Here is a 143,585-nt window from a genome sequence, read left to right as displayed (position 1 = left end):
CAGGTTCTATAGAGAGAGGAAAGCTGGGACTCACCTTTGGCTTCCAGAAACAGGAAGGGAGGAAGCCAGGTAGGCTGTTTATCCACACCCCCACACCCCCACCCCCCGCCCCCCGCCCAGACTAGTGGTCCTTCCAGTCATCTGTATCTCTTCTCTCCCAGGAAGGGAATAGGACAGGTGCTTATCATCACCCTGCTCAGAGCCTTGTGTCCCCTGTCCCCATCTGACTGACAGTCCAGTCCCCTGCTGGAGAGCAGCCAGGACAGGGGACATTGTCTTCCCTTCACAGAGGGCCTCCCTAACTTCTCCCTAAGTCTCAGTTTGCCTTCCCCCAAAGGAGCAGTCGGGCCTCCTGCTGAGCCTCAGGATCACTTGGCTTATCCCTGACCACAGAAGGAGGGTGTTATGTTTGTGAAGGCTTTCAGGCTCAGGTGGTTGAGAGGCATTGGGTATCAGTGCCCAAAGAGGAGGGGCCAGGCCAGGAAGACCCCTGAGTGGTGGGTGAGGGCTTGCCTGCACCCCTCTGGGGGTTGGGGACCTAGGGCCTGCAGTGTCGGAATCAGGGCTGGCTTTAAGGCTGGGGAAGCCCCTTTCTCTGGGGCGCCTAGTAAGGTGAGGAGAGGGAGAAGGAGGCAGGAAGAAGAGGAAGATTAGTCTCAAGGTGGTGGAACTGGCTCTGACAGCTTCTCCCTCCAAGGCCTCTTGGGATGGAGCCAGGTTTGTGCCTCGGGGAGGCAAGGCGCTGAGGCCAAGGCCTGCCAAGCTGGGCAGGGTGCCCCAGACCCTCACATGCCTGTTTCAGCACACACACAGATACTTACAATCTCTGACCTTTGCTCTCACCTGCCTGCACACCTTTGCCCTGCATTGCTGCCTCAGGTTTCCTATCTCTTGGTCCTCCTGAAGGGTGATAACCAAAATTCATAACCACCCAGTGCAGCAGGACATGGAGCCATCAGAATGAACAAGGGCCCTGAGCACAGGTCTTGTAAAATTTCTGCTGAATAGGCCTCAGAATTTAGTTATGGGGAGATGGGAAAGGAGAGCTGGGGCAGGGCTGGAGTAGCTTTGGTGGGCACCCTGGGGGCTCAGAGTAATAGCTCTTTACACCTAGTGCAGGAGCATTCTGGGGGCTTTGTGGTGGCTTAGCCACTCCAGTATTCTTACCTGAAGAATCCTATGGACAAAGGAACCTGGCGGGCTATGGTCCATGGGGTCACAGAGTTGGACACGACTGAGTGACTTAGCAAGCATACATAGGAGCATTTTTACATCTGAACAAGCGGAACTGACATACAGCACACTCTGTACTTGCAGGACATCAGGGACTTTAGCCTCTTGAATCCCCCCATTTCTGGCAGAAAGCTTAGAACCAGTCTCCCCACTTCCACTGGACTGAGGGTCCCAGACTGGCTAGTGAGAGGAGACAGAGTCCTCTGTCTTTAGGATTTCCAAATCTGAGTGGGGAACCTGGGCCTCTGAGGGTAGGGAGGTCAAGGTGAGGGCAGAGAGGAGGCTCTGGGTCAGGGACATGTCAGGGAAGATGAGGGTTCTGAGAGGGAGGCCAGGGGCTCTGACACCCCAGATTAAGAAGAGGTGGATTCAGCCTAACTTGTGGCCTCTTTGCCCTTTCTCTGTGCCTTCTCCCTGCCAGCTCTTCTTTGGGGCAGAGAGAAAGGCAGCTGCAGGTAGGGGCTGAGTGAGAACTGTCCCACCCCTAGGGACCAGGCCTGAAGGGCTGGGGGAGGAACTGCTCAAGTGAGAGTGTCCCCTTTCCCTGGCTCTTATTGAGAATCGAGACAAATCAATGGAGATGGTTCCACTACCTTCTGGGCTCACTGTTGCAAACTCTGCTTCCAGTCCCTTCCACAGGACCCTGTTAGGGTGGAGCTGGGACCCTGGGGCTGGGAGGGCCTGTCTGCTTATGACTGCAGCGGGAGGGGAGGGATTTGATTCCAGGAAAGGGCTTCTGTCTCGGCACAAAGGCAGGGGGAGGTGGCTGGCTTCATCCCTTTCCTCTGGAGTGAGTGTCACTGGTCTTCACTCTCCCTGCTTTGTTCTGTTTCCTGACACAGATGTTTGGCTGTGGCTCTGTGGCCCAGGTCGTGCTCAGCCGGGGCACCCACGGTGGTTTCCTCACCATCAACCTGGCCTTTGGCTTCGCCGTCACCCTAGGCATCCTTATTGCTGGCCAGGTCTCTGGTAAGGCCTTGTCCCCACCCTCCAGCAACCCCACATGGTGTCCCACTGGGGAATGGGGTGGGGGCGGGAGTGTTCTTCACAGGGCAGGGCATAGCCATGCCCCAGCTTTGGACCCTTGAAAGAGAAGAGTGACGAAGGCACTTGATACATAAGAAACTTCGACTCTCACCTCAGAATCAGAGACTAGCAGAGTGGGTCTATTACATAGTCCAACCCACCATACTGTGCAATAAACCCTTCTCTGCATCTCTGTTCAGCAGAGTCGAAGAGGGGGGGTGTGCGTGGGGAAGTACCTGGCCTCCCCACTGCGGCAGGCGGGGACTAATAGGCCCCATCTCCCTCTGCCCAGGGGCCCACCTGAACCCTGCCGTGACCTTTGCTATGTGCTTCCTGGCTCGTGAGCCCTGGATCAAGCTGCCTGTGTACACCTTGGCTCAGACTCTGGGAGCCTTCCTGGGTGCTGGAATTATCTTCGGGTTGTATTACGGTGAGCATTCCCACCCTGCTCTCCTCCGCGACCCTTTCCCTCTGCTTAGGACTGACCTACTGGCACTAGGCCTTTCCATGACAAACACCAGGGACCTGCCCAGGCCCCGGGCTTATGACTCATTCATGCACAGGCCCCAGGTTGGGGCCGTGAGAGGAAAGAAATGAGCTGGGCAACTGTGGAGTCAAGCCCTCCACCCTCCATCTTCCCACCCTGTCTCCAGTGACAAAGCAGTGATTACGCTCACCTGAGACCCCTGGGAGTGTGGGCACAGCTTGATGGGGAAGACAGGGGCTCAGGCCTCTCTCTCATGCATGTGGTATCTAAACTGTCACCAGATGCGATCTGGGCCTTCGCCAACAACCAGCTTATTGTATCGGGACCCAATGGCACAGCTGGCATCTTTGCCACCTACCCCTCTGGACACTTGGACATGGTCAATGGCTTCTTCGACCAGGTATGGGCTGGGGATGGGTGAGGGGCTTGGGTTGCTCATGGGCTGGCTGGGGGACAGGACTCCCCGACTAGAGCAGACTCCTGGGACTCTGCTAGTTTAACCAGCGAAAATCTTAGCACCGCTACCCTGAGGAGCAGAACACTGGAGATGCCAAGACTCTTAGAGGGAAGCCAGAGGGTGGAAGACGGGGGCTCTCCTCACGCTGTTCTCCCCACTCCCCAGTTCATTGGCACGGCCTCCCTCATCGTGTGTGTGCTGGCCATTGTGGACCCCTACAACAACCCTGTCCCCCGAGGCCTGGAGGCCTTCACCGTGGGCCTGGTGGTCTTGGTCATTGGTACCTCCATGGGCTTCAACTCTGGCTACGCCGTCAACCCCGCCCGGGACTTCGGCCCCCGCCTTTTCACCGCCATCGCCGGCTGGGGCTCGGAAGTCTTCACGTGAGTGCAGTCCCCACCTGCATGCCCCATCCCATTCCCTGCTTTGGCCTGCCCCACCCACCCCTGACCACATCTGTCTGCCCCCAGGACGGGCCGCCACTGGTGGTGGGTGCCCATTGTCTCTCCGCTCCTGGGTTCCATCGCGGGTGTCTTCGTGTACCAGCTCATGATCGGCTGCCACCTAGAGCCGCCCCCACCCTCCACCGACGAGGAGAATGTGAAGTTGTCCCACGTGAAGCACAAGGAGCAGATGTGAGTGGGCGGGGGCACGCCCCACACCCTCTCATGAGCATCCATTGACTGTGCAGGGGCTGCTCCCAGAAGCCCTCTTCATGACTCCCCCTCCTGGACTCGGAAGCTTCTTGTCCACCACCTCCCACTAGACACCCCCCTTCAGGCTTTTCCATCCTGAAGGAAATAGGACCCAGTAGGACCTTCAGCCTGTAAGCTGTGGTGGCACAGGGAGCCCAGCCGATCTAGCCCTTCATCTCCCGGAGGGAGACAATAGAGAGCAGGTGTGTGAGTGTGTGTGCAGGTGCGTGTGCGTGGTTTTCCAGATATTCAGGGCAAAAGACCGAGTGGAAAAGATGCTGTTGGTGGAGTTGGGGTGGGGGTCCAGAGGAAGAGAGGGGAAGGTGTGGTGTCTATCTGTGCATAAGAAAAGCATGTTTCAGGGGCTCCATGTGGAGGAGGGTCCAGGTACGGGCGTTTCTCAGTATGTGCGTGTCTGCCCTTTCTTCTACTCAGGGGGTGTTATAGGCTTCAGTAGGGTTGGGAATATAAGTAGGGCTAGGAGGAGGGGGCCATAGCCTAGTTGTGGAGCTCTGTCTATTCATAAATAAGGAGCAGGAGAGTGATGGGTTCATGTCACAGTGTAGGCATGAGGGGAGAGGGGGGTGAAGTCCAGGTCATAATTTCATGTTTGCTCTTCAAAACATATATTAATATATATGTATTAATACATATATGTAGTAGATGTTACAGTTTTAGGGATGGGGATTGGGAGACTCCAGGGTCTGCCCTCCTTTAATTCTCCACTCAACACATGTATTTTTGCCTTTTATAAAAAAACAATAAAATGTATGCCAATTGTGTAAATAGCTCTCTGCCTGCTCTGCTGTTTTTCTGGCGCCAAAGAGCTTCAGTGAGTCTGGCCACAGATAACGGGGCACCCTGAGGGTTGTACTCGAACCTGTTCTGGAGGCAGAGGTCAGTCGCGTGGGTCGGAGAGTCCTTCATCTCCGCTTGAACTCGGTGGTCCCACTCCTTCCTCCAAGCTTCCATCCTCCCAGGAACCCCCCATTGGTGAATCACATCTCCTTCCCGAGCCCTGCGCCCACCCACTACCCCAGGAAGGCAGACTGAAGCCTGCCCGGGGGGGAGGAACTTCCTCTTAAAGGAGAGGACTGCTCTCCAGGAAGTAGTGAGCTCCCTGTTTCCGGAAGAAACCAATCATACTGGGAACCTACCGTTGCCTTCGACACCTCACAGTTGTTTGGGCTTCATCACCTACAACAAGACCTTGGCCACAGCCCCTTTAGCAGCAGCTTCCCTGACTCCAGTCTAGATTGGTCAGTCCATACAGTAGCCAGAGGGATCTTTCTGAAAGCCCAGATGGAAGTGGGCCTCATTCCATGGCTCTCCCCACCATCTGGAGACAATTCAAATCCCTCCATCCTGCATTCAGGCCCCCCCCAGGACTTGGCCCTGGTCCCCACCCCTCCCCTCACAATGCTCCATCCACTCAAGACTATTCTGTGTGCCGCTGTGTCTTCCTACCTCACTGACCAGTCACTAAGACCCTCCTCATCTGCTCCAACACCTCCTCCAGGAAGTCATTCCTGCCCTTACCCTCTCCTCCATTTTTACAGTCAGATGTCTGAACCCAGAGACCACAGCTGCACTCATTCCTCCTGCTTGCTTCAGTTCTTCAGTTTGAGGTACCCCCATGTCCTGTAAGGCAGGGATTGGACTGACTCTGACACCCTGACTTTGCCTAGAGAGGCAAAGGACTCGCCACATTTGGGCCTGGGAGGTTCTGTCGGGACATCATGTGCCCCTTCTCACCTCTTTTTCCTCCCTTACTGTGTGTGCATGCTAAGTCGCTTCAGTCTTGTCCAACCCTTTGAGACCCTCTGGGCTGTAACCGACCAGGCTCCTCTGTCCATGGGATTCTCCAGGCAAGAATACTGGAGTGGGTTGCCATTCCCTTCCCCAGAGGATCTCCCTGACCCAGGGGATGAACTCTGGTCTCCTGCATTGCGGCAGATTCTTTACCAGCTGAGCCACAAGGGAAGCCCTTGAGCTACAGCGAAGTCCTCAGATTTCACTGGAATAAAAACGGAAGGCAGCCCTAACTCGAGCTCTCCTGCCAAGTTAACTTCACTAAGAGCCAGAGGATACCTTGGTCTGGAGAACTGTGGATTTTAAATAAGCCAACTCTTGCTCGCCAGCTCCTTCACAGATGAGGAGAGAACATGGCTCAGAGAGAGTGAGTGGCAGATGCATGGTCACACAGCCTGGACCCTGGGCTGCTAGGGGTGGGATAAGGCAGTTCCATCTTAAGTCTCCACCTACTTGTTGTCCCCAACTCCCAAGAGGCGTGCCTGGAATGTTGAAGGGATCTGAGCCAGAAGGAGTGTCCCTTCTCAAGCCCTGGGGGAGGAAGGGCAAACCGCAGGAGGAGAATGAGGGCTACAGAGATTTATTCCAGCCACACAGGTTCCACCCACCCTGCTATCCTCCCCTGCCTGCCCCATGTCCTTTGTCATCGCTTCCTCCCAGAATCTGTAGTTGACCCTGACCAGTCAGCCCAGGGGGTGGTGGGAGGCCTTCTGGCCCAGTGGTGAACAAGTAGTCAGACCTGGCTTCCAAGCCCAGCCTGGCCTGTCTCTAGCTGTGTGGTACTGGGGTGGTCATCTTCTTTCTCTGAATCTCAGTTTCTTCATCTGTGAATTGGGAGATATTGAGAGGAGGAAGTATGGAAGATATTAGTCAATAAATGTCACTTGGTGATTTTTTCCTGCTGAACCGAGGGGAGGGGGGTTGGTGGTGGAGAGATACTGAAGGCTGTTTTTTAAAGGTCATTGAATTTAATATCCTCTTCTGCCTCAGATTCCATCCATGATTCTGAAGTTCTTGAGTGGTGGGGGTGATGAAGAAGAGCGGGGTTATGGCTTGCTGTGCCCTAATTTGAAGAAGCTTTGGGAGGAATTGAAGGGAGACACAAGAGGGAGATCACCACGGGCATAGAGGACAGAGGATCATGCAGCCCAGGGAACAAGCTGGATGGAAGTTCACATCGAGTGAGAAAGGGGAAGGCCTGGCCGACCAGTGACAGAAACCAATAGCAGCTTGACCCCTGGGGGCAGGAGGAGGTGGCCCGCCTCCCCCACTCCCTGCTAAGTTATGCCTCTCACCAGGAGTCCTGTCTGGTTCTAAAATGAAATCTCTTTATCTCCTTCAGGAAAGTATCTCAATCCATTTTCCAGGGTGGACTTAGAGAATCACGACCCTAGAACTCATCTCCTGTGCCTTCATCCTGAGCTAGTCCTCCCCACAGTACACTCTGGAGGAGCTCTGACCTATTTGCATTGAAATCAGCCTCCCTGAAACCTGAGCTTGGTTTCCGTTTTCTTGTGTGCCTGTCTCTGTGTGCTCACATGCAAGTGTGCAACTCTCAGTGTTGCTGGGTGTGCCTGTCCTTCTCTCAGTCTCTCTGCTTATGGCTTTGGGTCTGTGCCCCTGGCTGGCACACCATGTCTCTGTCTCTTTCTGTGTTTCTGTCCCTGTCTGATGCTTTTGTCTGGATCATTCTATGTGTACTTCTAAGAGAACATCTCATGTACTCAAGTGCTTAAGAGAGTCTGAGTGTCTCTGCTGCCAACCTAGTTCCCAGGGCATTCCTCCTCCTTAATTCCTGGTAATGAGCTCCCTCCCTCTTGCTAACTCTTTCCCCTTGATTTTGTTTGTCTAAAGATCTGGGTGGGCCCCGCCCCCCCCACCAAGGCTTGGGGAAGCATGGGTGAGGTAGAGTTGGGTGGAGCGGGAGGGGTGAGGAGGGACTACTCCACCCTGTAGAAAGACCCCAGAGGCCAGAGACACCCTTGATCCTCACTGGGAGGAGGGAGCCTGTCCTGAGGTGACCCTGAGTTGTGGGCCTGGGAATGCTGGCAGTGCAAAGGAAGGAGAGAAGGAGGAACTGGGGAGCTTATTGATAAATTCTCTAAAGTTGTGGGGTACAAAATTTACATACAGAAATCTGTTCCTTTTCTATACATTAACAATGAACTATCAGAAAGAGAAATTAAGAAAACAATCTCATTTATCATCACATCAAAAAGAATAAGCTATCTAGGGATAAATCTACCTAGGGAGGGAAAAGACCTGTACTTGGAAAACTACAAGACACTGATAAAAGAAATCAAAGATGACACAAACAGATAGAAAGATATACTGTGTTCTTGGCCTGGAAGAATTAATATTGTTACAATGGCTGTACTACCTAAGGTAATCTACAGATCAATGAAATCCCTATAAAATGCCAATGATATTTTTCACAGAATAAATAATCTCTAGCAAACAATCTTAAAATTTGCATGGGAACACAAAAGACCCTGAATAGCTAAAAATAATCTTAAGAAAGAAGAGCAAATCTGGAGGAATCATGCCTCTCCTGACTTCAGACTAAACTACAAAGCTACAGTAATCAAAACAGTATGGTAATGGTACAAAAACAGACACATACATCAATGGAATAGAATAGAGAGCCCAGAAATAAACTCATGCACTTTTTGTCAATTAATCTATGACAAGGGAGACAAGAATATACAATGGAGAAAAGACAGTCTCTTCAATAAGTGGTGCTGGGAAAGCTGGAGTGCTACAAGTGAACGAATGAAATTAGAACATTCTCCAACACTATATACAAAAATAAACCAAAAATGGATTAAAGACCTAAATGTAAGACCAGAGACCATAAAACTCCTAGAGGAAAATAGGCAGACCACTCTTTGATGAATTTGAAGGGTACTGTGCTAAATGAAATGTCAGACAGAGAAAAATACTGTATATCACTTGTAAGTGAAATCTAAAAACTGTAACAAAATAGTGAATATAACAGAAAAGAAACAGACTCACAGATACAGAGAACAAATGTGTTTACCAGAGGTGAGAGGAAATGGGGGAAGGGTAATGTAGAGGCAGGGGATTAAGAGGTACAAACTATTATGTATAAAATAAGCTATAAGGACATGTACAATAAAACACGGACTCCACTGGCAGTTCAGTGATTAAGATTCTGTGCTTCCATTGCAGGGGGCACAGGTTCAATTCCTAGTTGGGGGACTAAGATCCCACATGACACACAGTGTGGCCAAAAACAAACAAAAAAAAGCACCACCACCCCCCACACATACACATACACAAAACACAGGGAATATATACAATATTTTATAATAACTATAAATGGAGTATAGCCTTTACAAATTGGGAATTGAGTCTTCCCTGGTGGTCCAGTGGTTGAGAGTCTGTCTGCCAGTACCGGGGAGATGTGTTCGATCCCTGCTCTGGGAAGATCCTGTAAGCTGAGGAGCAACTGAGCCTGTGAGCCACAACTACTGAGCCCATGTACTGCAATGACTGAAGCCTGTGCGTCCAGAGCTCATGCTTCACAATAGGAGAAGCCACCGAAATGAGAAGCCTGCTCACCACAGCTAGAGAAAGCCTGCAAAGCAACAAAGACCCAGCACAGCCAAAAATAAGCCAAGAAATCTTTTTTAAAATTGTGAATTATTTTCACTCAGGGAACTCAAACAGGGGCTCTGTGACAATCTTAGAAGTGTGGGATGGGGAGGGAGATGGAAGGGAGGGGACATGGGTGCAGCTATGGCTGATTCTTGTTGATATATGACAGAAAACCATAAAATTCTGTAAAGCAATTATCCATCAATTAAAAGAAAATAAATAACATGGCAAAAAAATTGTGAAAAATTTTTTCTATGTACCTGTAGCATAATATTTTTTTCTTAAACAATAGTCTTTATTTTTGCATAAAATGAAGCAGTACAAAATGAGGCAGTTCTTCAAAGGGTGACTTGGAGCTAGAAAATCCATCCTGAGCGTGAAAGTGTTAGTGTTAGTCACTCCTCAGTCATGCTTGACTCTTTGCGACTCCATGGACTGTAGCCCGCCAGGTTCCTCGGTCCGTGGGATTTCCCAGGCAAGAATACTGGAGTGGACCGTCATTTCCTCCTCCATGCAACATAAAACATTGTGCATCAACTATACTTCAATTAAAAATAAAGACTAAACTACAAAAAAAAATTTTTTTTTTTAAATAAAAGGTACTGGGGCTCTCAGACGGCTCACCTTGGAACACTGAGTGGAACATCTGAGTCCTAAGCAGGCAGAGGAGTGGGTGCTGTGGCCCAGCAGCTGGGGCAGCCTCCTCAGGCACTCAGTGTCTCCTTGCCTGGGGCCTCAGCCTTTGGTGCCAGGCTTATTTGAAGTAAGAAGAAGGATGGCAGCAGAGACAGAGACTCCACCCGGTCTAGGCACTGTGGCTGTCCCAGAGTGGCACCCACCTTGCATAAAGGGGAAACTGAGGCCCGGAGTCTCTTTCAGGGTCACAGAGCAGCGCAGTGAAGCCTGGACTAGAACTCGGCTTATTGCCCCCAACCTGGCTCCCCTCCACCGCTTTCCCAGGCAGCATTTTGCAGCATCTCAGGGAGCAGGACTCCCAGTCCAGATCACCTGAGTTTCACAAACCAGCCCTTCCCAGACCTGGGCCCTTGTGCATGTGGCCTTCATTTCCTCCAGATCCCATCTCCACCTGCTCTGTGCCCCTAGGAGGCTAATGTGTGTGGGCGGCCTCCCCTGGGCCCTCTTGCCCTCTGGTGTTCAGGTGGGTTTGGTCAGTGGGGGGCATGACTAGGAAATCAGAAGGCAGTGTGTGGTGAGGGTGAGGGAGAAATGTATTCCTGCCTTTTCCAGGGGAGGAAAGCTTTCACTGCATCCAGTAACCCTGCTTTCGCCTCTTGTCTCCTCTGACTGAGGGGGAGTGGCTGCCTATTCCTAGTGCCCAGGCCACCCCCTGCCCCTGCCCCACCTCTGTAAATATTCACTTCCCCAGTTTTCTTCAGTGAAGGCCTCCTGGATATACCATTTCTGCTGGTTTTCTTCTCCAGCTCTCACCAACACATTGGGAGTTCCAGCAGCTTTGGGAGGAAGAAAAGGGTCTGTGTGCCCCCTGCCAACTCTGCATGTGGCCAAAGGAGAGGAGGCCTGAGGGTCACTGGTGTCTATGGATCAGCTTGAGTTTGCCAGTGAGGTGAGCTTATGAAGGGACTGAAAACTGGCAAATCTGACACCTGCCTGGACCCCTGGTCACACCTTCAGGTCAGACACAATGTGATGTAGAGAAGGGGTGTGTGTCACTCATCTCTGTCTCCAGAGGTCTCTGGGGATGAAGGCTTAAACCGGATGCAATCATCTTGACCAGCTTCTCTGATCCTTGCTCGGGGAAGCCTTTTTGGTCCACTAACCTCTGTGCTGTGCTGTGCTTAGTCGCCTAGTCGTATCCTACTCTTTGCAACCTCATAGATTGTAGCCCACCAGGCTTCTCTGTCCATGGGATTTTTTTCAGGCAAGAATACTGGAGTGGGTTGCCATTCCCTTCTCCAGGGGATCTTCCCAACCCAGGGACTGAACCCAGGTCTCCCGCATTGCAAGCAGATTCTTCACCATCTGAGTCACCAGGGAAGCCCCTGCCTTTTTTTCTGGATGCCCCTGCGGGGAGTGACAGGCTTATTTTGGCAGTCTTCCTCACTGTGCTCAGAGTCAAGCGAGCCTGACTGGGCAAGGGGAGGGAGGACTCTGAGAATCCTGATAATCATCTGGACATGGTCCACCACTCATCTCCATGGAGATGCCCTCCCATACCCAAGGAGGTACCAGGAATGTCCTGCCTACCACCCTCATCCTTTGCCTCTCTGCTCAGGGTCACTGCCAGGGCCTGGACAGAAGCGGATGAAGGTGGAGAAGTGGGGTGGGGACTGGTTTAAGCAGGGAGGCAGGCTGCGGTCCCCATCTGAGGAAGCTCTTTCCCAGGAAAGGTAGCCTTTAGCAGGGGGATCCGCAGTTCCACATCAAGAATGGAGAAGGGAAATTGACCCCAGCCTGTGGACAAAGTCTCCCCTTGATTGGACTAAAGGTTGATAGCTTGAGCTACCTTCGGCCCTAAGATATGCGAGTGTGACCACATACACAACAGGGTGTGTCTGTCATAGTTGGTGACAGACTGGAGGGACATGTTCATTTTCCTTAGTTCTCTGACCGAGGATTGAACCTGCGCTCTCAGTAGTGAAAGCTCAGCGTGCCACAAAATCAGTGGACTGGCAGGGAATTCCAGAGGGGTGGGGTGTGTGTGTGTGCATATTCACACAAGCACATTTACATGCTCACTCGCTCACTGACTAACACATTGAGGCACACTCACTTCACATTCAATCCACCTATACTCGTAGTACATGCACTCTCATACTCTTTGATAGTGACTCATCCACACTCAGGTGCTCAAACACGCCTAGATACACTCCTGTGCACCCAGCACATCCACATGCAAGCTCTGACACACACCTTCACTCCATGACCTCACACACACATACACTTTCAGCCATGCATGCTTAAGCACACATCAACACACTCACTCACACTTGAATACACATTTACCCAGCTTGAATACACTCCTGCTTGCAGGTTGCCGGAAGCTACACAGTGTGCAATGAGTCTGATGTGGGTGGTGCTGAGTGTAGAGATAAGGGGGAAAGAGGTGGACATCACAGAGGTCAGGGTGTGGGCTTGGGGGAGCCTTTAGGTGTTGAGGTCACAACCCAGACTTTCAGGGCAAGGGGTTAGGAAGCAGGAGCTTTAGAGCAGGTGAATGAGAGTCTCAGTGGCTGGGCGGGGCACCCAGTAACTCCTGACAAATACTTGCTGAAAGAGAGAACAGCAGGACAGACTAAAACTCCCCATTTCCAGCTGGTAGAGCTGCCTGTCTGTGTCACAGAAGTTTAGAATCTTGGGCAACCAGAGAGTCAGGGCCATCTCACCGTCTGAACTCAGTGGCTCCACATTCTCACTGCCATCCTGCAGAGCCAGAGGTTGAGTCTCAGATGCAGGTGGCTGCAGACACAGAGAACGGATTTGCACTTGCGGTTTCCCAGGGGGATGGGGGAGAGGAAGGGATGGAGTGGGAGTTTGGGGTTGGCAGATGCAATCTATTATATATATATATATGATGATAAAAAAAGTCCTACTGCATCACACGGGGAACTATATTCAATATCCTATGATAAATCATTATGGAAAATAATTTTTTAAAAGCATTTGTATTTTCTGGGGGACTTCCCTGGTGGTCCAGCGGTTAAGAACCTGCCTTGCCATGTAGGGGATATGGTTTGATCCCTGATGGGGGAGTTAAGATCCCACATGCCTCGGAGAAACTAAGCACACGTGCAGCAACTACTGAGTCTATGAGCTCCAGAGCCTCTGGGCCACAACTAGGGAGCCTGCATGCCACAACTAGAGAGTCTGTGCGCCTCAAGAGAAGATCCTGCCCGACCCAAAGAAGATCGCATGTGCCACAACAGAGACCCGATGTAAATAAATATTTTTAAAAGTTTTGTGTTTCCCAGCTTTCAGAACTGTGAGAAATAAATATTTACTGTTTAAGTAAGAAAATAAATGAATAAACAAACACAGGTGACTTGCATGAAGCTACTGGGTCAGATGGTGCCAATACAGACCTAGGTCCCAGCCTCAGGGGATAAATTCTAAGCCCAGGGATACCTGACCACGGAGAAACCAACAATAAACCGCCTGGGAATGAACAGGAAGTGAGTAAATTCTGGCCTGTCCCGGGGATTTGGGCTCTAACCAGGAAACAGGGGGACCTGCTGAGGTCATTTAAGATATAGAAGGTCAAGGAGATATACAGAAACTGCAGAAAAGCTCCTAGAAAGGTCTCATGTGTAATGTAGTACCTCTGGTTTTTCTGCCAGAGGGCTTACATTTAATTTATTTATTTGTTTGCATATTACTTCATCAAATATCTATTGAGGATTTTTTTTCTTGCCAGGTTGTGGTAGGTACCAGGATTACCATAATGAATAAGATACATATGCAAGATCAGATAGAAAGTCTCTGGATGCACAAAAGAGGAAATCTAATTTGATCTGGTTTGAGCTGTGGTGATTCATTGGCTCTGAAAAATCAGAGGGAAACTTCAAGTGAGGCTTGATCCAGCACTCACATTCACTCTGCTTTTCCTCTCCTCTTTCCATGGTGTCAGCCTCATCCTAAGCCTGGGTTCTCCTATGGTTCCAAAATACCTGGCAGGAGCAGGCTAGAGGGAGCATCTTCTTCATGGCAGTTCTAGTAAATATCCAGAGGCACACTCTGATTGGACCTGCTTGTTGTCATACCCAGCCCTGAGTCACAAGCATAACTCAGCTGATTAGATCAGTTTAACTCACATATTCCATCTCTGACCTCAAGAGAGATGTTGGCTCCATCTGAACAAAATGAATTCCCAAATGGAAATGAAGACTCTTAGGAAAAGGGAAACCAGGGACTACTAAATAGTTCCTGTCTTCATGGAATGTAAAGACTAATTAATGGAGGAGACTACACATATAACTGACCAGATGAAATTGGGAATTGGGACATTTTACCAGAACAAAGGACTTCCCAGGTGGCGCTAGTGGTAAAGAACTTCCCTGCCAATGCAGGAGACACAAGTTCAATCCCTGGTTCAGGAAGATCCCCTGAAGAAAGGCATGGCAACCCATTCCACTATTCTTGCCAGGAGAATCCCATGGACAGAGGAGCCTGGTGGGCTACAGTGCAGAGGGTTGCAAAGACTTGGACATGACTGAAGTGACTTAGCATACGCACATATACCAGAACAAAACACTTCTACAGGACTGGATACATAATTTGCGGGGCCTATTCTAAAAAGAAAATGCAGGGCCCCTTATTAAAGAATTGTTTAGAATTTCAAGACAGCAGCAGTATTAAATCAAATACAGGGCCCTTCTAAGGCCTGAGTCACCTGTCCTTAAAGACAGCCCAATTCCTCTCTATTGAAACCTGAAGGAGAGAAGGGATCAGCCAGATGGGGTATTCTGGGTAGAGGTAACAGCTTGTGCAAAACCCTGGAGGCAGGAGGTCAAGTTCCCTGGAAAAGTTGGAAAGAATTCAGTTGTGACTAGAGCTTAGAGTGCCAGATGAGATTGGAAAGTGGGTGGAGCCGGGGTCTGGTAGGAGCCTGGCCATGGTGTATCTGGGAAACTGAAGCTTCCTAAGGCTCTTGCTTAGTGGTCTCTGTAAGCCTATCCATCACCAAGTTAGGGGACAAGGAGGAGCCAGGTGGGTGCCAGACCCTGCCTTGGATGGAGTTCAGATGCACAGTGAATAGATTAGGAAAGTAAGGGAAGCATGATGAGAGGCCTGGGTGTCAAGAGAATCAGGCTGCTCAGAGACCCAAAGCAAGTTCCACCACCACCCTGCCTCAGTTACCCCTCAAGACCACAGAAGGTGTTGCATGAGATAATTTGGTTCTTAACTTCCTCTCTAGCTCTAGGACTCTGTGATTCTCTTCTGAGGTTCTTAACAGTCTTAGATGATGGAAGGAAGGCAAAAAGGAAGTGAGAAAGGGAAAAAGAAGGGAGGGAGGAAGGAAGGGGAGAAAGAAAAAGAAATCCCCTTTTTGTAGCAGGTCTTTATGTTAGTAAAACACTGCTGGAGGCTTGGGGAGCTGGAGGGAGTTTACTTTGCACAAACACATTCAAGTTGGTATCAGACATTCTTGTTCTTGGAAACCACCTTGGCTCCTCCCCAGTGGTGATTTCTCACTGGCCCTTTATCCTACTTGGCAGCCTAGCCTCTGGCCACATCATGGGTTTCTTTCCCTTCTTACCTTCCCTCCTCACGTTCTCCCTCTAGATTGCTCACTGTACTCTAAACATTTTTGGTATTCAGCTGAGCAAAAAATCACTAGCATAGATTCTGCACTTTGCTTTAATTGGAACTCACCCTCTGCCCTCCTCCATTAAGGGTGTTCCCAGGTGGCGCTAGTTAGTGGTAAAAGAACAAGTCTGTCAACGCAGGAGACATAAGAGACGCAGGTTCGATCCCTGGTTTGGGAAAATCCCCTAGAGGAGGGACTGGCAACTCACTCCAGTATTCTTGCCTGGAGAATCCCATGGACAGAGGAGCCTGTCAGGCTAGTCTTTGGGGTCGCAGAGTCAGACACCGCTGAAGTGACTTAGCACACATGCTCCTCCATTAAAAGGGAACAGAGCTTTCTCTCCATTGTGACTGCCATTTACTTGTCTGTCCTTGAGACAGCATCGGGGAGACAGGAAACACAGGTTTTGTTGTATAAGCTAGCCCCTCATTTGTTGCAAGGGGCTCCCTAAATATTTGCAGGGTGACAATATACAGCCTTGATGTACTCCTTTTCCTATTTGGAACCAGTCTGTTGGTCCATGTCCAGTTCTAACTGTTGCTTCCTGACCTGCATATAGGTTTCTCAAGAGGCAGGTCAGGTGGTCTGGTATTCCCATCTCTTTCAGAATTTTCCACAGTTTATTGTGATCCACACAGTCAAAAGCTTGGGCATAGTTAATAAAGCAGAAATATATGTTTTTCTGGAACTCTCTTGCTTTTTCGATGATCCAGCGGATGTTGGCAATTTGATCTCTGGTTCCTCTGCCTTTTCTAAAACCAGCTTGAATATCTGGAAGTTCACGATTCACGTATTGCTGAAGCCTGGCTTGGAGAATTTTGAGCATTACTTTACTAGCGTATGAGATGAGTGCAATTGCGCGGTAGTTTGAGCATTCTTTGGCATTGCCTTTCTTTGGGATTTACTTTGTTACTTTGCCAACAAAGGTCCCTCTAGTCAAGACTCTGGTTTTTCCAGTGGTCCTGTATGGATATGAGAGTTGGACTGTGAAGAAAGCTGAGCGCTGAAGAATTGATGCTTTTGAACTGTGGTGTTGGCGAAGACTCTTGAGAGTCCCTTGGACTGCAAGGAGATCCAACCAGTCCATTCTGAAGGAGATCAGCCCTGGGATTTCTTTGGAGGGAATGATGCTGAAGCTGAAACTCCAGTACTGTGGCCACCTCATGCGGAGAGTTGACTCATTGGAAAAGACTCTGATGCTGGGAGGGATTGGAGGCAGGAGGAGAAGGGGACAACAGAGGATGAGATGGCTGGATGGCATCACGGACTCGATGGATGCGAGTCTGAGTGAACTCCGGGAGTTGGTGATGGACAGGGAGGCCTGGCGTGCTGCGATTCATGGGGTGGCAAAGAGTCAGACACGACTGAGCGACTGAACTGAACTGACTGAAATATTTACAGGATGAATGAATGGGATGATCCAAACTTCCCCTTGCAGGCCATGTTCTTTTCTCTCTCCTTCCAGGGAATGGTTATGACAAAGTATTAGAAGAGTCAGCTGTGGAAGAAACTGGTGGAAGCAACAAATCCTTGGCTATGACAGTTGTGGCAAAAGTTGCATTCTCCAAGGAGAGGGAGGCTGGGGATTCTTGGTGGGTCTCATATGGGGCTGGATGTGTACCCAGGAAGGAGGAGACAGCAATGACACAGAGGTTACTTGATGAGTCTGGGCATAGCCAAGAAGGGCGCCCAGCCAGCCCCAGGACCTGTGGCTGCTCCCAGAGATCTTATCTGAGCCTGACTGATGGGTCGGTACTGAGTCATGGGCCCTGCAACCTAGGAAAGAGTTCTGATGCTGAAACAGGTCCAGAGAAGGGGGCAGGGTGGGTATCGTAGTTTGCCACCAGCACAGACATCACCACCCACACTTCCTGTTATGCCTGGGTCACGTTTATGGTTATCACTCGTCTCCCACCCTGTCATTTACTTGCCACCCTCCTCACATCCCTGCATCCCAACTACTACTGTGCTTTCTTAACCATGCTGTCACTTGGCCCAGTTCCTGTCACCTCTGAGTCCTCGGGACTGTCACCTCTTTTCCCCATCCCCTGTTAGTTCACCGGCATTATCCATTTCTGTCTGCCCCCATCACGAACATCACCATCCTCCTGTCTCCCGCCCCTCATCTAAGTCTCAAAATGGGCTTTCCCCTCTGGTGTAGACCTTCTCATCATACACCCATTCTGAGCCTTTGCCCCTGCCTTTCTGGCCTCTGGTCTCCTCTGGGCTTCTGAATCTGGAATTGCCAAGCTCCTTACCTTTGCTCCCTGCTCTAGCCATGGGAGTTTCATTTCACTTTGTGTCTGGACCCTGGGGCCAGGCGCTTATTCCCAGGGTACTAGGTAGAGGCCGTGCCAGGAAACCATGAGTCTTCTCTGCCTGTACCTATGCCACCTGGCAGTTCCTTCCACTCAGCCTAGGTGTAAAATTTCCACGTATTAAATTGACTATTGGGAATTCCCTGGCAGTCCAGGGGTTAGGACTTGGTGCTTTCACTGCCATGCGCCTGAGTTGAATCCCTGGTTGGGGAGCTAAGATCTCACAAGCCACATGGAGTGTCCAAAATATATAAATAAAAACTAATTAGACTATTTCCCTTTTTAAAATTCCTTGATGTTCTATCCCTCAGACTATTACCTAACCCCCACGGTACACTATAGCAGCCCAGTACTTTGATATGTAATACTTGTGATCAACTACTTCTTCCTATAGTCATTTGTATATAAGATATATTGCCCACCAGACAGGACGCCCTGGGAGGGGGGTAGCTGTGTTTGTCTCGGTCATTGCCAGGTCCCCAAAGTCCAGTACAATGACTGGCTTCTGGTAGGGACACAATGAATGTCTGTTGACTGAATAAATACTATTTATGGAGCACTTAGCTACAGGCACTGTGCTAAGTATGTACATATCCATGAACTTGTTCATTCCCTGTTGTATGTTCGGTGTCCCTTTTAATTTTGTTTACTTTTGAGCACTTCAAGAGCTTTTTAGCTGATTTGGCACAAGTGCTTCTGACAAAGTTCAAGCAGAGAAGCACATTTCCTGTTACTCATCAGAAAGTGAGGACACGGAGAAAGTCAGTTACTCCCAGATCAAGGGATAACACTGTTGTAATTAGGGCAAAGAAAACCGCAGCTTGTAATGCCACCTCTTGATTTCATCTTTCTGCTCTCCAAAGGAGATTGAAGAAGCAAGGGATTGATGGGAGGGGGGGGTACCACAAGAAGATCACTTCTGATCTCTGGAAAGCAAAAATTAGATCCTCTCCTCACATCAGAAACTAGTGGTTTTTGAGGGAATTCCCTGGTGGTCCAGTGGTTACAATGCAAGGGCTTCGCTGGTAGCTCAAGTCAGTAAAGAATCTGCCTGCTGTGCAGGAGGCCTGGATTTGATTCCTGGGTCGGGAAGATCCCTGGAGAAGGAAATGGCAATCCACTCCAGTACTCTTGCCTAGAAAATCCCATGGACAGAGAACCTTGACCGGCTACAGTCCATGGGGTTGAAACAGTTGGACACGACTTAGCAACTAAACCACCACGGGGAACTAAGATCCTGCAGGCTGTGTGACCTGGCCAATAAAGCAAAATAAAAGCAAAATTAACAACAACAACAACAAAAAAACACACAAAATGATGGTTTTGAGAGGTAAATATACAAAGAGTTAAAGTAAACTTGGATATTTTTCATATTATTTGTCCCTGTTATTTCATTTTTGGGAATTTATCTTTGGGAAAATAATTGAAGATGTAGACAAAGCCTTTGCCCAAAAATCTTCACTGCAATGTTATTTTTACTATTGAAACATTGAAATACAAATATATATGTACCAATGAAAAAAATGAAATATAAAATTTAAAAAGCTGAAAACAAACTGAATGCCCAATGATAGAGAATAGATTAAACAAAGTATGGTTTGCCTCTTTGTTATTAAAATCATGGTTCTGAAGAGTTGATAATTATTCTATAATCATGGCATTAGGTGAAAAGGGCTTTATACAAATAGACGTGCACAGAATTGTTTTCAATTATGTCAACAGATTACTTAGAACAATTAAAGAATCAATGGGTATTTTGTTGTTTCTGAATTGTGAGAATTTATTTTTATGATGGAAATTATTACTTTTATAATAAAAGTTCTATGTTTGTAAAAGAAAGCAACAATAGAAAGGCAAAAATAATGTTTTATGTGAATGAGTATTTTATAATCTTAGATTTTTATTATTTTTTAATATTTATTTATTTGGTTGTACCAGGTCTTAGTCGCAGTGTGTAGGATCTTCCGTCTCCATTGAAGCATGCAGGCTCTTTAGCTGTGGCATGCGGGATCTAGTTCCCTGACTACGGATTGAATACAGGCCCCTTGTATTGGGAGTACACAGTCTTAGCTACTGGACCACCAGGGAAGTCCCTAGATTACTTTTCTTTTTCCTTAACTTTTCTTTATTTTTGCTTACATTACTTTTTGATTCACTAGATTATAAATTCTATGAGGCCAGGCTCTTCTTCTTGTCTATCTCTCAGCATCAGCCCTGAATGAAAGAATGATTAATAAAGTGTGAATTAATGAGTTTCTTTTGCATCATCTCTCAATGTAATGGAGTCAATCAATATGGAGTCGGATTTGTTCTTCCCTATTACATTTCCCCCCACTCCAGTACTCTTGCCTGGAGAATCCCATGGATGGAGGAGCCTGGTGGGCTGCAGTCCATGGGGTCGCTGAGGGTAGGACACGACTGAGCGACTTCACTTTCATTTTTCACTTTCATGCATTGGAGAAGGAAATGGCAACCCACTCCAGTATTCTTGCCTGGAGAATCCCAGGGACGGGGGAGCCTGGTGGGCTGCCGTCTATGGGGTCGCACAGAGTCGGACACGACTGAAGCGACTTAGCAGCAGCAGCATTATATTTCCCCACTGTCAATGTCCATTCCTCATTCTTGTGGGAAAGGGGCGGCAACTGCTCTGGCTATTTCCTGCTCAACAGGGGCACTGATGGGATGATTGTGGAATGGAATTGATCAGCTTGGGACTGGAAGTATTTCTGAGTCTCTAGTTGGGCATTACATGGCTTTTCTTTTCGTGGTTCCCAACACTTAGATAAGCACTCGAATATCCACATAAACTCCAGGATGTTCTGCCTTATGCTAGCTTTATATCCTGCCAAAATGTCATAGAAAGTGGGGGGCTATTTTCTTCTTTGGTCCTTTTCAAAAAGTGGCTGTCACCAGTATAGTGAAACTAAAGAGAAGAGTAAAAGTCATCATTACTTATTTGGTAAGAGGCTTGGCCAAAATAGCAATTTATGATCACAGAATCAAGTCTATTTTTCTTTGCTTCATCCAGTTTCTAGAGGAGTGAGTTTTACCTGGGTGTGGTGAATCCCTGGTCTTATCCCAGCTAATTTAATAGAGGAGTGAATGTTCATCAGGGCCTTGTATCATTCTGTCCACTTAGCAGCAAGCTGATGTTTGTGCTAAGGCACTTCAGTAGTGTCCAACTCTTTGTGACTTCATGGACTTAGCCCACTAAGTTCCTCTGTCCAAGGGATGCTCCAGGCAAGAATATTGGAGTGGGTTGCCATGCCCTTCCCCAGGATGTTCAGGTCCTTGTTTTCTCCAGGTTTTGAGGAGACTATTCCTGGGTTGGAAGGGTTGTAGCACCACCTTAGGTGGGCAGGCAAACCTATAGGAAACAAAGTCAAGGGCAGAAGTTAGTATAGTCCCTAATGTCTTAACATAGTTGGCTACTGCTAAGTCCTTTAAAAGACATTCACAGACTCCCCTGCCTGAGTAGACATTCCAGAATGGCCTACCATACAATATTTCAAGAGGGATTAATTTAAGTTTGCTTCTTGGAGCCACTCTAATCCATAACAGGGCAACTGGCAAGGGCTTATCCAAGTTAAATTAGTCTCCTGACATATTTCAGCAATGCTCTTTTTAGTGTAAACATAGATGAAACACATGATCGAGCAACCCTGCTCTTCACTGTTACCCAAGTGAAATGAAAACTTCTGTGCACACAAAATTTGTAACTTGTGGTTTTATTCCCAAACCTAGGAAACAATTAGGGAATGGATAAATATACCATGAAATTTAACTCAGCAATAAATAGGCACAATGGCATGGATAAATCTATTACTATGCCAAGTGAGAAAGGCTATACATTATTCAATTCCATTTATAAGACATTTTGGAAAAGGCAAAACTATAGAGAAAGAAAACAGATTAGTAGTTACCTGGGGCTAGAGGTAGTTACGGAGAAGGCAATGTCAACCCACTCCAGTACTTTTGCCTGGAAAATCCCATGGGTGGAGGAGCCTGGTGGTGTGCAGTCCATGGGGTCGCCAAGAGTCAGACACGACTGAGTGACTTCAATTTACTTTTCACTTTCATGCATTGGAGAAGGAAATGGCAACCCACTCCAGTGTTCTTGCCTGGAGAATCCTAGGGATGGGGGAGCTTGGTTGGCTGCCGTCTATGGAGTCGCACAGAGTTGGACACGACTGAAGCGACTTAGTAGCAGAGGTAGTTAAATTTGATAAAGGAAATAACACAAATCAACAGGAAAGGGAAAATGATGTCAATAAATGATGCTGGCAAAACAAACTTTTCTTTTTTTCCCACACCGCGCATCTTGCGGGATCTTTGTTTCCCAAACAGGGATTGAACACAAGCTGTTGGCAGTGAAAGCACAGAGTCCTAACCACTAGACAGCCAGGGAATTACCAAAGTGAGTTATTTGAGGAGATTAAAACAGTCCAGTTTGCTTCTGTCTATGCCTCTACATCAGATGGTCAAAGGGGTAAGCAAACCACAAATAAACAATGCGAGTTTGGTCATCTACCAACCCCCAGTGCTGGGAATTGAGTATGGAAACCAGAGGCAGTAGAAGGGGTGGATATCTGGGCATAGTGGCTGGAGTGGCTAGGATAGTAACAAATTCTCACTCTCATCTCATTCCTTTTTAATTTTAATCATAGAATGGTTTTTTTGGAGGGAGGTATCATTTTGCACAGTTTGTGGGATCTTCGTTCCCTGACCAGGGTTTAAACCTGGGCCCCTAGCCAGGGAATTCTCTTAATCACAGAATAGTTCTAATTGCAGGATTGTATAGAGCCATTCAAATGCCACCATTCCTCCGTGTTTTATTGTAAAACGATTGATCCTCTCTAACCATTAAAAAAATGCCTTTTTTGCCTTGGTATCAACCAACCAGGCTGAATTCTGGGCTGGGCGTTTTGGTGATTTTTGGAACCAAGTATAACCTTTCTTTTCTCCCTGGGAATGTCCCACTTTTGGACAAGAGCACAGATGGTTGTTTTTGCTGTTGTTCTTTTCTGTTCCTTTCCTCCATTTGATATCGTGAAAGTTTTCAACATCACTAAACTGATTTGGCTATAAATGGAGAAACAGTACCAAAACAGAATGAAATTAAAAACCCAAAGGACAAAAGAAAACCCTAAATAAACTCTCAAGTTTGCACTTGTGGTTTTACCTATCAACCCAACCCCATGCAATGTGACTCCTTAGAGAGCTGTTGGATCCAGATCAATGACACGGGAGACTGCAAAGAACATAATTAACACAGCAAGGGTGACAGTACATGGTATGCAAGGTCCCAAGATAATCCTACATAAATGCGGAGCTCCTAATAGGGACTGTGACCACGCATTATTCATCTTCCTCTTAGTCGTGGGTTGGGTTCATAGCTGAAATCAGACCACGTATCCACAATGCACCCCAGAGGACTTTCTTTAGGGATAGATGAAACATTCCCCATCTTGTAAAGATAGAAATGGAAGACAAAACACAGATGGTGCACACAAATGCTAGCATCTAAAGAAACAAAAGAAGGTGTGCGTGCTAAGTCGCTTCAGTCATGTCTGACTCTGTACAACCCTATGGACTATAGCCTGCTGGACTCCTCTGTTTCATCGAATTCTCCAGGCAAGAATACTGGAGTGGGTTGCCGTGCCCTCCATCAGGGGATCTTCCTGACTCAGGGATTGAACCCGTGTCTTTTATGTCTCCTGCATTGGCAGGTGGGTTCTTTACTACTAGCACCACCTGGGAAGCCCCAGAAATAAAAATAGGAACTGGTCCACAAATATAAATGTCCAGCAATTATTTCCTCTCTCCGACAGAGTACTCCACTCAAATACAAACAGGCTGGCTAATTTCTGAGGAAAAAGCCCCAAACAGAGAGGAATAAAGTTTCTAGCTGTAAACAGCAGAGTAATTTACCCTATTGTCTGGAGCCCTTCCTTGTTCCAACAGTCAAGCACTGGGGCAGTTACAGCTGCTTCAGAGAATTCTGAAGGGAAAATCCTCAGGGCAAGTGATCCCAGTAGCTGTTGAGCCTTACTTGAAAATTCCCCTACTGGGGCTGGCTGGCCGAGAGCAGCAAGGTTCCTGTTCAACTTTGCCAAATTTGTTACCAATTCCACGGCTGTGCTATTTGCCACAGGACAGGCCGATCAATCGGGAGACAAGTAGCAACTTTATTTGGAAAGCCAGCAGACAGAGAAGATGGTGGACTAGTGTCCCAAAGAACCACTTCGCCTGGGATTGGATGCTAGTTTCTTTCAGAATACAAATGTAATAAAATGTAAATAAATTAAAGTAAAATGTAATAAAACTACATTTTATTTAATGTAAAGTAAACAGATCCCATATGGAGTCAGATTTGTTCTTCCCTGCTACATCACTAATTTTCACTTTAATTCTTCAGAGTAATCCCTCCTTACACAAAAAGAGTGTTTGGGGTGGGGGTTGCCTTGATCAACAAAACCAAGAAACCTTCACACGTGTGATGGCACTTTTAAGAAGACATGTGATGCTACAGGGCAACTAAGCCCACATGTCTCAACTCCTGAAGTCCTCATGCCCTAGATTCTGTGCTCCACAACAAGAGAAGCCATTGCAACAAGAAGTCCACACAACGCAACTAGAGATTAGTCCCAGCTTGCCACAGTTAAAGACTGAGCACAGCAAAGACCTAGTACAGCTCCCCCCCCAAAAAAGAAAAAAAGCAATGTGAATTTGAGAAACTCTTATCAGAAACATGAAAATAAGACTTGATGATACACTGAGCCTATGCCTCCTCTTTTGTCCCCGTCTCAGAGAGGCACACCACCCCCACCAGAAACATGAAAGTCATTCCACCCTTCAGGCTCCTACACCCCCAAGAGTCCGTCTTTTACAAGCCAGATCACTTTTTCTGTCCCTAATGCTACTCCCTGGTTCTAACCACCACCATCCCCTGCCTTCACTACTGTGTGGTTGCCCAGTGGCTCAGTTCACTGCTGCAGCTGCCTCCTAACCAGTTTCTCTGCTTCCCACCTCAAATTCATGCCTTCTGAGCTCTAGTCATGCCCAACTTTCTAATACACTACACTAAGCATGCCACTTTCCTGTTTATGGCCTTTCAGTGGCTCCCATCACTCTCAGGAACAAGTAGAAAGCAGTTCACACTCTGGCTCAGACTCACCTCTCTACCACCATCATACTCCTATGCTACTCCAGCTGCACAGAGTTTTGCTCTTAACATTTCGCCATGCCCCCTCCCTCTGGTCCTTTGCATGAGTTGTCTCTTCTCCAGGGGAAATAATGCTTTTTCTGGTCCACACTCCTTTGCCTGGCTAACTAACTCCTTCTCACGTCTCAGTTGTTAAAGTGAATGCTCCTTCCTCCAGGAAGGCTTTCCTGGTGCCATCCACCCCCCAGCTTGATTATGTACCCCTTTTCGTACTTATTACCTCTGATATCTGCATTTTCACTTCTTGTTTGCCCATCAGCTTCCCTACAAGTCTTGTAAGTTCTCCAGCACTGGGCCATGACTTGTTTTCCATGGCAGGTCCAATACCCAACAACTGGTAGGCATTCCATGGCTGTTTAAGGAATGAGTAATGAATAATGAATGAATCAAGTACCCCTGAAGGAACTGATTTTTTTTTAAATTTTATTAATTACTTGGCTGCATCCGGCTTCCCTTGTGGCTCAGCTGGTACAGAATCTGCCTGCAATGCGGGAGACCTGGGTTTTACCCCTGGGTTGGGAAGATCCCCTGGAGAAGGGAATGGCTACCCACTCCAGTATTTGGCCTGGAGAATACCATGGACTGTATAGTCCATGGGGTTGCAAAGAGTTGGACACGACTAAGTCACATGCGAGTGACTTTCACTTCACATCAGATCTTAGTTGCAGTGCTTAGGGTCTTCATTACTCATGTGGGATCTTTAGTAGTGGCCCATGGACTTGCTAGTTGTGGCGCAGGTGCTTGGTAGAAGCTTGCCTGCTGGCTCCAGAGCACTCGGGTTTTAATGGTTGCGGCCCTCTGGCTTAGTCACTCTGTGGTATGTGGAATCTTAGTTTCCTGACCAGGGATCGAACCCGTGTCCCCTGCATTGCAAGACCAATTCTTAACCACTGGACCACTGGGAAAGTCCCAGGAACTGATTAATACTTTTTAAGATGCCTAGAAGTTGACATTCAGAAAAAAAAGATGCCCTTGAAGGATCCATAAATTCTCCAAAGGGGATGAAATTGTCTAATGATTTAAGAAATAATGTGAATTTGGTAGGCAAGAATTTGGAAGTGAATGTGTAGTTAGAAACAGTGGTGTACTGGAGGGAGGGGGAGGCGGGGATTGGGAGCGATCTATCCCTTCTGTTGTTTAGTTGCTAAGTCATGTCCAACTCTGTGCAACCTCATGGACTGCAGCACATCAGGCTTCCCTGTCCTTCACTATCTCCTGAAGTTTTCTCAAACTCATGTCCATTGAGTCTGTGATGCCATCCAACCACCTCATCCTCTGTCACTGCCTTCTCCTCTTGCCTTTAATGTTTACCAGCATCAGGGTCTTTTCCAATGAGTTGGCTCTTTGCATCAGGTGGCCAAAGTATTGGAGCTTCAACTTCAGCATCAGCAGTATTTTATTACTGACATTGTTTAGAATTGTTGCTGCTGCTCATAATAAGAAGCATACTGACTTTTAGTCAGTTTGATTGCTTTTCAGTTCTCAGTGGATTCATGCGCCCCGCTATTGTTTGTCCCCAGGGAGGGCTGCTCCCACCCCACCCCCAAGTAGTATGCCACTGGTAAGAACCCTGATTACTGGGTAAACTGGTTTATTTTCCTCCCCTCCACAGTGAACTGGGAGTGATGTCAAAGGTATCGAACTTTTCAAAACCCTACAGGGCAAGGTGGTCCTCTGCCAGGGTTGACCTGGCCTGTGACTCCTCTGTCACCCCCAGCTTCTTTGGGGCAGCCTTCTGAGTCTCCTGGCTAGTGGCTGTCCATGGCAGGGAGGCCCTTCCTATGCATAGGATCCAGCCCTGAATCTTGTCTTGTCCCTGCCACTAGCCAGCCTACCCTGAGGCCTTGTGCTGGCTCTCAAGGTCCACACTCTCAAGCCCCTCTGGGGGGCCTCACTTTGCTCACTCATAAAACTGGGGCATTTGGTGACCTGTTCCTCTCACTGACCTGAGTGAAGTATTCTACCACAGGGGACTGGCTAGGTTGGGTGTGTTGGCCAACAGGACAGAAGACAAGTCTGGACAGGTGGACAGTGGAGCCGGAGCCCCAGGATGGGGTGTGTGTGCAGGTGTCACAGAGTGGGATGGGAAGGGGTGGATCCCAGGCAAAGGTCGAAGATGGGAGAGGTGGCTCCAGCAGGTCGGCTGACCCTGCTTGGTGACAGCCTTCAGGAACTGCAGAGACACTAGCTGGGCTGGGCTAGGTCCTGGCTCTGCCCTGGAGTTGGGGAGGGGCCGGGGATGGAGAACAGCCCCTTGGTGAGGTCACTTCTAGGGTGGGAGCCAACGTCCCTTTCTGGGAAGGATAGGTGGTGTCATGAAAGCAAAAGGGATTTAGGTGCGACTATAGGAGGGGCAGGGGATGGTGGATCAGGAAGGATGAGATGTGTCTACTTGGGCTGCTTCCCAAGAGGGTGGGGAAAATTCCTCCCGCCCAGCCCTGCTGGGAGAGTACTGTCTTGTTAGAAGGCAGCGGAGCTAGACAGGATGACCTGGGAGACAAGGTAGCTTGCAGCTCAGAGCCAGGGCTTGGGGGACTCACAGTTGAAGAGGAAGCCCTGGGACACCTCAGGCTTGGTTCAGGTGCCTGCGAGGCCTGGACCTTGGCTGTTCCTCTGGGAAATGGGGACAATCTCCTTGGTACTTGCCTACCAAAGACAAAGCATCCGCTGACTTGGTCACCAAAGATCAGGGAGTCTCTCTTATAAAGTCCTTCTCAAGGTTTGGGGAACTGAGAGAAAACTCAGTTGAAATTTGGGCTGAGATGGAGAATGTGGAGCCTGGACCCACTGGGGCAGAGGAATGCTTTAGAATACAAGTAGCCTGGTGAGATATCCCAACCCAAAAGCCCCCACAACAACTAGACAGCATTCTAATCCTGCCTTCCCAGACTTTCTGAACCCAGGACTTAAGCCTCTGTCATCAATCCTCTTTCCTAATCCTGTTTCTTTGCTCCAGGGTTCTTCTCCAAGGCTCTTCAGCCCCTCACTGCTCCATTCCATGAATATTTATCCAGCACCTGTTATTTGCCAGGTATTTTCTAAGCCCTTGGAATTTGAAGGTGAATGAGATTGTTGGTCCTTGTCCTCATTTTCCCCTCGGGGTAAAACAGCAGGAAAGTAAGTGAGGTAGTTTAGCCTTTACTGGCTATGGGAGAGCCCAGATGGCTGTGGGAACTCAGAGAAGGCACCATATCCAGCCCAGGGGCAGTTATGGCCAAGGTATCAGGGACCCTGAGTCTGGAAGGGTCAGCGGGCGTTTGCCAGAGAGGCTGTGGTTTGGGGGACAGCAGAGGTGGAGGCGAAGGTTCTGGAGCCACTTCAGCAGGCTCACAAGAGCCAATTGTTACATTGTCAGGAATTTGGCAAACCCCTGGTTAAACACAGCCATTATTAAAAATTAAATTGTATAAATGTGTAATCACAGAAATTATTTTTAAAACAAAGGTAATAACTAATCAAACTCATTACTTCCTAATTATTATTACATCTTATGTTTTTGTTTTTTTTTTACCTGCACTGGGTCTCCACTGCCATGCAAGGGATTCTCTCAAGCTGCGGGGAGGGGGTCTTCTCTCCAGTTGCAATGCTCAGGCTTTTCACTGCAGTGGCTTCTCATGTCCCCAGCATGGGCTCCAGGGACTTCAGTAGTTGTGGTACATGGGCTCTAGAGCACAGGCTCAGTAGTTTAGTTGCCCTGTGGCATGTGGATTTTCCAGGACCAGGGATTGAATCTCTGTTCCTGCTTTGGTAGGTGGATTCTTAACCACTGCACCACCAGGGAAGTCCACATTTTATGCTCTTGAGGTTATTTATATCTGTTGAATATTTAAAGTGGAGGAGCTACATAATGGTGTACTGCTGCTCATCTCTGCATTAGTAGTTTGATAACAGCCATGGTGGCAGTGTTTGCATCATTGAAAAAATATTTTACTTTTATTTTTTGGCTACACCATGTAGCCTGTGGGATCTTAGTTCCCCGACCAGGGATTGAACCTGGGTCCCTGGCAATGAGAACAAGAAGCCCTAACCACTGGACCAACAGGTGATTCCTTGCATCACTGAAACTGAATGATGTTATACAGCAGAGCTCAATTTGTGGTTCTGTTGATTACATGGACCAGAGGTTGACACACTACAGCTTGCAGATCAAATCCATCCTGTGAGCTAATAATGGTTTTTATATTTTTTGACGGTTAAGAATATTTTGAGACATGAGAAAATTCAAATTGCAGTAGTCACAAACGAAGTTGTGTTGGAACACAGCCTCGCGCATTTGTTTGCATACGTGGCTGTTTTCACACTGTCATGGCAGAGCTGAGTAGTAGAACAGGGACTGTATGACCCAGAAAACCTAAAATATTCACTATTTGACCCTTAACAAAAATGTTTATTGACCCCCTTGTCTAGACTTAAGAAAGTGATAGAAAAAACATTAATGCAGATGAAACATGAAAGTTTGTCATGTCCTTAGCAATTATGTTGTGAATAGCACAAAATCCTAGGGATATATTCTTCCAGTATTTGAAAACCACCATCCAATTCAGCAAAAAAGATCACATGTCATTGGTGAATGACTGATGCTTCAATACATCTTTATTCTTATACTTTTGTCCTGCTCTTTAATGTAAATGAAAATTATCAACCAACACTTATGATGAAACTGTGCTCCTTAGTCAATGATGTGAATGACTTTTTGCAGAACTGAATTGTAATCAAGCCTTTGTTCATGATCTGATTTTGTCAGATCCTAAATGAATTGCAACCAAAGGTTGGCTACAGATAGAGGGTTGGCAAAAATCAAAGAGAGCATTCTATCGAGCAATTGATGCTGTAGAATTTTCAATAAAGAACATCGCATACTTTAATAGTGTTTGTAAGTCTTGTACTATTTTACAACTTTGTACCAATAAAATTTGTAATAGATTTGTGTACATATATAGACATACACATTATTTTTAGAAAGCCAGGTGTTAAGCATTTACCAGCACACGGGGGACAGAGGGTTCAGACAGAAAGGGTCCAAGGGAGACCAGGTGCTCAGGGAAGAATGAGAGGGGAGATGGTGAGGCTGGAGCACTGGGATAGATGTGCGGGGCCTTGTGAGCAGGGCTCGGGAGCCAGACACTATCCTGAGGCATTTGAAGAGCCACGAAAAGATTTTGAGTGCAAGAGAGATCCCACTGGATTTGTGTTTAGATCATGTTGACCAGTTGTGTGAAGACTGGAATGTTAGGGACAGGTTTCAAGGCATTGGATTCATGGAGGGAGGGAGAACAGTAGCAGCAAAGTCTCAGCACTTATTATAGACCAGGACCTCTCTCGAGCACTTCGTATGTGTTATTACCTCCCTTTCACAGATGAGGAAACTGAGGCCCAGAGAGATTAAATAACTATTAAGTGGCAGAGTTGAGATTTGAACCAGGAGTCTAATTTCAGAGCCCGCATTCTTAGTCACTACATATGCTCAGACAAGAAAGACAGCAAGACTTGGAGTGATGTTTCTTAATGCATGTACAAAGTTGATCAATATTTACAGATATGCTTGGCAGATAGGAGGAACTTGAGGAAATTCTTCAGACCTAGCAAGACTTGACTTGCTGATAATGGGGTGTGAGGAGCCAGGGTCGGTGGACCTTACCAGCTCCCTTCATCCCATGGACAGTATACTGATTGAGGCTGCTCTGACCTCCTGCTCCTCCCTATGTCCTCAGGGAGCCCCCAGTCTCAGGGACAGACTCCTGGACAGGCACACACATGTGGGATAGAGCCTGAATGGGCCCAGAGTGGGGCTCTTGGCTCCAGTGTACTCGAGCTCAGAGGAATAAGAGGTGTGAATTGTCATCAGCAGGAAGGGCTTCCGTGGAGGTGGCTTGGGATTTGGATGGAGAGGGGAGAGAGGATGGGTCCTGCTGCCATTGTGGTTTTTCTCCTTGGACATCTGTATTTAACAGCAGGAGTTTGATGGAGCCCTTGATACACAGATGATTCAGCTGCAGATACACACATTTCAAAGGCCTAGAGGTGTTTTCCTGGCAGGAGTTCTGGCTCAGGGTGTGGGCAGGAGGTAAAAAGGGTGGCAGTGGAGTGTTGGGGGGGGTACTATAGGTTGGTGTCAGGGCGGGCCCCACATGGGGTGTTGGTTCCTTGAGGCCACAATTGTCAGCTAGGGGCTCCCCATCATGCTGGCTCAGCAGGCCCCACAGGGTGACAAGTGACTCACCCTCACCTTAACATGACCCTGGTAGAGGTGGGGTGGGGGGTATGTGAAATGGAACTGTGTATTTATCCACGTGGAGGTACATGAGTCTGAGGTGCGTGCTCCTGGCCAATGGTGCACACAGGCCATGTGGGCTGTCCACAGATGCAGGCCACAGGGGTAGAGGATGTGCCTCGAAGATTGGGGGGGCGGTGGTGGTGAACACACAGCTCTTCCAAGAGTACAAGAGCATGGGTGCAGGTGACGGTGCAGCTTTGGAGGCTGGTGAGCTGTTGGAGGAGATGGCCTGGGTGGTGGCAGGTGAGGAAGCTCCCTGGAGATGGCTCATCACCCATGAGGATGGCCTGGCTGGGCTAGATGACGACACCAGGCACTCTAAGTCCGTGATGATGGTCGTGGCTTCCCCGAGCTTATCCATTAAGCTCCCCACTGCAGGCCAGGGTGGTTCCCCCATCCTAACCCCAAGAGGGCACACATCCCACCTCCACAGATGACAGGCAGGCAAGAGGCAGGGAGTGTGAGCATCCAGCTGGGGCTTCCTCTTACCCCTGATGTGGGAGGGAGACATGAGGATCCCAGTGATGTCTGGTCTGCTGGGGTGTGCGGAAAGCACAGCGACCCCAGGTTGCCTGTGCCCCAGGTGTGTGTGGTTCTGTGTGCACTGACATGCAGTGTGTGTGTATATCCATGTCTGGGTGTGCTGGCCCTGTCCTGGCACCCAGAGCCTAGTGCCACCTTCCCCCTGGGTTCCACGATCTGAGAGATGCTTGAAGTGAGGCAAGCAGCCTGGGCTGGGAGCCAGGAAGCCTGAGTTCTACCCCAAGTGCTCTTAGTGACTGGAGAGGTCCCTTTATCCTCTCTGGGGCTCACGATGTCCCTTGTAAAAGGTGGAGGGGCCATAATCCCTATGGTGCCACCTCACAGGCTGTTGAGTGACAGATTCTCATGGAGGTGTTTGGGAGGTCAGGAAGGTTTGGTTCTGGGGCCTTCACAGGGGGAATGCTCAATTGATTGACCAGAGGTGGAAGGCAGGGAGCATTTTCCAGAGAAATTGCCTTCTGCCTTTAAAAGGGGTATTCAAACCTCTTAGAGAAGTGAGATGTTTAGAGTTCTAGGGCTGAACTTCAAAACAAATTAATGTTACAGGCCAAGACCTGCCTGTGGTGAGGCTGAGAATGTCTGTCTACTCATCCTTGCCCCTCCCAACCCTGCTTGCCAGCTGGGGTAGGGGGTGGGGGGGTGAACAGCAGACTCCCCCAGACTGATGTTCGGAACAGGCTCACAGCTTCCCCCTCTCTCCTCCAACCCCCCACCCCACCCCTCCCCACCCACTCCCAGATTGCTGTCTTTCAGGCTCAAAGGTCCCGAGTTCAAGCTTTTCATCCTGAGGCTTAGCCAGAGCAAACAGCATAAAGTCAACAGAACAAGAAAGGAAGCATCACAGGTGAGGTGGAAAAGAAAACTTGGAAGCCACAATAAAGATGTGTGGGCTGAGCTGGAGTGAGCTGTGTGTCTCTCCTAAGAGCAAGACCCTGGGGCTAAGGCTGGCCCAGCCAGTCTCTCATTGGGTGTGGGAGGAGGGGGTTCCAGGGTGGCGCCCCCAGTGGACTCAGGCCCAAGGATTAGCTTAGGCCGCCAGCAAGGGCTGCTAGTGCCATGTCTCATGAATCCCATTAAAAGCGTGTGATTGGGAGGGGGACAGAGTTAGACATCCCCTCCCCCTCCACCCAACCCCGCTGAAGCCTAGGCTAGGCTGCCTCCGCTGCTGTGGAAAGTAACTGAGAGGCTAACTGGGGGCCAGGACTGTGGGTGGAGCAGGAGTGGAATAGGCTGGCACTGGAGCCAGAGTGAGAAGCTCCTGGCTGTTTGCCTTGCCTGGCTGTTTGCCCCAGGGCTCAGGGTCTTGGAGCCATGAATTCCTGGGGATGACCAAGACTTCCCCTCATCCCACTACACCCATAGGCATAGTCGCCTTCCCTGACAGCCTAATTTCTCTTCCACTCGGGGCAGGGGGAGCTCTGTTCCCTCAATGTACATGTATTCTGCACCTGTTCTGCATGGCACGCTATGCAGGCTGGGGGATCCCCAGAAGGCTGCCTGCCCAAGACCCTCTCATGCCTGGATCCCCCTCTTCTCAGAGAGATGGCTGTCTGTAGATCCAGCCAGTGATTGCCGAATGCCTGGGGCAAGTCCCGATCCCTCCCCTGGGTTGAGAGGTGGGGGGTGACAACTAGGAAGTCAAGTCCTGGTTGAGAGTTGAGAGGCCGAGATTTAATGGGAAGAGCTGGATGGAGCAACTTGAGATCTGGGTGGAAGTCTGTGGGTTTTGGTCTTGGTGTCTGCCTGCAGAATGAGCATAGTTCCTCCATCCCATCCCCAGGCCCATAGCTCTGCAGGCTTTGGCTCTGGAGTCAGACAAGAGTCAATAAGGGCAGAAGGGGTAGGGTGCAGTGTCCCTTTCCTCAAAGAGATATCCTCTCCACCACAGAGTGTCTACTCCCCAGCAGGGACTCACCACCAACTCAGTCTATTCTCCCAGCCACTCTTCTAGGTAAGGACTGGTAACTCCATCATACAGAGGAAGACACCCAATTAGATATCTTGCTCAGAAGTACCCAGTACCAATTAAGAAGCCAAACTGGATACAAGCTCAGGACTGCTGGCTATAAAGTCTGAGTTATGAACCACATCTCACCAGGTAGATAGGAGGAGCCATCCCTGAACAGCCAAAGCCCACACCAGCCCCATGCTCAGACTCTTGGCCAAGAGGTCCCTGGGTTTTTCACTGCCTTGTTCTGCCACCACCTCACTCTTTCATCTTCTCATGAAGCATCCCTCTTTCTGATACCCCTCTTTGCTCTGATTAACTCAGTAACTGAGCCACCAACATTAATTAAGACTCTTGTTTTCTTGTGGATTAAGAATTTGCTGCTCAGAGCTTCTCCTTTTAAATGCTTTAGTGTAAAAGGATTTTGATACTGACTCAAGTAAAAATTAAAGGATGGAACCAGAAGGCGAATGGGGAACTTAACAGTGGTGGAACCAAGCTGCCACCCTCTAAACCCACTGACTGGTCAGCATCGGTAAACGGGACAACTAGGCATTACATGCCTCTGGATGAGGTACAGTAGGTAGCACATGGCACTGTCCGCAAAGGAGTCAATCCCCTCTAAGTTGATCCTAAATAAAATCACACAATTGGAGCTAACTTCCTATATATTCTAAAAAAAAAATACAGAGGAAGGAGGAAGAGCTAAATGACACCACAAGGAAGCAAACACAAACCCTCAGTTGTGAGTTCCTATTGAACCACATTAACTCAGCAGGGACAGCGACAGGAACAGCATGTGAACAAAACAAAGGGGAACTGCTCATGTTTAGGATGACATTTACCCCAGTGCCACATGATCTTGTTTGGAGCCTGACTCAAACAAACCAACAAATTAAGACATTTGGAAACAATGTGGATACTTGATAATTCCATGGAATTGTTCATTTTGTTAGGCATGGAATTGTGATTATGTAAGAATCCCTGGGACGGGGGAGCCTGGTGGGCTGCCGTCTCTGGGGTTGCACAGAGTCGAACACGACTGAAGCGACTTAGCAGCAGCAGCAGCAGCAGCAAGAAAACATTTATAGGTTTTAGAGATGAATACTGAAGAATGCAGGAGTGAAATGATATACCAGCTGGAATGTGTTTTAAAATACTTCATAAAAAAGAAAAAAAAAAGTCTGTGACATCAGAGTGCCAAAAGGTTGATGATTTTATGGTGTGATGGTTATATGGAGGGTCATACACTACTTTGGTAATGTTTGAAATTTTCATTTAAAATGCTTTAAAGGGGTATGGAGCCTGTCTCCAAATGTTGAGGTTGGGTATCTGAGCTGGTCTGACAGCTGGAAACTCTGTCCAGTCCAGTGCCTCCATCTCAGCTTCTCTGACATCCGAGTAGCTGGAGGCAAGCCTTGTTTGGAACTTGTTAGAATGCTGTGTTGTCCTCGAGATGGCCCTCTGGGCCAGCCTCACCAGGCACAGATGGCCCCTCTTCCAGCTCTACTCTCTGTAATCAGTGAAGCCTTCCTGCCCTCCATCCTCGCCTCTCCTGCCATGGAAACCTGCCCAATGATGTCCAGTCTTGGGACTGAGGGATATCAAGAGGAGAGCTCAGAGTTGTGGGCAGAAGGAGGGCCCCCGTCCTGTTACAGTAAGGTGGGAAGGTGAAGGCGGAGCTCCTGCCCCCAGCCAGATGAGATGGGAAGCGGCACAGAAGGCGAGGCCAGCTCTCTGGGTTCCCTCCTTGGTGTGGGACAGGGCAACAGAGATACCTAGACAATCACCAGAGCTGAGCAAGCTGTAGTTTGTCTCGGGAGGGTCTCTCCCCAACCTCTGCTGACTCTTCTAAATTTACTCACCCACATGTCCTCATTTCCTTCCTGCAGTTCCATCCGATGGCAAAGTCAGCCACCGTCTTATCAAACAACCCCTCCTGCAGTCAGTGCTGCTAATTCTGCATCGAGGGGAATAACACTGCCGGGGGTGGTCTTCCATCCTTGTCTCCCCATCCTTGGCTCTCCCATGCAGAGATGCATTAGGGCATCCTCAGGCTGGGCAGGGAGCCAGGGCATCTGGACTTGACTCACCCTGAACCCTAGGCTATGCCAACAGCGGAAGAGACTGTGTCTGCCTGCTCAGTCCAGTCTGGCTCAGCCTACCCCCCAGGGGGCCAGCATGGGCATGGAAGGACCCTCCTTTGATTCTGGGAGAGGCCCAGAAACTAAGGAGGCCCCATCCCACCAGGGGAACCCCTGTGTTCCATCAAGCCTTCCTGGGCTCAATACCTATGGCTGCCTGGACCCAAGTCCCTGCCCATGGAGACCTCTGCACTGGCCCAGTGGGCTATCACTGTGTTCCTGGAAGGCTGTAAATCAGACTCCACCTTCCCACAGGCTAGCATGGTCATTTCAAAGCTGCTTTCCTGCTGAAGAGGGGCGCTTTGTGATCATTTCCTCAGGGCCTCTATTCCCTGTTTCTGCTCAGTGGAAAGTATATGTGTTGGGGGCCTCAGGATTTGGGTTGCGATGTTGGGAGTGAGGCGATACCTCTGGGAGCAACTGCCCTTGCCCATCTGGAGGGAGCCTGCACCATTTGGGGAGTCCCTAGAGTGAGTCGGGAGACGGGTAGACACATCACACGGGTTGCCAGGGCCTCTGGGCGTGCCTCCATTTTCAGGTTGAGCAAGAGAGTGGAGAGAGAGTAGCTTGCCCTAGGAGTGCTGAGATGGGCTCTTTGCCCACCCTGAGCCCCTGTTCCAGATCAGATAAAGCTCATATTTTCAGTGAGCTGCCTGCCGACAGGCACTATGCTGACGCAGGCAGGAAAATATTAACCCAGAGGAATGGGCGCCTGCTTATGTGTGCAGTGATTCTGTGGGTGTCTATGTGTGTGTGAAAGAGTCAGAGAAAGTGTCTACAGTGAGATTTTTTACATTCAAGACCAGACACAGACATGAACACACATATCAGCTCATTCACATGTACATTCGCATACATACACACATTCATATACACAAATATGTATACATACACACAATATACAAACACATATACACACATACATATACACACATACATATACATAAATGATTCTCACACAAGCAGATTTCCTTAGCGTCATCTCCAAACTTCTGTCAATGAGACACCATCCTCCAGGACCTGATAGATTCAGCTCATACTACAAAGTGACAGGTCTGAGCTCCATGCCTGATTTCTGATGCCAAGTTAGGTAGCCTGATGAAGGTTTTAGAGTGGAGGAGACCTGGGTTTGAATGGATGTTTGCCCCTGGGCTAACATCAGTGTGTCTCTGGACCCTGTCTGCTTTGTCTCTGTCCACTCTTTTCTGGAGGCCCACCTATGACTCTGGGAAGGAAGGACGAGAGCCTGGGCTACTGGGCTCTGTCTGGTCATTACAGAGTGTCAGGGTTAAAGACCATCCTGGCTCCTGCATGTGTCTCCAGCCCTCCCCAGCCCAGCCACTTGCTAGGTTCTAGCCACCTGCTAGAACACCAGTTCTTCTAGCTTGGGTCCCTGGTCTCCTGGGAAGATCCAGATGTTCAAGGCCTGGGTGATCTTAGGTAAGTTGCTTCCTTGCTCTGAATTTCAGTTTCCCTACTTGAAAAATGAGTTTGAAAAGGAACACTCACCTGGGTGAGTCTTAAGGGTCTTTTTTGGGGAGGAGGGTTTTTTCTTTTTTGAGCAGTCTAAGGTTTCAGAGACCAGGGTTCATCAAGGCACCTATACTGTTCTCCAACTCCCCTCTTTACTCTCTCAACCAAAGCTGCTCATTTCTTACTGATTGATACGATGGCACACCTGAGTTTATACAAAGGATTCTGTGGCTCAAGAGAGTTCGGATTCCATGCTTCCAGTGCAAGGGGGCACAGGTTTGATCTCTGATTGGAGAACTAAGTTCCCACATGCTGCGTGGCACCATTAAAAAAAAAAGTCGGAAAACAATTTGACTGAAAGCAGTTTACACAATATACTAATCAAATGACACATCAGTGGAAATAAATAGTTGATTCACTTTTTTATAGGGGCTCTTGGAAGTTCAGATTAGTTTTAGTATATTTGGGCATTTTTCTTTCTTCATTCTGATTTTTAAAATTTTCTATTTGTATTTTTATTCCTAACTAGGTTTCAGCCAGTTGTGCCTGATCCGTGCTATTCATAATAGAGAATAGTTGGATACATTTAAAATTGGAGACAATTCTCTGCTGTCCAGCCACATATATGACATGGATATGGACTTACTGGCATGGAAAAGATAATTCTTAATATTTGAGTGAAGAAAGTACTTTACAAAATTTTATACAAGTTTCATTCTACTTATTGTTGACAAATTGGGGTGGATGTGTACATTTAAAAAAAAGGATTAGAAAGAACCCTACCAAAATGTTTGTAGTAGTTGTCATGGGGGGAAAAATGTTCTTTTGACTTCTTTGTATTTTAGGTAATAAAAGACTTAAAAGGAGCTGAGATTTTTTTATTTGCTTCTATTTTTCAAAAATTTCCACTCCAATGATGGACAATTATATTTGCTTGACTTGCTTGGCTATGTGTTCATAAATATTTAAATTTTCAGTTAGGTTGAACATTAATGTCCCCACTTACTAGTTTACACTGAAAACTTTTTAGTGTAATGAATGAGAAATGGGAGGCTGATGAGCACTGGGTTATTTCCAACCTTAACATTAATTGTTGTTCAATCACTAAGTCATGTCTGACTCTTTGTGACCCGGTAAACTGCAGCACACCAGGCCTCCCTGTCCTTCACTATCTCCTGGAGTTTGCTCAAACTCATGTCCATTGAGTCAGTGATACCATCCAACCATCTCATCCTCTGTCGCCCCCTTCTCCTCTTGCCCTCAATCTTTCCCAGCTAATAGTGATATATAATTCACTGATTTTTAATTCTGCAAAAGTATTGTACTGTAGGCAAAATTAGAATATCAGAGCAATTTCTGAAAGAGGGATTAAGTGTGCAAAGATACATCAGAGTTTGCAAAAAGAGTTTTCCCAGCCTCAGAGCCCACCTTACTGCCTCTGTTCTCTCCACAGTTGAACTTTCTGCCACCTCAGCCTCCATCTCTTCAGCTGCGGCCATCCTCCATCCCACCAGTTCACTGAGGCTGGCCTCTCCTCCACGTGCCTCTGGGGCCATAGCCTCCTCGAGCTTTGTGCGTTCTCTTGGTAGGCTGGTGTCTGAGTTTCTATCTCCTCCCTCCTCTTAGCACCTGCTCCTTCTTAGTCACCCTCCTGTCCCCAGCATCCTGCCCTGCCCCTTGCCCCAACCCTCATGTTTTCTGACAATCCCATGGACTCCAAAGTAGATGCCCAGGGGCTGACATCGGTTCTCTCTCTCCAGCCTGAGCCCAGGCCCAATCATGCCCCTGCCTGCTGGCGGCTCCGAGGCCTCAGGGACCCCAGACTGACTACCTCATACTTCTCTTTGCTTAGAAGCCTTGGAGGGGCTTCCCAGATGGCTCAGCAGGTAAGAATCCACTTGCAATGCAGGAGACACAGGAAACCCTGGTTTGATCCCTGGGTGGGGAAGATCCCCTGGATAAGGAAATGGCAACCCATTCCAGTATTCTTGCCTGAAAGATCCCATGGACGGAGGAACCTGGTGGGCTACAGTCCAAAGGATTTCCAAGAGTTGGACATGACTAACAACACAAGGAAAAGAACCCACTGAGGGCTTCAGGCCTTTGGGATAAAGTCTGACTGCATGCCCTGGCAGACAAAACTCCTCATGGTCTGCCCCTGCTCACTTCTCCAGCCCTCTGTAAACCACTGACAATTCCCAGAATGTGTTAGGTTTTCTCACAGTCCCACTGGGCTTCAAATGACTTAATAGGACCATTACTGCCCCATCCTCCCTTCCTCACCTTAGAGGACTCAGTGTCCATCTTATGTCTTCTGGAAGATTCTTGTCCACCTCCAGGCTGGCTTAGTGGTTCCTGTATTCCCTTCACTTTATCATGGTGTATCCTAAGTCACCTGCCATTTATGCGTCTCAGCAAACAGCCCAGTAAATGAGCTCAGGGCTTGATCCCTGACTCCAGCATGGATCCCGGTCTCCCTCCCTCACCAGCCCTACCCCAGCCCACTCCAACTCTGCCCATGATCCCGATCTCATCCAAGACCCCAGAGCTCCACTTTTGACTCTTACCTCACCCTGGCCTCAATAGCACACACAGGAATAAAGGCAGGTGTCAAGACTTCCCTGGTGGTACAGTGGATAGGAATATGCCTGCCCATACAGGGGACAAAGGTTCAATCCCTGGTCAGGGAAGATCCCACATGCTTTGTGGAACAGCTAATCCCGTGCACCACAGTGACTGAAGCTCATGTGCCTAGAGCCTGTGCTTCGCAGCAAGAGAAGCCACCACAATGAGAAGCCTGCACACAGCAATGAAGACTAATCCCTGCTAGCTGCAACTAGAGAAAGCCTGCTCTCAGCAATGAAGACCCAGTGCAATCAAAAAATGAAATAAATAAAAAACTCTATTAGAAAAAAAAAAAGGCAGATGTCCGCCACTACCAGGGGTGCATCTCTACCTCCCTGAAGGAAGGATTCAAGTCTGCAGAGGCGGTGAGGGGCAGAGCCTCAGCCACAGGGCTGGTGTGGTAGAGTCCCTTCCTTAACGATGGTCTCTGACTGGGCAGCCTGCCTCTGCCTCTTCTTACAGAGTGAGTGACCTGCTGGTCTGGGAGGGGTGGTGTGTGGGCAAGTGCATGCTAAGTCAACTCAGTCATGTTTGACTCTGTGACCCCATGGACTGTAGACTGTCAGGCTCTTCGTCCATGGGATTCTCTAGGCAAGAATACTTGAGTGAGTAGCCATGTCCTCCTCCAGGGGATCTTGCCTACCCAGGGATCAAACCTGCATTTTCTGCATTTCCTGCATTGCAGGCAGATTCTTAACCCACTGAACCAAAGTGGCAGAAGTGGGGTTGGGGTGGGGGTGGTGGGGAGGGGCCAGGGAGCGGTGGGGAGTTGTGGCTTGGCTGGGCAAGGCAAGTTCCAGACCAGATCCATTCTATTGGCACCCTCTAGAGGACAGTTCTATTACCTGAGTTGGCTTTGCAACCAAACCCTACAACCCCTCTCCACAATGAGGGGCTGCCTCAGAACCTTCTGGACCCACTGCCCAGCCTCCACGACTCCACCTGGCAGGTCTCCTTACAGTCTGCAGACCAGCAACCCCTCCTTTGTTCCTCAGCACCAAGTCATCTGCTCAGATCCCAGACTGCCTGTCTTTGGAGGCTCACCCATGCTCCAGCTCCAGTACTCTTGCCTGGAAAATCCCATGGACGGAGGAGCCTGGTAGGCTGCAGTCCATGGGGTCGCGAAGAGTCGGACATGACTGAGCGACTTCACTTTCACTCTTCACTTTCATGCATTGGAGAAGGAAGTGGCAACCCACTCCAGTGTTCTTGCCTGGAGAATCCCAGGGACTGGGGAGCCTTGTTGGGCTGCCATCTGTGGGGTCGCACAGAGTTGGACACGACTGAAGCGACTTAGCAGCATGCCCCGACTCCAGAGGTCCTCTCATAGATGGTGGATGGTCCCCTGGCTGGCTCCTGACCCACCCTGGCCACCCACCCGTGGGCATGCCCTCTGGTCCAGCCTGGCTCCTTCCCAGAGGCCTTGCCTCCTGTTCCCATGGGAAGTGTTTTCCTGGGGGCTGGGCCTAGCTTTCCCCTCTCCTCACTAAAATAAAACGGGGGTTCCCAGAGGACGAGGCCCGGGCTTGTTCTCCTCCCTAAAGACTAAGGGCCTCCAGAGAGCCAGGCTGGCCTCTACCTCCCTTCTTGGACTGAGGGCTCCTGCAGACATGGCTCTTGTCTCTTCCCCTCAGAGTCCAGGGCCCGAGTCTCCTCTTCCTCCTTCGGGATGGAGGCTTCCTCAGGACTGACTCAGGGGCTTCTCCCCAGCCCTTCCACCTGGCTGTTGATCTTCGGAATCTTCCACCTCACATCCCCATTCTGTGCAGTTCCCCCCACAGAGGGGGATTCAGGGGCCTCCGGAGTCTCCCCCAGCTCTGAGACCCAGGAACGGGGGGGGGGACTTCCTCTGGCTCTGTGCTGGACACTTGGCTTGGTACAACAGGCCCTTCCTCTGAAACCGAGAGGCCCAGAGCGCCCACTGGGAGCTCCGCCTCTGACCTCACAATGGCTGCCTCAGAACCCTGTCTCCACGGCACTGCTGGCAGGAGGAGGGGTGCTATTTTGGGCAGTGTGTCTGCACTTGGCTTGAGTGACAAGGGCCAAACCCCTGCTCCACTGACCTCTTCCCTGGAGGAGCAGAGCAGAGCAGCACTCGGGTTGCCTTGAGGAGGGCTGAGAGGCGGCCTCTGGCCGGGCACATAGGGACCACAGAGCCCTAGCAGAGGCTGCAGCCAGCGCCCGAGACGGTCATGGAGGAAGCTGTCCAGGGGCTGCTGTGACTGAGAGGCCCCAAGGCAGGCAACTGGGAGCATAAGGCCCTTCAGCAGAGTGAGTTGGGCCCCAGGTAGGGCTGGGACAGGGGGTCTCCCCTGGGATTCAGGCTTCGGGGATGCCATTCCTGGGGACATGGGCACGGGACACCCATGGGAGTGGCGGGGGAAGGGACCCAGCTGGGAGCTGAAGGCCTGGATATCTGTTCTGGTTTAGTCCTGAGTGGCTGCCTCATATAGGCATGTCACGTGCTCTTTCTGGGCTTACCTGTAAATTGACTGGAGGACCAGTGGTGGAGCAGAGATTGGGAGGATGCGTGGGGCTAGGCAGCCAGGAGGGCCTGGAGTCGGGTCGGGGTGGGGAGCGAATGGACCGGCGACAAGGGACCAAAGCAGGAAGAATGTGGATCAGAGTAGGGGGCAGATTCCCGGCTTTGCTGGGGTGGTCTAGGTTCACCTTCATGCTGTCATTTTGAAGGAAAATGGGAACAAAAGGGGTGGGTGTCTTCAGGAAAGGTGAGACGGTAGACTTTGTTCTGAGGTGGGGATATGGACTAAGTGAATTTTCAGGACCTCATCCTATGTGGGGTGTATGTGTGTGTGCGTGTGTGCCTGTGTGTGTGTCTGTGTGTGTGTGTGCAAGGAGGAGACAGATGAGGCCCTGGAAAGCCAGAGTTTAAGTCAGCAACAGGAGGGTTTGAGGTTGGACTGAAGGCAGTAATACCGGCCTGTGCGAGGGTGGAAATGCTGCAGGGAGCCTGGGGCATCTCCATTGTCCAGAGCTGCAGGCCTGGGAAGGTCAGGAGGACCTTGGCAGGGCCCTGGCCTGGGGGGCCAAGGGTCCTGAAGCCAGCAGGGGTGGGGGTGGGGCTCCAGTGCCTCTCCCTATTGGCTGAAGCACACACACCCCTCATTCTCCCTTCTTGCCAGCTTGGCTGGGTTGAGGTGTTGGCACTGGCAGGGGCTGTCGCTGTGGCTTCTCCCCTGGGGGACTGAGGTCTGATGGGAATGAGGGGCCAAGTTCTGTGGCCCCCAGCCCCAGTGACCTCTCTTTGGCTTTACAGCATCTAAAAATCTCAAAGACAACATGACTCACTCAGACAGGAAGAGGCGGTAAGCATCCCACATGTTCCCCTACCTCAGCCCTCCTGTCCGGCACCCAACACACCCCAGGGCCTCCCTGACCCATTCTAGCTCCTCCCTCATGGCAGCTGATGGACCAAGACTCCCTCCTTCCCACCCCGCGCCAGCCATGGGGCCCGGAAGAAGAGCCTCTCCCACCTGCACCCATAGCCAAGCATGGGCTGGGCCCTGGGGTGAGGGGAGGCTCAGAAAGACCCAGATGAGGGTCAAGGGGCTGGGCAGGGGGTTCCAGCTGCCCCTACGCAGGATGTGCTCAATTGAACTGAACTCACTACTTCCCACCTGCTCAGGCTCAGGTCTCTTCGAGGTGAAATGAAACCCAAAGTCCTTACAATGGCTAAGGCCCTGCCTATTCAGTGCTTGTTTCCTCTCTGACCTTCCCCCATCCCACCCGCCCACTCTCCCCTCCTTTCCTTCCCTTCAAACATGCTCAGAGTCCTTCAGTGACCGTCCCCTCTGCCTGAAACATTCTCCCCGCCGTTTCCTGCGTGGCTTGCTCCCTCACCTCCTTCCTGTCTTGGCTTAAATGCCTCTTTCTCAATGAGGGGACCTGGCTGCCCTGTTCCAAGTCCTTCCCTCTCCCTTTTCCCTGCTCTAGCTCCGGGCAGGTAGGTAGGACAATAGGTAGAACGTATCAATACCACACAAATGTATGTACTACTTGCTTCCTTTCCTTGCTGCCTGCCAGCTCCACACGAGCATGGGTGTCGGTCTGCTTGTGTGCTCCAGGATAGACTGAACGCATGGGTCGCCTCTGTGCTGTCGACATCACTGTGCCCACTCGAGACTCTCCCAGGGCTTTGGACCCTGTTTTCAAAAACCCTCTAGTGGCCCAGACCCTCTAGCTTAGCCCCAGTTGAGGACAGACTTCTTCCCACCAACCCTCCCGCCTCCTGTGGTCTCAGCTCAGTCAAGGATCCCCGTCTCCCCCTGCGCTCCAGCCTTGTCCTTATACGTCTGTCCCCCATGGCTCACATCTAACCACCAATCTCCTAAAAAGTATAAGAGGTGCTCACTTCCACCTCCCTACTCCCTCACAACCACCACCTGCCCATTCTCCCAAAGGCTCTGCTGACCTGCCCTCCTCCCACCCCCAGGGGCTGCTTGCTCTGAGGGAGTTACCCATCTCCTTATGGAAGAACCCATCCGAGGGCAGGGTTTACTTGTAACCCTTGTGCCTGACTCCGAGGTAGATGCTCACCAAATGTTTGTTAAATGGATGAATACGAGTTAGCAGCTTGAATGGTTGGCTTGAGGTTAGTTGAGTAGTTTGCAGCTGGTTGGTTGCTTAGATAATTAAATGAGTTGGCTAATAGGAGAACCAGTTAGTTGGTTAAGTTGCTAGGTTGATTAGTTGAAGGGTTGATTGCTAAGTGGTCAGATATTTAGTTCCTTAATTAGCAAGGATCTAGGTAATTGGGGCTTCCCAGAGTGATAAAGAACCCCCCTGCCAGTGCAGGAGACATAAGAGATGTGGGTTCAATCCCTGGGTTGGGAAGATCCTCTGGAGGAGGGCATGGCAACCCACTCCAGTATTCTTGCTTGGAGAATCCCATGGACAGAGGAGTCTGGTGGGCTACAGTCCATAGGATCCCAAGAGTTGGACATGACTGAAGCAACTGAGCATGCATGCATTTAGGTAGTTACCTGGTTGATGGTTGGTTTCTTGGTTTGTAGGCTAAGTTTTCTTCGACTCCCCTGCTGTGAGCTCTCTCATTTTTGCCCCTGGATGAAATGACCATCTCTGATTGGGTGACCTCCAAATGGATATCTCTAAACCAGACCACGTTACCAGCAGGCTCCTTCCTGGTCACCTCCACTTAGCTGGCTAGTGGGCTCCTCAAACTCGGCACACCCAGAGGTGACTCCTCATTCTCTGCCTAAGCCTGCTGCTTCTCTCATGCGCCTCACACACCATTGTGCTGCTCCATCCAGAGCTGGGGCATCCAGGACTCTCCCCTCTCCATCCTCCTGTCTAATGAGACACACATCTGTTCGTAGGACTGCCTTCCCCTGGCCACCTCCATGCACTTTCTTGGCTCTGGCTGCCATTATCATTCAGCCTGTCTGGGCTGAACGTGTGATTGCTCACATGTCCTCCACTCCCGCTCCCTGATTTCCGCCTCCAAGCAGGAGGCAGTGCTCCTGCCTAACTCCTCCACCCCAAGACCCTCTGGGGTCAGACTCCCTAGCGTGGGCTATGAGGCCATCTGCCCTCTCTGCCCCTCTCACGCTGCTTTGCCTCCTCTCTCTGCAGCCCGTCCTTGCAGAATTCCTCTACACTTCACACATTGTCATCACTGCAAGCCTTTGTCCAAACCATTCCAATACCCAGGACTTTCCCCCACCTCCCTGATGGTCCTTCATCTGACCAGCCATCTATTCTCCTAGATCTCCCTTTCTCTGGGAGAGCCTCCTACTCCCGCTGCTGGGTCATTTGCTTCCTCCCTGCAACCCCATAGTGTCCAGCATTCACTTGTGGCAGCACTCCTTGTTGTTGTTCAGCTGCTAAGTCATGTCCAGCTCTTTGTGACCACATGGACTGTAGCCCACCAGGCTCCTCTGTCGTCCTTGCGTTGCAACACTCCTTACACTGTCAGTAATTGCTTAGTAAATTGTTCATCTTTCTGAGAGAAGGGATCATGCCAATGTTCTTTACTACAGTCCCCAAACACATTGGAGAAGGAAATGGCAGCCCAATCCCATGTTCCTGCCTGGGAAATCCCATGGACAGAAGAGCCTGACGGGTAACAGTCCATGGGGTTGCAGAGCTGGACAAGAGCGACTGAGCGCACGTACACTGAACACAGTTGGCACTCTAGGCACTCATTGCATCTTTGGTTGTTGGTTTGTTGGTGCTTGCTGTGTGGTGAGGAAGAGGAGGCCAGGGTCCCAGGGCTCCCTTGGTGTCACTGACTTCCTGCTTTGTCTGCCTCTCTGCTGCCTCCTGTGTAACCTTCTGGGACTGTTCTATTTTTTAAAAATAATATTTGTTTATGTATTCACTTTTGGTTGTGCTGGGTCTTCGTGGCTGCACAGGCTCTTCTCTAGTTGCAGCGAGCGGGGGGCTACTCTCTAGCTGCGGTCTGTGGGCTTCTCACAGTGGTGGCTTCTCTTGCTGCAGAGCACGGACTGTATGATACAAAGCCTTCAGTAGCTGCGGCTCCTGGGCTCTAGAGTACATGGGCTTAGCTGCTCAGCAGCATGTGGGATCTTCCAGAACAGGAATCGAACCCGTGTCTTCTGCATTGGCAGGTGGATTCTCTACCACTGAGCCACCAGGGAAGCCCGCAGGACTGTTCTTGAATTCCTGCTGCCTCAGGCTCTTCCTCAGCGCCAAGGAGGCCAGTCACAGGGGCACGGGAACACCTATGGGATGCTGCGTGGCAGCGGCAGTTGGGCGGGCACTAGTGGACTGACTGTCCAGGCAGCGCTGCATCCCCCTCCATATGCTCAGTCCTGGGTTTGTTTCCCTGAAGTAAGGACAGAACAAGGACTAGGGTGGGAGAGAAATGAACTTGGGTTCTCAGCCAGAAACGTAGATTGTGCTTTGTCCATGCCCGGCTTACATTTCTCACTCTCAGGGCTCACTCTTTGCTGCTGTGAGGCTGGGGAAAGTCAGGAAGCTGTGGCGGGGTGGGGGTGCTGTGGCAGTCCCCAGCAGGGAGAGGAAGTTGAGGGACAGGCAGCATGGGAGAGGGGAGGGTCACCAGTCTGAATAAGCACTAAGGCTGCAAACAGGTATCTCTTCCTCCTCCTCCAGAGCCACCGGGCTGTCTCCTTCCCCAAACTCAAGTCTTGTTCCCTCAGCCCCAACAGAAGATAGAGCCTCTAACTCACTCTTTCATTTGTCCATCCAATCATCCATTTACCAAACAAATATTTATCCACATTCTACCGTGCGTCAGGCACTGTGGGAGTGCTGGGGATCTAGGGGAGAGCAACAGGCCTGCTGCGGTTCATGGGGTCACAAAGAGTCAGACATGACTGAGCAACTGAACTGAACTGAACTGAACGACGAAGTCTCAGTTTTTTCATTTGAGTGTACTCTGCACATCTACTACGTGCCCGGCACTATGCTGGACACTGAGAATACACTGGGGAGTAAGACACAGTCCACCTTTTCCTCCCTCCTTCCCTTTCATTGGTTCATTCATTCACTCACTCATTCACTCACAAGCATCTGTTCATGCTGACCTTGCTGCAGAGACAGAACCTGGTGTGTGCTTCGGGACTCAGTGCTGTTCACAGAGCCCGGGAGCCAACTCTGCCACACCCTGTGCTGTTTGCAGAGCCTCGCAGTTGCCAGATCTTGCCTGATGCCTTGCCTGTGTCCCCAGAGCTCTGGCCCCAGCAAATGGGCAGGCAGGCAGGCAGGCAGACAGCTGAGCTCTACTCTCCCGCCTGCTCTCTCCCACCTGCTTCTCCCCCAAGGCTCTTTGGCACCATAGATGGCACTTACAGGCTCCCCAACTGCCCCCTCTGCACCCTGACCTCATGGGTGCACCTTCCCAGTGGTCTAGTCTCTGGAAGGAGGAAGAAGGGACGTGACCTCGATGTCTAACCCTAGTCCCTCTCCACGTCCCTGGGCTCTCAAATGCCTCTGACCCCTGAGGTACCAGCTGCCCTGGGCAAGAGCAGTCATGTGCAGAGAGGCCACTGGGTTACCCATTAACTCAGCCATGACAATAAGTGCACCTGATCTCATTTCTGCCCATGGGCTCCTCTGGCTGCTGTTTCAGGTCCACCCGCATGTTCAAGGTGGTCTCGACACCTACAGCAACAAAGATGAAAGTCATATGGCAGAATGAGAATGTTCGAGAGTTCCTGGCAGAGTTCATCAGCACATATGTCATGATGGTGAGTGGGCGGGAGGGGGGGGGGCCGGATACAGGGTGAGCAGACTCTGAGGAAGGGGTCTCAGGAAAGTGGGGCCTCAGAAAGGTGGGGCTCCGTAAGGGCAACCCATGACCTCTCCCCACCTCTGGGAGCTGGATCACACTGTCCCTTCCCCAGCCTCTGAGGGAGAAGCATAGGAAAACAAGGACTTGTCTTTCTCACCAAGTCTTTTTGGGAGAGAAAGGGCTCACAATATGTGGGGCAAAGTGAAATCCTGAGTTACAGGTGGCTGGGTGCATTGTGGGCATGCCTGGGAGTGGGGAGAAGGGAAACAAACAGTAAAGAGATTGGAGAGGATGTGGAAGCTTTGAGAATTAATCCTGAGGGTGATGGGGAGACACTGAAGGTTTTCCAGGAGGGGAGTGATATGGCCAGTGGTGGGTTTTAGGAAGAAATTCTGGGCTCCCTGTGGAGCCTAAGCAGAGTGGGCAATGCTGGAGGGAAGGGAGCCCAAGAAGAAGCTGTTGGGATGGCCTAGGACAGAGAGAGAGTGTGGAGGTCCAGGGATCAGTCCAGGGTCAGTCTAGTCCAGGGATGGAGAAGAAAGCACACATCCAGGGGAGTTAGAGAAGACGGAACAAAGGAGACTGCGAGCAACAGATGTGGGGTAGATGCTGAGGGGGCCATTTCAGCGTGAGGTCAGCTTTCCTGCGATCAGGTGAGCTGCTGGGGGTGGGGGGAATCTCAAGGGTGGGGATGGCTGGGTATAGAGGCCTGGAACTCTGCAATGTGGTCTGGGCTGACATAAATAGTTAGACTTCATCAGAACATGAATAGTGGTTATAAAATTTGTACAATGAGAACGTATAGAAAGAAAAATGAACTGAGTTGAGGACAGAGCCTGAAGAATGAAGAGCGCACACAGAAGGGCCTGGGTGACCAGAGAGGTGGGAGGAGAAGGTGAGGGGAGACCAGGTTACGGAAGAAAGGGGAGCAGTCAGCAGGGTGGGGGGCTGTGGACGGCCCAGAGTAGTAGGGAATGGCAACCTGGGAGGTCCTGGGGGAACTGGGGAGGTCTCTTTAAGGGGATGACAGGGGAGAATCCAGATGCAAGTGGGATGTGGGTTTTCTTGGGGACTCCCTGTCCCGCCTCAGCCCAGTCACTCACCCATCCAGCCTCTACCTTGAGCTGTGGCCACTCTTATTTGTACCTTATGAAGGCCTGGGTCTGTGACAAGAAGGGTTAGCCTCTGGGAAGGGGAACAATGGCTTCGGGGGCGCAACGGAGGTGGTGGTGGGGGGAGGGGAGAGGATGAGCGTGTGTGTGCGCGTGTGAGTGTCTGTGCACTGAGTCACAGTGTAGGAGAGATAGTGGGACCCACATTGCCCCGGGGACTCTGGACACCTGGGTTTGTATCCTGATCATTCTGCCACTGAGTCATCAGCTGGCCTTGGGCAGGTCTCCCTGTGTTCAGAGCCTGTCTTCTCAGACATTATTGTTGTTTTTGGTCGCTCAGTTGTGTCTGACTCTTTGCGACCCATGGGCTGCAGCACACCAGGCTTCCCTGGCCTTCACCATCTCCCCGAGTTTGCTCAAACTCACGTCCGTCGCGTCGGTGATACCATCCAACCATCTCATCCTCTGTCGCCCTCTTCTCCTCCAGTCTTCCACACACTCATTCCCAGCATCAGGGTCGTTTCCAGTGAGTCAGCTCTTCGCATCAGGTGGCCAAAATACTGGAGCTTCAGCTTCAGCATCAGTCCTTCCCATGAATATTCAGGGTTGATTTCCTTTAGGATTGACTGGCTTGATGTCCAGTCTGGCCCCAGACATTATTAACAGTGTGACACTGGGCCTCCATGAGCTTTGGAGCTGGGTCTGAATGCTGGCTCTGCTGTCTTCTAGCTGTATGATCTTACATAAATATCTTAATTGTTCAGAACTTGAGCTTTCTCACTGGTGAGTGCGATGCTAATATTGAGCTGGCTGACTTGTGTGAAGAAGATTTGGAGCTGGACACCCAGCACACATGTGGCTCATATGTGTTGGTTGATTCTCAAGCTGACAAACTCTCTCAGCTGCCCTCCCCTCCCTGCCTCTCGCCGTCTCCCTCTCCTCCATTACCTGCCCTCCTGAGCCGCGAAGACAGCATCTGGACCCTCTCTTGCCTTAATCCAGGGCAAAGTAATTAATTGCTGACAAGACATTCCAGCCCCATGAGGGTTGTTAGACCTTGGCACTGTGGAGGTGGGAGGGTGCCTCCTGGGAGAGCTCCTAGGGAAAGCAGGCACCACCCACATGCATTCCTGCCTGCCCACTACCTATGTTGGCGGTTCTCCTCCTTTTATTGAGGTTGTTATTGAGCACCTACTGCATATCAGGCACTATAATGCTAAGCCCTCCTGTGCAGCTTTTTCCCAAATCCTCATAACAGCCCTATGAGGGAGATGCTATTATTATCCCCATTTCACAGATGGGGAAACCGAGGCTTTGTGAGACAAAGTCACTTGTCCAAGGTCACATTTTAAGTTAAGATTAAATCCAGTCTAGCCTAATATCCTGGTCTTGACCTATGATCTCCATGCTCTGTCTCTTACCTTAGCTGGATTTCTAACTCTCTCCCAGCCAAGGGAAGGCCCTCAAGTCCAGGCTTTGGAAAGTTCAAGACCCCTCTCTAGGCCTTTGTTTTCCCTGGGAACAGAAACATTTGCCACTCAGTTGCCATGAGGATTGAAGGGAAGTAACATGTAAAAGAACTTTGTGAGATTTAAGCTCACAGGGGACATTGTGTTGTTGTTATTTTTAGGTGTCAGGCCTGTGCCAAGAAGTAGGGGCTTTCGCAGGTGATAGGAAGCTCAATGAGTCATCAGCGTGAAGGTTTCGCCAGAAAAGCTAGAGTGACCTTGGGCCCCATTTATTGCAGCAACATGAAGGAAGCAGACTGTTCTACTCTGTTCCACTCTGTAGCCTCGGGGTGTTGTCCTCCAGGCTGGGCCTGTGGCTATTGGAGGCACCTGGACAGGCTGGGCCACATTCACTGACCAGGGACGGGAGGAGCTGGGCTATCAGTGCCCTGGAAACCCAGCTGGGGTTGTGAGCAATAGGGCAGGGGCTGCAAAACTCACGTTGTCGGAGCCTGAGAGAATCATCGAGGGAGGTGGGGACTGTGGCTAACGGCAGAGTGCTGACCTGTGTGAGGACGTGGCTGCCACCACTCTGGCTGACTATCGCCACATCACCTGCAATGCAGGCTGCTGTTGACAGAGATTCTGATTTTGCAAGAGAAGCTGAAACTTCTGTGCATCAAAACCAAATTAATCAAACAAAACATTTGCTGAACAGATGAGGTCCAGGGGCTGCCAGCTGGCAACCTTGACACACAGGGGAGCATAGGGGGTTTATTCACTCATTCATTGTTTTTAGTAAATGGTTTGAGCTCCTACTTGTAAATGGGGACCTTGCTCTTCAAACCCTCCATGGCTGCTCCAGTGCCTGGATCTCTTTACCCCGAATCTGTCAGCCTGGCCTGGCCTCACTCCCCACCTCCATGCCCCCTCTGCCCCTGTCCTCTATCCTCATCCCACCCTTGGCCCAAAGCCGGCCTGTGTCTGGGCTCCCCTGCACCTGTCCTGGGGCTCCTGGGGGACCCAGCAAGCCCTGCTCAGCGGCCTCTCCCTTCCCCTATCTAGGCTAGTGCACTGGTTCTCAGACTGTCCCAGATCTAATGTACTCACCGGCCATTTGTCATCAGCAAATGGCTTGGTCTCCAGCCTGACAGAGAACTGTCATGTGTGTCTGGCTCCTCAGCCATCAGACCTCCCCTCCCTGTGGGTCCACAAACGCCCCCTCCCCCAGGCAGGAGCCTCCACTCGTTTTCATCCCCCACCTCCCAGGCTCCTCAGGCACTTCGCTTCTTTCCTCTCTTCTGTATCTCCTGCTCCTCCCTCTCTTGACCTTAGCACACTCAAGACTCCCTTCCTAAAACAGCAGAACACAGAACACTCCCCACTTCTCTCTGCGAGCCCCTTCATTTACCACACTTGGTCCCCCTCCCTTCTCAGGCAAGTTCTCAAAGAGATGTCTCCACTGGTCTCTTGAGCTGTTCCTTACCACCTCCTCCCCTCCCGCTCTCTGCACCTGACTTCTGACCCCACGCCCTGATGAGACAGTGTTCCCCACCTACTCAAGAACCCTGGGTTGTCACATCCAATGGGATGCTTTCCAGGCCTTCTCACGCTTGACCCAGAGGCAGCACGTGACCATGTGGGCCACACCCTCCTTGGGAAACTGCTTCTTTCTGGGGTACAGGGCACATTGTCTCTTTGTTCTCCCATCTCTTTATTTTTTAAGACATTAATTTTTGATTGTGCTGGGTCTTTGCTGCTGTATGTGGGCTTTCTCTAGTTGTGGTGAATAGGCTTCTCATTGCAGAGACTTCTCTTGTTGCAGAACATGGGCTCTAGGCGCTTGGACTTCAGTAATTGCAGCAAACGGGCTCAGTAGTTGTGGGGCATGGGCTTAGTTGCCCCAAGGCATGTGGAATCTTCCTGGACCAGGGATCAAACCCCTGTCCCCTGCATTGGCAGGCGGATTCCTATCCACTGTGCCACCAGGGACATCTTGTTCTTCCATTTCAACGGCGGCTCCTGCTGGGGTTTCTATCGCCCACCCCTGAGAGCTGACCTGACGTTCAGCCCTAGGTTCATCCTCTCTCCGGGATCTTCATATTCTCCCTGATGGCTTCACCTCATGTCCACAATTCTTCAGGTATTTCTTTTTTCAAAAACTCCAGAACTCTTCAAGAGAAATACAATATGAACCTCATATGTAATGTAAAAATTTTCTAGTAGCCATATTAAAACGGTAAAAAGTGACAGGTGAAATTAGGTTTTAATAGTTACTGTATTTAACCCACATGTCCATAATGTTACCAGTTCAACATGTAATCAATATACAATTATTTAAGATTTATATTTTCTTTTTCCTCCTGAGCCTTTGAAATCTGCTGTGTACCTTACACTTACAGATCTCAGCTTCGAGTACATAATAGCCACGTGTGGCTCATGGCCATCATATAGGCTGATAGATCTAGACTCTGATTTCCAGCAGTCTGGACATCTAGAGGTCTCTCAAAGACAACACATTCAAAACATAGAGTACTCAGAGGTGGTGCCATCTGAATGTGGCCTTAAAGTAGAGTACCAATTTTTCAGGATCTAGGATCAGGTATTCTGGAGGGAGGGAGTGGCATACGCAAAACACCGAGGCACGAGAAAGCCAGGCATGAAGGGAGCAATCCAGTCGTTTTCTCCGAGACTGGCATAGGCAACTGCCTAGATTCGAAAACTGGCTTCCCATGTGCAAGATGTGTTTGTTGTTTTTAGGTTTTATTTCGTTTCTAGAAGATTTATTTATTTATTTATTATTTTTGGCGCACTGAGTCCTCATTGCTTTCTCTAGTTGAGGCAAGCGAGGTGTTCTCGGGGGAGCAGACTCTAGGCCACATGGGCTTTGGTCGTTGCTGCGTGTGGGCTCAGTAGTTGTAGCACACAGGGTTAGTTGCTCTGCAGCATGTGGGATATTCCCAACCCAGGGATCGAACCCCTGTCCCCTGCATTGGCAGGTGGATTCCTAACCACTAGGCCACCAGGGAAGCCCCAAGATGTGTACTTGAGACAAGCCATTCAACTTCTCTAAACCTATGGTTGCCCATCCGTCAGATGGGGAGAATAATAATACCTGATGTGTAAACAGGTTTAAGGGTTAAAGGAGGTGAGAGGTAGAACTTGCTTACCAGTGCCTGGCACATAGTAAGTGCTCAATAAATGGTTATTATACTTTTTTTCTTTATTTTTGGCCCACCACGTGACATGTCGGACCTTAGTTCTCTGACCAAGGATGGAACCCATGCCCCCTGCCACGGAAGTGCGGAGTCTTAACCGACAGCCGAGGAAGCCCAAATGGTTATTATTTTCATAGTAGTAATTTATTTGATTTCCCAGGTGGCACAGTGGTAAAGAATCTACCTGCCAATGCAAGAGGTGTGAGAGATGCAGATTCAATCCCTGGATAGGGAAGATCCCCTGGAGTAGGAAATTGCAACTTGCTCCAGTATTTTTGCCTGAAAAATTCCATGGACAGAGGAGCCTGGCAGGCTATGGTCCATGGGGTCGCAAAGAATCGGACATCACTGAGTGACTGAGAACACATATAATGCTATTATTGGTAACACTAGTGTTCAACATAGAGAATACTAGACCCAATATGAAACTGAGAGGCAGAAGGCATGAAAATCAAGGATCTTAAATGGTGACTTACTGAGTTTGGACTTTATCCTAGAAACGGAAGGCAGCCAGGAATGTTTGGACCAAAGGCAGACAGACATGGTCAGATTTTTGTGTTAGGTCACTTTGGCTGCAAGGAGACTGGGTAAGATCTGGGGAGACTATAACCAGAGTTGACCGTGTGCGGTGGAGAACATACAAGTTTCTGACTTGGCTGGGATGGGGGAATATGGAACGAAGATCACATTTTCTTAGAGATGGTGAGCTTTAGAGCTTGAGATGCCTGTGGAACACTCTGGAGACTTCTTGGAGGTATTTAGAAAAAGAGATCTGGCTCTCAAGTGCAGGTTTTGAGAATTAGTCCATCAGGTGTATCTGAAGCTGGTAAGAAAACCCAGGAGTGACTGAGGTGGGTTATGAAAAGGGCCAGGGATAGAACACAGGGATCATCTGTATTTATGAGGCAGATGAATGAAGAAGAACGTGGGAAGGAACTGTGGGGAGGGAAAGGCTACAGAGCAAAGAGGGAAACCAGGAGAGAGACATGTCACGGAAGCCAACGAGGAGGTCCTTTCTGGAAGCAGAGTGGTGAGGAGAGTAAAAATCAGCACAGTCAAGTGATTTGATGCCTGAAGGGACCACTGGGAAATCCAGAGGCTGGAGCCCTCGGACAAGGGAACTGGTGTCTGTGACGGGGGAAGCAGAAGCCAGGCTGGGAGGGAGGACAGGGGAAGGGGCAGAGGACCCGAGATTGTGGGATGGCATCACCAACTCAACGGACAGAGTATCAGTCAACTCCGGGAGATGGTGAAGGCCAGGGAAGCCTGGTGGCTGCAGTCTATGGGGTTGCAAAGAGTCAGACATGACTTAGCAACTAAACTGGAACTGAGCGGGTCCTTCCTAGAGCCTGACTGACATGGGAGGAGGCATCCAGGAGTCCACAGCTGGACAGGGAGGCCGGGATGAGGTGGAAGCTCTACTTTAAGGAAAGAAGAGACCCAAGTCTGCAGGAGCCAGTCAAGGGGAGGGTAGAAGACACAGGCAAGAGGGAGGAAGGCCTCTGCAGAAGGAGCCAGAGGAGGGCACAGGAGCCAGAGCTGGAGGGGAAGGCAGCACAGACGCAGTGGGAGGGGGTGTCCATGGCTAGGGGGAGGTTGAGTAAGGGCCGCCTTTTAGGTCTCTAACCTCCCTGTGAAGGGGCTCAGTGGGGAGAGTCTTCTGAGATCTGGTGGTTAGGGATGGGTGAGAAGTTCAGAGGTGATGCCTGAGGGTGGGCTTCCAGGGCTGATGCATGTGGACATGGTGAGGGTTGGCAGTGGGTCCTGGCAGAGTCCAGAAGGAAGTTTGCAGAGTCCCTGAAAAAATTTCCTTTGGACTACGCTGACGATTGAGAAGCTCTGAGGGGTCCAATCCACACCAGCCCTGTCCTTCTGGAAGCCCTTCAGGTGGACTTGGAGTCTAGGTACTTGGCTAGGTCCATGGGAGCCTGACTCTCTCTCCTCACCCGACTCCTTCTCTAGCACACACCCAGCTCCCACTGGTCAGTTGTGACAGGCCTTGGCAGGGGCAACGGGACGAGGTCACGAGGAGGCATGTCTCTGGAGGAGGAGGGTACGGCAGAAGGGGGTCCCCAAGGGCAATGCCAGGGAGACCTAGCATGTGGAGGCACGGAGCCCCAGCTGAGCTCTGAGCCCTCCTCTGAGGGCTGTCTGGGTGGGTGGTCCCCTCAAGGCCCTCTCCTACAGGTGTTTGGTCTCGGTGCTGTGGCCCACATGGTTCTAGGAGGTAAAATGGGGAGCTACCTCGCTGTCAATTTGGGTTTTGGCTTCGGAGTCACCATAGGAATTCACATGGCGGGGAACATCTCTGGTGAGTAGGCTGGGCCCCAGCCGACAAGCCCGGGGGGTGTCCCCCATGGGCTCCTCCGGCCCCCTTCCAGCCAGCCCCTTCTCCACGTCAGCTGGTGCCTTGCCCTCACGGGCCACTTTCCTCTGCCCAGACGCTTCACAAGCCCCCTTGACCCACCATTTTTACAAGCTGGGTCCTCTCAGGCAAGCGACTGAACTCTCCACCCATTGCTTTGCTTCATGGGGAGATGGAGACGGCGGTTTCTGCCTCTCAGGGTCCCTGTGAGGACCGTCCCTTCACAGAAGCTCGCTATTATCATCGCAGCTGTCATTGCTCCTGGTATTACTGATTGTTGCTTGTTTCTTTGCCGACACCCTTGGCCCTCCCTCCAGGGGCCCACATGAATGCGGCCGTGACCTTCACCAGCTGTGCACTAGGCCGCATGTCCTGGAAGAAGTTTCCTGTGTATGTTCTGGGTCAGTTCCTGGGCTCCTTCGTGGCAGCGGCCACCATCTACAGCCTCTTCTACAGTGAGTGACCTGCCCCGGGCAGCCCACCTCTGGCCTCAGCCTCCTCCCCTGAAATATAGGCAGATCTGAGCGTGTCCTCCCCTGTGAAAATGCTGGGATAGAAGAGTCTCAGAGGCACTCCTTGCCCTCCATCCTACCGCCTCATCTCTGGGACAGAGGTGGGGTTCAGTCGAGGGGCACGTTCACACTCAGTCTGTATTCCCACAGCCGCTATTATCGACTTCTCGGGGGGAAAGCTGATGGCGACCGGCCCCACAGCCACTGCTAACATTTTTGCCACCTACCTTCCTGACCACATGACACTGTGGAGGGGCTTCCTGGATGAGGTCAGTGGTCCAGGCATGGGTGGTCCTCCTCAGGCCACTCAAGAAGGGGCCAGCAGGCAGCCCCTTGTGGTGGAGCGGACAAGAACCCTGGATGGGACAATACAGAGTCACGGCTCTGCCACGGGTGGGGGCAGGGGGCGCTGCTGAGGCCCTTGGGCTTGGCCGGGGGCCCAGGTGCTGCCATGGTGTCTCTCCCCAGGTGGTGGTGACTGGGATGCTTCAGCTATGCCTCTTAGCCATCACAGACAAGGGGAACAACCCAACACTGTTGGGGACACAGGCCATTGTGACCGGCATCCTTATTGTCATCATCGGAGTATCCCTGGGCATGAACTCGGGATATGCCATCAACCCATCCCGGGACCTGCCTCCCCGCTTCTTCACCTTCCTCGCTGGCTGGGGCTCACAGGTCTTCAGGTACTGCATGGTCCAGCTCACTCCTGGGAGTTTCCTGTGGGTTCCCTGCATGTGGAGGGTGGAACAGCCCCGGAAGCATCCTGGAGATCCGCTCCCTCCACTGCCCTGCCACCCCTCGCAGTGGCCTGGGAGGCAGGAATGGGTCCTGACCTTCCTCCAGACCCTGCTCCTAGACTGAATGTCAGCCCTGCCCCAGACCCACTGCTGTCCCTGAACCAGGCTGAAGCTGATCAGTGTCCCAGGTTCAGGGCCAACTCCTGGGCTAGGATGGGGGTTCCTCCTCTACTCTCCACCCCCTGCCACCCCTTCCCCCATCTTGGCCTGAGGTAGACACAGCTGCCATGCTGGGTGCTGGCCCCCTAAGCAGGTCTCTGCCTTTTGCCTGCAGAACCAAGGACTGGTGGTGGGTGCCGGTGGTGGCACCACCCCTGGGTGCCTACTGTGGTGCCATCATCTACTTGTTCTTCATTGGCTCCAACAAGCCAGAGGAGCCCCAAGTCCTGGAGAATCCCTCGACGATTGAAGACCACAGAGTATCTGTGTTGCCCAAGACCGTGTCTCACCAGTACGGGGTCGCTTCCCTCACCCCTGTCTCTGTGTACCCCGAAGATAGATCCTCAGTCTTGTACCACCCTTAAGTGACTCCATCTGCCTAGAGCCCCTCTAAGACTATTTGTGACCCTGCATCCACCCCAATAAAGAAAGCCTTGTCCCACAGTGGCAACCCCACTTCTTGGGGGCCTCCTGTGGTGGGGCTTACCTCCTGGGTTCTCTCAGAAGCTCCCAGGTTATGCTATAGCCCAAGGCTGGGCAGGAGCTGAGGGGCCTCCAACTCCTGCCAGCCCTGGGAGCTGGGTGGCCCCCAGGGGAGTGAGTGGAAGGCCCGATCAGTGGCCTCAGTAAAGACAGGACTAGATTAGAGGAGTCCGGACACAGAAGGGTAGGCTGCCAGGCACAGGGCAGGGAGGGGATGGCATGGGGGGGGATTCCAGCTGGCAGATGGGGGGGTCAGCCCTGGAGGAACCTTGAGCTGCCCTGGGAGAAGACTCTGGATTCTCCTTCAGTCCTGGCCAGTCCTTGGACCAGGCAAGGCAAGGCCCCAGTGTGTGGATCAGAGTTTCTCAACATTTTTTTTTCTCTTAGTCTCCCCTCCTCAGGAGACTTTTAGGCATTTTTTCCCCTTACTTGCATGATATTTTAATACCACAGATATACTGTATATCTGTTTGTGTACTGTACATATATCTTTGCTTTATACAAAAAAAGTAAGATTTTAAAAAATCTCTCCCTTTCAAGGATCCAATTTTTTCCCCCATGGGAGCATAATCACCCCACCCCTGAAAATGCCTTAAGTAGACTGAGAGGAGGTAAGACGTAGGCTCTGCCTTCTTCGTGAGGGCAGAGCTCTCCCATCGTGGGGAATTCCAGAGTTGGAAAGGAAGAAGCAGAGAGGAAAATCCTGTCAAAAGGCAGGGGGCAGGAAACGGTCTCATGAGGTTCCGGGGAACAGGTGGAGAGGCAGGGCGGCCAGGGTCCACCGATCCCAGGCTGGGAGGATCATCCTGCTTCTGGGACTCAGAAGGCAGCAACACCCATGGCTTTTGTCCCTGCTTCTGCTTTTAGTCTTTCAACAGCCACTGAGCACCTCCTGTGTGCAGGCTCTGCGGGTAAGTTTGGGTCTCTGTCTTCAAGGGGCACAGCCCCTACTGGGAACAGGTGATCACAGGAAAGAGCTGAGGGGTGAAGAAGGGGCTGCATGCAGGGCTCAGAGGGGCCTCACAGCTCAGTCTTGATCTGAGGCCACAGATGGCTTCCTAGAGAACGAGACAGAGCAAAGGGTCGGGGGGTGGTCCTTTCTGGGGCTGGATGCCGAACTTCATGGTTTGAGGAGACAGGGCGGGGCGGGGTGGGGGTGGGTAGAGGACGCTGGTTTTCCTTCTGGAGGTGGGGACCTGGTAAGATGAGGTTTAGAAAGCCCACCTGAGCTGCAGTTTGCAGGATGCTGGGAAAGGGGGAGACTGGGGCCTGTAAGGAAGTGTGGGGCAAGGCTGTTCCAGGAGGGGCGGCGGGACAGCTCAGGTCAGCGCTGGAGGGTGGACAGAAGAGAAAGGATTCGCCTGACACCAAGGAGGTAAAAGCCTCAGGCTAAGCTCAGACTGGAGTGGGGAGTGGGTGAGGAGCGGCCAGGCCCAGGGTTGCCTTCCAGTTTCTGGCTTGGGCCTGGGGTGTTGGAGATGTCCCCACTGAACATGGAGAATGGGAAGGCGCTGGTCTGAAGAGGAAGATGATAATTTATACTGGAGACACATCGACTTTGAGTTGCCTATGGGACGTGGGCAATAGGTGTGTAGTCCTGGGCAAGTTACTCTGCCTTGCTGGGCCTCGGTTTTCTCATTTGTAAAGTTGGTCTAATACTATCAAAATACCTACCATTTGTGTTGATGTGAATATCAGATGAAACAAAACATGTACAATGCTGAGGATGGTGCTTGGCACAGAGTCAGTGCTCAATAAATGATTACGCCTTCCGTGTGGTCTAGAGCTCAGAAGAGCTGAAGTAGAGACTGGGGAAACTGCAGTCGTGTGGACAGAGCTGGGGCAGAGGAAGAAGGAAGGAAGGGCCAGCGAGCAGGGTCCTGGTGAGGTGGAATGGGCCTCGCAAGAGGTTTGGCTGACGAGGGGCACAAGGTCAAGGGACACTGGAAACAGCCCAGATGTCCATCAACAGGGGACATACTTACATTGCAGTCCAGTCACATAGGGCAGAATACAATACATCAGTGAAAAGTGAGGTACAGGAGCTACCTGTAAGGACACGGAGAAAGCGTGCAGGCATAGTGATGTCGTACATTATACCATTAAAAACAAGCAAACAGCAATATATTCTTTGGGTGTACATATGTGATAAAACTCCCAGGTTTGATCCCTGGGTTGGGAAGATCCACTGGAGAAGGGAATGGCAACCTACTCCAGTGTTCTTGCCTGGAGAATCCCATGGACAGAGGAGTCTGGTGGGCTACAGTCCATGGGGTCTCAAAGAGTCGGACACAACTGAGCTTGCACGCATGTGATGAAACTACTTTAAAAAAAAAAAAGAAAGGGGCTTTCCTGGTGGGCCAATGGTTGAGAATCCACCTGCCAATGCAGAGAACATGGGTTCAATCCCTGGTTCAAGAAGATTCCAAATGCTGCGGGGCAACTAAGCCCGTAGGCAGGCGCAACTACTGAAGCCCGAGCGCCCTGAAGCCCAGGCTCCGCAACAAGAGAAGCCATCGCAAAGAGAAGGCCGCACACTGCAACTAAAGAGTAGTCCTGCTCGCCGCAACTATAGGAAGCCTACATGCAGCAACGAAGACCCAGCACAGCCAAGATTTTTTAAAAGGATAGTAAACTCCTTGAGAGAAGGGACCAACTTTTCACTGAAAAGAAAAGGCATAATTCCTTCATGGAGACAGAAACAGTGCTAAGATGGGGAGGAGCATGGGAGTAGGGAAAGCTAGTAATGATTTTCCAGTTCTGGGGCTGGGGTAAATTTGGGGGTTCATGATGTGATTGTGCTTATACAACTGTGATACATATTCATTCAAAGGTATCATTTATTTTAAAAGATGAAGAAATAGCAATAGCATGAGAACAGGTGATAGGAAGAGTGCCAGGTATGAGGGTCACTGAGATTAGCGGGCTGGGGGCACAGGGTGGAGGAGAGACAAGAGTGAGTCTGACATTCCACGTGGGAGGAACTGAGCCAGGGACTGGGCCTGGGAGCGTCTAGGGAGGGCCCCACAGCTGGAAGTGTTAGTCAGCTGCCTCCCTCTGTGACCCTGGACCCATCTCTTCCCCTCTCAGCCTCGGTGACCCCGTGAACACAAGGAGGGGTGGCCACTTTCTTCCCTGGTGTTCCTTCCAGAGCAGTGTGACCCTAAGGCCTCAGTCACAGATGAGAGGGGCATATACAGACCCTTCTCTGCCCCACTGACCACTGCAGCCTTCTGGCATCCTCAGGTGTCCGGGAGGTGGCTTTGGAGGCAGGCCAGCTAGGGGGTCCCCCCAGAACCCCTCCAGCAGTCTGGAGCTATGCCTCAGACCTATACTCGGCCCACTGCCTGGAACCTCCTGCTGATGCTGAGCCCAGTGTCAGGCTCAGGTGACCTGGTCACAGCACTTCTGGGCACACGGCGCAGACCCCTTTGTTCTCTTGGCAGAGAACCAGACACCATCCTAGAGCTAAGGATATAAGCATTTAAAACAGTCTTTGTCCTCCTGGAGCTGATATTCTGTGCAAAATGTCTGTTTGTGATACATGCTAAGCGGGAAAAGTGGAAAAGGAGGATAGGAAGTGTGTGTGGGTGTGAAGACTGGAGGTAAATGAGTAAAGACTTGAAGACGGTGAAGGAGTGAGCCATGCGGACATGTTGGGGAAGAGCGTGCCAGGCTGAGGGAATGGCCAGCGCCAAGGTCTGAAGGTTCGAGCATGGAAGGGCCACTGCTGGGATGACAAGAGTCGGGGAGCAGCAGAAGACAAGGCCAGAGAAGTGAGTGGGGAGGGTGAATGGAGCCCATGCCTGGAGAGAAGTGAGGCCAAGGCTCGCGCCAGAGGTGAGGGAGGTCTCTGGAGGAGCGAGGCAGGTGACACAGCAGGAGGGAAAGAAGGAAGGGAGGGAGGGAGGGAAGCAGGAAGATGAGGTGGGGCAGGTGTCGTGGTGCCTTATCCCTGCTCTCGGCTTTGCTCACACAGCCCCTCCTGTAAGAATTCCCTGGCTGGACTTCCGAGGGACATACATTCAGCTCTGGGAGCCAGGCTGGGATGTGAGCTACAGGAGCCCTAGCTCCTCTCCCATTCTTCTAGTCCCAGGCCGGCATGGACTGGCTGTGTGACCCGCACAGGACCCTTCCCTGCTCTGGGCCTTGGCTTCCCTGTCTGTATATGAGGCTGGGACCTCCTGGCATCTGAAGAGCCTACCTGCTCTGACTTCTTACAGCACTTAAAGCTTCATATCACAACCCCATTACTGCCCCCTGCCTCAGGCTGGCTGAGGCTGTTTGAGAGGGACACAGGGATGGGACAAGAAGGAACACCCCCCCCCCCCGCCCCCCTGCAACGCCATCAGCTCCAGGCCAAGCTTCTCCAGGGCTTTGCCAATGAAGGTCTGGTCCTCAGTTTGGTGGGCCTGGCTTTGGGAAGAGGCTCTTCTTACTCCTTGCCTGGCCTGCCGCTCTCCCACTCGCACTCAGGTGGCACCTCGGTCTGCCTGGTCTCACTGTCTCCTCCTCAGATGAGGTTCTGCACACCTGGGAGAGGTGGGAGGAGCCATCTTGGGCTGAACCTTGATGCTGGCAACTGCAGAGAGAGAAAGCTGTGGCCACACAGCCTGCCCTGGCTCCGTACCCACCCTTGTGCTGAACCCAGAGCGGGTCTAGAGCTCTGTACCCACCCTCCCATGTGCAGGACTCATAACTATGGCATCTAAGAACACAGACAATGAGGCCAGCCCTCCTGGTCCAAACGGCCGCTCTGCCGCTCACTGGCTGTATGAGCTTAGGTAGGACAGGACGTAACGGCACTCACCTCCCAGGCTGCTGGGATGATGGAATGAGCTCAGCCTGGCACGTGGGGAGGGAGCACGCTGTCACCACTCCACACTGTCTCGCGGTCCTCATGTCATCACATCCATCTGACACCCGAGGAATCTGGGGCCTGGGGGGAGGCTGGCTCAGCAAGGGGCGCAGAGTAGTGATTCCCGTCCTTTGTTGATATCTCTACTGGGCTTTGTTTGGTCTTTAAACTGTGAAATATATTCTGTAGATGTGTGAATAGAACATACAGTTAAGGGCTTCCCTCGTGGCTCAGTGGTCAAGAATCTGCCTGCCAACGCAAGAAACAAGGGTTAGATGCCTGATCTGGGAAGATCCCACATGCTGCAGAGGAGCTAAGCCTGTGAGCCCCAGCTATTGAGTTCCTCTGCTCTGGAGCCCGGGAGCCACGAGAAGCCACCACAATGAGAAGCATGCCACCACAACTAGAGAGTGAGTTCCCACTCACCGCAACCAGGGAAAAGCCAAGCAAAGACCCAGAACAGCCAAAAATAAAATTATTTTTAAAACACAATTAAAATAACAGTGAAGCATTGAAAAACAAACAAGTACAGTGTATATAAGCGAAAAGCCCAAACATTCAAGTGCCCTTACCAAGCTCTGGCAGGTTATTGAAACTCTCTGGGTCTCAGTTTCCTTATCTGCAAAATGGGGATCATGTGGCCCAGAGGAGTGAGGTGCTTTAGGTTTCAGGTTTGCCATTGGCACTGTTGGAGCAGAGTTTACCAGAGTTCATGGTCTCCCCCTGTGTCTGTGTTCAGAAGCCAAGGTGTCAGCGGGCGGATACTGGAGGGTGTGTGAGGGGAAGCTCTGGCTCAGGGGTGGGGGAGCGCCTGAGTGAGTGGTGGAGGCTCAGAGGCTGAGACATACAGTTCAGAGGCAGGTACACCCAGGCACATAGCTGAGGTCATATGTCCAAGGCTGAGCCTTTGAGTCCTCCAGGGACCCGGCAAAACCCTTCCTGGCTGATAAAGAGGATTCCTCAGATGGGGGTTCCTGTTGGAAGGACGTGTTCTTGCCCTTGCTGCCCCCCACCTTCCTCCACATATGCCCTGGTTCCTCTGGTCCCAGGTCAGGGGACATTAACGAGAAGATGAACTCCTAATGGAGGCCCAGCGCCAGGGCAGGGGAGACTGGTTGGTGGAGACACCAGGGGGCAGTCTGGAGGTGGGGTGTGCTGAATTAGAGGTACTTGTGGGATATCTAGGGAAAGGCCTGGTCCCGGGCTAGAGAGGGTCTTTTAAACCGAGGCAGGCAGGTAAAAGCTTGCAGGTGGACGAGGTGCCCAGGGAGAGACTGTGGAGCCCCTCTGAAAATGGTGTTTCAGAGATGGCTGAAGGGGAGGAGGTGGCCAAGGTCTGTGATCTCCCCTAACTCCAGGAACTTGAACTCTATGGGGCCTTACCTGACTTGTGCTTTGGGGCCAGTCCCTTCCCTCAGGCAGTTCAAACAAGTAAGGGCAAATGAGGGAAGCCCATACCCTCCTGGGCAACGTGGAAAAATGTCCCAGAGACGCTCGCCTTACAGGACTGCCCTGTAGCACTGAGTCACACAGCTCGGGCCCAGCTCTGGCTCTGGCAGTCTCTGCTTCTCGCCCTGTCCTCAGCTCCCTGCCCTCCAGATGACAGAGTGCCCAGGGCAAAATCCTTGGACTCTTCTGCTTCACTTTCCCTCCCAAAATGACTTCACCGGCTTTTTAAATACCACTGGATGCCAACAGCTCCCCAAATTAGATCTCCAGCTCAATCCTGCTCCAGATTTCAAAGTCTCATGGACAACTGCCTCCCAGTCAGATTTTCCTCTCATAAGCCTGCTCCGCCTAGACTTTCCTATCCCAGTAAAAGGCACATTCAATCTTTCCATTTCTCAGGTCCCAAACTTTGAAATCATCTCGGCTCCTCCTCTCATACTCCACATCCCATCTGTCCACAGATCCTTTAGGTGTGACCTGCAAATTGTGTCTAGAATCCAACCACCTCTCAGAGTCCTCGGTTTGAGCCACTGTCACCTTGCTCTTGGATTACAGCAGTGGCCCTCTGACTTTTCCCAGCCCCTTCTCTGGTTCTGACTCAGCCCTACAGTCTAGTCCCAGGTGCTGCTCCTGCTGCTAAGTCACTTCGGTCATGTCTGACTCTGTGCAACCCCATAGATGGCAGCCCACCAGGCTCCTGCGTCCCTGGGATTCTCCAGCAAGAACACTGGAGTGGGTTGCCATTTCCTTCTCCAATGCAGGAAAGTGAAAATTGAGAGTGAAGTCACTCAGTCATGTCTGACTCTTAGTGACCCCATGGACTGCAGCCTACCAGGCTCCTCCGTCCATGGGATTTTCCAGGCAAGAGTACTGGAGTGGGTTGTCATTGCCTTCTCCAAGTCCCAGGTGGTGCAGTGGTAAAGAATCCCAATGCCAATGCAGGAGATGCAGGAGACATGGGTTCAATCCCTGGGTCAGGAAGATTCTCCTGGAGTAGGAAATGGCAATCCACTCCAGTACTCTTGCCTGGAAATTTCTATGGACTGAGGAGCCTGGCGGGCTACAGTCCATGGGGTTGCAAAGAGTCGGACATGACTGAGCGACTGTGAACATTCATACAGTCTAGTCTCAATACAGCAGCTAGGATAACATTTTCCAGAAACGAACCAGATCTTATCATTCACACCTCGGCCTTAAGTCTCCAGTGACTTAAAGGCCCCTGCTACTCTCTCCTTTACTCATCCTGCTACTGCCTGGCGGCTTTGCTGTTCCCTTCAAGGTACATGGCATCTTTCTACCACTGAGCATTTGCCTTGGCTGTTCTCTGTGTGGGAGGGTCTCCCTTCAGGTGTTTGAAACTTTAGATATGTTTTTTTCTCCTGTGCTTATACTATGTATACCAATAAGCAGAGAGAAACAGCATTTTAAAAAAGAGAAACGAAAAGGTGATTAACTTAAAAGATACCAGTTATAAACTCATCTAAAAAGTTTTAGTGTTTTCCTAAGGCAAAGTGTAAGTAATCCCCTGGCCCCGGTTTGGGGACACACACTGCCCCCTCATGGCCACGAAAAGGCCTCATCCCAGGGTAGTCTCTACCCTGGAACGTGGTCTAAGCTTCCCTCCCACTTGTCCTGATCTGCTGGGCTGTACAGTCTCAGGGACTTCAGAATGAGCTGTGTGAACAGCCGCAGTTCTGTCCGTGAAACCGGGAGACACAGGTTTTGGAGTCAGAGCTAGTAGGAATTTCAGATCTCCAATTCACTGAGTGATCTTGGGCAAGCAACCTAATTTCTCCAACCTTCAGTTTCCTCATAGGTAAAACAGAAAATAACGATACACACTTCATGGGGCTTTGAGGAGTAAAAGATATGAGCATAGAGCCTGGTGTATCAAAAGTGCTTGAAAGCTATTACAAGTGCTCAATAGCTATTAGCAGCTTTCACTTAGAAGCTTCTGCTATTAGAAGCTAATAGTTCTTCACTATTAGAAGAGATTCTTGGGAAAGTGTGGGTAGGTAAAGACTCCCGATTCCCTCACCCATGTGGCAGGCAGTGGTAGTGGTATAAGGGGGCAGGTGACTGAAAATCCCAGCCCTTGCCAAAGCAGCCTCACGACGGCTGTCCCTTCCCTCCCTATGCCTGAGAGACAGTCCCGGGACAGGCTCCAGAGGCTTGACCGTGCTGAGCTGCCACATGACACTGGGAGACCCTTCCAACCCTTCCGACCCCTCAGACCCTGCCAACCCACTCTCCTCCCAAAGGCCCAGGGCAGTACACAGGCGGGAACTACTACTACTCAGCTGACAGGCGGGAAAGTCAGCGCCTGGACACTGGAAGCAAATTGCCCAGGAGCAGAGTGAGCGGAGGCAGACAATTGGGCCTGGTGGTCCAGCCGAGTTCTCTGCAGTGGGTGTCCCAGGAGGCTGTGCGCGTGAAGCTGGGGCTGAGGACAGGACTCCACCGGAACTCTGTTCCAGGAAGAGATCCTCTGAGGACTAGACCCCTCTGCTAGCCTAGCTTGGGGAACCCCAGGCCTGGATTCCTGTCTTGGCCTGGCACACAGCCCTTGGAGCCCTGTCCCTTCTGGCTGGGTCTTTTCAGACTGGGGTGGGTCTGGCTTGGAGAACACCCTGGGATATGTGAGCACTAAAAGGCCACGGGAGACACTATGGGGCATCTGCGGAACTTTCCCAATGGGTGTGGCAGGGCGCGTGAGGGGACAGAGGAAGGAAGGCAGGTCTGTGACAGTTCTGTCCTGTCCCTCCTTGCCTCACCAGTTCTGGAAGACAGGGCAAACTGGCAGGCTTTCCTTAGAGAAGAAGGTCTCCAGGCATGAAGCAACGCTGGTACCACTTGGGAAGGACCCCCCAAACCTAAACCTCAGGGCCACTGTTTCAGCCTCCCCCATGCATTGGAGAAGGAAATGGCAGTCCACTCCAGTGTTTGGAGAATCCCAGGGACGGCGGAGCTGCAGTCTATCGGGTGGCACAGTTGGACACTACTGAAGCAACTTAGCAGCAGCAGCAGCACCCCTAGGACTGACATTCCTTCTTCCCCTGGCCTGTCCTGCTCTGGCCCGGCCAGGAGCAATCCCAGACCCTGCATCAGGAGGACTGCTTTCATCTCCATTCTGCACACAGCCTCTCACAGCACACCAGATTGGTACCACTGCTGAGTGGAACCAGCCCTGCCAGACGAATTCCAGAGTTAAGAACTTGGCCTCTGGAAAGCTCTGATCCCAAGAGCAAACTCTCATTGGAGACTGGAGCTGGAGGGGCAGGAAGATACCATTGGATTCTCAGGGAGCAAAAGTGGGGTCCTGATGCCCACAGTCCCCTCCTTCATGTAAGAGGCAGAGGTGTTTTTCCTTTTAGCCCACACAGTGTAATTTACTTAGAGTTGCAAGATTTGGTCTAAGGGCACTGCTTAGTGGGGAATCCACCAAACCCATGAGAACCAGCCCCCCTATGCTGAGGGGGTCTGGCTCCCTGCTAACCAGCAGCCTGTGCTCCCTCCTAGATCTCCTGACTTCTCCCCTCTGCAGCACCAGCTCCCACCACCTCCTCCTCTCATCTGCATCACTCTGGCAGCTTTGGGCTGCTTTCTTGCCTCAGCCCACTAAACCCTTTGACACCCTCTGAGTGGCTGCTCCAGAACAGGGTGGACAAACTAAGGTCCTGGCCAAAGCCAGCCTGCTGCTTACTTCTATACTGAATACAACCCACGAGTTATAGTTCTTTCATTTCTAAATGGTTGGAAAAATATAAAAATATTATTTTCTGACATGTTAGAATTCTATAAAGTTCTGATTTAGTGTCTATGAAGTGTCAAGACCAGGGTCATACTCATGCCCATATTTACTGTCTGGGGCTAGTCCACACTACCGGGGCAGACTTGGGGTAGCCACACCAGAAACTCACAAAGCCTGCAGGATCCGGGCCTTTACAAAAGACCTCTGCCGCCTCCTGCCCTGTTTTAAGTCCAGCTGTGATGCTCTGTTGAGAATCCCTCAATGGCTCCCCACAAACTGACTCCCGTCCACCTCTCCAGCTTCTTCACCTGTCCTTCCAGTCGTCTGCCCACTCTGGACAACCAACCCTTCCTCAAAACTCCCACAGACCACAGCCCTGGGCTTGTCTCAGGCCCTTTACCTTCACTTGGAATGCCTCTCCCCTCCAAATGGCAGTCTGCCATCTCAAGACTCAGCTCAAATGCTTTCTTCTGTTTTCCTTCCCCATCCAGAGGTCGCTCCCCCAGACATGAGGGCTGACTCCCTCCTAGCATGCCACAAGAAACTCCTTGTACGGCTCCTCAGCCTTTAATAAACAGACTGATGACCACTCTGTGCCAGACCAAACACTCTCACTCTATTTCTTCTGGTATGTGGCCCCCTCTGGATTACTAAGTGCAAAAGAGCAGGCCATGTCTGTTCCCCACAGCCAAGCACAGCCCGGCATGGGCAGGGACACATGTGTTCACCATAAGTGGGTGGCTAGCATTCTAATCCTTTACTTGGCTGGAATGATGGAGAAAGAGGCCTACATATTTTCCGAATACTGTAGTTTCAGCTTGTGTAACAGCTTAGGCACCTCCATGTACATTATCTCATTTAATCCTCAGGACTCTGGTGAGGAAGGCGGTAGCTCCACTCCATCAGGCAGCAGCAGGGTGTCCCATGGCAGAGCTGGAAGCTGAGATCAGGTCTCCACCTCCTGCTGGTTTGGAGATGCTCTCGCAGTACAGCTCACCCACTCAACCCACTGCTCGAAAGATGAAACAGATACTTATGAGGCCCCTGTTGGGTGCGGGGCCACTGACTGTTTGCTAAACGGGCTCAGGGAGAGGTGTGGCTCTGTCTCCTCCCTCCAGTCACCTGTCCCCACCCTCCCACCCCTCCTGCTGGACCTGATGTCTTTCAAGGCAGAGTCCCTGGGTCAGCACCAAAGGGCAGCCCTGCTTTTCCTGGTAAAACTAAGTGCCAGTTTTGTGACATCACTTCTCATTTCTCCCTCTGTTGCTCTGGGGTTTGTGGCTTTTCTGGAGCAGAACGAAGTTGCTGGAAGTCTGGCCTCCATGTTGAAGAGTTACCAACGCAAAGAGCGCTGAACTAACGTGACTGTCGCCACACCTGCCTTATAGGAGCCTGAAGAACGCCTCTGGGGGCGTGCTGGCATAAGCCCTGGACCATTCACATAGTTTTCTGAATATGCAAACAGAAGTCCAGAGCTCAGAGACAGGGAAAACCAATGCAGTTGCTGCAGGCCTAGGAGAAAGCGACATGGGAAAGGTAGGTGCCCAGGAGACTCCCTCTCAACCAGAGAGGAGGGGTTATGCCTGCACAGGTCAGCGCACAGAGGCCGCGGTGTGAACCAGTGGGAGGAGGAGCTCATGCTATGTCCTCCATCATCATGGTAGAGAGGGAACCTGTCACCGCACAGGCTCAATGTGAAGAGGCCCCTGTAGATTCCGGAAAACAGGTCCCCTGAGCCCTCTCCTAGGTCTGAACTGATGCTGCTGAACACCACTCAGATAAGTTTAGCTAGGTAGACCAGGCAGAGCTTTTGGCAAAAGACTCAGCTAAGACAGCTGGGTTTAACTGCACACCTGACTTCAGATATGGTGTACCAAGCCACTGTTTGGGATTTTGGACTGAGAAGTTAGCTTTTGTCTTTTCGAAGATAGTGATCACTTTGGATTAAAAATGCAAGGCATTGTCAGGAGGAGGATGGGTAACTGGACGGACATCTGAGGCCATGACTAAGCGACATTTCAGGTTAAAATTCCGGTTTGACTAAAATCAAGTCCTATGTTCCCCCAACCCTCAGAGCAATCACGGTGATGGTGTGAGGAGCCTGTGCAAATTCAACTGAATCGCTAGTGATCATCCAGTCAGAGATCTGGCAATAGTGAGACAGTGAGACACTTTACACACAGCAGAGAGGACAAGGGGATTTCTGACACAATCGTGGTTTGCATGTATCAAGGTCAAGACAGTAGGTGAGCTGTGAGTCCACCAGGCAGTTGGGAACAAGCATGATTTATCTGCGGGGAAAAAATCTCCATCACACCCAATCATTTTTTTTTTCCTAAGTGTGTCATGATCTCCTCAGTCTTGGACATCAAAGTAGTCAATTACTGGCTCCTTCGCTATCTTCTGTAAATTGCTGCTCCCAGGATTCCTGAAAAGCAAACACAGAATGAGCAACCTTTTCTTGCTTGAGGGAGACCGATTCAGGCAGGTTTCAGAAAGGGAAGGGTCAGCTTCTTTACCATGTGTGAGACTCTGCTAAGGCAGTGCGGTCCACATGAGCAAGTAACTGTTGGAATTTGGTGAAGGGCACACAGGAGTTTATATTAATATATTAACACTATTCTTTCTATTCTAAAATTTTTCCATAATAAAGTCTTTCCCCAGGGTGGGAGTGGGGCTGGTCCTGAGCTGACGCTGTGCCCAGTGGGCAACACTGAGCTGTCCCGATCAGTTCCAAGGGAACAGACATGGCTAGGACCCTCCTGGTGACCTTGTACACTTCCCTACCCACCCTCCCAGAGGTGTAGAAGGCTCTGGAGAGCTTCTGTGTGGAAGGCCAGAGCAGGAGGATAGACCTCACTAGGTTCCCAACAGCTTCCAGCTAGGTGGCCTTGTCCCGCAGGGCAGCTAGTCCCCTCCTGGGAAGGGAAGGCAGATGACCACCCCTCTCTGCTCCTGGCTGAGAAAACACCTACCAGACCTGCTGCTTGCTCATGCGGTTTTCTTTTCTCTTTAATCACGAGCATACGGAAAAATGGTTCAAACCATATGTAAGCAGAGCAAAACACGAAAGATTCCCCCTTCACTGCCAACGCCCCCCTAGAATCCCACTTCTATCTCCAGAGTAACTGTTGTGAACTGTGAGATGTTCCCACATCACCTGGTATGGCAGACTGAATCCATTTCCCAGTGTCACCATCTATACCATGGAAATTACGGCTAGTGACTTTGCTCCCTGGAGGGCAAACAGGCATTACAAACAGCAAACCTGGGACCCCTCTGGCATGAACAAATGTGTCCGGCATCCCAGTCAAACATCATATATCTGAATGTAACACCCCAAGGCCAGACCCAAGGAGGCATCAATGACTAGTGCAGCCCAGGGCAATTCACTCCTCGCTGGCATCTCTGAACAGGGCCCTTTGGGAAGCAGCTAAAGAATCCTTACTTGTCTGTCTGTCTGTGATGAGCAATCGGTGGCGGAGGCCGAGACTGATTCTCCTTTTCGAGTACACCTGTCAGTGTGGTAGGAGGACAAATGGACTTCCCTCTGTGAAGTCAGAACACAAAGCAGTGAAGGGTGAGAACTCTTTGTGGAGACAGGCAGACAGCTAGAAATCCAGCTGTCTTGAATCCATGACTCTTAACGTGATGCTGCAGGGCTCTCTCTAATATGACCTGTCACCTTTGATTAATCCTCATCCCTTTCATCTACCTCTGCTGGGCCCACTACCTTCTTCCTCTAATCTCACTTGAGTCTTCTTTATCTGGAGGTTCTTCGAACTCCTCCAGATTCGGATAGTGATCCTAGGTCCTGCAGTCCCCTCCTTGCCTCTGCTTCAGTCTCCTCTAATGGCAAACACTCTTCACAGAGGATGCTCTGAGTCCCAGGCCAGCACTCTTTCTGTTTCCATGATGCCAGGAGGACACAAGGGAACAAGGGATGGATCTGATGTGAAATATGCTCTAGGTATGTCTGCTCTGAGGTCTGAGGCATGGGCTTTACTCTCTGGTTCAGAGCCTTAGATCAGTCAGAATGGCTGGCCCAGAAGCAGACTTTTCACCTAATCTTCCAAAGAAGGAAGTAAGAAAAACAAGAGCCCAAGGCCAGGACCAAGGAGGCACCAATGACTAGTGCAGCCCTCCTGCACTCGTCACTGACCAGCCCAGCTTCTCAGGTCCAGTGTCCCCCACCAAGCAGTTTCCCCTGTGACGGCGAGATCCACCCACCTGACCGCAGTGACCACGACGTTGCGCTTCGGCTCACTGTCATAGCTCACGCTCTCCAGGCCATACACCTGGGCCAGGTCGTGGATGATCCGGCGGTGGTCTCTGTTCATGGGAGGGAAGGAGTGGCTCTTCTTACTATTTTTCCCCTGTATGGAGGAAAAAGAAGGTGACTGGTAAAGAGCATTTTGAAAACAGGCTATGCCTATAGAGGTCCTTCCCACTGTCCTGGAACAGCCTGGGTCAATGAAGAGGTGACTGAGTCTGGGATGGGAGGCCCATGGCGCACAGCAATTCACTGCCTGCAGGGCAAGGGTCAGGGGCGGGGAAGGGCACGGGATGTACTCCTGCATCTCCTCTATGAGCCACGTGGCAGCAGCTGGCTGGGACCAGGGGGACAGCGGGCAAGTGAACTGAACATGGGCAGCGCAACAGTTGCCCCCACAGGGCCTCTAACTGGGGAGTGATCTTATCAAGAAGCGACTAAGTAAACCGAAGAGTTACAAAACACTTGTACACTCCACACTAAAAATTCTGAATTTACAGAGACATGCTAGCAGAGAACTGCATCTGCTCAGGTTTCCGAATTAGGAGGGGAACAATGATTCCATTTTCTCCCTTGTGCTAGTATCCTGCTGGGAAGTGGGAACAGAAGGGAGGCAGGGCAGAGGGCGAGTAGACAGCGGGAAGGAAACCTATTTCCATTAGATGTGGAGCCAAAGGAGTCATCTCTGCCTCACTCACATGCCCTCTGAATGAAGACGCAGTCACCGCAGGGCTGGCTGCTGCTGACTACATGAGGGGCTTTTTCACTTAAAGCCACCTCCTCAACATCTCCGGCTGTCTCCAGGACAGGCTTCCCTCTCTTGAAGGAACTGATACCATTACTGTTCAACTCTACTCCTTCAACTTTATATCTTTGCCCAACATATTCTTTCCTGCCTTTGGGGTAATAAGAACCAGTGAGTCCAATCATGCAACAGTCCTTCAGAGATCTCTGTGTGTGCGTACTCAGTCACTCAGTCATGTTGGACTCTTTTGTAACCCCATGGACTGTAGCCCACCAGGATCCTCAGTCCATAGGATTTCCCAGGCAAGAATAAAATGGGTTGCCATTTCCTCCTCCAGGGGTTCTGCCCGACCCAGGGAGAACCTGCATCTCCTGCACTGGCAGGCGGGCTCTTTACCACTGAGCCACCAGGGAAGCTCATCAGAGATCTGAGGAGTTAGCATGTCTTCCTAAGTATCCCTACTGAATCCCCTTCATCCAGAGTGTCTCCTCCCATTCTTAGGCACAAGGCTAGGATGTGTATTTACATTTAATATTATTGCAGGTATCTTTCTTGAACCAGGCTAGAGCTTCCATGAATGCTATAATGGCTGGGCTTTGGAGAAAGGTAAGGATCCTCAAGGCAGCTGTGACTTTTTCCTACAACTACTTTACACTGACAGTGTTTCTAGGACTTGTTTTTTTCTTTTTTTTAAATCAAGTTGGCCTTAGAAACATGTAGAGTTGGATATTTTGATTTCAACCTTATTCACGGCCTCCACGAGGGCTTCCATTTCCTTCTCAATGTCGCTGACAAACTTTAAGTCCTTCCTGAAATGAGAAATAGCCACAGTTAATTTCGTTTGTTTCTGCTCTTTTGAGATCCCTTCCATCTACCCTCTGCCTATACAGTGCAGAAAATGGAAAATGTGGGCAGGAAAATTGCAGAGGCCAGGCAGGAACTGTCAGATAACAGAAGGCTGAATGTGATGGAACAAAGGAAGAGAAAGTAGTAAGAAAACAATTATGAGAAGAGAGAAGACAGAAAGAGAAACAGTCATCAGAGGGCCAGGAGACAAGAGGAAAATAAGACCTGTTACCACCCAAGTGAGGACCACCCGTGTGACAGAGACCTGGATGGGCAGAGGTGGAACGTGGCCAGAGGCCCTTCACTGCAAGCTAGTCCAACCCTTGAAGGGCCGCAGCTCCTATCACAGGGGCCAAACACACACACACACCTCCTGAGTTCAACTCTTCAATGGGACATTTTGAGAAACCAAGAGAATGACTTATTAAATACCATATAATTTCTTATAATAGATATATAAATATATAAACTGGCTCAACCACAGAGGACTGCATATCTTAAAAGAGGAAACAACTGGTAAGCCACACTTAAGAAAGTATGTATCAAGTCACATACCTAGCATCTTCTTTCAAACTGTCACTGAATTTTGACCCCGAAGAACGTACGTTGAAAGGATCAGAATCATCACTGATATGAAATGCTTCTGCTAACCTCCTGAAAGAGAGTGAAGTGTGTAAATGAAAGGAAAGGAAAGGAAGGGGAGGAAAATTATCTCATAGTAACAGAGTGCCCACCAGGTTCTATATTTTTTATACATTAATCATCTCATTTCAGTAAACCTGATTATTCAAGAGAATAAGAACAACTTGGGACAAGATATTGAATTGTCTTCACAGAACAAAATAAGTAAGATATATCTAGATGGTTCTGAGCAAGCTGTAGGCTGACACTGGAGACTCTCCGTCTGGTGAAGAGAAGGGTGAGGGAGGGCACGCACTGGGGATGGTCAGTGGGAAAGATGTCCTGAGGTTTCACCTGAACATCAGATGAATAAAGTAGAAAGAGAATACTAAAATTAACATCACTCTACAGAAAGTCTACAAAATAAAGAATTCCATTAACAACATAAGTGCTGCGTTAATTTTAATGCACTTCCTTTCATACTTTCCTTCTGTAATTTTAAGCAGTACGTGAAACTCTGAATCTTTTTTAGCATTTCTCATATTACTGTTTGATTTTCACACTCCCTGTATTAACAGCTGCATAATCTTCTAATTTTATATGTCCCACAATTTACATAAGCATTCCCCATTTAGGTTCCTGTAACACTCCCCCAGTTTTTCAATATGATAAGTAACACAATATCTCTGAGCAAAAATCTTTTAAGATTATTTCTCTGGAAAATGTTTCCAGGTGTGGCAATAACTGCATTAAATAGTATGGACCTGAGATCCAGATCATCATGGTCCAAGGGGTCCACAACGCTGTTTGTGCTTTGACTGGCAGTTGTATGAGTCTTATGCCATCTCACCAACACCTGGTTATGTCCTTTTTTTTTTTTAAGATAGTTAAAATTCAGTTTAGCATTTATACAGTTTTCCTTTACAAGGAGACAGGGATCTCTTACAAGCTTAATGCCCATAAGAATTTGGTTTATTGTTGTTAGGTTTTCTAATTTTTTACCAGCGGTTTAGTTTTCATATTTTCAAGAGAATTCCTAGAGGGGGAGATCTTTTAATGTTTTGATTAGTTGGCCACTAATTCAAATGTATACACCAATAAAACATAACTGTGGGATGAATTTGGTCTGCCAGTTTTCCATTTCTGTAATGGAGCATGTATTTGCAACTTTAGATGGCATTTTCCTTTTCAAATCCACATGTCTTTTTTTTTTTTTCAGGTCTGTGAGTAAGAAAGAATCCTTATATAGTGAGGGTCATTATGTCACTGTTGGAAGATTGAGGAGAAATTCAAAAGGCTTTCAGAAATAGCTAGTTCTAAACAATAACTTTCATTTACTGAGCATCTACTATGTGTTAGGCTTGTGCCAAGAGTTTCATGTATATCATTAGTTTTAATGTATTAACCCTCATAACAACTCAGGGAGGTAGATACTATTATTATCACTCACTATTCACAGATACATGGGAAAATGAAAGCTTAGAGGGATAGTGTGTTTTGTCCAAGGTCACACAGCTATGTGAGTGAAACTAAGATTCAATTCTGGGCAGTCTAACTCTAGAGCTATGGTTGGCTCTAACTGCTGTACAATCCTGTCTCAACTACACAAAGGTGCATCTCCGTGTTTTGGAGGCCTTCTATGCATTCACTACAGCATTTTTGAAATCTCTGGACTGCAGCAGAGAACAATGTGACAGTTCTTAAAGCACAAGAGTTTTGAATAGAAATTATTACAAAGTTACCATAAGGGTCAAACCAAAGGAAATTTGGGGAGTGCTATTAATCATACTACCATCTACACATTTAATCATCTAAAAAGGTATTGTTAACAATTGTTCGAAGTTGCACTTCTAGGTAAAACAAGACTGCACTTGTCTGCATTTATCTGTTTCTGCTTAACTCTATCTTGAAAAAATTTCAAAGAATGGTTAAGTTACAAGAATATTACAATGGGACTTCCTTAGTGGTCCAGAGCAGCTTCGAATCTGGTCTGGGAAGATGCCATTGTGGGGCAACTAGGCTTGTAGACCACAACTACTGAAACCTGCACACTCTGGAGTCCATGCTCTGCAACAAGAGAGGCCACTGCTTGCCACAACTAGAGAAAGCCCACAGACAGCAACTAGAGAAAGCCCACAGACAGCAACTAGAGAAAGCCCACAGACAGCAACAAAGACCCGGTGCAGCCAAAAAAAAAAATTACAGTAAACTCCTACATACTCTTCACCTAAATTCTCCAAATATAGACATTTTCACAGAACTATACCTTTAATCTCTGTTGGAACTAGAAAGTTTGTCAGGCACTGAATAAATGCCCCTAAATCTGATAACGAATATACTCAAATAACTTACAACAAACATCATAGACAGTAGTGAAATATCTATTATCACTACCTTCTATTCAATACTGTACTGGAGGCCTAGCCAGTGTGATATGCCAAGAAAAAGAAAACAGTTAAGAATTAGAAATAAATTAGAAGAGGACATGATTGTGCACATGCAAAATCCAAAAGAAGCTACAGATAAACTATTAGAAATAAGTAATTTAGCAAGGTTGTGAACACTGGTCAACAAATACCAACTGTATTCCTACATGCCAGCAACAAGCAATTAGAGAATTAAAATTTTAAAGTGATAACAAGAAAAAAATACCATTTATAATAGCATCAAAAAACATCAAACAGCAAAGAACAAATCTACTTAAAGATGTACAATATCTATATACAGAAAACTATAAAAATATCATTAAAAGAAAACATGACTAAATGTAAGGATATACTTTGCTCAAGAACGAGAGGCGTCAATATTACAAAGTACCAAATCTTCCCAGACTGATTTATAAATACCAGCTCAATCAAAATCCCAGTTGGTTTTTTTTTTGCAGATATTGATAACCTATTTCTAAAATTTAAATGGAAATGCAAATGGCCGAGAAAGACAATCTTGAAGGACCATGTTTGAAGAGATAAGCTACCACTTTTTAAGACCTGTTATAAAGGTACAATAATTCAAATAATGTGATACTAACACGATGGAACAGAATGAACTCAGAAATAACCCATATGCAACATGACTACTTGCTTTAAGACAAAGGTGGCACTGCAGCAAACTGAGAAAAGGATTTCTTGATAAACGATATTGGTCAAGTGAACATTTGTTTGAAAAAAAAATAATGGAATCATGAACCCTCCTTATACTATGATTAGAAAAAAAAAATCGGTCCAAGTCAACTATAGTTCTAAATGTGAAAGGTAAAATAAGGTTCCTAGACAATAACACAGAATACCAATATGACCTCAGGATAGACAAATACTTCTTGAACAAGCTATAAAATGTACTATTAACTAAGGAAAAGATTGATAAACTGAACTACATTAAAATTAGAAATTTCTATTTATTAAGACACCATTTGGGAAGTGAAAAGTGAATGTACAGAGTGTGAGAAACAACAATATACAAAACAGGACTTCCCTGGTGGTACAGAAGATAGGAATTTGCCTGATAATGCAGGGGACATGGGTTCAATCCTTGGTCTGGGAAGATTCCACATGCGTCAGAGCAACTAGGCCCTTGAGCCACAATTACCAAGCCTGTGCTCTAAAGCCTGTGAGCTGCAACTACTGAAGCCATGTGCTAGAGCCTGTGTTCCGTAACAAGAGAAGCTAGTGCAATGAGAAATACATGCACTGCAACAAACTTACTCTTACTCAATGTAGTGGCCCCTGCTAGCCACAGCTCAAAGCTCACAAGCAACAATGAAGACCCAGTACAACCAAAAATAAATTTATTCTCCTTTAAAAAATTTATTTATTTTTGGTTGTGCTGGGTCTTAAAAATATAAAGGTGGTGGTTAGTTGCTAAGTCACGACTGACTCTTGCGACCCCACGGACTGTAGCCCACCAGGCTCCTCTGCCCATGGGATTTCCCAAGCAAGAATACTGGAGAGGGTTGCCATTTCCTTCTCAAATAAAACAAACGACTCATGTCCAAAATTTATAAAGAATTCCTAGTAATCGATATGAAAAAGACAGATGATACAATTAAAAAATAAGCAAAGACTTGAACTGGTACTTCACAAAAGAGGATATCCAAATGGCCAATAAACATACAAAAAGGTGTTCAACCTCACCAGTCATCAGAGAAACATAAATTAAAAGCTCAGTGATATCCAGTTATACATCTACAAAAATGGATTAAAGTTTAGAAGACTGACAATTCCAAGTGCTGACACAAGCTGAGAGCCATGGGAAATACGACCCTGTTCATGGGAGTATAACTTGGTACAACCATTTTTAACACTGGCTGAATCAACAGAAGCTGAAAATACACGTACCTTATTAATCAGCAATTCTACTTCTGAGTTTATTATCCAATAGGAATGAGTACATATATACAGCAAAGCTAGTACAAGGATGTTCTTTACAGAGCCCAATACCAATAACAACACGTAATCTATTAACTATAGAATAGATAAGTGATGATATATTAAAATAAAACAAATATTGTTCAGGAATGAAAACCAACAAAATACTGCTATATGCAACAAAAGGAGTATCACAAATATAATGAAAGAAACCTGACAAAAATACCACCCACATGATTTCATTATTTAAAGTCCAAAAACAGACAAAATAATCTAAACTGTCAGAAGTCAGGATACAGGTTATATCTCAGTGGAGTGTAAGAACAGCTTCTGGAAACTTTCTATATCTTGACCTCATTGCTGATTACACCAATGTATTCAATTTGTGATGACTCACTGATCTGGATAGTTTTGATCTATATGTATGTTATACTTCAACATAAAGGTTCATTAAAAAATTTGAAGCCTCTTATCTCCACTGGAATCAGGAAGTCTGCCAGTCCCTGAATTAGTATGCTGTGGGGCATGTAATGTTTATACTTGCCCGAAACCACTTAAGCTCATGTTTCAGAAACATGCTGAGATCACCCAACTGGTTTATCCTTAGGCACTTCAATTCTTGATGATTGAATTTCTTCTGCTCCCCAATAGCAGCAAAAGACTCAGAGCAGGTGCTGAATGAATGCTTGAAGGGTTGCTCCCTCCCACTAACTTCACAGAGCTCAAAGACAATTAGATAAATCGTAGTTCAAACTACTTACTTTTTCCTTTCCAAGGCTGAACATTCCTCATCACACTCCAGCCTTGAGAAACAAAGAAAAAATTAAGTGAGAGGGCAGGTTTCACAGCTCCTACTCTGAGTAGCTCAGTTGGTAAAGAATCTGCCTGCAATGCAGGAGACTGGGGTTCAATTCCCAGGTCAGAAAGATCCCCTGGAGAAGGAAATGGCAATCCACTCCAGTATTCTTGCCTGGTGAATCCCAAGGACAGAGGAGCCTGGCAGGCTACAGTCCATGGGGTCACAAGAGTGGGACACGACTTAGTGACTAAACCACCGTCACCACTCAGCAATAAGCTCTTGGATGGTCAAACAATGGCTGGATGAGGTCCCTCTCAAGGACAGGTGGGCAGGCCTTCGAAGGACTTCAGTGTCCCAAGGCTGCTCAGCTCCCCACATGCTCCCAGCAGCCCTCTGACAGCCCCCTCTCCCTCTCTTGACACAGCCACCTTTCTGTTCTCTTGCAGGTTAAAATGTACATGCCCAGGTCTCTGCTTTCTCTGGCTACTATCTGGAGTGAGGCCCAGAACTGCTTCCTCTGGTCTTAGCTGTGTCCTGAGTAGGATTCACTGCACTGGAGTGGGTGTGGCCTCTTAATGTCAGAGGTCTGTTGAATACTGTGTGTGCAAGGCTTTACTGTAGGGACTGACACAAGTGAATGGTTCCTGCCCTCTGGAAATTAAGTCTAATGCGAGAAAGAAGGCACAGCTACACATTTTTTAAATTACCTGGCTTGGTGAATTTCCTTCTTAGTTATCAACTTGCTGATCTCCACTGAATCTCCAAGCTGCATGTCTGTTATTTTGGAGGCCATGGAAATAGCAGCTATTCTGAAGTACAAAAAAGAAAGGGAAGAAAGGCACTGCAGTTTCACAAGACTCTCCTCACACCAGGAACACAAAATATGTCTTTCAAGAAAAATCTACCTCTTGACAATCTGTGTAGCCTTGGAAGCCCATTTATTGTAACTATCCACACATTTACGTGGTATCTCACTCAGTCTAAACAGCTCCATAGGAAAAGAGGTAATCAATTCCTTAGCACCCCCTTGAACATCTGGGCCAATGCCCGGCACTCAGTGGGTATTCACAGTCAATCTGATGTTGCACACTCCGAAGTCCCACCTCTATGACACATCTCTGCATCTCCAAGATGATATCTCTGCACCTGTTCATCCATCCATCCTATCATCTCCACCCCTGTATTCAGATCCCTATGTGACCACACAGATCCCAAGATTTCAGGAGGCTCTAAAGACAACCCACAGAACAGCCAGAAACCCCCACACTCCAGTAGGAGCACAGGGCCTGGCTGTGCCACCACAAACGGTGGGACATGAAAGCAATTCATGCAACCTCAGGACATCTTCCCTTCTGATCTCATGGTGAAATAAGACCAGAGGTAGAGAGAGAGGAAGGAGGAGGAGAAATAAAATGGTTTACAAATTCAGGTTAGGGAAGGTAATAAGGTACAAAAAGCAGTACTTTTCCTTTGAACCTGAAAAACTAGACTCAAAATTTATTTTAAAAACTTTCCTTAAAAGTTGTAAAGATCCTATAATAAACTCCTGTATATCCTTTACCTAGACCTACCAATTGTTAACATTTAAGTAGCACTAACCTTTGATAAGTACTGGATGCTTCTGAGCAAACCATGATTTCTTTTCTTCGTCCACATTCACACTGCAGCTCTATCTGAAATAAGATGAACATGGAGCAGCTTTCAGCCCACGGAAAACATGTGAATGGGCAGGTTTGTTTTTAAAGCCTCTCTCGAATCAAACCTTGGCAGAGAACAGAGAGACAAGGAAAGGCTCCTCTCCAGGATGGAGGAGCTAACCACACATGCAAACTGACAACGCGGTGGCTGACATGCTAGGAGGAAGTGCCAGGTTTACAGTGCCCCTTATTGGGAATTATTCCTGTCCTTAATCCTGCCCGAAGGGGCAGGCCTAGAATGAAGTTTCTACCACCAAACCAGACACTTGACCCAGGACCAGCCGACGTCTGATCGACTCCACTTCATCCCTCCACTTTCACTTTCTCAGGGGAGACCTTGCTTCATCCCTCAGAACAGTTAAGTCCCCCACTCATGTGTTCCTGTGCAACTCCTGCAAGGGTGTAACTACTTCACAATCCTTAGCAGAGTCATGGGTAATTACCTGAGTAACTAGTTAGTATCTATCCATCTGACTAATGGAACCATGTGTCTCCTGTTCACTGGTAGAGCTCCAGCATCTATACAGTGTAACATCTTATACAAAACAGACACTTAAATACTTGCTGAATGAATGGAGTGGGCAATCAGTCTCTCTTGAGAATTCAATCAAAGGGAGGCAGAGACTGGTCAGGTGGCAGTGGGTTCTTTCTGAACTAAAAGGCCATCTCAAGCTTGGGAGACAGATGTCCACCTTTCTCTTTGTTAACCTGCAGTTCCTTGTAACCAACGACCCCCGATTAGGATGTGTGCTGAGGTGTCTCCGCAGGCAGTTCTAGACTCACTAGCAGCGCCAGGACCACAGCCAACACCCCACCTGGAGCCAGGACTCCGCACCTTGGCCTTGCAGGCAGTCACCGGGCAGGGAAGGCTGCGGTGGCAGGGCGCCATGCACGGGTGGCCACAGTCGGCTCTGGAGGCGGTGCAGGGCTGCTTGCAGATCTCATCCCCCAGGCATCCTCCTTTGTGACAGAGCCTCTGACACTTGTGCATCCCACACGGCAGCGCGGCACCGCAGGGTAGTCCACAAGAGATATCAACCAGGTGACAGGGAATGTTGCTTCGTAACTAGGAGAGAAGTAGCCGGGTTCTCATCTCCATTCAGGATCTGGGGTGGGTTTTAACTTCCTACTTAAACATTTCTGAACATTCACAATCAGTATATTAAAAAAAAATTCTTTTTTAAAAATCAGGCTGATTTTCAAAGTCTGAAAGGTTAGTTTGAAAAGAAAATAAACCTGAGCTTTATTTAATAATGCTTGTTATGGTTTGAAAGGATTTGTTTTAGCAGCTGAGTGTGACTTGCAACATAAACTTCCCAAGGTGAGTAACAGGCATGTGCAACCAGATAACTAGGGAGTATTTGAAAATGCTATGACTAACTGGGAGGGTCAGGGGATCTTCTAATTCTGTAAACAGCTAGGGTACTGAGTTGACAGAAACCCCGGGGGTGGGGGCACCCTTGGCTCATGGTTTCCGGACTGCTGGCAGGGCAGTTTTATGTAATTAAATACTCAGCTCTCCTCACATCTCCCAACCCCTGGTCTCCATAGTTTTAAATAGCTCCGTCATTAAAAAAAATTTAGAGGCAACAGGCCATGGAACCATCAAGTCATTTTTTCTTGAGAAATTGCCTTCACCCAGGATTCCCCACTCTAGGAAAAAGATGCTGGGATTTTACTCCTGCGGGACCAAAGATTACTCTCATGTATCTGCTCAAAGTCTTTTAAGAACCCTCAAAGAGAGGAGTATACTTCGACTCTGATGAGGCATAACCTGTAATCTTGAAGAGGGCCCCAGAGTCTAGCACATCCCTGCTGTGGATTCGGTATTTTGGTGGAAGGTATTCCCAGTCACTAAACGCTCCGTTACTTTACCATTGGGCTAATCCGCACACACGCTGTGCCCTGTGCTGCTCCTGCCCACATCACCTGCCTATCTTCTCATCGTCCTTCAGGTTACTTATGTCACTTCCTCCAGGAAGACCTTCCCTGGGTAGGGGTCCCTTCAGTACTCTGTACTTCCCCCACGGCTGTACCTATAATCGACTGCTCATTCATCTGCTTTCTGCCCCACAATGAAGGCTCCACCAGGGCAGGGCCAGCCCCCGTGGTTCATTTCTCAGTCACTTGAACCCAGCCAGCTGCCTAGTACAGAGCAGGCATGCAGTAAATATTTGCTGACTGAAGTCCAACAACACAACAGTAACACATGGATCTCTCATAATGGTTACTCTTAGAGGAAGTAAGATTTTTCAGAGGAAGAATAAATACTAAGGATTATGACTTGAGAACCTCTGACAGGAAATAAGTGGAGAAAAATATGTCCATCAAGATAAGAATACTGAAAGCATGCTGTCATAGTTGTCAAGAGTTTCAAGAAATGTTGGCCAACGTGTTATGAAGTAAAAAAAGCAGGTTACAAAACAGTATAATCTTCATACAGTAGAGGATAATATGTGATACACATGCCTGAAGTCTACACACCAGAATGTTTAAGAGTATTTCTGGGTAGCAAAACTATATTAACAGTCTACAATGAATATGCCTTTTTAAAATTAAAGAAATTTAAAAATTGTTTCAAAGGGTCTATAGTCAGCAGTGCCAAATACAGCTTAGATGCTAAGAATAAGCATGAAAATCCTTCATGGTAGTGGCAGTGGGGAGGGGGAGGTTAGTGGGGAGGAAGGCATTTGGCCCGTAAGCAGGATGGAAATTTGTGAAGGGAGTAGAGAGAAGGATTGGTGGTAACTGGCAGGGAGCCCACCTGCACTCTTGGGATGTTCTCACTGTAACACTTTTCCCAGACTGGCAATCCCTCCCCATGCTAGCTAACTTGGACGCTGTCTCTGAACACAGCTCATGTTCTCAGGGCCTACTAGCTGAGTCTCATTTCACTGTAACCAGATTAAAAATGAGAGCAGAATAGTCTAAGAATGCTACTGACTGCATGGTTCCATTTATGTGACCTCATGAAAAGGCAACAGACTTTGTTAGGACAAGTAACAGATAACTGATTACCGGCGCTGGAGGAAAGGGGAGAGTAATTCTAAAGGGACATGAAGGAGTATGTGGGGGTGAATGACCTGTTCCATGTCTTGACTGTGGTGGTGGTGACATGACTGTATGACTGCTTGTGTCAAAACTCATAGACTTGCATGCTAAAAAGGGTAAATTTTATTTTATGCAAACTATACCTCAATGATAAAAAAAGGAAAAAAAGTGGCAATAGCAAATCTCTGCTTCTTTGGAGCATATTTACTTTGAGAAACAATGAGGCTAATCCTCTTAACGAAATCCAACCATAAATCTCTGGTTGGAACAATGAACCACTTGAGAGAAAGCTTACCTCATGTTTACCCATGCACCACTTCTGAGTGAGGAAAGTACAAGGAGGGCACTTGTCCTCACTATGACAAGAATGATACACTGGAGAAAGAGAAAGGAAAAATCAGGAATTATGTTCAAATAACACCACACAAACTATTATACATATTATAATAGCATTTGACATGGAACTTTTATATTTAGGAGCTAAAAGAACTTTTAAAAATGGTCACTGGAAAGTAAAAGTAGTTGGCTTTATATTAAAGGGCTGAAAGATGAGCATGGGAAAAAGATGAGCTGAGGGGAGAGAAACACAGAAGCAGAGAAGGGGGCAGCTGGCCCACCCCGTGTCCTGAGGCATGGCCACATGGTCTGTGCACATTACTCAGTCATGCTTGTGGTTCTACCATACACAGCTCCCCTCTGCTCAGACATCTTGGTTACTTACCTCATCTAACATGCTTCCTCTGACTCCTTTCAATGTCTCTACTGCCTGAAAGAGGCAGTTCATTCAAACTCATCCCCTACAATGAAGCCTTCCGTGGCTGACCCCTCCCTGCCCTGAGCTCTCTTGCTCTCCCTGACCTCTTGGTTCTGAGGCAGATGGCTTGCTGCAATGCTATCTGCCCCATCTTCATGCAATGGCTGGTTGTGGCAAATGTACTCAACTACCATCTTCTTCCTCCCAGAAACAACAGAGCCCCCTCCAGGTCCTGGGTTGTTTTCTTCCTCTGAACTTCCCTCTATGTCTGACAGCATGCTGGATATACAACAAATGCTCAGGAAAAGTGAATGCTGAATGAAAGCAGGCTAAAACAAAACAAATCACAAATGGCTAAGTTCTCACTATGGACTTCATCTTAACATCTACAAGTGACTATAAAGAAGTGAGTGCGAGTGAGTGTGCTGAGTGTCTGCTTGAATATTAACTTCACAGTGGCATGGAGACCACTCACAAGCTAAGCTGGGAGGGTCATCTTAAGGTCTCCAGGGAAGGAGGGACTTCTCACTTCATAAGGAATTTACTTAATTCTTCTTCACTCTTAAAAAAATTAAGAACTGGTTGTTTCATCAGTCTCAATCATATGGCCAGATTTACTGTAAGGATCAAATCTGATGACTTAAGTTATATCAGGTTTGCCTCTGGGACGTGACAAAAAAGGAAATGATGGGCCAGATACAGTCCGAGGGGAAAGCCAGTGACTAGACTGGAAGGAAAGTGGGTGATGTCAAGTAACTACTGGTCTGGTGTCTACAGCAGTCTATCACAGGAAAACTGGAAACTAATGTCCAGCAATATGAGACTGACTGAATCAGTTATGGCCTATCCATGTAACAGGACACCCGACTACCATCTAGAAAAATATTTATTGATAAGGAGACAGATTAAAATTACAGTAATAAGAGAGAAAAAAATCTATTACTTAAAATAAGTTCAATAAAATTCCACTTTTATTTTAGGGAAATAATGCAAATATATATTTTTGCCCATGGAAAAAGGCCCTGAAAAATCACCAGGCAAGAATACTAGAGTGGGTTGCCATGCCCTTTCTCCAGGGGATCTTCCCGACCCAGAGACTGAACCCAGGTCTCCCGCACTGCAGGCGGATTTACCGCATTGCAGATTCTTTACTGTCTGAGCCACCAGGGAAGTCTGAAAAATACACAGGACAGCATAATTCTTAAAAGGTTACATAAGATTTAATTTCAATCTTTCAATTTTACTTTTCTTTCTTTCTATATATGTTGCATCTACAACAAAACTGGAGTTACGTTTAATTTTATAAAAAGATGCTTCACTTTGAAATATGCACCAAAAGTGGAGGCCACAAAAAGGAAGACAAGACCAGCTGGGGCTTCTCCCGACACTCTGGGTGTGTTTGACACCCACATGGTAAAGCAATGAAAAGCACTGTCATTCCCAGCTGTGGCCCAGATCACAGACCCCTCTTCACAGAAGCAACCTGAGCCCAGGGAACAAGCAGCAGCCACGACGGTGTGACCTGAAAGCAGTGAAAGCTATCATGTGCTGTGCTGAGTCCCTCAGTTGTGTCTGACTCTCTGCGACCCCAGGGACCGTAGCCTGCCAGGCTCTTCTGTCTGTGGGATTCTCCAGGCAAGAATACTGGACTGGGTTGCCATGCTCCCCTCCAGGGAATCTTCCCCACCCAGGGATTGAACCCGTGGCTCCTGCACTGCAGATAGATTCTTTACTGCTGAGCCACCAGGGAAGCCCTGAAGACCATCATGCAACATCCTAAATGATACAGTGTGAGCAGGCTGTGAGGTGTGGAGGCAAGCAGATGGGACCCACCTGGATGGTCACATTCATGGACTCTGGCACAGGTCTGGGTACACTCAGGGGGCCTGGTGCCACAGGGAACTGGAGGGTAGATCACTGATGCACCACAGTGGCAGGTTAATTCATCAAAACCTGGTGAAGCAGCAGGTAAAACAAACCTTCATGACTTTGAGATTTGCACACAGATAACTACAAACACACTTTTTTTGTGGGGGAGGGGGCTTGTATTTTTAGAGGCTAATTTTTAGGGGCTGCCTTTTCTAAAAAAAAAAAAAAAAAGAAGTTTTTCTTTTATTAAAGTTGTCTGGTAGCAAAGCATTCAATTTTTACTTGCAACAAACTTTTAAGTCCATGAGTAATCCGAGACAGTTTTACATGTATTTTATAAACAAATGACCTACAGAAGACTTCCACTAGAGATACAGATCCTTTTTTTCCCCTAACTTTTTGGTTAGGAAAATGGATAGAGATTATGAAAGCCACAGATAACTAGTTAAGTTCAGCAAACTCACAGGGGACTGCCAACAAGCAGCTGACTGTGTCGTAAGCTCTCCTAAGCCTCAGACCCATAGGGAAGTTAGTTCAACTCTGGTCCAAGCTGGAGGCCGGGTCTTTAGCCATGGTTCTCAACTAGGGACCAAGAGTCAGAAGCCCAGGCCCTCCAGGACTCCTCCATTCAGTGCTTTTCTCCAGTCAATACCTCCAACAAACAGAGGCTATATAATGTGATGGAAAGGGTCCTGTAAATACAGTGGGAAATTGAGACTTCTAGACCCGAACCTGGAGGTGATGGCACCCCACTCCAGTACTCTTGCCTGGAAAATCCCATGGATGGAGGAGCCTGGTAGGCTGCAGTCCATGCGGTCGCTAAGAGTCGGGCATGACTGACAGACTTCACTTTCACTTTTCACTTCCATGCATTGGAGAAGGAAATGGCAACCTGCTCCAGTGTTCTTGCCTGGAGAATCCCAGGGATAGGGGAGCCTGGTGGGCTGCCATCTATGGGGTCACACAGAGTCGGACACGACTGAAGCGACTTAGCAGCAGCAGCAGCACACCCGAATCTACTCCTCACTTGCACAAGGACTGTAAGCAGGTAACTTAATACCTCTGAGATTTCTTCCTTTTGGTCAAAAGGGAATACCAACCTTTGACCTACCTATTTGGAAAGCATATTGTGGGCAAAGGCTAATATATGTGAAACAGGTAAAGAGTAAGAGGCTACATAACTTATCTTTATGGAACTCCATGTGTGGGATTTATAACAAAGCACTGACTCAACTCCTTTTTGAAATATGGTAGATCTAGTATTTTCCAGAGAAGATATGTTGGGGAACCGTGATCCAGGCTGATCTTTTAATGGAGCAGTTCTCAAAGTGTGTTCTGTTGACCCCTACGACTCCCTGAGATCCTTTCAGGGAGTCCAGGAGGTCAGTTATTTTCATAATAATACTCAGATACTATTTGCTTTTTTCACTGTGCTGACATTTGCACTGATGGTACAAAAGCAACTGTTGGAAATACTGCCAAAGGCATTCATGCAAATCAAGGCAGTAGCACCAAACTGTAACCACTTTATAGTAGACAAAAAATGCAAGGTTCACTTAAGTCCTTGATGAAGAAGTAAAAAAATCTTAACCCTTATATACATGTCTTTCTAATATTCTGTGGAACAAAGTAGGATATCTGCTTAAAGCACTTTTGCTGCACACAAAAATACAGTCATCCCTCAGTGTCCTGGGTGGGGAGGGGCTGGTTCCAGGGCTCCCATGGATACCAAAATCTAAGAATGCTCAAGTCCCTTATATAATATGGTACAGTATTTGCATATGACCTATGCACATCCTCCTGTATACTTTTTTGGGGGGGCTATAATTTTGGATTTATTTCAGAAAAGCTGTTGACATTATCCTGTAAAGTTAAATGCCTACATGCCCTGAAAAGCAAAAATTCTACCCTTATGAACAAATTTTAGAAAAATTATTACATAAGTGTACCAGAAGACACATGTAAAAGGTTCATAACAGCAACACTAACAGTAAAAAAATGCTGGAAACTACACAAATGTCCTTTGACAAAGGAACAGATCAATAAATGATGTTATATTTACTGAATCAAATATTACAAAGCAGTGAAGATGTATGAAACTCAGCTGTTTACAAAAATATGGATGCATCTTAAAGTATAATCTTGAATAGAAATGTCCTATAAGACTAGATAAACACAGAATTATTTTTATGGACTTCAACATAAGCACAATTGGATCATATACTGCTTTTGGCTTACACACATATGTCAGAATAATGACATATATGGTTTTCTATAGTAGTGTAGAAACTACTACTATAAAGCTACTTAAATATTCTACCAGTTTTTTCCAGGAGAAAGCATGGGATAGTCAAGTGTAAACAGGTAGATGAAATTCACATTAACATTTAAGTTTTTAGGTTGCATAATGGCTCCCCTGTATATTTTATATTTTAAATCATCTCTAGGTTACTTATAATATCCAATACAATATAAATGCTATGTAAACAGCTGCCAGCAGAAAACAAATTCAAGTTTTGTTTTTGGAACATTCTAGAATTTCTTCCCCTTGAATGTTTTCAAGCCATGGTTGGTTGAGTCTATGGACGTGGAGCCCAGAGATAGACAGCTGTCTGACCACTGGTCATTTTAAAGAATTGCACTTTTTTGAGTTCTGAGCTGAATTAACTTTTTTTCATAACACACCATTTTGCCTGAAAAAGTAACCAACAAACTATGATTATTTAGACTCGGTTATTTTGGCAGATACTTAATAAAAAATTAACAGTGAGCCTGTCATTTCAAGAAAACCAACTTTGTTGCCAATGATAACACTCAAGCTTTCAAGTGAAAACAGAATTTTGGAAAATATGCACTTACCACTAAGAGCTTGACAACTTCCTAATACTTTTCCCAAGACTTTTCTGATGAGATTGGTAGTATATTAAGGAATCTGAGTTTTTAATATAACACAAACAGACCCATCTTAGAATCACTGCCTACAACCCAAGATTAAGGGACAACCGAGCAATTACTTGTTTTGAAGTCTCAATAGCTTTTCTGCCCATAGATTCCACGAGTCAGCACTACTGAAGTCTCCCCTTCTACTGCCATCACTCTCAGTCAGAGTCTCCCAAAGAGCCTGAGCAGCTGGTTTGAGCTTTGAAACAACCAATGACTGAGGAGCCATTCTGAGCAACAGGGAACGCTCACAGACTGTGTGGTAATGAGGGATCCAAATACCAAGCGCTCCAGAGGCTTTGGTTTGTCACATTTGCCTGTGGAGGGGGTGGGTGCAGCCATGAGTGCAAGGCTGCACAAGGTAGATGGGTGAGCTGTGGAACCCAAGAGGGCCGTCTCGAGAGAAGATTCTCAAAGACCTGGTGCCCATTCAACTGTGAAAAAGATTTTTGTTGGTGGCATTGAAGAAGACACTGAAGAACATCACCTGAGAGATTATTTTGAACAGTATGGGAAAACTGAAGTGACTGAAATCATGACTGACCGAGGCAGTGGGAAAAAGAGAGGCTTTGCTTTTATAACCTTTGATAACCATGACTCTGTAGACAAGACAGTCATTGAGAAATACTATATTGTGAATGGTCACATCTGTGAAGTATGGAAAGCCCTATCTAAGCAAGAGATGGCTAGTGTTTCATCCAGTCAAAGGCTGATGTGGTTCTGGAGCCTTTGGTGGTGGTTTTGGAGGCAGTTTTGGTGGGAACAACTCTGGTCATGGAGAAAACTTTAGTGGTGGAGGTGGCTTTGGTGGCAACTGTGTTGGTGGTGGATATGGTGGCAGTGCAGATGGCTATAATAGATTTGATAATGACGGAAGCAATTCTGGAGGCAGTAGAGGCTACGGTGATTTAAGCAAACTTTGGAGGCAGAAGTTCTGGCCCCTATGGTGGTGGCAGCCAATACTTAGCCAAACCATGAAACCAAGGTGGTTATGGTGGTTTCAACAGCAGCAGGAGCTATAACAGTGGCAGGAGGTTTTAATTACTGCCAGGAAACAAACCTTAGCAGGGGAGAAGAGCCAGAGCCAAAGAAGTGAGAGGAAAGCTACAAGTTACAACAGATTTGTGAGCTCAGCCACCCACAGTGGTGACAGGGCCTAGCTGCAACAAAGAAAACATGTTTTAGATACTACTCATGTATATGGGCAAAACCCCCCCAAGGACTGTATTTGTGACTAATTGTATAACAGGTTATTTTAGTTTCTGTTCTGTGGAAACTGTAAAGCATTCCAACAAAAGATTTTAATGCAGATTTTTTTTTTTGCACCCATTCTGTTGATTGCTAAATATAACAGTCTGATTGTGATGCTGAATAAATGTCTTTTTAAAAAATATGCTGTGTGTAAAGTTAGTCTATTCTGAAGCCATTTTGGTAAATTTCCCAAACAGCATGAAGTTAGAATTCCTTCAGGGTGATGCCAGGTTTCATTAGAAATCTATTTACAACTGGCTTGGGTGGAGAAGCCATTATCTTCAGAAACGTTGCTGTAGGTGAACTGACAGTTACTGTTTTGTGACCTGGAGTTAGTAATGGAATTTTTTTGTTATTAATATGATTGTTGGCACATCCAATGTAATATGTCTAAACTGAATTATGGCACCAGATAGTTCTAGATGGGAATGAAGCTTGTGTATCATCCATTATCATGAGCAATCAATAAAAGATTTAATACTCCTTTTTTAAAAAAACCAAGGTCCTGAAATACTAAGGCTTATTAATTCAGGAATTTAAGAAAGTCAACTGCCCAGGATCTATCATGCCTGACTATCTAGAAAACTCTTATGATAAAGTATACAGTGAAGACACTCACTAGCTTGCCAGCACGTCTGGCAGTTTCCACGATGACAAGGTTCTTCACATCTATGAAGGCCACAGCGGAGTTTCCTCCCACAAATCAAAGGACACTTGTGCTCCTTATCCTAGGAAGAGAGGTTTATACATATATAATTTTTTGCATGCTGGAATCTTAGTTCCTCGACCAGGGATAGAACCTGTGCCCCCTGAAGTGGAGTCCTAACCACTAGACTGCCAGGGAATCCCTAAGAGATTTATTTATATTTGCTTATAAAATTATCTCCATTTTATATTTTCCATCAACAAGATTAACAAAGAAGCTCTCCACAATTACAGATTGCATGAGGTCTGCAATTAGCTTCAAAATAATCAGGGGAGGGGTAGTAGGTGGGGATGTGGATGAAACAAGATTAGTCATAAGCGGATCACTACTGAAGACAGATGTTGGGCATATATGACACATACTTCTCTCAGCTTTTATATATGTCTGAAGTATTCAATAAGAAGTCTTTAAACTTTCAAACACTGGCTTATAAATAGGTCTTTATCACTCTTCACACTGTCAATATAAATGCCACAAATAACAATTACGTATTACATATATATACATATGTGTGTATATATGTACTTTACTATTAGTATACTGTGTTACCTTGTTCACACACCCAAAATAACACAGCACCCACTGCCAGGTAATGCCTCCTCTATTTAGTTGCACAGACGTGAATATTTCAGATAACTGAAACTTGTTCCTTTAAAAACTGCCACTCTCATTGTGCCCACTGATCTGACCCAAGGAATATACAAAACTTGAATCCTGAGTTGCTAAGACCAGGCGAGTCTGTGTGCAGCAACAGTACACAGTCTCTTGCAGATGCCTACACACTCATCCAGCGGTGTTGGGCTCTGGGGCCTGAGGCCCTCTTTCTTCTTCCTCCAAGGTGCCACAGGCCGACTTCCTGACCTGGCTGAGAACCAAAAAGGCCCAGCCTGTCTCTCTGGCAGCATTCTGACTGCTGCTCAGGGGCCTCTCCCAGTGATTTCCAAATCTGGGCTGCATTCTTAGACGGCTGAGGCTTCCAGAAGCCCAGTCCCTAGATGAATGCAATCTGACTGTACCTAATGAACGATCCACTTACCACACAGCATATCTCATTACATTTATGCCGTCCACATAACCGTTTCTTGTTACACCTCTTGTCGCACATAAATGTAGCATCTGCTATGAACAATTAAGAAGAAAAAAAAGTCAAAGGATATGAACATTCATTCAACAAGTATCTGTGTGACTACAAGCTGAAGAAATACAAATGTAACAATGTAAGCAAATTAGTTATGGTGAAAGTGCATATTTAAAAAAGATAATTTTTCACTTGTCAGTCGAAAAAATAGAAAACAGGAAGACTATTCAAGTGTCCATTGATAGATGAATGGATAAAGAAGATGTGGAATATATGCAGTGGAATATTACTCAGTCATAAAAAAATCTTGCCATTTTTGACAACATGAATGATTCTAGAACATAGCTATACTAAGTGAAATAAGACAAATACTGTATGATTTCACTTATATGTGGAAACTAATGGACAAACATAACAAAACAGGAATAGTCTAGATACAGAGAGAAAGCAGATGGTGGCAAGAGAGGGGTAGGGGGAAGAAAGAAACCAGGCGAGTGAGGTTAAGAGAAACTTCCAGTTTTAAAACCAATGATTCATGGGTATTAAATGTATAGTGCAGGGAATATGGTCAATAACTAAGTAATATCTTTGTATGGGGGCACACTGAAACTAAACTTATTGTGGCAATCATTTTGAAATGTATAGAAAAAAACACTACGTTGTGTGTAATGGGCACTAATATAGTGTTGTAGGTAAATTATATTTCAAAAACAAACTCATAAAGGAGATCCTATTAGTGGTTATCAGAAGCAGGAGATGAGGGAGGCGGAACTGGATGAAGGGAGTCAAAAGGTACAAACTGCCAGTTACAAGATACATTAAGAATTAGGGATGTGATGTACAACATGATAAACAGAATTAACACTGCTGTATATTATATACGAAAGTTGTTAAAGAGTAAATCCTAAGAGTTCTATTCATCATAGACAAAAAATGTTTTCTATTTCTTTCATTTTGCAACTATGAGATGATGAATATTCATTAAACTTATTATAATAATTACTTCATGATGTATGTAAGTCAAATTATTGTGCTGTATACTGAAAATTTATACAGTGCTATATGTCAATTATATCTTAATAAAATTGGAAGAAAAAAAGGAAATAGGAAGACTGGGTGAAGGTGTAGAGAAAAGGTACATGCAGTGGATGGGAGGATAAACTTTTGGACTACATATGTATCTATCAAAAATTTAAATGGTGGGACTTCCCTGCTGGTCCAGTGGTTAAGACTCTGTCTTCCACTGCAGGGGCCACAGGTTCATTTCCTGGTCAGATCCCACAGGCCGCTGGGTGCAGCCAAAAAAAAATTTAAGTGGTAATTCCACTTTAACGAGTCCTCCCTACAGATACACTTCTGAAAGTAGCTAGGACACCAAAGGCACAAGCAACAAAAGAAAAATAAATTAAACTTGACCAAAATTAAAAGCTACTGTGCATCAAAGGACATCATCAAGGAAAGACAACAACATAATGGGAAAAAATATTTGTAAATCAGTTATCTCACAAGGGTCTAGGGTCCAAAATGTACCAAGAACTCTTCAAGTGAACAACAAAAAGACAACTCAATAAAAACAGGGAATAAAGGAAGACTTTTCCAAAGAAGATATACCAGTGGCCAAATACATGAAATGATGTCCAACATCATTAGCTATTAGGGAATGCAAATCAGAACCTCAATGATTTATCATTTCATACCCACTTATGATGACAGTAACAGTAATAATAGTAAAAAAAAAAAAAAAGAAAATACAAAGTGTTGGAGAGGATGTGGAGAAACAAACCCTCACACATTACTGGTGGGAATGTGAAATAGTGTGATGGCAGTTCTTTTAAAAATTCTACCTCTAATCAACATCTAATCCAGCAATTCCACTCCTAGGTACATACCCAAAAGAATTTACAACAGGTACTCAAGTAAAGGGGGCAGCAGAGAAACGGATGGTTAGGTAGCATCACTGACTCAATGAACATGAATTTGAGCAAACTCTGGGAGACAGTGGAGGACAGAGGAGCCTGGTGTGCTGCAGTCCATGAGGTCGCAAAGACTTAGTGACTGAACAACAGTAACAACTCAAATAAAAGTTTATGTACAAATGTGCAGAGTAGTACTAGTTGCAAGAGTCAAAAGAAGGAAACAAAATTAAGCATCCATTAACAGATGAATGGATAAACAAACTATGGTATATACATACAACAGAATATTATTCAGTCATAAAGAGGAATGAAGTATTGATATGTGCTACAAGGCAGATGAACCTAAAAAACATGCTAAGTGAAAGAAGCTAGAGACAACATGTAAAGGTTACATATTATATCAAAAATTCAGAATTATATCCAGAGACAGGAAGCAGATTAGCAGTTGCCTGGGGTTGGGGTAAGGGGGAGTGAAAATCAAGGGTTTCCATTTGGGATACTGAACACACTTTAGAATTGATAGAGGTGATGGTTTTACAACACTGTGAAGGCACTAAATGCCACTGAATTGTATAATACACTTTAAAATGTTTCACTGTATGCTTTGTGAATTTTATCTTAAGGTGTTGCAGGTGCTCAACTGTTTAAATGGCATATCCACATAGAGAATGCCCTCAAGAGGGAGAGCTATACATACTGACATGGAAGAGTATCTTTGATATATTGTGGAGGGGGAAAAGAGCAAGTTCCAGACAGTATGTTTACTAAGAACTTAAGTTCAAGGGAAAAATAAAACCATACCAACACATGTATACATTGGTATGAATATAGAAAAGATCTGAACCTATCCTTGACAAATTAATGAGGTAGTTTTATCAGGGGAGTAGAACTAGGAGGGGAAAATGGGGGTGAGGGTGTATTCCTACTTCATATATTTAACATCTTATTAAATATTTTAAATTACTAAAAAGTGTACTAATACAGTAAGTTTTCAAATTATGCCTTTTAATCACCAAAATTTTGACTGTGGTTTTGAGGAAGTTACTTTTGGTTACTTCAAGTATTCAGATATTTGAGGCAGATATTGAGCCTTGTCCACCTTTCCCAGGCTAACAGATACTTAATTTTGTTTAGAAACTAGGCACCTATGTGTTCCTCCATTATACTGAAGAGTCTAGACTATCATGGTAATTCCATTCCCTTTGTGACAGAAGGGTTTAGGCAGAAACATGTGATAAAGTACACTGAGGGTCTTTCGGGGCTGTCTTCTTAGCTCTCAAGAAGGAAAAGAAGGTTAAGAATCTCTCTTTCTTTCCTTTAGATGCATTGGGAGAGGACACAATGTGTGAAATTGCTGTAGCTCACTTATACCTATGAGGGGAAAACCAAGAAAATCATAGGAAGCTGAACTAGAGTCCTAGAATCACTGGGTTTGGAATTAACCAACCTTGGACTTGTTCTGCCTCCATACTTCTTATTACGAGGAACAGTAAAACCTCCTTAGAGCTAAAGTCATTTTTCCTTGGGTTTTATGATACCTATAGCCAGGAGCACCCTAACCAGTACAGCTTTCTTCTTGACCAGAAAAAGAGCTTTTATTTTGTGTAAGTTTATCTTCTATCACTTCCAAAACAGTTCTAAGGTGGTTTAAACAAAAATTACATGACGGTTAGTAAAACAAGGGTAGAACCATAATAAAGTGGAATATCAGGATCAAAGACAAAGGAAGAAACAATATTCTAGGTCTGAAGGCTGAGAAGGCTGCTGGCTGAGTCACCCTGTTCTAAGTATCCAACAGGCCTATCAAACCACAAGAAGATCAAGCATCAGAGTCAGCTTTTACAAAGCTTGGTTCATTAGGTGCTATTTACCTTCTCTTCCTATACCAACATTTTATTATGAAAACTTTCAAACATATAAGAAAGTTGAAACAAATTTATAGCGAACACCTATATATATATGATTATTACCTAGATTCTACCAATAGTTACACGTAGTTTTCCACATTTATTCTTCTATTCAACTATCAGTTTATCTTAATTTCGCATGTTTTTCAAAGCAAGCTACATACATGAATATATTTCCCTATATTTTATAGCATTTCTTTAACTAGAACTCATGTTTGTTTGTTGTTGGTTTTTTTTTGAGATAAGTTCTACGGGCTTCCCTGGTGGCTCAGTGGTAAGGATATGCCCCTGCCAAGCAGGAGATGCAGGTTTGATCCCTGGGCTGGGAAGATCTCTTAGAGAAAGAAATGGCAACTCAACCCAGTATTCTTGCCTGGGAAATCCCATGGACAGAGAAGCCTGGTGGGTATAGTCCATGGAGTTGCAAAGAGTCCCACAGGATTTAGTGACTAAACAACAACAATAACAACAAGTTACATACATGTACAAAGTACCTTCACTGAATTCTAACAAACACATAACCCATCTCCCTGTCAAGATGCAAAAATTACCTTCACCCCAAGAAGTTCCATCACACCCCTTCCCAGTCATACCTTCACTTTTGAGACTGGTACATGGAAGCTCCTACAGAAAAAGAAAAGGGAATAGTAACTATTTTAGGAATAAACAAAACAACACAACTGCAGTACAATGCTGAATCTAACATGCATATCCCAAATACCCAGGACCTCTCTGGCAGTCACTATCTGGAGCTGGGTCAGCCCAGTCCCTGCATTCTTTACTCACAACAGGTCCCCAGGTCTAACAACTTTTCATGAAAATATAATTGTTAAACTCTTTGTGGTCTGACCTCCAAACTCACAAGTAGATTACATATTATAAAATCTGAATGGAAACAAAAACTACTAAGGGTATGCAGAGCAAAGAGAAATAACTGTCTGGCAAGGGTATCGACAGAAAAAGAAGAGATAAGGATTGAAAATATGTAACCATCAGTACCATATGATGCAGGGGCAAACAGCTCTACACACTCAGGAGTACCACAGCAATGCTGCTGAACTGTAACCAAGTGGGATGCAGAACTCCTTGGCCATTCAAAATTTTATTGCCCTGGTTTGAATGATGTGTGAACAGCCTCAAAAGTCTATCACATGTAATTTTACTGATGCATGTTCCTGAATAACATGCATGGTGAGGCTGCTGTGTGACGAGCAAGTCAGTCACTTGGGAGAGAGGGTGTCTGGCTGGCTGCCCAGCATCTCTGTCCAAATTTGGGCTTTGATGTCACGGACAGGCTGCAATATACTCAGAAATAAGTTACACGATAAAAACATTTCTTCTTTGTGAAAATGACCTCAAAAAAAAGGAGCAGCTGCTAGAGTCGATAACAGACATGAAGCTGTCTAAGAAACTGAAGCTTCTTGGCTAGAAAAACGTTTCCAGTAAATTAGTGAGTTGGCTGGGTTCTAAGATAAAAAGAAACTCCTCATACGCTCTCTAGAGATATAAAACAAAGATGACTCAGGAAACTGCTTGAGCGATTGCTTTAGTTAACATGAACACCGAAAAACGTTAAGAAATGACACGCTAGGAGTTGGAGATTTTTGAGCACAGGCCATCCTTCTTGCTTGACCCTACAATAAACCTCCCTCTGCTCCATACTGCAAAGTTTCATTTGTTTGGTCTCAGTGTGCCTCAGGTACGTGAATTTGTGTTTGGTAGCAATTTTGGTGAAGCCAGCCTAGGAGTCTGTGCTGGTGCACGATGACCCTGGCCAGAGGTAGCCCCCACCCTGAGACCCCAGCAGCTGCCAGAGCTCATTCATTCCAGGGAATGGGAAGGGATTCTCCCTGACAGGTGCTAGCCGCCCCAAGATATGAGGCTCTTTAGAGCTGACAGAAAAAAAGAAATGATATGCTGGAGCGGTATCTACACCTGTGGGCAAAGCAGAGCTCCCATAATTCCCTATAATATGTATGAATTTCAATAAAAACGTAAACACAGCATTCTTTGTTAAGAGGTAGTAAGATACAGCATACATTTCTTGAAGACTCCTACCAAAGGGGTTAAAAGAGAACAACCTTTGAAGCTTTAAGAAATTAAGTTTTTATTTACCTAGAAAACTCACTTCCATGGAAAAGCCCATTCCATTACAAAGGACACTTCAGGAAAAATCTGGCTGAACAATGAGGTGATTATTAGTGTTTCAAAGAGATCTTTCACTTTGTCAAACTGTTTAACAGATGAGCTCCTCCAGCAATTTTAAAATAAGATTTTTATTTGCAAAAATTTAATTTACACATAACTTTCAAAAGTACACTCACTGCCATGGGGTACACTATTCGAGGGAGTGAGGTCACAGAGTGAATGAGAAGCTAAAAAGCACAGACTGAGAAAGAGATTGCTGGGAGAAAAGCAAACTGGCAGGAGTCATGTCTAGGTCGTGTATCCGCATCCTGTTTGTAATTCTTGGTCACAAAGAGCACCTCAAGGCATTAGTAAATGTATGATTCCTAAATCAAAGTATCTCACAGCCTTCAAGCTGGTATCTACAAAGCATAAAGTGGTCCTGTACCTGACATTCAACATATCTTTACTATCCTATGTATTATATGATTTCATTCAGAACAAAACCCCATGCATCTTCACACAACTTTAGTCTCATGTAAATGGCACTAATTACTCTGACATTCTTTCCTTTAATTCGGAAACTTACCTATTAAGCTAGCTCCTAATTTATGGACAATATCCTCAGAATCAATTTGCAAGTCAGCTGCTATCCACACCGTGGGCTGTATTTAACAAATAGTATCAATGACTCAGAATTCTGTCTCTACTCCAGCCTGTGCTCTGCTGGAACAGGTGCTAATTATGCACTGAAATGACCAGAAGTATGTCAGAGAGCCAGGCAGATCAACACTCAGTATGTTCCATGAGTAAAAGTACCCAAAGACTTCCACAGGAAAGTTTCCTGCCTCTTCTGGTTACAGAAACAGAAATGTGCATCAATTCCAAAACGGTAAGATGACTTTTTTATAACACATGGTCCAATCAAGGTTGCCCCAGGCAGAAAGCAGAAACTGACAAAACAGTTGTATGGTGAAGAATTAACTTTACCTGAAGAGAGGTTTGGCTTTTGCTACTGGCTTCTGGGAGATAATCTTGGAATATCATGCTTGACAGGAGTCTCACTGTTTGCCTGGGGCCTTGGGTCACCACAAAGTCTGATACGAGTTAGGGTGCAGGCTGGCCATACCATAAGACCAATGATGTGGTTTCAGGTGTAGGCTTTGGGCCACACAGTGTTAGCAGACTTCTGGAGGGACTGGAGGCTGAAACTAGCTACATGGACGGTCAACCATACCTACACGATGGAGCCCCAATAAAAACTGAACACCCATGCTTGGGTGGGTGAGCTTCCTTGGTTGGCAATACTCCACACATACAGCCACACACTGGTGGTGACAAAGTAACACTGTTCCAACTCCACAGGGAGAGGACAACTGGAAGCTTCATATTTGGTGCTGTCTTGCATTCAGCCCTACATACTTCTTCCTTTGATTGATGTTAATCTGTATTCTTTCCCTGTAGTAAACTGTAATCAAGCATATACCAGTTTTCAATGAGTTCTGTGAGTTCTTGCAGCAAATAAACCTTGAGGGTAGCCTTGGGGACCACTGGACTGCAGCCGGTATCAGAGGTGAAGGTGGTCATGTGGACTCATTTGGCAACTGTCTACACTCCTGCAGTGAGTCAGAAGTGAGGGAGATCTTGTGGACTGTGTCCCCTCTAACTTCTCCGTGAGCTGACTGCTCTCAGTGGTGCTACTGCTCTTCTCTTCTGACATCTAGTACTGTCACACTCGTATTTAGTCGAGCTACTTGTATCTGGGCCCTAAGCCTATCAGTGGCCTCTGAGTCTTGCACGCTGGACCCCCTTCATCCGTATTCTACAACTGATCCACAGTAGATGTTGGTATATACTGGTTGGATTGAATGAATCAAAAACAGTGTAACAGGAATAAGCCTGAGGTTATTTTGATTCCTTCCCTCCCATCATCACCAACTGATTAATAAAAAGCACTGGTGGCAACAACTCTAGCATTGTGTAGGATTTACCTTTGTTCTGAAAGAGCATCTGCAGGAAATAACTGATGTGCGAGAGCATGGTCCACAGTCTCCTTCATGACAGAGCTTTTCACAGGTATGAATGAAATCTTTAATAAAAATGAAAAGAGCTGGGGATGAAAATTGCAACTGCTCATTTTCAGATTCCCAAATTCACTAGCCACAATGGTTCTCCACCTCTGTGCCCTGTAACTCCATCACCAGAGCTGAGGGAAGATGGATGCTGTTAATGTTTCTCGCCTTATCTTCCCCCGATCTGGCCAGCTGGGCCTTTTCCAGCAAGGAAAGGCCCCAGCATTAGTCACAGGAATATGCTTTGGGGCACAAGGTACTCTGTGTATGTCAAAGAAGAGATCTTCTGACTCTTTATTGAGACCTCAAGTCTCCAAATTAGACTTGGATCTCCTTAAAATTGTAGCCATGGGTGACTTGCTGAAGTACTCTTGACTCTAGGGAGTCAAAATCATCTAGGGATCATAAATAACCAGAAACCATAATCCATAGTCTCACTGACTAAGTTCTATGAATGTCTGGTGATAGGCGGCCTGCCACTTGTTCTGTTAAGCTAGGCTTCAGAACAAGTCCTGTGTCGTGGACTCCCCAGGGATCACCCACAGTCTCTCTCCATGGCTGCTGTTTACATGATGCTTTTTTTCCATCCCTTTACCTTCAGCCTAACTGTATCTCTGACTCTGAAGTCTGTTTCCTGAAGATGGCATTATAGTTGCTTCTTTTTAAAATTCATTTTGATAATGTCTTTTTATCTAATTGCTTAATCCATTTACCTAAATGTTATTATTGATATAGCTGGATATATATCTGCCATTTTACTTTTAGTTTTATGTCTCATGGCTTGTTTGTTAATATAATCTTCCTTCATTGTTTTCTTTTACATTAAGTGAATATTCTCCACTGTAACATTTTCCCCCAATAGTGGCATTTTCTACTAAATTTTGAGTTATCTTCTTAATGGTTGCTCTAGAGCTTATCAGTGGTACACATCCGAGTGGACTTCGGATGTGTACAAACCTAATTCCTGTGAGATATAGAAGCCTTATACCCATATAGCTCTATTTTCTCTTCTCTTTTGTGCTATTACTGCTATACATATTACATCTAAATTTAACAGTACAATGTTAAAATTATTGCTTTATATAATGTTATGCCTATTAAAGAAGCTGAAAAAAGAAAGGAGAGCAAGTATATAACATAATTTGTTCTATTTATCTTATTTACTGTTACTGGTTTTATTTGTTCCTGAAGATCTGAGTTACCATCTGGTATCAGTTCTTTAACTGCAATACAACCTTAATTCCACCTACTCCCTTTGTGCTGTTATTGTCAGATATATTTCTATATATTATAGACCGAATGACACAATTATATATATATTATTTTATACTATCGCTTTTAAAATCACTTGAGAAAGAAGAAATATGCACTTATACTTTCTTTTATGATTATGTAATTAACTTTACTTTGTTTTTTCTTGTGGATTTACATGTATCAGCCTGAAGGCCTCTCTTTAGTATTTACTGTAAAGTAGATCTGCTAGCAGAGAACTCTTGATTTTTTCACTTTTGAAAGACTTGCTGCATATAAGACTCTTGGTTGGTAATTTTTTTCTTTCAGCACTTTGAATAGGACGTCTCACTGTCTCCCTCTTGTGATAGTGTTCTCCACTGTTTCTGATGAGCAGTCACCTGTGAATCTTATAGTGGTTCCCTAGTATGTAATGTGTCATTTTTCTCTTGCTGCTTTCAAACTTGCTTTTTGTCCTTGTCTTTGGCCTTCAGCACTTTCACTATGTGCCTTGGAATTTATCCTATGGAGTTTCTGAGTTTCTTGGATGTGCAAATTAATGTCTTTCAATAAATGTGAAAAGTTTCCCACCAGCATTTGAATATCTGTCTGCTCCTTTCTCCTCTCCTGGTGCTTCACCATTCTCCTGATGTGCTTAAAGGTGTCCCATGTTTCTCCGAGGCACTATTCATTTTTATTCATCTTCTCTATGTTTTTGGGATTATATTATCTCTCTAACACAGATCTGTCTTCACATTTATTGATCCTTTCTTCTGCCAGCTCAAATTTACTGCTGAGTACCTTTGATGAATTTTTAATTTTAATTACTGGACTTTTCAACTCCAGATTTTCCTTTGGGTTCTATTTTTATAATTTCTATCTCTTTACTGATACTCTGTTTGACGAAACACTGCCTTTGTACCTTTCTTTAACTCTTCAAGCATGGTTTCCTTTAGTTCTTTGAATGTATTCATAACGGCTACCTTGACAGCTTTAAATCTGACACTGATCACTGTCACAGAAAACTGAAAGTTTCTGTTACCCATGGGGTTTTTTTTCTGTTTGCATACTTTGTGATTTTTTTGTTGGAAACTGAACGTTTTTGGCAATCTGCTGTTTGCAGTAACTCTGGATACTGCGTCCTCTTTTCACAGGCTGTCTGCTTGCTCACTAGGCTATTTTAGTGAAGTCTATGTCTATCACAGTACAAAGACACTGGTGTCATTCTTTTGATGGCACAACCCTAGGCATGTGTACTGTCACCTTGGGAAGACAATGGTGTCAGCAGGATTCTCTTTGACCGTCTCTTTCCCTGATCCTTCTGATAAGCTGGCCGCCTCTCTTAGTATTACATTCAGTTCTGAGGCTTCACTAGCGTCCCGGGGCATAAATTGCTCAAGCAGTCTGATCCAATAAAATCTGGGCAGAGGTAGTCTTTGAGGCAAGTCTATGAAGTTTGTTCTGACCCCAGGATGGTTCCCCTTGGTATCTCCTTCCCTGCTTCTCTCTGGTGAACTAGGTGGCCTATAGTTCAGCTTGTTGCTCTTAATTAAGAGGAACTATTGTTTTCGAAAGGGCCGTTAGGTCTGACTTCTCCACACTCTCTTTCAAATTAAACTCAGTTCCTTTAGGGCATATTTTGGAGCTCTCTTTCCTTATGGACTGTCTCTCCCGCTGGAAAAGGTCACTCAGTCACTGGGTGCTGGGTGCGACAACAGCCTCTAGTTTTCTTGGCTCGTGTCTCACGCTGTGAAACCTCTGCCCTGCAAATGAACGGGGGTGACGGTGACTGAGGCCCCAGTACTCCTGCCTGTTGTGACTGGAATAGGGCTTCCAATCTATGTGTGACCAGTATGGAGGAGTGAAAGTGAAAGTGAAGTCGCTCAGTTGTGCCCGACTCTTAGCGACCCCATGGACTGCAGCCTACCAGGCTCCTCCGTCCATGGGATTTTCCAGGCAAGAGTACTGGAGTGGGGTGCCATTGCCCAGTATGGAGGAAGGGAACCCCAAACCTGGCAGTTGTGCTTACTAGAAGTTTAGCCTTTTCAACTTGGAGTTGGGGGGATAAGAAATGCTGATGGTCTGCTCCTCCTAGCAAGTAACCCTTGACTGGGAACTGAGGGTGGATGAAGCCCTGATTTCTTGGGCACACCCATCCTTTAGTTGAGCTGATTTGGGAAGGGGCAGGGAAGGAGGGAGTAGGTTGTGATTCAGACAACACAGACTCTTGCTGTTCTTAACTCAGTTTTAGTAGGTTTTCTTCAATATAAATTTTTTCATTGGAGTTATGTGTGCAGGACAGTTTCCAGAGACTTTAAATGGTTGCTTGCTTTTTTTAAAAATTGTTTTCCCCAGCTTTGCTTTTTTGCTCCTCAGGCTACCATCCCGAAAGCAGAATACCACCTAGTCTTTTGTACTAAAGCTATGTGACTAGGATGGAAATTTCCTACTGGGTGAGATACTAATGGACCTAAACAAGATTTCTGTAGATAAGCCAGGCCTGAATAAACATGAGATCCACTGTTACCGCTAGTTATAGGCTTTTCTTGGAGCTTCTCAATCCAACTCACCTAGCTCCTTAAAAGCTTTCCATGATTAGAACTCTGCCGAAGTTTAGCAGTTACTCTTGAAACTCCTGAGCGGGTCTTGTCCCACCCCCAGGTCTGCTCATACTGACAGTTACTGTCCTCCTCTTGCTCAAGGCCCTCTGCAGTACCCATTTCACATTTCCTCTTTCTTTCCATGCCAACGAGCTATCTGAGCATCAGGGCAGGATATCTAGTCACATACGAAGCTCTTACGAAACTGACCCATGTGCTTTCTGAAATGGGAAGATCTTTACTGTCTCTCTGGATTTGCAAGTCATTTGATCTCTGTTTCACAGGGCTTATCTGAAGATACATTTTCCTGGTAGGCACAGAGAAGCAATAGACAACTGATTTTCCTGACGAGGTTAAAATGTATTAAAATAAGAGAAAAGGGCATTTCTTCTCTCTACATAATTTTAAAGTCAGATTGAGAATAGGAATTAGGTAGGGTGCTCCTACTGGTACTTGGAAGAAATGTGAAATCTTTCTTCTTGGAAAAATGGAAGCCAAACTTAAAAGAGTCTATCTTTACCACAGATAGTTACAGGAACACCTCTTTTATACAGACCCAATTGCTCAGGTTCATTTTTCTAAATATGCAGCTTTTTGCCAACTCACTGTAAAACTGTACATGCATATATCCCAAGGACATCCCAAGGACTGCCTCAGAAAGTATCAGTCAGAAGCTCAGTCTATTGCTTTATAGCTAATCTCAACAAAACTTTTCTGGTTTCTATATCCAAGTAATCAGAAGCCCACAAGTCAGAAGAAACGGACAGTCACTAAAGGTAGGCAGATGGGCATACTGAAAGCATTCACAAGAAAATAAACAACCAAAAGGTTTAACAATTAAGTAAAACAGTCAAACTGCACCTTGCTATGGGGAAATACCTGAAAAAACTCAGCAAGCCCAGAGGGAATCAGTGTATTCAATAGAATACAATAACTGAGGTTCAGGGAAATGATGATTCAGTCAAATAAGGGGAAAGAAATTATCTTCAGTAACCTCTATTCAAAGAAAGAAGGTAATGTAAATTTTAGAAAAACGTCTCTTCAAAATGAGTTTCAGGAGGTGTTATTCTCAGTTAGATGGGAAACCTATCTGAAGAGAAAGATGTTTCCTGAGTGGTTCAAATGAATAAAGTTTAAGTGCACTTAAAATTTCAGTTCTTAAAACGCCTCACCCAGTTAAAATGTTTCTATTATACGAAAATGCTTCTAAACACTTGCCGAACCCTAAATTACTAAAAGGATACCTGGCATTCATACTAGTATAGGCTGCTAAGAGAAATCATAAACACCCCAACCTCCCCCTCCCACCCCCCCAACAAAACAATATCTAACCACAACTGTCCTGAGTTGGCAACACCTGAATTACTAATAGAAAGATCATTCGGGCAAATGTGAGCTTCCACAAGTATATTTTGAGAAGGAAAGAAAAAGTAACCACACAAATCTGATCATATTATTTAGAAAAACCTCTGATACTGTAATTGGAATTAAATACTATTTTGTTTAAGTACTCACTGCTGCCAAATATTTACATTTACATTTTAAAGAAACTTTCCGCCCACTAGTTACCTAGGGAACCACAAGGCAGAGGCTTGCCGCACACTTTTCCACATGAAGGCACAGGATCCATGCATGTCTTCCGACCACTACTTCCAAGTTCCAGCAACTGGCTGAGAGGAGTTTGCCCACAAGGGCAATAGCGCACCAGCTGGGGAAGCCGTGGGCATGGCTGGCAGGGCTGAGGGTGACACACTTGAGAACACGTATGGTTCCCACATTTCAAGTCCCTGTTAAGAAAAACAACACATTATTACAGAACTGTTGCATTAAATACAGCTTTATTGTAACTGAGAAAAACGTAAAACCTTACTTGCCACATATCTTTAAACAGCCAAAGTCCCCAAATCCATCAGACTTTCCTATGTCTGTTCCACATAACACATCTCGGGAAGTGCTGCCACAGTAGCATACTTGAAGACACAATTTCAAAAATGAAAGATTAGTAATCTGCACAAGTGCTTAAAATACTCTAAGCAATCTATAAGAAGACACAAAATCCTACTCACTACTGTTGATCAGACCTGGCACAGAAGTAAATGTGGCTTATACAGCAGCTCTAAGCCCCACCTAAGAGCTCTACCATAGGAAAAAAATTTAGAAGGTTTTGTTAATTTTAACACATCTCATGGTACACCTGTAGCACACCTCAACATGAGCATTAAAGTGAAACAGACTGCTCCATAAGGCCATGGTTGGAAACCATGGATCAGGAGGCTCCCTGGGGTCCTATGGAGATGTCACAGAAGATGGAAGCTAAACGGGATAATTATGGAGGCATTGATGACTGGATTCCACCCTCATTTCAACCAAGCAGCATAGATTTAATACTTCGTATCTTGGGGTTCACATAAGGTGCTTAGGAAAAGTGTCTGCTGCTAAAAAGAAACTTTAAGATAGATACAATATAAATCCTTACTAATCTGTATTCTACTATTGTTAAATTTGAAGTAAACATGTCTGAGTCCTGATACTGAGTAAAAAGTGTTTCAAAGAACTTGAGACTTTTATTGACTATACAGAGAACTCAGCCTAATATCTATAGATTTTTCTGTCGGTTGAAGAAATAATGGGCTGCTTTATGTGCTGCCCTTAGGGAGTTATTTTCAAAGCAAACAAGAAGAGTTGGTTTCTAACTAATATGTAACAAAGTCTGGTAAGGACTAAATTTCATCAATTTAGATAATTTTTCTGATAAGGGTCACTTTACATTTTTAGCTTATAATGAAAACTTTTTATCAATAAAGATATTAACCAAGATGCTTGATTTTTAAAATATATATTTACTCTCCCTGTAAATACATGGGCAGTTTCATTCCCTGTTCTAAAACTCATTAAATAAAGATTTACTTATTAGATGAATTATAGGTGCAGGATATGCAATCAAGATTGGCAGAATCGACAAATTGGTAAACAAAACCCTAGCAACAGGGAGACTGTGCAAGCAGGCTTTTTTTTTTTTTTTTTGCTAAGTGTCTGCTCAAATAGAACAGACTTCTTTTTTTCCAGAGGTATAAGATAGCTATGAACCAAAGAATCAAGGGTCAGAAAACTGACAATTCTTTTCAAGCACACACGAACATTCTCTAGGACTGATGACAATACTAGGGAACAAAATTAACCTCAACAAAACAGAAACTAAAAAACACCTTGAGACAAAAAGTCTACAGATAAATACTGGAGAGGGTGTGGAGAAAATGGAACCCATCTACACTGTTGGTGGGAATATAAGTTGATACAGCCACTATGCTGATGGCCTAAATACTTCGCCAGATATATAATATGGACAAACAAAGTCTTCAACTGGGTTTGAAAAAATCAGCTACATACACAAAAACAGAAAGGAAGAGACTGGGATCCATACAAATCTGACAAAAAAGTATCATTTAGTCCAATATGAATTAAGAGCTAAAAATGGTCCAGATCAAAGACAATCTATACGGCTAAGACCAAACTGCCAGTATACATTTACTCCTGCCTTATCTCAAAATAGGTTTAATGCAGCATATAAGAATATATGAGATAAATGAAGAGAACATAAAAGATGTGAAAATAAAAAGGAAAATAATGGTAAGGATACAGAATGAATCATAGCTAAAAAGCACACACTGTAAAGATGGACATTAGGTCAGTTTACCAGCTTCCTAAGATATTATCTTTGAGGGCAAACAACTATTCTTGGAACTAAGAACAAACAGGACCTTCTTCCCAGAGGACCCATAAACAAAACACTGCATATAGTAAGTGGTCTTTAGAGACTCACTTCTTTCACTTAGTATAATATTTTGGAGGTTCATCCACTTCATAGCATGTATCAATATTTTATTCCTTTTCATGGCTGAATAATACACCTTTTTATGGATATATCACGTTATTTCATTTATCAGTTGATAGGTATTTGCGTTATTGCCACATTTTGACCATTATGAATAATGCTGCCATGAACATTCATTTAGAAGTTTTGCATAGACATATATTTTCATTTCCCTTGGGGTATACGCCAAAGAGTAGAACTGCAGTCACATGGCAACTCTATGTTTAACCTTTAAAGGAACTACTACACTATTCTCTTTTTCCTTTTGGCTGCACCACACAGCTTGTGAGACCTAGGTTCCCTGACCAGGGACTAAACCTGGGCCACGGCAGTGAAAGCACAGAATCCTAACCACTAGGCCACTGGGGAGATTCCTTAGACTGTTTTTTAAAGTGGTTATACTATTCTACTCTTACTGTGCCTTTAATTTACAGTTTCCTAGTGTTCAAAGGTGTCAAGCATCTTCTATGTGTTTACTGACCATTTATAATTATTTTCTTTTGTGAAGTACCTCTTCAAGTTGATTTGTAGGAGACTATCTTTCTGTTTTTCTTTAGAAGGGGTACCTTAAATATTCTGCATACAATCTGTGATTTATCTATTCATTTTCTTAATGTTGTCTTTTGTTGAAAAGAAATTTCTTAATATGATAAAGTTCAATTTAACATTTTTTGTTGCTCTAGGAAATCTTTGCCTGATCCCAAAGTCATGAAAATATTCTTTTATAGTTTCTTCTGGAAACTGTTCCTGGGTTTTACATTTAAGTCCAAGATCCATATAGAATTAATGTCTGTGTAAAGCGTGAGACTGGGGTTGAGGGTCACTTTTTTCCCATATAAACATCCAGTTGTTCTAGGACCATTTGTAAAAAGACTCCTTTTCCCACTGAATTAACTTAATATCTTGGCTGAAATAAACTGACTATAATATACTGAGGTCTATTTCTGGACTCTATTGTTAGAATCTACTAGTCTACCTTTATACCAATAACCACAATGTCATTATTACTAACACTTTATCAGCCTTAAAATCAGGTCTTTCAAATTTGTTCTCTTTCAAGATTGCTTTGGCCTTTTCTGCGCCCTTTTCAAGTAGTTACTGCAAAAAGATTTCCCAAGCAGTTACTTTTAAACAGCATTAAAAAAAACCTACTGTCCAAATTCTATAGGACAATGACCTATACTAGTATTATGTGACCAAAATAATGAAAACCATCCAATCATTCATATATCTCCAGTTCTTTCTACCCAAGATAACAGACCTAATAGAGTCTTTGTGAATACAGGCTTGAGAAAAACCCATGTCATCAATACAACTGTAAATAAGGTTCCAAAACAGTCCCTAAGTAGGGCTGGCTGGTGTGCTCACCACTTACCCTGGTTCAATACGACCCGACAAGGCTGGCATGGACCCCCATGGCACAGCTCAGCACAGTGGTGCTGACCACAATTCAAAATATTGTCACAAGGGTTAGAACAGTGAACTGAGACAGCCTGACCGCAGCGAACTGTGTGCCTATAAAAAGAGAAAACATAAAGACGGCATTAGCCTGGTGGGCTGCTGTCTATGGGGTCGCACAGAGTCGGGCATGACTGAAGTGACTTAGCAGCAGCAGCAGCAGCCGCCTAATGTTGGACATTGAGGTCCTGTTTGACAGCTAAACTAACCCTTCCCCAAAACCTACTAAACCTCGCTGGGCCCCATTTCTCCGACTTCTGTTTCCCTCCTCCAATCACTCCCTCAATTACTCTTCCTTTCTCCACTTTTCTTTTTCCTCCTTTGCTTCTCTGTCCCCTATTTTCTGGCCAGAGAGGAATTGAGGGCCTAAGTATGTGTTACACTGTGATTTCTCCTCTGAGTTGAAGCAGCATGCAGGACGGTAAAGAGCCTGGAGCTCCCACAGTATCTTACAGATCTGGGTGGAGAAGTTGGAAGATGTAGTTCTAACGAATATTCCTGGGATGCAAGCACAATGGCATTCTCCTGGGACCCTGCACTCTGGCATTTTCAGCAGCTGTTAATATTGTACTTAAGAACATACTGTATGTGACTTTGATTCAGGAAGGGAAATAATTCTGGCTTTGTTCTAATAAACATCCTGATTTCGCTGACCTATTAGCCAGAGAAGGATATGAGGCCACTGCTCTTACACAATTGTCTTCAGGTTTCTTTTCAGGGCAATGGTTTAGAGCTTGCAATCTACTCTCCCACAAAAAGTTCTATTCTATTCCACTACTCTCACTTCAGCTATGCATTTTGTTTTAAAAAGTCACTGTTACATACATACATGGTCAGTTTCCAGTGCTCAGCCTCACAGCTAATATCAACCAATTGAGGAAGACATTATTATTTCTACCATAAGAAGATAAGAAAAATGAGGCTCAGCAGGAGACAGCAACTTGCCCAGGTCAACAACTAGTTAGTGGCAGAGCCCAAATCTGACCTGGGCTTTCTGACCAGAAGGCCTTGCATGTGACTCTCAGGCTACACTGCTACTCTTGTAAGTTCAGTAAACACTTATGTTTATCACTGAAAAATCCGCACTATTCCATCTCATCTTGTGGTTCAGGAATCACTGTACGGTCTTCACTGGACCTCAGAGGCACTCCACAGCTATGCAGCTACCAATGGTCCCTGCACTGATTGAGCATAACTTGCACTGTAATGAAAAGAGGGTGGGCTCTGGGGGCCACTTATTCTTTCTTTCAACAATATTCACTGAAAACCCCCTAGACACCAGATATTACGGTAGGCACAGATAAATGATCCTTGCCTGCTGAACCTTCTTTCATCCACTGAAGATGTTAAGAAAAAAGTCCCATAGTATTTCACTTAAAATGATAATCTCACTGTTTATAACTTTTTAATCACTTAAAAGAGTGCAAAACAGGATTAAGGCAGCACAGGATTTACTATTTACAGAAAAGCACTATTTACACCTACCATGTATTAATGATAGTAAATAAATACTATTTGCACCTACCTACTAATCTTTCATTTTAGAAATTCATACATAAACCATCAGTGTGGAAATGGAAGTCTTCTTTTGGAGTACAAGTCTAACTTTACCTGGTCCGTCCACATTCACATGTTTTAGTCATAAAGGCAGGACAGGGTGGGCAAGGTCCTGGATGGCACAGACTAAAAAAGAAAAGTTTTGATGAATAAATCACATTTATGTATCCAACCCTGAACAAAGCTGCCCCAACTGAGCCTGACTGTGAATATGGCAGCAAATAAACTTACTATGAAATGTTTTAGTATTTACCTAAAGTTGATGAACTATTTAAACAAAGACACCAACAATGTTTTTATATAGAAAGGATTGATAGCAGTACCATTTTAGAATATTTAACCAGAAAAGAAAAGCCCAGGTCAAAATATTGGTCTTATTTGGGTCTGACCAGTCAAAGAAAGCATTTCTAAATATGGTCTCGGCCCACTTAGTGCAGTGTGTAGGGATAAAGAGGTGGCCACTCAGGATGGTCAATAGAGTCCTTTAGAAGATCAGAACTCAATCAATGTTCAGTTCCGTTCAGTTTAGTCACTCAGTCGTGTCCAGCTCTTTGCGGCCCCATGGAATGCAGCACGGCAGGCTTCCCTGTTCAGCGTAACAGACCTCAAATCTGCTAGGTCCATGAGAAGTACAGACATGTTCTCATCCGCTAGTGAAGTGCTAACAGGTTATGGGCTAACAACGCAAACAGTGAAAAGAAGGCGAGGGTGAGGGGAGGCCTGCTGGTGAGTAGCAAAGGGGAGAGGAACTTGTGGAAAGGACTGGGCTCAATGATATGCTGTAGGTCAGAATCAGGCCTCTGAACAGAACTTTTTTTAATAGGAGCTATGATAAAAAGAGACCAAAGGAAAAAAATAACAAAATGGATATATTTAAACAAATACTACCCTCTTCAAAGCAGACACCCCTGGTAATTACACAGAAATATCACTATTTAAAACATTTTGAGAACTTGGCAGGGGAGGTGGGAGGAGGTAGCATCTACGTGATGGCAAATCACAATCCTTCGGGAGTTACAAGCCAATCAGAGACGAGTTGAATTCATCAAGTAGGTACCAGAATTTGCTATAAACATCAGGTGTGCCTGAGTGGATTTTTTAATGTAACTCCTAAATCAGTAATAATAATTACTAAATCAGTTTTAAACACTGAAAACAATCTAGAAACATGTGCCCAGTCTCCTAAGGTTACCCATTTGGACAGACTGAACCACAGAAGACTAAGATTAAGCATGGTTCTTTAAGGATGAGTATCATTATTCAATAGCTACATTCCATATGATATGCCTGAACACTTTCAGATGAAATTATTTTCATGGCTGGACATTTACATAACTTTACACTGCGAGACAAACTGTTGGTCAGGTGTGGACGATTCCAGGTTATTTCAAACATCCGAGGCCTGGACTTAATCCCTGGACTTAAAGAGTAATGGTTCACAACAGTGCTCCGTATTAGAATCACTTGGAAAGCTTTTACAACTACAATGCTTAGAATGCATTTGAGTCAGTTCCAGTGAGATGGATGACCCTAGAGCCTATTACACAGAGTGAAGTAAGTTAGAAAGAGAGAAACAAATACTGTATCTTAATGCATATATGGAATCTAGAAAGATGTTACTGATGAACCTATTTAGAGGGCAGCAATGGAGATGCAGACAGAGACCAGACTTGTGGACAGAGCGGGAAGGAGAGGGTGGAACACACAGAGAAGGTAACATGGAAATATATACACTACCACAAGAGAAACAGCCAGCCAGCGGGAATTTGCTGTATGACCCAGGGAGCTCACACCAGTGCTCTGTGACAATCTAGAGGGGTCGGATGGGTTGGGAGAAGGGAGGGAGGTTCAAGAGGGAGGGGACATGTGTACCTATGACTGATGCATGTTGATGTATGGCAGAAGCCAACACAATATTGTAAAGCAATTATCCTTCAATTAAATAAAATTTTTAAAAAAACAAACAAAAAATACTACAAAGCTTAGACCCAACCCCAGGAGATTCTGGTTTAACTGCTCTGAGGCAGGGACTGGGCGCTTGTGTTTTAAAATGCTCCTTTAATGACTGACCATCTGGTCTGCATCACAGTTGGTGTCCTCTGATAGTCACAACAGGGGCCCATTTCTATTGAAGGCTTCGGAAAGATAATTCATGCAAGGGTTAATTTTTTTTTACTGAATTTACTCAAAATGCCAACTGAGGGAAGGAATAGATGAGTCTCTGGATTCTGATCTAGGAAAGCAGTCAAAGGAAGAGGAGGGGCTGACTGCCCAGCAGATGGCAGACCATGCTGTTTAGACCAGTCTAAACAGCTCTCCCACTGACGGTCCCCAGCACCACCCCCACATGGTGATCACAAGACCTCTGATCCAACTCCTGTTCCTGCAACAGAAAACTAGATAACAGCAGAAGCAACACTCTGGTGTCTGTATTACTCTTAGATTTGGGTGATAAAAGCAAGTGTTACCATTTTTGACCACTTACCATGTGCCAGGCTCTGGGCCAAGCCTCTTAAGTGTGTTAATTTAATATTCATAGAACTCTGCAACTAGTTTTGATCATATCATTATTACCTTGCAGGTTCAGACACTGAGGCTCAGAGAAGTAATTTGTCCAACATCACATAACTGTTAAGTGATGAACACAGGAATTAAACCTACATCTGAAGTCAGTCTGTAGAAATTGATTTGTAACTGATCAACTGTTTATTATGGTTCATTTCTTTTCTCATCTGTAAAATGGAGATGATAAATATCTATACATCACTGGGCTATGGTTAGGATTCAGCGAGTCAACTTTTGTAGAGTACCTGGCACACAGCAAGTGCTCATCCCCAGGAGTCTAGAGTTCCAACTTACAGGTTACAGGAATGTGGGCAGTCCTGGCCAGGCTGTTTCTTTCTACAGACTTCACCACAACTATGTGGAATTTCATTTCTGCTCCATTCAGGATTCTTTACCTTGCCTAAAATATATCGGATCAGAGAGTTAATGGTATTAATTTCAACTGTTATCCCGTAGACTTCAGTGAAATCACACAATATAACCAGACAGTATGAAACGTAAGTGAGGTTTTCATTAGTTCAATAAACACATTATCCTCAAATAAAAAGTTGAATGTAATGTTACTTGTCAAAAGCTTTACCGAGTATGATAAAGTTGGGATTACCTGGAAAAGACAAACTAGTCATTTTTACTTATGAATATGTCACTTTCACTAATTTAATCTAAGATTTTAAAAACAATCCTTTAAAATAAGTCCTTCTATAAATGGGTCTTTGAACTGACAGCGGAGTATCTACTTTAAGAACCAGAGAGAGGAAATAGGCGAAGACAGCACTGGCGGGGAGGCAGCAGTGATGGAAAGAACGGAGGCTCCCCTGCGTAGTAGGAACTTGCCTATTCTAAAGTTGTAACACAGGCATAAAAGGGTTACAGTTTTATAATCAAATCACTCAAACAATCTTTAGTAAGCCTCTTACACGAACTCAGTGCATGGGCAGAAGAGTAAAACTGAGAGGCATGGGACTGCCCCTCGACCTTGAGGAATTCATTCTCACTTGGGCAATTTACACCCTAAATGAAGCCAATTCCTGATCCTTGGCCTCTGCTTTTCTCTCCTGCCTGTCTCTTTCAGAAATCTTGTTCATTTCTGTGAGGTTCAATACACCTAAAGGCCAATGAGTCCTAAATCTTTGTTTTCTACATTGCCCTGAATCCGCAGTTTCAGCCCCACATGTCTGTCTGTCTGCTGAACATCCATGCTTGAGGTTTCAGTCGTTCAAACTGCCTATGTATCTACTAAGTCGGCATCTTTCTTCTTAGGCCCCAACCTCTTCAGGGGTCCCTGCTTCTGTTAGTGACACCATCACGGTCAAGAGTCTCACAAACTCAAAAACTAGAGTCATCCTCCTTTTTCTATATTCTGTTTAATCACCAAATCTTGTCAATTTTCCTGCACAGTGTACCTCCCACTGCGTCTCCCTCCACCTCAACTCCTGCTCCTCCTCTACTGGCCAGAACCTCATCTCCACACTATCAGAAAAACCTCCCTGACTCTGTGCTTTCTTGCTTCAACATGGTGCCCACGTTTTCTCCTACATCTTCCAATGGCCCCACCTCCTTCCCTGACTCTAAAACGTGGTTCTTTCCCCTTCACCTGCCAGGGTTCTGCATTATCGACTTCTTTTCCCTCATTACCCTTTCACCTACTAGTGTCTCATCTATTGCTCTCAAGTGCGACTATCATCCCTAAATCCTGATCTTTCTTCAAATATTCCTCACTTCCTGTAGAACACCTTTCACTGGTTGTCTTACTCCTCCAACTCAACATTTCTAAATTGAATTCACTTGTCTCCACCAAACCTGGTTCTCCTGACCTGCCCGTTTCTGTTCTTGGTATCACCATTTCCAAAAGCGTGAAACTCTGGAGCCACGTTTGGGTTCCTTCCTTTCCCACTGTTGTTAATTCCTGTTTACCTTTGAAATTTTACACTCTTTCCTTTCTGTCCCACTCTAAAACCCATTCCAGACTTTCACCATTCTTCACCTGAGTTATTATAAGTCCCCAAACTCTTTAGGTCCCAAAATACTTTACTCATTGCCGCCAGACTGATCTTCATAAAGAATCACTTTAATGTCCTCAGTGGCTTCCCACAGCCTGATAAATGAAGTCCCAACATCTAGGCCTGGCATGAAGAAGTCCCCCCTACCTTTCCAGTCATCTCTTACTCCTCCACCTTCACAGACCCTGGGCTCCATAACTGGATGACTCCTCACAACAGACTCTAAGCCTTGTTGGTTTTAAACCTAGTTTCCAAGCCCATTTCCAAGCCCCTTTAATATCACCTCCTTCATGAAGGCCCCCTTTATCATCCAGCCAGAAGCCACAGGCTCTGTACTTCAAGTAGAACAGCAAGTTAATTGTGTCTTAAATCTTAGCCTCTAACCTCTGGGAAGTCAATTAATAGTCTCATTCCTCTGTTTCTTCATGGTGCCTGGTACGTTAGTAAGTTCTCAATAAAGTCACTCAGATCATCTTGACCTTCACCCTTACATTCTTTTACCTTCTTAGGTTCTCATACACAGTTTGTCAGTGAAGGCTTTAACAAGATTTTAAATCTCATCATGGTGCTTCATGTTTAAAAATCCTTTAAAATAATTAAGCCTTGATATTGGTCTTAATTGTCCAATTTACAATTGATCTCTTGCTGCCTTTCCGGGAGTACATTCAAGAATATTCATTCCTTCAACTAATACTAATTCAGTATCTACTGAGCCTCAGATTTTCGCAATGAAACATGAGACCAGCAGAATTGGATAAGAGTGGCCAAAGTGGGAGGGGAGATGAGAAATGGAGGTTTTCTTTGGAAGAGGACGGCTGGGCTAAGATCTTGAATGAAACAGTGGATGAGGATTTAAAGAAAAGAAGATAGCTGAGTTCACAAAGAGGTTGAGTCTAGAAGTGAAAAACTGTTGATGGTCAGTGACCAACTCTTGGTGGAAGCTGGCAGTTAACTAACAAGAAAAGAAAAATGTGAGCAAATTAATCAGAAAAAGGAGGGCAAGCAGAAAAGAAACAGAGCTAGTCATTTCAAGAAGCGAATGGTCAAAAGTAAAAAGGGCTGCTGAGTGGCCAAAAAATTTAAGAATTTATAAAATCAGCCCTGAATTTGGTTAGGAAGGGAGTCATCGATGACTTCCGAATACAGTTTCAGAGAGGTAATGAGGACAGAAGTAAAAATGAAGTAGTTAAAGGAGGGAGAAAAATGGTTAAGAAATATAATCTGAGAAATCAACAGCCAGATGGTAAGTTCAGTTCAGTCGCTCAGTTGTGTCTGACTCTTTGCGACCCCATGGACTGCAGCACACCAGGCTTCCCTATCCATCAGGTGGTAAAGTCTAGCCATTAAAAGACAGGCAGGAGGGAGAGAGAGAGAAAAGACATGTAGGAAATATGTTAGCAACAGATACAAGCATCTGGATCACAAACAGTGTTTTTCCTAACACATGGAAGAACCAAGCTATTCCAAAACAGGAAGAAGCATTCCATAAAGAGGAAGAGCAGAAGGATACAGAGTTTGTAATGCTGGCTTACAGAAAATCTCTCTTTATTATAAAGGCCAATGACTGATTTCTTGGATTAAATAAAGTACACTTCACACTACTCTTCATTCCTGTTATTCAAATCTAGAATTTCAAAGTGAGTTACAGTTAGAGGCGAGAAGCAACCTGTACCCACTTCTGCCATCTGATCAGCTCTGATCTAAAGAGAAGACCAAGGAGATCTGGTGGGCATGATGAGAAGGCCTATCTCCAGAACAGTGTGCCAAGAACACAAAGGCCTGTGACTCTGGCTGTGTGCAGACCACATGCATGCAATGTCTTACAGACGCCGTAGCTCTGAAGTCTCGTTAGTAACTTCTAAAGCATGCCCAGCACACCGCCTCTCCTGTGCTGGGAAATAAGGCGCAATGCACAAAGTGAAAGCAAAACACATCACTGTATGTTAAAAAAAACAAAAAAACTCACCACAGAAGCAAGTATAGGTATTAGGAACATGTGCAGAAACATTCTGACATGCAGGGCATCTCCAACCGCTCTGGCCATCTGTCAAGAAAAATGAGAGGAAATAAAAATAAATTCCTTACAAACCACATGTAATTTAAAACATTTTAAATCTATAGAAAGCCATTGATACCTAAGCAGTGGTAGTAGTTTCCATGTTAAGGATCAGACTTTAAAGAAACAAATTCACAATACTGAATGCTTTGCTTAAATATTGGATCTAGGCTTATATTTATAAGGACTTCAAATACTGTGAATAAAGTAGGTATGCATTTCATCCTACTTTTTAAAATTGAGATAGAATCAGCACATAACACTGTGTGAGCTTAAGGTGCACAGCGCATTGATGTGACTCATTTATATATTACAGTATGATTATCACCATGGTCTTAGTTAACATTTCCAGCATTTCATAAAATTGACTTTTTATTTTGTGGGAGAATGTTCTATTACTTTCAATAGCAAAGTAATCATCTGAACCTTGGTTTGAAAAAAAAAGGTAGGACAAAATACTTGAGTACATGCAGGAAAACCCAAATGTTTTCAATTAGAAGCACCAAAGTTCAGAAAGCATATATTATTAATAATACTCGCATTATCCTGCCCAAGAATACTAGAGTGGGTAGCCTATCCCTTTTCCAGGGGATCTTCCCAACCCAGGAATCAAACTGGGATCTCTTGCATTGCAGGTGATTCTTTACCACCTGAGCTACCAGGGAAGCCCCAAAAAACTTGCATACGTGCAGGAAAACCCAAATGTTTTAAATTAGGAGAGCCAAAGTTCAGAAAGCATATATAATTAATAATATTTGCATTATCCCTAAATATTACTATAACTTCAGGAAAAGTCCACAAAATACTATGGAGAAGATTTGTTAAAGCTATAGCAAATTCAAAATCCTAAGAGTAAATTAAATATTGCTTTCTATAAATTTTCTAAAGCAAACTGTACAAGAAATCTTTTCTAATGAATAAGCTACAAGGATCTATAGTACAACACAAGAATCTACAGTACAACACAAGAAATATAGCCAATATTTCATAGTAACTATAAACGGAATATAACCTTTAAAAATTGAGAATAGCTATGCTGTATACCTGAAAGTTACGTAACATTGTATATAAACTATACCTCAATTTTTAAAAAGCTGTTCTCTATAGTTGCTATTTGGATAAAACAAACATTTTCAGTAAAAGCCACTGATTATGTTGTACCTTAAGTATATTTTAATGTGTTATGTTTAGCTGGTTTAAGATTTATAGCTTAATAATGGTCACCCAAAATATGTGCTCAGGACAACATACTCTCCCTGCAGATAAAATACTCAAGGAGAATTAAACCTGAACATACCAAATATTTGAGGAAAACTACTCAGAAGAGAGAAATGACTGACCTGCCTGAGATGCTGGAGACCTGGCCCATTTCTTTATGCAGCTCAAATGAAACACATGGTAACAGCTCTGACAGCTCCACACTGGGGCGGTGACACGGACCAGCTCACAGCACACCATGCACTCGTAGTTTTCTGTGGTGAGCTGTTCAATCAGAGAACCTGTTTAAAAACAAAACAGAGAAACTCAAACACAGAAAAACAGTCCTTAGTCAACCAAGGATCAGCAAGGCATCTGTAAAGTTTCTGAGGTAGTGCTTTTCCTCTGGAGAAAGCCTGGAATGAAGATACTGCAAGTGACTGATGAAAGGGAAACTGATCTGCTCTAGACACAGATGGATACATTATAAAACTGAATTCTATTACAAAAACCAAGGCATCAGATTCTTTCTTAAAAGTAGGTATATCCTACCTTGCATAGGTTAATATTTCTGAATAACAAAGTTAATTATATTTCCTACCAGTTACCATGCTACATTTGGAAGATTCTGGAGGTAAGAGGAAGCCCATAAAAGAGCAAGATTCATACATGAAGCTGATTGGGGCATAGGAATGGTCAGTGAGACTTATACTTAGGGTGAATTTTATAGAAAATGCCTACTGACCATTCCAGAACAGCACTGAGTTAGAATTAAAGCATGCAGAAAGGTTAAGTGAAGCATGGAACATACCTGAGAACACTACAATTTTTACCCTGAAGACTGTCTTTTTATTTTACTGTTTCTTTTATTCATTAAATTTATTGCTTGTTAAGAAATCACTACTGTGATGCTTCTAAGTCCAGTCACAGTGAAATCTGACCACTAGGATGCACATACATTTAGTTAAGTGGTGACAGTTGTCAACTTTGAATATCCTACAAATTCCAGCCTTTCCCATGTCTCTTTCATCCCATGTTCAGTATGTTCACAAATCCTGCTGGTTATACCTTCAAAACAGATCTAGAATCCAACCTCTGCTGCTAACACTCTGGTCTAAGCCACTATCCACTCACCTGGATTATTACAATGGCCTCCCAACTAGTCTACTTCTGCCCTTGCCCACTTCAGGCTATTCTCACCACAGCCACCAGAGGGAGCCCATCAAATGAAAATTAGAAGATACACTCTCTGGTTCAGAACTTGTCAAAGGTTCCTCCATCAGGTGCCTCTGGAAGCCAAAATCTTTATAATGCCCTTCACCATCTTCCAGGCCTCACCTGTGACTCCTCTTTCCTTAGGCCACTACTCTGAGACAACACCAGCCTCCTTCCTAGCCCCAAACTGGCAGGCAGATTCCTGCAGGGAGATTTTTACAATTTGTCCTTCTCTCTGCCTAGCCATTTGCACAACTCAGCTCCTCAGCCCCTTCAGGTGTCTACTCAGAATATGATCTTCTCAACAGGACAGTCTCTGGCCACACTTTAAAACCTGGAACCCACTCCCCTAAGCATGCCATCTCTCTCTCGTCTTCTTCCTATCACTTAGGTCTAATATCATATATTTCACTTATTTTACCTTACTTCCTAACTATACATAGAAGGCACTCAATAATACTTGCTGTATGAATAAAAGAAAGTAATAAATGACAGTAAAAGGTTCTAGAAAGACACTAGAAAGGGAGACAGTATAATTCTTTCACCAACATTTCAGTTTTATCAAAATCTGTAACACACGTAAAACAGGGCACTAACCAAGAATAGCTCTGTGCCAGTGAACTATCACATTTCAGGTGTAAGACTCTCGTCCGGGCTGGGTGCAGCCCATCCTGACACTGGCCCTTCTTCACTCCCAAGCCCCCTCCCACTAGAGCTCCTCCACCATCCCTCAGTCACGGCTGCTGTCTACTTTACGCTTAGACTTTGACAGCACGCCAGTAAAGAGAGTAACAACCCAGTGAAGTCATCAGAAGAACAGAGACCTCTCTGTAGAAGTGACTACAAACTTTTCAGATACACCAATAAATTATTAAAAACAAAATACCTAAAACAATCCTAACTTGAAAAATCCAATTGTAAAAAGACATTTTTTGAGGCAAACAGGGAAATTCAGTTGTAGACTGGGTATCAGATGATTTCAAGGAATTATCACTAACTTTGTTAAGCACAATAATGGCACTGTGATTATGTAAGAAAATGGCCATATTATTAAAAGAGATGTAACCTAAAATACATGAAGATGAAATAATCTGATATCTGGAATTTAATTTAAAATATATCAGAAAAAAGGGGGGGAGACTGTTTAAATATTAATGCATATCTATTTATGGCATATATACATTAAAGTTTACCAAAATTACTTAATGAGTGGGAAATATTTATAATAAGCAAAAAAGGATAAAACATGTTTATTATATGATTTCAACTATGTAAAACTGAGCACTGAAAAATTCTTTAAGGAAACAGATTAAAAGGTCAAAGCTGATTACATCTGGATGGTGGAAAGAAAGGTAAAATTACTTACCTATCAACTTTAGTAAGCCACCTTATTTAAAGCAGCTGTTTTTAAAAAGCAATGTAAGCATGATCAATGTGTTTACGATGGTCTTGCTGAGTCTGAAGTATATGTCAGGCATCACGTTTATTTGTGTCAGTCTAAGGCCTGTGGCAGAGTTTAGGGGCTGCAGGTAACGGTTTTTAAGTCAGTACAGCACAGAGGTGGACTTCCCAGGTGGCTCAGTGATAAAGAATCTGTGTGCTAATGCAGGAGACGTGGGTTCGACTGCTGGGTCAGGAAGATTCCCTGGGAATCTCCCCAGACTCGGGAAGAGCTTCAGGAAGAGAACTTGGAGGAGCAGATGTAAAAAGGTTGATGAAAGGAAATAAGGAGATCTCAGAATGAAAGAAAAGGAAGAACAGGCATAGATGTCTCTGAAGTTGCAAAAAGTTGAGAAAAGTATGTCCTTTCTTAAGTGATGACCTCCCCTTCCTCAGCGAAGTAAAAGGCAAGGAGGTCTGCTGAGGTCGGGAGATCAGTGAATGTCAGCAAGGTCTGAATAAGTGTGGGAAGGGTTTGTAGTAGTCTTAAATGAAAATGGGAAGGACAGCTGCCCAAGGTCATTTAAGGGGAAGTGGGCAATGAAAGCCAACTGAGCTGGATGGAGTGAGCGAGCGTACATGCATGCTCCTTCACTTCACTGGTGTCTGACTCTTTGCAACCAAATGGACTGTAGCCTGCAAGGCTCCTTTGTCCATGGGATTCTCGAGGCAAGAATACTGGAGTGGGTTGCCGTGCCCTGCTATAGGGGATCTTCCTGACCCAGCGATGGAACCCACATCTCCTGTGGCTGCCGCACTGCAGATGAATTCTTTATCACCAAGCCACTGGGGGAAGCCCAAACTGGAGACCACTATTTAAAAATATTCACTGAGAAGCAACAATGTATTGGGGTGGCCAAAAAGTTTGCTTGGGTTTTTCTGTAACATCTTATGAAAAACCCAAATGAACTTTTTGGCCAACCCAATACTAGACACTAAGGATATACAGTGAACAAAACAGAAAAGAATCTTCTCCCCTTAGGGAGTTTGCCATCTTATGGTGGAAGGTAGCCAATAAACAAATGAATATTGAAAATAAGCAGTATCAACAAATAGTGACAAGTGCTATGGAGAAAAATAAGCCAGGCAGAGATTAGTGAGAGGCGGGTGGGGGAAGTATTAAGAGTTTGTAATAGGGTGATCAGGAAGGCTTCCCTCAGAGGGTGAATGAACACCGAGTCTGTACTGTTACACAATTTCCTGGAATGGCGTTCTGTCACCCAGACAGGGTAGAAAAGCTGGATGCAGCAACCATCCAGGGTTGGGATTCCTCAAAATGTCCTGGCAGAAGGGTCAACACTTCAAATGACATACAGCAAGGTCCAGCCTGAAGCGGGGAATGAAGAAGGGAAGGAGACTGACAGAACTGGCAGTGGGTGGAAGAGACTGGGAGAGCCAAAAGGACAGGAGGCTGTGGTCAGAAGGCAGCACACAGGACGTTGGGAATGCAGAGACGGGGCATCCCCAGGGTCATTTCCCTGGTAGTGGATGTGGAGGAGGAATGATGTGTAGGTCACTGCAGTTGACAAGATCAAAAAACCCATATGACCATTCAAGTCACCCAGAACAACAGCAGGATTTATGGTAAATCAGTAGTTCTCAAACTTGAAACTGCATGAGAATCACCTGGAGGCTTCTTAAAAGAAGAGATTACTGGGCCCCATACCTACAATTTTTGTTTACGAAGTCTGAGGTGAGGCCTAAAAATGTGCATTTCTAACAAGTTCCCAGGTGTTGCTGACGGCTGCTGATCTGGACTATACCTTGAAAACCACTGGGGCAGAGAAAAGATAAGAGGCTAGATGCATTAATAAATGAGGGTTGGGAGGTTTGGAGGCTAACAGATGAAAAAGATGAGGCGTGGAAGGTGATGGAGAGAAAAGGTTCTGTAGCATTAGCTTCAAATGATACAAAGGTAGAACAAAAATAGTGTAGAAATGACCTGGGGAAGGAGTGTGCTCTTCCCATCTTCCAGAAACTAAGGTGAGTGGGATAAGCGAAAAGAGCAGGCTCTAAAGTTGTAAGCAAAGGGGTGACCCGAGAGGAGGCCACGGGTCATTTAAGAGGGGGCACAGCTGAAACAATTTAAGGACGTAGGGGATTTCGTTACCGCAGAATGAGGGATCCAGACAGCTGGGAGGACCAGGCAGTGCTGGTCCCTCAGTACAGAGTGAGGGTGAACAAAGGCGGCTCTCAAAGAGCCATGGAGGCGTATCTAGGGTGAGCCTCTCTCCATTCCAATCAAGCTTTCATCTCTACTGCTCCACTAGAACCGCTCTTAGCAAGACCAACAACCTTCAGATTGCCAAATACAACGGTCAGTATGCAGTCATCCTTCTGCGCTGATCAACAGCATTTGGCACAACTGATCACTCCTTCCTCTTTGAGTTTCTTTCTTTGGTGTTTAGAACGTTTCACCTCCTAGTTCAGTTTACTCTTTTTCCACTTCCCTTACTGGATGCTCATTTTACAGCCAGGATGAAGTAGGCTCCATCCTCACTCTTTTTCTAACTGCACTCACACCTTAGGTGACCTCCTCTAGTCCGTTAAACACCATCTGTACACTGACAATGCCCAAATTTAAGTCTCTAGTCCATATCTCTTCCCTGAATTTTATATCGGACTCTCTACTTAACAGATCTATTGTCCAGTAGACAACTGAATTCTAACAAATTTAAGCAAATTCTTTATCTTTCCTGAACAAGGAGGAGACAAAGCAAAAGATATGCAAAAACACCTTTTCCAACAAGAAATTGTCATAGATTGGAGGAGGCTAAGGACACATGCTGATTAAATGCAATGTGGTATCCTGGATTGGATCCTGGAGCAGAAAAAGGATATTAAAGGAAAAACTGGTGAAATCCAAATAAAGTCTGGGGGAACCCCTGGCAGTCCAGCTGTTAGAGTCCAAGGCTTGGGTTCAATCCCTGGTTGGGGAACTAAGCTCCTGCAAGCCTTGCAAAGAAAAAAAAACCCACCACCCACAAAGTGTGAAGTTTAGTTAACACCATGGTACTAGTGTTAATTTCTTGTTTCGACAAAGATGTTAACATTAGAGGAAGCTAGGTGAAGACTATATGGGAATACTCTGTACTACTTTTGCAATCTTTCTGTAGGTTTATAATTATTCCAAACTAAAAACTTTAAAAACAAAACACCACTTTCTCTCCCAAGCGTTACCACCGCAGTGAGTGGTATCTTGCCTTCTGAACTGCTCAAGCACAACATCCTGGACTCCTCTCGTTTTTCTCCATCCAACATCCAATCTATCTGTAAATCCTGTCCACTTCATCTTCCAAACACACCCGGAATCTAACCAATTCTTACCTCTTCTACCACTACTACCTTAATCCATGTCTCCATCAAGTACCTGAATTGCTGCAAAAGCCTCCTAACTCATCCATCTGCATCCTTAGAGCCTACTCCCTATACAGCAAGCTGGGTGATCACTTTAGATCATCTCTTCCCTGCAAAGTCTCCCAGCCTCCTAGCTGCGTCTCATCTTTCTCTTCCCCGCAAAGTCTCCCAGCCTCCTAGCTGCGTCTCATCTTCTGACTCAGAACCAAATCTCAGAGCCTCACACAACCCTGCCTCTGCAGTCTCTCTGACCTCCTCTCCTACCCACCTCTTCACTGCTCACAACGCTGTCCCTCCCACCCCAATTTACACTTGCTTCTCTATTTAAAATGTTCTTCTCCAGAAAGCCATGTGGCGCACTTCTGCACTTCCTTCCCGTCTCTGTTCAAATGCCTCCTCATGAAAGAGGCCAACCTATGTAAACTGGCACCCCTGTTACTCTGTCCTCTTAATCTGCCTTGTATTTTAGTTCTTATCATCACCTGACTGACTAAAATATTTAAGTGCTTTCTGCCTGTCTCCCCTGCCAGGAATGTAAATGCCATCAGTGCTGTATTCCCAGTACCTAGAACAGTGCTTGGCACAAAGCATTTACTCAATAAAAATGAATAAAGAGGTCTCAAGAAAATGACGGTATGTGACGCCACAAGAGATTCGTTAGGCAGAACTTGAGATGGCCTCCAAGACTCCCAGCCCTGGTGTGCATGCCCTGGATAATCTCCCCTTGAGCACGGGAGGAACTGATCTAATCAACTGAGTGCTTTTTAAAGAGTCTAGTGATCAAAGACAGAAATCATGTAAAGAATCTGGAGCAGATGGTTTCCTGCAGGCCCTGAAGAAATAAACTACCATGTTGTGAAAAGAACCACGTGGTAAGGAACTGCAGGTCGGCCCTCAGAGCTGAGAGTGACCCCCAGCCAACAGTCAGCAAGAAGATGGGGACCTTGGGACTTCCCTGGCAGTCCAGCGTTAAGACTCTGTACTTCCACTGAAGGGAGAACACAGATTTGATCCCTGGTCAGGGAACTAAGATCCTGCATGCCATGTGGTGCTGCCAAAAAAAAAAAGAAATGTGGACCTCAATTCTGTACCCATAAAGAACTAAATCCTATCGGGACTTCCCTCATGGTCCGGTGGCTAAGATACCACACTCCCAATGCAGGGGTCTGGAGTTTGATCCCTGTTTAGGGAACTAGATCCCATGTGCTGCAACCAAGACATGATGCAGTCAAATAAATAAAAAAAATACTTTTAAAAAAAGAACTAAATCCTATCAACAACCAGTGAGCATCAAAGAAGACCCCATCCCTCAGAAAACACTGCATCCCTAGCCAAACTGCAGTCCTCTAAGACCCTGAGTAGAAACTCAGCTAACCCGCATCCAGACTTCTGGTCCATGGACACTGTGACACAGTAAAGCTGTGTTACCTTAAGCCATGACATTTGGGGCAACTCGTTATGAAGCAATAGGAAACTACTAACCAGCCTTGAGAATTCATAACCAAATCTGGTATAATACTGCCTTGGTTCACACTCATCAAAGTCCCAAGAAGGAGTGCCTGGTGAAGCAGACGAGAACTAGATCACTAGGCTTGTGTAAAAACAGGCCTGGGCAGGGGGCGGCTTCGTGTGTTAGGCCGTATGTTACATTAAACTGGAGGGAGACCAGCATGGTCCATGAGGAAGAGCTGGAGGAATGAACCTACTTATCCTGGATAAAATATATACTCAGGACAAATGAGAAGGGTCTTCAATACTGCAAAGAACTGACTTGCCATGAGTGGGAGGGAAGCTGAGAGGAGAGAGACTAGTTGCTGTGTAGCTCCAGAGGACAGAAGCTGAATGAGGGGACAGGAAGGATTTACCAGAAAGAAGTTTTCAGTTTAATGTAAAGAAGAACTCTCTAACAGTCAGAGCTGAGTAACTACTGTGTTCTAAGACCTGTGTTGGGCAACAGAGATATAACAATGAAAAGAAAGCTAGTCTTTGCCTTCAAGGAACATGTCAACTGGTGGAGGGCACTGATATGTGAACAAATGATGGTTTCCAGTGGTGACGCTAAGTGCCCCAACAGAAGCATGTATGTGGATGGGGAAGACGTGTCACCAGGCAAGCAAAGATCAGTGCTATCTGCGGAGGTGAGAAAACGTTTTCTGGACATGTGACTAAACTATAGCCTTTGAAAAATGAGTATGGGGCTTCCCTGATGGCTCAGTGGTAAAGAATCCGCCTGTCAGTGCAAGAGACGTGGGTTCAATCCCTGGTCTGGGAAGCTATCACATGCCTTGGAGCAACTAAGCCCAGGTGCCACAGCCACTGAGCCTGTGCTCTAGAGCTCAGAAGCTGCAGTTACTGAAGCCTGCACACCTCAGAGCCCGTGCTCCACAACAAGAGAAGCCACCGCAATGAGAAGCCTGCACACCGCAACTGGAGCGCAGCCCCAGCTCTCCACAGCCAGAGAAAAGCCTGAGCAGCAGCAAAGACCCAGTACAGCCATAAGTAAATAAGGGGATAATGAGTATGAATTCCCCAGTGAGTTGAGTAGTTAGTAGCCAGTGTAGACAGAAGGGACCACATATGTAACCGTGTGGAAAGATGACAGTACCAGAGTCCAGGGAATAAAATGTGGTGGGGGCTGAAGCAGCAGCAGCAGAAGCTGTTGTGTAAGGCAGAATTTGCAGGTGATGAGAAAAAGTGAACAGAATCAAGCAGGGGAGTGACCCAGCTCCGTAAGTGTTTTATAAATATCACTTTTGGGGGGGACTGTGTAGCATGGCATCCAGGATCTTAGTTCCCCAACCAGGGAGCAAACCCATGCCCCTTGCAGTGGAAACTCAAAGTCTTAACCACTGGACCAACAGGAAAGTCCCAGAAATACCACTGTCTGATGCTAATGTAAGAAGTGAACTAAAAGAGAGAAACTGGAGATGGCAAGATTATTCAGGAACTGTTGCGACCAAGCAGACAAGAGATGATGCACAGGCTGGAACTAGAAGTAGTAGAGACATTACCACCCCTACTTGTTTTTTGACAATTCAAAAAAATCTTGTAGCCAAACATCTATATCACCCGTATCTGTGCTTTTTAAAACCCTGACTAATTTCCTTATTTGTTAAGAAAAACATTCCTCATTTGTATTTGCTTATAATATATAATGGAGAAAGAAATGGTAATCCACTCCAGTATTCTTGCCTGGGCGATCCCATGGACAGAGGAGCCTGGTGGGCTACAATCCATGGGGTCACAAAGAGTTGGACACAATGGAGTAACTAACACTTTCACTTTTATGATATATAAAAACTAAGTAAGTGGCTATCTCCTGGGAAGATGAGCAGGTGGTGGCAGGACCCAAGCAGACGATGAACAAGAACAGAAAGACTTTCTACTGTGTACCTTTTTATATTTTCTGGTTTCTAAATTGTATGAGTGTATTACCAATTCAGAAATTAAAATTAAAAAAAAAAAGAAAGAAAGAAAACATTTCCACCCGTTTAGGTAGGCTTACCTGTGTGCGTTTCCACATTCTTTAGCATGTGGTTCTGTTTGCCTCGGGAAAAAGATGCTACCTGAGGATCCTGCCTCCTTACAGCACATTTCTCTGGGTCAGCCCTTCTAGAAGACCTGCTGACGACTGCCAAGTTCCCCCTGTCACAGGTGGACTTTGCTGGCCTTTCGTTAAGATCATCCTTTGGAACGGGGGCCATGTTGTCTCTGGACCCTGCGTTTGTATGTCGTTGGCTCTCCTGTTTTGGTGGATTCCTGCCTGGTCGTGGCCTGGCTCCCTCCACTTCCCAGGGAGACCTTTTCTGTGGGTGTCTTCTCTGCTCGCCGCGTCTGGCCCCATCCGCTACTACTTTTCTAGAGGAAGCATCCGAAGAGTCAGGGTGGATAACCCCTGCTGGTTTGGTGTTTTCAGGTCCTGCCTCCTCAGGTTTGGGAGTCATTCTGTGAACCCACTCACTTTTGAGTTTCCCCTTGACTTTTGGTCCTCTCCCATAGCTGTATATAAATTGGGTTGCTTTCTTGGGTTTTGCTCCCCTTGGATCTGCACCGACAATTTCCTTCTCACTCTCGGAAGGACTGTGCTCTCTGAGGTTTGTCCCACTCTCTGACTTGGCCACGCTTTCTAGGCCAGGTGCATCTGAGGTCTGGTCAGTGAGGCCCTGTGCTCTCTTGACTCTCATATGCTGCTTTTCACTCCTCAGTTTCTGCCAAGGTTGATTCTGAAGGCCATGGTTCTTGAGAGATTTGTTAGTAACAGAGGACTGGAAAGAAGTCTGCTGACTCTTAGGTTTGCTTCCCGAAGGATGAAAACTGTGCTGATGAACAGCAGAGATGTCATCATAAGAGATTTGCCTGGAAAGGTGACAGGGAGGTGGTGAACTGTAATTTCTTCTACCAATTCTATTAGGATCTAGTCTCCTTTGACTCCCACAGTACAGACCAGAATTTTTTCTCTCCTGAGGAATGAACTCAGCAGCATCCGTATTGAACTTAAAAGCACCTAGGACATAAGAAATAGACACATAAGTAATTAATTGGTCACTCATGAAGCCCCAGAGACTGTAAGCCAGACCTAAGAGTTCTCTTCCTAAGGACTTTGTATAAAATAGTCTCCGCACAAGGCCTGTGTTTTCTGTGAAGGTGGTGGGTTCAAGTTGCTTGTGGAAGACTGATTGGCAGCCTTACCGACAGCCACTGCTGAACTGCTAAGTAAAACTGTTCACCTGGGCTATCAGGCATTAGTTATAAATGTGTTTATTTCTATTGAGAAATGTAAGGTCAGCGAACAGTTCAGGGATGAGATATCAATCGGTAGGTTCCATGTGGTCTTTCAAAACTCTAAGGTAGCATTGCGTAATATTAAGTTAACAGGCTTTGGAGTCAACGAAAATAAGTTTAAAGCCTGACCCTCCAGTTTATAGTATTAGCTCAGGAAAATCATTTGCTTGCTTTTAGCCTGAGTTTCCACGTACATGACAAAAGCTGATAATACTATTTCAAAGGGTCATTGTGGAATTTAAGTGAAGACTTCACATAGATGTACTTAGCAGGAAGAATACATCCCACCTCACCCCGCTGAAATGTATTTTAGGTTTTCCATACATAACCTCTGTTTATACGGTCAGAATCCCAGAGTCTCAAAAATTAAGCCTATGCCCCTTCAACCTACTCATCCATCCCCCACCTCCGCTGGCCACATGCTTCCTTGTAGTCAAGTTTGTCCCTGAAGTCCAAAGATGAAACAATTCGCCTAAGGATACAAAACCAGATAGTAGCAAAGTCAGACTATGCCTAGTATATAAAATATTCTCTGAATCAGCAGGGCCTGGGAGATGGATTTAAGTCCCTGTCCATCACTTGTGCTTTTATGCAATTTATTTAATCCCAGTTATGGAATAGTAAGAATCCCTACATCAAAGAGTTGCTATGAAGATTAAAGCAAGGTTAGTAACAAGTATAAAGTGGCTAAAATAGTGCTTTATTATTGCCGTTAAGATTACAGACTATCTGAAACAGACCTGACCGCAAAAGGCTTCAGTGCACAGCCTGTGAGTTTCAGGTTTAATAATAAGCCCTAACATTTATTAGGTACTTGCACTATTCTAAGCACTCTGCATACGTTAATTCATTTAATCCTTACCCTGATGAGAAAACTGAGACTCGGTAAAGAGTAACTTCTCCAAGGCCAAAGGGGTATTCCAGAGCAGATTCAGAATTCAGGCCATGTGACCCTAGAGACCACACTCTTAAATTACACTTCATTGACAGAAGTTGGGTAGCAGGTACCATAGAAACATATACTTAAGAACTGAGCGAGATCATAAAGGTAACCTCTCACTCAATCCAGGATTTGTCCGCAAAGCTTTCACACAGGCAGGATTCTGAGGATGGGGTTGGAGAGCCTTACAAAATGGCCAGAGGATTAGATAAATTCAGAAGGTGGCAGAGAAGGTGTTCTGGATACATAAGAGAGAACTTGAGGGGGGAATGGGTAAATTAGACCAAGTAGGTATTGTGTAGTTTTCTCCTGCTCTAAGAAGCAAGGTTGTAAGAGGGGCAGAAAAAGGTCAGTAAAGCGGTCCAGAATAGCCAGGTTAAAGGATACGAAGAGGGTGTTTTCATGTTAACCAGCAAAGAGTTGACTCAGCTTGAGAATCTAGACAGAGCAGCATCTATTCATATAAAGTATGTGTTCCACCAAATGTGAAGTAGTGGAGAAAGCCCTCAGACCATTCAGGGATACGAGGAAGGGGAAAAGGGCACAGGAAAATGGACACAAAAATCTGAGACACCTTTATTTTTTCACTATTTTGAGCAGCTGAAGTTACTAAATAGGATATCTCATCCCCAAGGCTTGGCTATAGTGCAAGTGGTTCTAGAGATCCAAGATAATAACACGGTGGGTGACCTACAGGTGGGTGGAGCAGAGTAAGGGAAAATCCAACTGCAGATTATAAAGTCCAGAGACAAAGTTGGCACTGGAGAGTCTATCCAAGGGTAAAAAGATACCCCTTGGTGTTTCAGGAAAACAGCAGGTAAGAGAATTACACTGGAGTGAGGATGGAGGTGTGGGCTAGAGATAATGCTGAAATAAGAACACGGAATAGGAACTAAGGCCAAAGCAAACTAAGGCAGAGGAGACAAAGTGGGGAGGTCTTTGGATTACCAGACTTTGCCTCAATAGATGAGACAGAGGTTGTAACCTGGAGAGCAACACTACAGGCCAAAAATAAGATTCACAACTAGCCCCACTCATTTCTGCTTCAAACACTGAATGGTGCAGAAATGGGCCAGATGCAGGATAGGAAGACCAAGGGATCCAATTTAGGGGATCTAGGAAAAGAGTGAGTGGGAGAAAAACAAAACACCAGGCTAAATGTGGTCCCTACCCTCCAAGATGAATTAATACCTAAATCAGGACTAGGGTAAACAAACAAACAAATGGACTAGGGTACACCAATGCAGTGTGTTAGCCAACGTTTTTGACCAAGATCCACGGTAACAAATACATTTTACCTGCCACCAAGTACACAAATACATATATAGGCTTCTTGGTGCCCCAACAGCTGGTAGGCAGCAGAACTAAGACTCAAATTAATGACTGTTCACGACCCTCATGCTGCAAATTGCTGCCCTGTTTTTCAGAAAGAGTGGATCATGAAATCAAATTATGTAGTGGGTTGTGACAAGAATTTTTTCAAACGAAATATACAGTATAGAGTATATTGGAGATAATAAGGAAAACCACTGCTTCCCGAAATTTTTGGTTCGTTTTTATATTTGTGTGCGCTGAGATCACTACGTTAAATGCTCCTTTTCCGTCACTGTCCAAAGAGTTGGGAAAACAAAGATCCAAGGTACCCTGAAGTAACTGGAAATTGTGTTACATTGACAGCCAGATGAGGTTGTCTCTATGTGTAGTAGTCTCTGGGAGGGGAAGTTAGCTAACAATTGTGTACCACGTACAGTAGCGGCGGGAACCTTCACAGTAATTGATTTATTTACTCCCAAGTCACAGATGAGGAAAACGAGCCTTCACATTGCGAGCTCATGGCAAGCTGAGACTGGAAACCACGAGTGTTCGGCTCGCGCCCGCGCTGCTGCCCCAGGACGCACGAATACATCTCAAGCGCAGCGAGCAATCCCGCCGCGCGTCGAGAGCTAGCCACCGTCACGGGCCGACGCCCGCCTGTCGGGTATCACTGCCCCAGGAAGGCCGGGATGAGCCCTGGAAAGGGCGGGACACCCGCATCGACTCAGCTGGACAAACCGACTCTCCTTGGAAACCCAGCTGCCGGGCTTCGCCACCAGCCAAGGATGGTTAAGACCTCGGTACGCACGACGCGCGTGGCTTGGCCCTTCCGAGCCACTATCCCCAACCCCTGTACATGCCACTCTCGCGATACGAATGGCCGGTGCCTTAGGATTCGTCACTGACTCAATTTCCGCTCCCCGAGAGGGGCCCAGTCCTGCGAGGGCCAGTACAGTACCTGAGACAGGAGGCGCCTCCGCCATCCCGTGCCGCAACACCTAAAGCGAGCTCTGCAGGCCAGCGAGCGCTGTCACCCGGTCATGTGCCCTGGACTTCCGGCGCCTCGAGAAAATTCGCTTCTGCGCGCGCGGTAGACGGCCACGGAGTTTGCGCGGCCTGAGTCAACTGTGCGGAGCGTCGGTGACGTCAAACAGACGCGCCCGGCGCCGGGCTGAAGCAGGGTACTAGTAGCTGTAGGTAGCCAGGATCCCGGGAGGGTAAGCATGCTCGGTCTTGCACAATCAATAGTTGTTTTCCTTTTGAGAGTCACTGTTCTCTCCTGCTACCGTGTCCTTTAACCCTCCCACCCAACCAGCCTTGCCTGATTTTCTGGAGTCAGGTCAGACCGCACCTCCTTACTAGAGTGGATCAGATTTAGGATTAAAACAAAGACGAAGTAGTCAAAAGGCAGAAAGGGGAAAAAAAATGTCTGCAAAACAAATGATAAAAGGCTCTTACAAATCAGTTGAGAAACAAAAACCCATTTATTAGAAATGATAAAGGACTTGAAAGAGCAGATGATAATACTAAAGTAGATACAAAGGGACTCAATGTGAGAGGGGGTAAGTTTGGGGGCACCGATCATTTTTAAAGTACAAAATGTTTTGAGTGTGTGGAATTTTTTCATTTGTGTGTTTTGCTGTTGCTCTGCTAAAGAGAACACAGTACTTAAGTGTGAAGCATCTGCATTTGTAAAGTAATTCACTGCTCTAGACTTCCCCAAGAACACAAAATAAGAGTCATTCATTCACATACTTTTAGGCATTGCTTTAACTGCTGGAGGTTAATGTGAAAAAGACAAACAAGGTCCCTGCCTTCAGTGAAGTGCATTGACTAGTAGGGAAGGTTAAAACTAAGTAATGTGGTACTTCCCTGGTGGTTCAGTGCTTAAGTATCCACCTGTCAACACAGGGGACATTGGTTTGATCCCTGGTCTAGGAAGATCCCACATTCTTCTGGGCTACTAAGCTGATGCACCACAACTACTGAACCAGAGTGCTGGCACCCACTGAAGCTGGTGTGCCCTACTCGCCTGTGCTCCGCAACTAGAGAAGCCACTGCAAAGAGAAGCCCAAGCAAATGAAGTAAGAGACCAGCCCCACCCTCCCCCAAACAGAAAGCCCAGGTGTGGCAATGGAAGGTGCAGAAAGGAAAGACGCCCCTGTGGCCAAAAATAACTACAAAAATTATTTTAAAACTAAGTTTATTTACAAACTGGTGATTTGGGTTGTCAAAGAAATAAGCAGGGTAACAGTGACTGATTAGGATCTGCTCCGTAAAAGGTGGCCAGCCTTCTTTGAGTAGAAGGATAGATGAGAATGATCAACTATGTGAAAATTCAGAGGGAATAGCAGAAGGAAGCAGGTGCGAAAGCTATGGAGGAAGGAAAGGGCTCGAAGTGTTGCTGCTAAGTCATGTCAGTCGTGTCAGACTCTGTGCGACCCCATAGACGGCAGCCGACCAGCACCGCCCCCCCCCCCCCGCCCCAGGCAAGAACACTGGAGTGGGTTGCCATTTCCTTCTCCAATGCATGAAACTGAAAAGTGAAAGTGAAGCCGCTCAGTCGTGTCCGACTCAGTGACCCCATGGACTGCAGCCTACCAGGCTCCTCCGTCCCTGGGATTTTCCAGGCAAGAGTACTGGAGTGGGGTGCCACTGCCTTCTCCGTCGAAGTGTTAAAGTTATTGAAATACTTGCTGGAGAGCAATGAGCAAGGAGAGTGGCACAGTATGAAACTGGAGGTAAGTAATTAGATCACGTGATAATGGATTTTATTCCAAGAGCAACAGGAAGTTAAAAGGTTCTAAGCAAAGAAATGGTAGTTAACAAACTGAACACAGGTCTGCTCATGCAATGTAAAGCAAAGTCGGTCCACTGACACCAGGCTTTGGTGAAGTACAGGGTCCCCAAGCAAGAGTGTGAGAGACAAGCCTTAGATCCACTCCAACTTGGTCTTTGAGTTAGTTTTTGTTTTTTAAAGGGAAAGATAAAAGACGGTGGAATTAATCATCATCTTGTGACATTTCTTAATCATAGTTTCCAGAGTCAAAGACATTTCTGGTTTACAAGTGTCTGGCTTGGTGGTCCAGGGCTTGGGAAGCTCAGGTTGTCCTGAGTTTGTATGTTAATGATACATAATAGCAATTTTAGTTCATTAACAATGATATTGACAACAGCAATTTTAGTCCTCTGATTCTGGCTAATTAGTGTTCAGTTAGCACAGGACTGAGGTCAGAGGGGACACAAGAAACTAAAGTTTTGGATAGAGAGATTAATCATAAACTGGGTAAGGGAACTTGGTTTTAGGGGCACTCAGTTTCAGTATCTGAATTACCCTTAAAGATTTCTCATACTCTCAGGGGAAGAGTGAATTGTAGGGGAGCAAAACTAGAAGTGGGGAGAAAATTTACATTTTTCTATTATGCTAATATGGAAGATGATGGTGGCTTTGAACTAGAGCGACAGCAAATGTGATTGAGAGGAGAGAGCAGATCTAAGATATATTTGAGACAACCTTTATCCAGCTTCCAAATGTTTTCTAAACCAAAAGGCATGACGTGCTATCTCATTGTTTTGTTGATTTGAGTTTATCTGATTACTGAGTCCGAACATTTCTTAGTGACTTTTTGAGTTTCTCTTTTTAGGTTGCTTAGTCACATCCTTTGCCGTTTCTCTGTTGGGGTTGCTCGATTTTTCTTGCTGATGGTTTTCTGTACTTTGTAGATATACAAGACTTGTATGTTTTGTCAGTTTTAGACATTTCAATTGTCTTCTCTTACATCCATTAATTTATTCCTTTACTGAACATAAATCCTTAATTTTGACAGTTCGTCAAACAAAAAACCTTACTGTCTCCTACAGAAATTACCAGTTGTATTAGTCTGAATCAAATAGAAGAAAAGGAATCATACAGTAATTTGAACAGGGAAAGTTTTATTTAATTTTTTTTAAAGATTTTGTCCAGTGAAGATCATCCCAGAGCTGAGGTGTGGACTTTGTTAGAAGGGATGTGCCTGTGATGCCTAGATAGGGAAGCTACTGTGGTGCTGCATGGAAGTGGTTGGAAATCTACCTTAGATGGTGCTGGGGAAAGCCATTCATGGGGAGGTGTCTCACAAGAGGCACTCTCCTAGAAGCCACTTGAGGAGGGTGCCAGGAGAAGTTGCTGGCTTTTGGCCACTGTACACTGAAGAAACCAGGTACAGGAACCAGACGCTGGGGAAGCTGCCCACAGCACCTTAGCCTGTCCAACCCAAACACTAGAAACAGGAAGAGAAAGCCTTTCCTCCTGCAGTATCTCTCTATTGCCCTCTACTGACAAAGCTTAATACCTGCCAGCTGGTAAAGGATAAAGATTTAAAGTGCCCAAATCCATTTCACAGAGCAGGCAAAAAGGATAAATTTGGAACTGAAGGTCAATAATTCATAACTGGCATACTAGAGAACCCACTCATTATTCCCCAAACTCATAAACAAATGGAAGTAAGTAAGCATTTATCTTGCCTTTCCTATACAGACACTGCTTCACACAACATACAAAGTTAGGACAAGCAACGAAAGCAGTACTCAGATGGAAATTTATAGCTATAAATACTTGCATTAAAAAAGAAATCCAAACGATGGGAAATTATTCTGCACCAAATAGAAATTGAGCAATCATGCCATGAAAAACACATAGAGGAAACTTAAAATGCAAATAATAAGTGAAAGAAGGCAATGTGAAAAAGCACATACTGTAGTTTTCCACTACTACATATGACATTCTGGAAAAGACAAAACTATGGAGACAGTGGAAAAAAAAAGCAGTGGTTTCCAGGGATTAGAGGGCAGGAAAGGATGAAGAGACAGAGCACAGAGAATGTTTAGGGAAGAGAAATAATTCTGCATGGTACTATAATAGATACGTTATCAAAACCAACAGAGGGTACACACCAAAAGTAAACTCTAATGTAAACTATGGACTGAGGGTGATGAGGAGTCAATGTAGGTCCATGGGTGGACAAATGTACCAACCACTCTGGTGCAGAATGTCTATAGTGGGGGGGGGGGTTGTGTGTGTGTGGGGGGGGGACAGGGGCATATACTGGAACTGTCTATACTCCCTGCTCAATTCTGTTGTGAACCTAAACTGCTCTGAAAAATTTTATTAATAAATTAGATCTCAAATCAGAAGCCTAATCTTCTACCTTAAGGATCTAGGAAAAGAAGAGCAAACTAAACCAAAACAAGTACAAGGAAAGAAATAAAAGAGCAGGAATTAATGAAATAAATACAAAAAACAATAGCAAAAAATCAACAAAGTTGACTCATTAACCAAAAACATAAAAATTGACCAACTTTTAGCTAGATGGACCAAGAAAAACAAAAAAAGAAAATTCAAATTACTAAAATTAGGAATGAAAGAAGGAACATTATTCCCCAGCTTATGAAAATAAAAGAAGCATAGGTAATACTATGAACAAGTGTAGGCTAGCTAATGGGCTTCCCTTGTGGCTCAGATGGTCAAGAATCCACCTGCAATGCCGGAGACCCAGGTTTGGTCCCTGGGTGGGGAAGAACCCCAGGAGAAGGGAATGGCTACCCACTCCAGTATTCTTGCCTGGGAAACCCCACTGACAGAAACACGATTGAGTGACTTACACACACACACACACAGGCACACACAAGCACACGCACACACGCTAGCTAATCAGATCACCTAGATGAAACAGAAAAATTCCTAGAAATACACAAACTATCAAAACAGACTCAGATAAAAAATCTAAAGATACCTATAGAACCCTCTTACACTGTTGGTGGGAATGCAAACTAGTACAGCCACTATGGAGAACAGTGTGGAGATTCCTTAAAAAATTGCAAATAGAACTGCCTTATGAAAAAAAAAAAAAAAAGAACTGCCTATGACCCAGCAATCCCACTGCTGGGCATACACACCGAGGAAACCAGAATTGAAAGAGACACGTGTACCCCAATGTTCATCACAGCACTGTTTATAATAGCCAGGACATGGAAACAACCTAGATGTCCATCAGCAGATGAATGGATAAGAAAGCTGTGGTACATATACACAATGGAGTATTACTCAGCCATTAAAAAGAATACATTTGAATCAGTTCTAATGAGGTGGATGAAACTGGAGCCTATTATACAGAGTGAAGTAAGCCAGAACAAAAAACACCAATACAGTATACTAACACATATATATGGAATTTAGAAAGATGGTAATGATAACCCTGTATGCGAGACAGCAAAAGAGACACAGATTGAGTTGGTAATAATTTTAAAAATGTCCCACAAAAGCTATCCCTGGATGGCTTCACAGGTAAATTCTACTAAATGTTCAAAATATTGATACCAATCCTTCAAAAACTTCCAAAGAACAGAGGAGAACATAATACTTCCCAACTCATCCTTTGGATGAAAACTCTGCCTTAAGGCAATCATTTACTGGCTATCTCTTTGTTAACAAGTTCCCTGGTGGCTCAGACGGTAAAGCGTCTATCTACAATGCTAGGAGACCTGGGTTCAATCCCTGGGTTGGGAAATCTCCTGGAGAAGGAAATGGCAACCCACTCCAGTACACTTGCCTGGAAAATCTGATGGACCGAGAAGCCTGGTAAGCTACAGTCCATGGGGTCTCAAAGAGTCGGACACGACTGAGCGACTTCACTTTCTTTGTTGCAGAAATTTATGGCATCAGACTGCTGAAAACAGGTTCAGCCTAATCAGGCACCCTTGGGCAGTGGTTCACTGACTACACACGAGAACACCTGGGGAGCTTTTAAAACTTCAAGTGCCCACAATGTATCTAGATGTATTACATGAGAATCTATAAAACAAACATACAGACAAGCTCCCTAGGTTGGGTCCCCAGTCGCCACTGGTCCATGGCCTGTCAGGAACCAGGCCACACAGAAGGAGGTAAGCAGCAGGTTAAAACCAAAACTATTCCACCTCCCCCTACCCCCCTCCCCAGAAAAACTGTCTCCCATAAAACCAGTCCCTGGTGCCAGAAAGGTTGGGGACCGCTGCTGTAGGTGATACGCTGCTGCTGCTGTTTACTCACTGTTATGTCTGATTCTTTGCACCCCTACAGACTATAACCTGCCAGGCTCCTCTGTCCATGGAATTCTCCAGGCAAGAATACTGGAGCGGGTTGCCATTTCCTTCTCCAGGGGATCTTCCCAACCCAGGGACTGAACCCGAGTCTCCTGCTTGCCAAGCGGACCGTTTACCACTGAGCCACCGTGGAAGCCTGCCTTCGGTGATACAAGAATGTAGAAAAAGAAAACTAAGGGATATGGATAAAAAAGGTAGAAGAGCCAAACTTCTCTCTGTTGGATCTTCCAATCTCTTCCACCATTGTTAAACTCCCAGAGCTGCTAGATTACAATGTAAGGAGACCATCTGCCCTCAATTCTGCTTGTAATGGTTAACAGGTAAGATACTGACAGCAATGCTAATTGGTGGGAACTACAGCAGTGACCACCAGAGGGCCTCTGCTGCTGCTGCTGCTGCTAAATCGCTTCAGGCGTGTCCGACTCTGTACGACCCCACAGACGGCAGCCCACCAGGCTCCCCCATCCCTGGGATTCTCACCACAGCATTTATCCTCTCCACTTAGATAAATTCACTGGGATTGACAAAGACCAGGGCCTCACTTTTGGTCTTTTCCAGTACTGCAAGAATTAGCAGAATGACAAAGGTGTTAAGGAACCTCTGAAACCAAGTCCAGTTCCCCTACTGAGTTTATGATTAACCTCTCTATCCAAAACCTTGTTGCTGTATTGTTCCCTCTGACCTCAATCCCGTGCTAACTGAACACTATTCAACCAGAGTCAGATGACTAAAATTCATGTTGTCGAAAACATCATTAACATACAGACTCAGGTTGTTTTTCCAGGGCGAAATGAACTAATAGACCCCAACCGCCCCCAACCCCCAGGTCATGGACCACCAGACCAGAGACTCCTAAACCATAGGTATCCTGACTTTTGAAACTACAGTTAAGACCTGTCACAAGGGACTTCCCTGGTGGTCCAGTGCTTAAGATCATGCTTCCTAGATCCCACATGCTGTGCAGGACAGCCAAAAAAAGTCACAAAATGATGATTAACCCCAGCTCCTTTGTTCTTCTCCTTTAAAAAGGAACTCAAAGATCAAGCTGGAGTGGATCTGAGACTTGTCTCCCACTCCCTTGCTTGGCCCTGCAATAAACCCTGATTTTGCTGCCGATACCTGCTGTCAGTTTGACTTTCTGTGCCAAGGGCACATGAACCCATTGCTCACGTACAGCTCCAGGGAGGGGAAACTGAGCAGAGGCAGAGAATCATGACTGTATGGCAGATGCAGGGGAACTGGAAACAGTTATTAAGAGCCTAACAAGCAGATGCTACAGAGAAAATTTTCAGGACTCTTACTAGCAAGTGACAGGAACCCATGTCCAATCAGTTTAAATAGAAAAGGGGGTTTGTTGGCAGAATTCTCAGCTCACAGAGCTAAAGGGAGAGCTGCAGAGACTTGGAGCCATCTGAGAATCTCAAGAAGTCAGGGCTCAGTGGTATGAGGATTCTTTCATTCTGCCTCTTGGCTACTCTCTAGACTCAATATCTCAAACTTATCAGATTGATATATATATATATGTATAGGTAGGTAGGTAGATAGATATACATTTAAAAGGAAACATTTCCCCTAGTTTCCATTTATAAAATTTGGGATACGAACTTCAATAGGCACAGCCTGGTTACAAGCCCACACCCATAGGAGAGAAATAAAAGTAGGGCTACTCTAATTGGTATTTTCACGATAATCACTCATTTGTAATCAGGGAAGCAGTTCTTTAAATCAGGGTTCCCCAACCTTTGGGATATAACACCTGATGATCTGATGTGGAGCTGATTTAGTCTTCCATGAAACTGGTTTCTGGTGCCAAAAAGGTTGGGGACTGCTGCTCTATATGAAAGAGAATTCTGTTCTGAAGAGATTACACAATAAACCATTACAGAGAGATGGGGGCCAACTCAGCTTTTTACGTCTTGTTGGAGGTGTCAGGAACCATGACTTTAAGTAAGAGAATGATATGGTCAGAATCGTATTTTAGAAAGATCAGTACAGCTATGTGTGATGAATGGACTCAAGGAAGTGAAGTCATGCAAGAGGAGAAAGCAGGTCATTTATCTGGGAAGACTACGTGAGGGGTGTCCAAGCCAAAGACAGCTGTGAGAGGAAAGGAGGCGCTGGATTTGAGAAACATTAAGGGGTTAAAAGCAGAGTTTAATAATTATAATCAAATATGTAGGATGAGGCAAAATGTAGGCATCAAGGACAACTCAAGGGCTTTCTGTTTTGAATGATGGAGAATAATGGTTCCATTAGCTGAGGCACACAAAACAGGAGAGTCAGGTCTGGGGGGAGAGACAATGGGTGTCTTGGCCATTTGAATGTAAAGTGTCTGTGGGCTTCTAGAACATCCAAATAACTGTCAGGCGATAGCTGGATATAAATAGGATTCTGAAACTCCGGGGCAAGACCAGGGATACAAGTATAGATTTGTATAGCCTTCTAAGTCCACAGTTAAAGCCATGAGAATAATTGAGATTATTATTAAATATAAGTGAGCAAACAAAGAAGTATGGTGGATAAAGGCTAGACTCCTGAGGAACACTAACATTACAGGGCTGGAGAGATGAGGATTTCAGCCAGCAGTCTTAGAAGGAATAGTGGAATAGTCAGAACAGGAGAACCAGAGAGAGTACCATCACAAAAGCCAAGGGAAGAGTGATTTTGATAGAATGATTGTTCACTGGTATCCAATGTACTAAAGTCTAGCTGGAGGACTAAATATCACTTATTAAAACTAGCAATATATGGGTCAGAGATTGAACAGTACCAAGATATGAAACACAGCAGGAATGCTGACTGTGAGCTCAAGGTAATGAGCTTAACTTGGATGTTAGGTTCTAGGTAGTGGTAGGACATTTAATTAGGAATACCCAGAATTGAAAATAATAAGTAAAGGGGTCTGGGTTAGTGAGTTATTTTGAGTCATTAGTTCATAGGTAATAGTTAAAATCATGGGCATGAGGTATCTCAGGGAAACTATGAAGACTAAGAAGTCCAAGACAGGAACGACAATGGAAGAAATATCTAAAGGGCTGAGTGAGAACTTGTCAGGAAGCCAAGGAAGGTTTCAAGAAGGTAATGATGAATAGTGTAATGTTTGTGCCACTGGAAGCTTTCTGCAAGTGTGAAGTTGGTGGGGGTGGGAAAGGGTTACATCCGTGTTCCATTCTCACCTATAACAAGACAGTAAAGTTGTGAGAAAGGAGCTGTGACTGTTCTTGGCATCCCTTGGGTTGGTATACTCTGCGGAGCTGGTGTTCAAGAAATGTTTATTGATTTTGCT

At 46.2% G+C, this 143,585-nt stretch overlaps 3 protein-coding genes across 7 annotated transcripts in view; 2 read left to right on the top strand and 1 right to left on the bottom strand.

Moving 5' to 3' along the window:
• The window catches only part of AQP3 (aquaporin 3 (Gill blood group)), a 5,310-nt gene extending 1,127 nt beyond the window's left edge, over positions 1–4,183 (top strand). The window contains exons 2-6 of one of the 2 annotated variants that reach the window (XM_068974365.1): positions 2,076–2,202; positions 2,552–2,689; positions 3,028–3,146; positions 3,369–3,586; positions 3,674–4,183. In XM_068974365.1, the coding sequence (XP_068830466.1) occupies positions 2,076–2,202; positions 2,552–2,689; positions 3,028–3,146; positions 3,369–3,586; positions 3,674–3,842 (771 nt within the window). In that variant the 3' untranslated portion in view covers positions 3,843–4,183. The remainder of the gene's footprint in view (positions 1–2,075; positions 2,203–2,551; positions 2,690–3,027; positions 3,147–3,368; positions 3,587–3,673) is intronic. The other variant, XM_068974366.1, reaches the window with a different exon arrangement.
• Positions 4,184–48,239: 44,056 nt separating this feature from the next.
• AQP7 (aquaporin 7) lies at positions 48,240–58,536 on the top strand. Of its 2 annotated transcripts, none has more exons than XM_068974385.1 (6): positions 48,240–48,383; positions 56,393–56,516; positions 56,888–57,025; positions 57,233–57,351; positions 57,551–57,778; positions 58,164–58,536. In XM_068974385.1, exons 1-6 carry the CDS (start codon positions 48,240–48,242, stop codon positions 58,404–58,406), a joined length of 996 nt encoding a protein of 331 aa, XP_068830486.1. In that variant the 3' UTR covers positions 58,407–58,536. The 2 variants fall into 2 exon arrangements, with proteins under 2 accessions (XP_068830486.1, XP_068830488.1); XM_068974387.1 differs by having other exon boundaries at positions 48,349–48,383; positions 57,551–57,768; positions 58,157–58,530.
• Positions 58,537–70,791: 12,255 nt separating this feature from the next.
• On the bottom strand, positions 70,792–134,231 carry NFX1 (nuclear transcription factor, X-box binding 1). 3 transcript variants are annotated; one of them, XM_068974094.1, is made up of 24 exons: positions 134,139–134,231; positions 129,650–130,648; positions 120,276–120,434; positions 118,846–118,923; positions 115,174–115,279; positions 112,369–112,440; positions 110,675–110,814; positions 107,299–107,398; positions 106,998–107,215; positions 101,518–101,615; positions 97,951–98,023; positions 93,535–93,614; positions 92,412–92,520; positions 87,566–87,685; positions 85,274–85,353; positions 82,763–82,993; positions 81,830–81,903; positions 80,938–81,039; positions 80,193–80,234; positions 75,002–75,100; positions 74,343–74,409; positions 72,813–72,958; positions 72,031–72,132; positions 70,792–71,010 (listed from the first exon to the last, which is right to left on the bottom strand). In XM_068974094.1, the coding sequence occupies exons 1-24, from the start codon at positions 134,161–134,163 to the stop codon at positions 70,938–70,940; spliced, it is 3,393 nt and encodes a 1,130-aa protein (XP_068830195.1). In that variant the 5' UTR covers positions 134,164–134,231; the 3' UTR covers positions 70,792–70,937. The 3 variants fall into 3 exon arrangements, with proteins under 3 accessions (XP_068830195.1, XP_068830198.1, XP_068830197.1); XM_068974097.1 differs by having other exon boundaries at positions 93,535–93,617; positions 97,993–98,023; XM_068974096.1 differs by having other exon boundaries at positions 97,993–98,023.
• Between the last annotated feature and the right edge of the window lie 9,354 nt (positions 134,232–143,585).

Source organism: Capricornis sumatraensis, chromosome 6, assembly GCF_032405125.1.
Source record: "Capricornis sumatraensis isolate serow.1 chromosome 6, serow.2, whole genome shotgun sequence".
NCBI lineage: Eukaryota > Metazoa > Chordata > Mammalia > Artiodactyla > Bovidae > Capricornis > Capricornis sumatraensis.
This window is presented reverse-complemented; position numbering and strand designations above follow the sequence as displayed.

Excerpts from the sequence above, each read along its gene's own strand:
- NFX1 (XM_068974094.1), bottom strand. The coding sequence starts at position 134,163 with ATGGCGGAGGCGCCTCCTGTCTCAG. Across the intron at positions 92,521-93,534 it reads GTAATGAGATATGCTGTGTG|GATAAGGAGCACAAGTGTCC; the intron begins GTAAGTGGATCG and ends CTCTCTTCCTAG. Across the intron at positions 81,904-82,762 it reads TGACTGCCTGCAAGGCCAAG|ATAGAGCTGCAGTGTGAATG; the intron begins GTGCGGAGTCCT and ends ATCTTATTTCAG.
- AQP7 (XM_068974385.1), top strand. The coding sequence starts at position 48,240 with ATGGGCTCCTCTGGCTGCTGTTTCAGGTCCACCCGCATGTTCAAGGTG. Across the intron at positions 56,517-56,887 it reads CATGGCGGGGAACATCTCTG|GGGCCCACATGAATGCGGCC; the intron begins GTGAGTAGGCTG and ends CCCTCCCTCCAG. Across the intron at positions 57,779-58,163 it reads AGGTCTTCAGGTACTGCATG|GACTGGTGGTGGGTGCCGGT; the intron begins GTCCAGCTCACT and ends TGCAGAACCAAG.